Below are 144,179 nucleotides of genomic sequence, written 5' to 3'. Positions count from 1 at the left end.
AGGACCGAGGGAAAAATTCTGCCAATTCTTAATATTAGATTCTTAATATTCTTAATATTAGATTAGATATAGATTAATTCTAATATTAAGTTGTTCCTAAAAGCAATAGACAATATTTCATTAAAAAGACCTTGAGAAATGGTCAAAGCCTGTGGCCAGCTTGAGATTTTTGATTTTAGTGTAGATAGTAGTTGAAAAACACATTTTAGCTCTAATGCCTCGTTTATTTAGATTTTTTAAAACAGCAAAACCTTAAATGTGAAACTAAAAGAAAGAATCCAGGTGGAAGAATTTGAAGCCAGCTGTGGAAGTAATTCACTTCTGACCTCCCTTTGCTTTTAAAGTGTTTCACTAGAAACAAAACAAAACTAAGCAACACAGTTGGCTCATTATTAGGGCTCTGGAATTGCCTGACCCTGTCTTACATTCCTTGCCTTGGTTCTGACACCTGCAGTGCCACCTGCAGCTTGTCCCCTCAGAGTGGGCACAGCAGAGAAAGCCCAGGATCTTTGCTGTGCCCCGGTGGTGCTAGAGGCAGGGGACTGGAAGTGGCGTAGCTCACAGTAGCCCACACCTGACCTCAGACCCCAGATCTGGCCCCTTCCGTGTTCTCAGGCCCACCTGCAACTCTTCTTGACCCTCCTGGCCTCACCTCCCCGGCAATGGCCCCCTTCAGCCCCACAAGCAGGGGTAGTAGGTTCCCTTTTGGACATCAGCCCTTCTCTCCACCTCTACTTTTACCTCTGTGACAGGGTGTCCAGGGGAACAGTTGCTAAAGGCTTTGCCTGCTGGGAGTTACCTTGCCAGTGTGTGCCTGGTGCTGGTCACAGGTGTGGGCGAGTGCGCCAACGCTCTGAGCAGTTACATATAAGAGCTAAAAGTGCCTGGATGCCTGGGTGAATCAGTGGTTGATCGTCTGCCTTTGGCTAAGGACGATCCCGGGGTCCTAGCATCGAGTCCCGCATCAGGCTCCCCACAGCGAGCCTGCTTCTCCCTCTGTGTGTCTGTCATGAACAAATAAATAAAATCTTAAAAAAAAAAAAAAAAAGAGGCTAAAAGTGCCTGATGAGAGAGCAAGGAGGCCTCCCCCCTTCAAGGAAATCTAGTCTACCCACAATGGATTCCTCAGGAACAGAGAGAGTGGACAATGGGAGTGGATGCAAAGCAAAATAATAATCTTCCTTACAAAAATATCCAAGTGAGCTTCACAGCCACAGCTCATCTGCTTCATTTTCAGTACAATGCAATTTATTACTTCATTTGCTCACAACCTTACTAGAATATATCTATCAATGTGAGGCATAATTGTATGCATATGTAATACCTAAATGAAAGTAATTAATTGCGGACTCTGTGGTCCTCATGAGGAATCCATAGGCTTTTGTAGAGGATGTGGGGATTCTGGTGGCCAGAGCTGCTGAAAGAGTGGGGCTTTTTCCGGAACCCTGCTTCCTGGGGTATTCCAAGAAGCTCCACCTTATCGCCCTGCTATCTCACCAGTCAGGTGAATAAGTGCATCTATAAGTCCACTGAACCTCTTTCTAAAATATATATATATATATATGATTTGTATAAATACAAATGTATATAAATATATAAAAGTTAAAAATATATATCTAAAGCCTGTTTCTTTCATTTGATAATATAACTCCTTTTAGATGTCACTGGTTCTTTTTCTATAATGATAGCTTTAACTTTCCTAGCACCTTTGCCCCATCACTTAAGAGCTCTGTGACCATATTGGATTCCTAGGGGCGCTACAACAAACTAGAACAAATTGTGTGGCTTAAAACAAGAGAATGTATCCCTCAGTTGTGGAGAGCAGAAGTCCAAATTCAAGGTGTGGGCACAGCCAAATTCCCTCTGAGGCCTAGGGGGAGGACCCTGCTTTGCCTCTTCCAGTGTCTGGTGATGCCAGGCATTCCATGGCCTTGGGCTATATTACTCTACTCTCTGACTCCATCCTAGCCTTCTGTTTTGTCTGTGTCTTCTATTATAAGATACTTGTCATTGAATTTGGGGCCTACCTTGATAATCCAGGATGATCTCATCTCAGAATCCTGAATTATGTCTGCAAAAATTCTTTTCTTTTTTTTTTTTAATAAAATCACATTCACAGGACCACGGATTCAGTCATATTGGGGGTCAGGGACCCCATTCAACCTGCTGCAATGACTTCGGTCAAATCTTTACCCTAAATCTCAGTTTCCTCATCTGTAAAATGGGAGCTCAGTAATCACCCTCTCAAAGAGCTGTGAAGACTGAATGGGATGCTCCACATGAAGTGCCTGGCTCATGCCTCATATACACTAAGCATTCAGTGATGCTTAACTATATTTGTAATTCTTCTTCACAAATAGTTTTTATTCCTCATGGCAGTGCTGTGAGTAGAAAGAGGTCAAGATCTTGAGAAAAAAAAAAAACCCCACTGGTATCAGTCATCACTAGGGACCCACAGGCAGAATCTGGCCTCAGCTTGGGTCCCCAAATGTCCACACCTGCCTAAACACCAAGAAAAAGTCATTGTGTTAAAGATTTCTAAAAGTCATTTCATCCCATCCTATAAACCTAGCCTGGGAGAGAGAGGGTAGGCTGGGGGTGGGCTGCAGAGCAGGTGGGGGAACCAGGCTTTTCTCTAGCATGTTTATTTGTTCTACTCCATTTTTTGCAAACTTTTAAAAACCCACTCCAGGGAGCAATAGCTAGTGCATTGCACAGTTAATGAGTTTTGATCAGAGAAAATGTAGCCTCCAACTGAAAAGAAGCCAAACTTAGGAAATGAGTCTCAGAGAGAGAAAGCAGGGGCAAGAATGCCAGACCCTGCCAGAAAGGGAAAGCAGGAAGAAGAAACACAAGTCAAGAAGTGGTCCTGAGCCCAGTGCTCCATCTCCTTGGTCAAGGGATCTGCAAGGGTGAGTCCCTGTTCCATTCATTTTTTTATGAAAATGATTTTTCACACTGGCTCCTTTCAGAGGCCATTCCAACAGACTCTAGTTTTCTCTCACAAGAGACAAGAATTAATGAGCCTGCCCTAGGAGAGTTTGAGCCTCCGAGCCTTCCTGCCTGCTTCAACATCATTTCTGTGAGCATTTCTAGTTGGCAAAGCTCAGGCCGCCATTCACATTGGCCTGACTCTGAATTCCAACCCCACTCCCATCCCCATGTATATCTGAGAGGAAATATAATCCATGTGTCTGGGACAGATTTCCTCCTGACTCATCACAACGCGGTTTTGTCACGGTCGACTAAGTTGGCTTCTCTTCACATCCCCTCTGACTCGGGAAGTCCTGGGCCAGCCCCAGGGTTCAGAAGAATTGGGGGATCCTGTGGATTCTGACCTTGCAGAAGCCCCAGCTCTGGGTCCACCCTCTTCTTGGCTCTACTCTCTGGTTTTAACTTGTCTCCCTGCCACTTTGCCCTCAGCACTGCAGCACCTTCTCCGTATCATTCCCCTGCTTCAAAATCTTCAATGACTCCCTCATGGCCAGAGTTTCAAATTCTAAACACCCTTTGCATACTTGTCAAGGCTGCCTGTGTGTTGCAAACTGACCAGAAAATATTAGGAATGGCTTTTTGCCACTTTGAATGTTACAATGAGCATAACACTCAAATGAGACTGTTATCAGCAGGCATTAAAATAGTGCTTCCACCAGGTCCTGTCACCTTGGTGAGATACTGCTGTCAGTTTTGCCTCTAGTAAGCACCTTGCATGCAAGGTCCACTCGGGGGCTGATGTTGTAAGAGTTCTTCCACCCAGTCTTCTACTGGGCCAGATGAGACAGATCCCCCTGGGGAGGGTGAGGTAAGGCCATAGGACTCACCAGAGTTCCCTACAGAAATCTCTATAGGAGGGGAGGGAAATTGAGCACTCTGTGTCCTCATACCTCATCGTGCAGATCCTCATGCAACATTTCTAGCTAAGTGCATGTCCTGAGTGTTACTTATTTCACTAATGAAAAGTTATTTCTAATATCTGATATGCTAAATAATGGGCTCTCTGTGCAGATTTATACAATGACATTGAAGCACTTGCTAAAGCCCTTATCAAGTATAAGCTCTTGATTGCTTACTAACCACTACTCCTAAGGTGTGAAGTTAACTCCATGCATTCATAAACAGAGTACAGGGCTCACACTGAAGTATTCTGAAATATATAACAAACAATATTATAGAATGATCTGGCTCTAACCAACTTCTTCCAACTTCTCTCTGATTACTCCTCTACACAGACTTCCAAACTCAATTTTAACTGTCCATAGTATCCTTCAAAGAATCATGGCTACTGCAGAAGAGACATCATTAAAATAATACACACAAAAACTTTAGTAAAAATGCAATTACAAATACAAATAAATAATACAAGTAAAGACCAGACAACATGTCACTGCCTGCATACAGGCAACTTGAACATATAGCCCAACCCACATTTCCCATGGGACTGAGGGATGCTCAGCATCTTCCAGGATTTCCTGGTACTATCACTTGACCACCTTCCCACTCTCTCTCACTCCAAATTCCTGCTCTTACCTAACTCTCAGCCCCTCCCCCTTTCATCCCTGGACCTGCCCTTCTCTCTATATTCTTTTTTCCAGATGAGCACAGCCTCTTCCTCTCCTCTTCATTTTCCAAGCATAATAAGTTATTGATTCCATCAGTCTGTTATTTATGATTTGGGATTAGGAATATCTTTGACTGAATGTTGGATTCATCATCCCTCCAGTTCATTGGTTATCTTCTCTCCCAAGAAACCATGAACTCCTTTCCTTGGTGCCAGCCTACCACCATATTCCTGGACTCCTTATGCTCTGTAGGGAGCCCATTCCCTCTCTCAATTCATAGGACCCAGAACCAGACCCTCTGTCTTTCTAGCCACCACAAAGAAAACAACATAGACAAAGAAATATCTGCCTTAAACACCACTCCCCTTACTCAGACAAGACCCAAGTTAATTTTGTATAACCAACAAGTCATTAAGGTGTTTCACAGACCTAAGAGACATTTCTTCTTCTAAAGGAATTTTGTTATTGTCCTTGACCAGAATTTCTCCATTTCCCCATGTGTGTCTGAGGCTCTGTATGCATATTCTCACAGATTTGCTAGGTAAATATACTCCTAATTATTTTGTTTTCACTGCAATAATCTAGAAATTCAAAAATAACTGTATTCTGGATCATTTAGGTGATCTAGAAGACTTTAGTAGCTGTGTTCATGTTTTATTTTTATATTATATTTATATTTATTTATGATCAGGTTGGGACAAGTGATTGCCAAACTCTCTTAAATAATAATTCAGTGTTTCATATACTTGATCTGAAGACTCCTGAAGGTTGAGAGACTAGTCCCAGGATCTAAAAGAATTTGTCATCTTTAAAAAGACTGTACCTATTAATAACCAAATCCAATAATACATTTAAAAAAGCATGCACCATGATCAAGTGGGATTTATTCCAGGGCTGCAAGGATGGTTCAATATTTGCAAATCAGTGTGATACATCACATCAATAAGAGAAAGAGTGAGAACCATATGATCATTTCAATAGATGCAGAAAAGCATTTGACAAAGTACATCAATTCATGATAAGAACTATTAACAAAAGAGGCTTAGAAGGAACATACCTCAATATAATAAAGGTCTTTTATGAAAAACCACAACTAACATCATCTTCATTGTGAAAAATCAAGAGCTTTTCCCAAGATCAGGAACAAGACAAGGATGTTCACTCTTACCATTTTGATTCAACACAGTACTGGAAGTCCTAGCCACAGTAATTAGACAACAAAAAGAAATAAAAAGCATCCAAATTGGTTAGGAAGAAGTAAAGCTTTCACTATTTGCAGATGACATGATACTATATACAGAAAACTGTAAAGACTCCATCAAAAAACTATTAGAACTGATTAATGAATTCAGTAAATTCACAGGATACAAAACTAATATACAGAAATCTGTAGCATTTCTATATACTAATAATGAAACAACAGAAAGAGAAATTAAGAAAACAATCCCACTTACAATTGCACCCAAAATAATAAAATACCTAGGAATAAACTTCACCAAGAAGGTGAAAGAAATATACTCTGAAAACTATAAAACATTAATGAAAGAAATTAGGGATGATACAAATAAATGGAAATGTATCCCATGTTTATGGAGATATTGTTAAAGTGTCCATACTACCCAAAGCAATCATCGATTTAATGCAATTCTTATCAAAATACCAACAGTATTTTTCACAGACCTAGAACAAATAACACTAAGATTTGTACAGAACTACAAAAGACCCTGAATAGCCAAAGTAATCAGACTTGGGAAAGAAGAACAAAGCTAGGGGTATCACAATCCCAGATTTCAAAAAACACTACAAAGCTGTAATAATCAAAACAGTATGGTATTGGCACAAAAATAGACTCACAGATAAATGAAGCAGAATAGAGAGCCCCAGAAATAAACCCATGATTATATGGTCAATTAATCTAAGATAAAGAGGGATCCCTGGGTGGCACAGCAGTTTGGCGCCTGCCTTTGGCCCGGGGCACGATCCTGGAGACCTGGGATCGAATCCCACGTCGGGCTCCCGGTGCATGGAGCCTGCTTCTCCCTCTGCCTGTGTCTCTGCCTCTCTCTCTCTCTCTCTCTGTGACTATCATAAATAAATAAAAAAAATTTAAAAAAATTAAAAAAAAATCTAAGATAAAGAAAGCAAGAATATACAATGGGGAAAAGGCAATTTCTTCAACAAATGCTACTAGAAAAACTGGACAGCTACAAGCAAAAGAATGAAACTGAACCACTTTCTTACACCATACACAAAAATAAACTCAAAATAGATTAAAGGCCTAAATGTGAGACCTGAAACTATGAAACTACTAGAAGAAAACATAGGTAGTAATTTCTTGACATCAGATTGGCCATAGCAACAGTTTTCTAGATATGTATCTAGAGGCAAGGGAAACAAAAGCAAAAATAAACTATTGGGACTACACCAAAATAAAAGGCTTTTGCACAGCAAAGGAAACCATCAACAAAACCACAAGGTAACCTACTAAATGGGAGAAGATATTTGCAAATGATATATCTGATAAGAAGTTAATATCCAAAATATATAAAGAACTTAAACAAATCAACACCAAAAAAACAAATAATCCAATTAAAAATGAACAGTGGACCTGAATAAACATTTTTCCAAAGAAGACATACATATTTCCAACAGACACTTGAAAAGATGCTGAATATCACTAATCATCAAGAAAAATGCAAATCAAAACCACGAGACATCATGCCACATCTGTCAGAATGGCTAAAATTAAAAAGACAAGAAATAACAAGTGTTGTGAAGATGTAGAGAGAAGAGAATCCTTGAGCACTGTTGATAGGTTGCAAATTGGCACAGTCACTATGGAAAACACTATGGAGCTCCTTTTAAAAAGTTAAAAGTAGAATTACCATATAATCCAGTAATTCTGCTACTGAGTATTTACCTAAAGAAAATGAAAACATTTTTCATTTCATTCAATTCAAAAAGATACATGCACTCTTAGGTTTATTGCAACATTATTTACAACAGCCACGATATGGAAACAACCCAAGTGTCCATCCATGGATGAATAGATGAAAAAAATGGTATATATCTATATAAGGGACATCACTCAGCCATAAAAAATAATGAGATCTTGCCATTTGCAACAACATGAATGGACCTAGAGGATATGATGCTAAGTGAAATAAGTCAAAGGAATAAAATACCATATGATTTCACTCATATGTGGAATTTAAGAAACAAAACAAAAAGACAAAAAAAAAAAAGAGAGAGAGAGAGAGACAAAGGCCCCCTTAAAACCCCAGATTCTTAACACAGAGAACAGACTTGTGATTGACAGAGGGGAGGTACGTGTGGGAATGGGTGAAATAGATAAAGGGAATTAAGAATACACTCAATGTGATGAGTCCTGAGTAATATACTGAATTGTTGAATCACTATATTGTACACCTGAAACTAATATAACATTGAATGTTAATTATACCTCAATAAAAATAATAAAAAAATAAAAAGATTGTACTTAATTGTAGAGTATATATACTATAGTAAATATATATAGTGATTACATATGTTTTATATACTATATTTAGTGACTAAATATATATATGTATACATATATAAATATATATATATATATGTATGCTGTATAAACTACATGTATATACCATAGTGATTATATTCCCAGATCCTAAAGTTGGTCACTATGGTGCAAATGTGTGTGTGTAACATATATTTATTATGATTTTATACACATAATATATTCTATTTGGCATATATATGGATGTAGGAATACTCCTTCTGCTAGACTCCTTTTCCCCCTCTATACCATTGTTCATGCCTTTCCGCCCAGTCAACCCACTCACTTCCCATTCATCTGCTTATCTATAACTGGACTCATCTTCCATAAGCAGGCTCAGTGACCACTTCCAGTGTGAAATCGGCCCCCTTCACTCAGGCTGAAGTAGTCTCTCCTTCCTGTACTTACAAGTTGCTCTTACTCCTTGTGGCAGAGACAGGTAGATACAGTTCATGGGGACATACCTGGCAAGGAGGGAGAAAACTGAGATTATCTGGATGCCTTCAGTAGCCCTCAAATATTTGGGCCTTCTTTTCTCCAGAACTTATTTTTCTCTATTATTCATTTGTCATTTGATCTGTGTATTCATTATAGAAACCTCCTATTCCCCAAAGCTTATAATGAAAGTCTGCAAAGGGTATGTATTTGACTATTTCTGGGCAGATAAAAACATCTTCCATTTTCCACTTACACTTTGGTCCGTCTCCACCACATGCTGAGCCTCATCAGCTTCTTGACAGCCAAACAAGTCAGGTTGGAGGTTGTCATCTATCATGCAGGAATGTATGTCTATATGTGTCAGGAAGGTCCTTCTCCCACCTGGCCCCCCATTCTCCAACACTGGTCTCTTTTGCACTGCCCACCTGGGCTCAGTGGGCCTCCCAATGCTTTCCACATGATGTCAGCTCTTGTAGGTTGACTGGAGTGAGTTCTGCAAGGATAAGGCTGCTGCCCATCAGAGCTCCCAACTGCATGAAAATCAATGAGTTCACTGTGGGAACAGCCAGGGGGCTGACCCAGAACCCTAAATAACCCCCAGGTCGGGTGCTGAAGAAGAGAGCAGAGTCTGCGCTGACTAGCTGGGTTTCCACATGGACCCAGGATTCCCTCCTGATGCCATTGGCTTTGTGATAAGGGAGAGGAGCATGCTGTATACTCCTACCAATCCCTCCCCTGCAACCTGCTAGGCACCCCTACCACCTAGCACCCACAGGCTGCTCAATAAATATTTCTGAAACAAGTGATTGCTGACCTATTGGCAGGTTTTTTTTCCTCCCTCTTTAATGATCAGTATTGTGATCACCCACTAAGTTTGGCTTTGAGAGAGATTAGCAATTAATAACAAACATACTCCATGTAAATGAAAGTAGTAAACATTAATTCTCCATTGAAAGAGCTGGCTTTCTATAACCATATTTGTGTTTTATTACCAATGAAGTGTTTCCCTCAGATAGGACTGGAGTAACATTGAAATCACTACTGTCCCAGGATTTCTCCACTTCTGTTGCCAGGCCCTCACTGTTAACCCCTGAGCTGCTGCCTAAACCTATAGAACTTTGTGTTCCTATGTTCCTAAGCAAAAAGTTCTTTCAACCAATAAACTAGTGTTTGGGAAACTACCTAAGCTGATTGGGGAGTTAACCTTTTTTTGCCTCCGTTTGATCAACAGAACTATGAATTTGCTATTACTTAGAATAATAATGCATACATATTTTAGTAATCTTGGCTGGTTACACATCCCATAAAATTTATAGTAAGGCATGGAATTATGATCTAAAAAAGGGACAGAGAAATAAAAATGTTCTTTTCAATAGCTAATAATCTAAAAAGAGTTAATTTTGGAAATCAGTCAATAAGTATCTATTTAGCATTTGCACAGAATACAAAAGAAGGACAAGACAAAGTCCCTGTCCTCATATCTCCTGGCCTACAGATGACTCAGAATAATGATGCTCTGAGGCACTGGCATTATTTCAAGACTTAAAACCCAATCTTATGATTCTTAGGCTCCAAACACCATCTGCGTTTGGTTGACGCGGGTGGATTCCTTAAGAGATCTAGTCAAGTAGATGGATGGGTGATTGCCAAGAATGATCAATGGTACAGTAGTCGGTGTCCACATTCCCTAGTTCATGATCAACACAGAGATGTTCTGTATTGAACTCTTGGGGAGAATAGTAGGTTATAAACTGGTTCATTATGAATAAGCAGCTGGTGGTAAGCACATGTATGTATATTCCATGTTGCGCTAGCTTCTTTGTGTCTATCACGGCTCAAAATGGCTGTTCAATGTGATGGCTTTAGTTGGGGCTGCTGATAGAGCCGGGATGTGTCCCGTGTTTAATGATGTTTCATCCTCTATTGACTTTCTCAGGATTTCCTAAATGTCCTGAATTCAGCTTGTTTCAATAAACTACAAAAGGTTGGCAGGTAGAGCCATTTTCCAAATATACCTGGGCATCCTGTACTATTAATCGCTTAATCTGGCAACCTTGCCTTTAGTCTCCATGAATATCACCATGAAAAAAAAGGAGAGAAATAAAATGTCTTTGACTCCACGGTGCATAAATAAAGGCAATGGACAAACCAGACGCTGAACAGATCTCCTGCCCCTCAGTCCTGGTTCTGTGATGGCCCCCCACTTTGGCAGGATACAGAGACAAGGGAATGAAGCTTCCTATCACCTAACAGTCTTTCCTCATGCCCTCATCTAAGGCACTTTTGCCAGGGGAGCTGGGAAGAATGTTCATTTATCCAGGCAGAGCATGAAGGAAGAAGTGGACATTTTGACTACTGCCCCAGATTTAACACTGCCCCATTGATAAACAACCCCCCTTCTTTCCTCTCCACCCCCTTCCCCATTGCCCACCTTGGAGCTATTTTGCTGCCAACGACGCCTTTGCTGAGAACTCAAATTCATCCACCTGACTGGTGTTTCTGTCCCAGTTCTTTCCTCTCTTCTCCCCACATTAGCATCTCATCGGCTTGGGAATGGATCTCAGGGTCCTTTCCCAGATGGCTGCGTTTACCTAAGTTTATTCACACAAGTGGAAATGTGGATGTTGATGCTCAGCCCAAACCCACAGAAACAGAAATGTACAGCCAAATTGAGAGAATCCCAACCAATTAGTGATTAAGGAAATCAAGGCTGGCAGCTTCACAGGACAGAAAACATTAAAGGGCCTCACCTGCAAAGCCTGAGGCTGGCTGGGTGGCCAAGTTAAACAGAGCCTCTCCCTCTGCACTGATACAGCAAGGACCCTGGCCAAGGGGGTACAGGGGTTAGTGAACATTGAGCCCTGCTTAGTGCTGCTTTTTGAATGGGCAGTACCCTAGTATCCCCCTCCTTGGCCGGGTTTACTTCAAAACAAATCAGCTTCCATTCCTCCCTCCTCTCTGTGTATGTCTGCTTTCTGAATGTGTGAATTGATTGATGATTGACAATGACCAAAAGGCAACACTTACAGACTTTAGTGTATACCGGGCACTGTGACAGTCCCTACACCTAGATGATCTTGTTTGATTCTCGAAAGAACTCTAACAAGAAGGAACTATTATTGTCCTCATTTTTTGAACCATAAAACTGAGGCCCAGAAAGTCTAGAACACACTCAAGCCAGCAAATGGCAGATCAAGGAATTGCAACCAGATGGTCTATTTAGAAATCTGTAGCTCACCCTCTGCATTTCCTAACACAGTTACCTGATTTGTGGGCTCTGCTGAACTTAGTAACCACCACATAGGGGATGGAGAGCCCCAGAAGAGTTTGTTTGTGTGTCTTATTCACTTTGGTACTTTTGGATTTTACCTGAAGGAGAAGTAGGAATGGTTCATGCCAATGGAAAGGGAGGGGAGTGTGTGTCCATCTCCCAAATTGAGTCTATTGAGATAAAAGGCCAACCAAGGAGAGTGAGGCCTTGGGTCCAGCCCATGAGGTTCCAAGGAGGGATTCTGTGAGGCTGGGGGCTCAAACAGTGCTGTTTCTGAGTCCACAGGACCATGTGGTTGGTGGAGGATCTGTACTGCCATCTTCTGCCTGAGTCCTGGGCATGTGGATGTCCAGAAGCCCCTTATGGGAAAACAATAGTTCAGCAGGGGAGAGGGCAAGATGAACAACTTACAGATGAGCACAACTGAGGCACCAACATTCTACATCAGTCTAGTACTGTGCAAGTGATTTTCTAGGCCTTCCAGCTAGTCACAGCTAGTAACACCTGGGAATTTAGGTTATGATCAGAAAATGGGTAACTATAGTTGACGACACTGTCTAATTGAAATTTGCTAAGAGAGTAGAATTTAAGTGCTCTCTCTCTCTCTTACTCACACACAGAAGATAAATGAGAGAAAAAGTGGTTAAGTCACTGGATTAACTACCAACCTGAGAGGTTATAGAAGAAAAACTGGTCTTTCAATCAATTTTGAAAGCAGTTTGTGCTCCACCCCCATCCAACTCCTCTCCCATGGACACAAGCATCTCTCTGCAGCCAGCACCCTTGCATGTGTGGTTTCCTTTCACCAAATATTCTGAAGCCATCTTAGCTTAAAAACAGGATATAGTTCCATGCTGCCCCACATTCTCTGTGTTGTAAGATGCTTTTGCTGTGTCTGCATTTCAGACTCCATTGTCAGAGCCCTCCAGCCAAGGGCCAGGAGGTCCCTGGGGCTGAACCAGTTGAATTGATAACTGTTTTCTGTGAGGGGGTAATGTATCAGAGACCCTTGGGCATTTGAGCCCCGTCAGAAAGGACATGAATGACTCGGGCCTTGGTGGGCAGTGAAGGGATAGGCTTCAGGCAAGGAGCTTGAATTGGAAGCTGCCACAAGAGCAGAGGTAATTTTATGATGGGGTATCTTAGTAAATCTCACTGAGAATGCAGGATGGTGAGGCCCAGACCCAAGCCCAGAACTGGGGAATGAGCAGCGGCAGCTGAGTGTTCTGGAGATGGAAGGGGGGCATGTTTGGTCTTTTGTGGCTGGACAGTATGTATGCTGAATTCAGATGGATCCCGAGGGATCTGGTGTTAGTCTGGCTCCATCACAACTGATCTTGGTTTGAAGTTGGTGTTCTACAGAAATGTTTCTGTTCAACAGAAGGACACCACTGGTCAGGTGTGAGTGTTCAGCCAAGAGGACCAGGCCAGCCCCTGGTACATAGCTGCTCTTCTCTTTCTCAGTGTGAAATAAAATCCATTCTGCTTTGAATGTAATTTCTGCAGCTTTTTTTTTTTTTTTTTTTTTTTTTTTTGTACCACCTGGTCTACCATCTAAGACACAGCTGTGAATTTATTGTTGTTTGGTATTTTTTTAAGAAAATCTTTTCTTTTGAGGTGCAGCCCCGGTGGCCCAGCGGTTTAGCGCTGCCTTGGCCCAGGGTTTGATCCTGGAGACCTGGGATCAAGTCCCATGTCGGGCTCCCTGCATGGAGCGTGCTTCTCCCTCTGCCTGTGTCTCTGCCTCTCTCTCTCTCTCTGTGTCTGTCGTGAGTAAATAAATAAAATCTTAAAAAAAAAAAAAAGAAAGAAAATCTTTTCTTTTGAAACTCTTCTCTGTGGTCTTCCACAGTCAGTGGGTCTCTCCAGACAGGCAGAGATCATGACATTGCAGTATTTGACCACTCTCATTGGCCATTGCCCTGAGCTTTCCATGAGACTTCGGGTTATTTGTTGTCAGACACAACTCTCTTTTCCTTTGCTGACACTCTAATGTCAAACGACAGCTCCAAATGCTAAACAAAACAGGGTTGCAGAAACTTATCTTTTTAATACATGGAGAATTTGCAAGGGATTGGCTTAGAGGAGAGGGCCTGGGTAGGATGATCACACACGTTTAGAAAAGGACCTCAGCCATGCTTGGTACTGAGCCTTTTGCACTGAAGTGGCCTGGGCAGTGAGCTGATGCCTGGTCCTTTTGCAGACTGCTGTGGGCTCCCTTATTCTCCACCCTGCGACAGAGGGCATGTTGATTTTACATCATATTTGTACAGGCACAGTGAATTAGGTTATCTTGCCTCCCCTCCCCTGCTACGTGACCAAGCACAGTTTTGTCTGTTTCCTATCAGATGGAGCACCCTTTGCTTTGTGCTGCAGGAATTGACTGGTAAGCAGCCTTCCCAGGCTAGGGGGGACGTAGGATGTCCCTGTGAAATTCTGAAGGGCTGATCTAAAGAGGGGTCCAAGCATCCCCCAAACCTAAAGCATCTTGCTCCCTGGACCTCAACATGGAGCTGGAGACTACCCAGTGAACCCCTGCCTAGTGGTCTCCCCAAGGTGCTGAGTCTAAAGATACCCCAGGAGATTTATTAAATTACAGATTCCTAGGTCCTCCTCCAGGGGTTCCAAATGAGTGGATTTGAGGAGGGGTCCAAGAATCTGAATTCTTAACTAATCTAGCCTGAGGAATTCTTAGAAATAGCTAGGAGCTTAGGAATTACTAATCTGGTCCAGTGTTTCTCAGCTAAGAGAGATGATAATTAAACTAGGGATCTTTTTCTTTCTAAAAAAGAAAAAATACACACGTGTGTGTGTGCACGCACACACACATGTGCATGTGAGCTCTTTGTGCCCTCTTTCTTCTTCCACTATATGTTGAAATGCCCACTAGAAAGAAGGTCAACATGAGAACTTTTTAAAACCCCACAGTGATTTTGATACCTTCCTTCACCCCCTCCCTGCTAAGAAAACCAGGGAAAGGGAGAATATGACACCCCAAAATATGCCTCTTTGGCATAAGGATTATCTTGAGCTGATTATTTTTAAGAAATAGCAGACACAGGAGAAGCTCTGAAAACCTAGAAGTTATTCTCTCTTTTTTTTTTTTTTTTGATGTTTTATTTATTTATTCATGAGAAACACACACAGAGAGAAGCAGAGAGACATAGGCAGAGGGAGAAGCAGGCTCTGCAGGGAGCCTGATGCAAGACTCATCCTAGGAACCAGGGATCAAGACCTGAGCTGAAGGCAGACACTCAACCACTGAGCCACCCAGGCATCCCAGAAGTTATTCTTTTGTAAGGGATATTCACATTTAAAAGGAAATCTCCATTTGTAAGGGTGTCTCCCACTCTGTACCAGGAAGAGGGGAGTGACCCAATCTCTAGAAACTCTTACCAATGCAGAAGGCAAGGATTTAAATCTGCATTACAGTCTTGCCCTATTTATTGTGCTTTCCTGGTGACCTCTCAATAATGGGCCTTGACACCTGTCTCCCCAATGTCTTTTTTTGGAGGGGGAAGGGTCTTGAGCTGAAGATGGTATTTAAGGCAATGACTTCAGCCATTTCTGGGAGTTATTCAGTTTTCCACGTATCTCACATGTATACAGGAGATATACGTGTTATTGAACTTCTGTTGCTTTGTTCCAGTTAATCTGCCTTTTTATTACAGGGACTAAGCCAAGAACCTAGAAGAGTAGAGGAAAATTATTTTTCTTCCCCTACACCACAAATCAAGAGCAAGTTTGTAGAGGCAGCCCTTGAGCCTAAGGAAGGAGGTTGCTGGCTCACAGTCTCAGCTAAATGAGAAAGCCAGGTTGGCCAGCCCCCCAACCTGGTCCAATATGCTCTATACCCCACACAGGCCCAGGGCCCTCACTCAGTGTTTCAACACTGAAGTTGGGACTGAGTTTCTGGGGTCTTCACAGCCCAGCAGCCTGCAGTGCAGCCTGTGAGCTGGGGAGAGACAGGGCCTGGTGCCAGGGGAGGCAGAGGAGCACAGACCTACAGGGAGGCAGCACCATGGTCATCCTGTCATGGGCAGCAGTGGGGAACAGTGATGTGCATTCCAGGCCCAGCTGGTCTAGGAAGCTGGGATTTCCCAGAGCAATGACCAGAGACATGGAATAGTTCTGGAAGAGGACAGAGGAGCTCATCCTTCACAGGAGCATCTGAGGTGCCTGATAGGGTTAAAAGCCAGCTGGGCTCCGCAGGAGCCAATCCTCAGAGGGAGTGGGAATTCAAAGTGCTGCAAAGCTGCCTAGAAGACAGAGCCCTGGAAGGCTCACTGAGCTCATTAACTTTTAAAGCAGTTTCTACCCCCCCTTATCTCTCTCCAGCACCTTTCTCAGGGCAGCCTAGCGAGCAGGGCTCTGCTCCAGAAGCTGCTGCTACTGTTTCAGTGACTGAGGCACCCAGAGAAGTGCCTTCCCCCTACAGCCCAGTAATAATGGGGCCATTCCTGTCAGAGCTTCCCAGCAGTTAGTGGTCCCCCAATGCCTGCAAAAGAAAATGCACTTCCCAAAGGTGCCAGGCCCACCTGGCACCAGACATTCTATTGCTTTGCCATTTTTGTGAGATTCAAGTAAAAGATTTGTATTTGCCACAGTCGTTAGCTGCAGGCTGGAGAAATGCTTAAGATGTTGAAATCTGAAGTTAAACTCATGTAAAAGAGAAAACTCCAGGGATCTAATTAAACCTTCCAGGTAAAATGCTATAATGGCTAATGTTAGAAAATCAGAGGGCTATGGAGTGTGGTCCTCTGTTAGGCTTGACACCCAGACTCTGGACAGCAAGGCTCTGACCCCATGACTGTCCACTGGGAGGTCAGGCTCTGCACATGCCCAGCTGGCTGTGCTGAGTGCAAAGGAAATTTGGTCTAGGCCCTCTTGGGATATAAACCATTTACAAGCAGGCAATTTGACAGTTATACAGATTTGTTGTTAAGCTGGTAGACAAGGTTTAAGTCAAGTTATCAGGCTCTGGCGTTCTACTTTGTTTCTCTGCTCAGCTGGCCTTTGGCAGCATGGATCAGCAGCAACAACTCTGCTCTCCAGGGGCTGAGTCCAGCTTAGCCTATAAGGCATGTGGTTTGGGCATCTTGGTCTCTCTTCATCAAATGAGGGCATTTCTACTATGAAACTTGTTATCCTTTCTAATTCTAACATTCAGTAACTGAGAATGGAAAAAACAGATTTGAGAGTACGTGTGGGTTTTAAGCAGGGACCAGTTCTCCCCCTGGGAATCAGCTTCTAGTGTCTCAACTATTTCCAGAGCTGCCTTTTAAACGTCTCCCAGTTACTACTACAAAACCAGACATTCTATTGCTTTGACATTTTTGGGAGATTTAAGTAAAAGATTTGTATTTGCCACAGTTGTTAGCTGCAGGCAACTAGAATCTATACCAGCTAGTTAAGACAGAAAGAGATCTAGATAGTTCACAGAATTATCAGGAGGGCTAAAAACAAAACAGGATGTGGGCAAAGCTTCCAGAAGATGGCTCCTCTCCCAGCATCACCAGGAGGCCACCACTTCTGCAGTTCATGCAGTGGGTGGGACTTTCACAAGAAGAGACACATTTCTCTCACAAACCATCATTACTTGAGGCTTTATGTCATTGCAGCTGAAAGCATTCCTAACTAATTAGTAGCATATTTGACCTCATCAAATATCTCAAACCCAAGTAACTTTTTCTTCTAATTTTCCCTGGGAATTCAGATTCATCATTCATTTAACACATATTGACCGAATGCCTTCTATGAGCTTTGCTCTGTGCAATTTGATCGATAAGACTCTCACGCAGCAGTTAGTCTAAGGAAAGACCCAGTGAAGAATCAAGATACTTTGAGATGAGTACCCTCATGGGGTTATCCTAATACACTGTGGAAGTACAGCAGGTGAAGCACCTTGCCCAGCTGGACAAGGGATGAGAGGCCTTCCCAGAGAAGTCTTCAACCTGAGTGCTAAAGGAAAAGAGGAATTTAACTAATTAGGGACACACAATATAAGCCATGGAGCAGTATGTGCAAAAGCCAGGGACACAAACGAGCTGGCATGTCTGAGGATTAAGAGCAAGTCTCTGGATTTAGGGCAAAGACTATCAGGGGAAGAAAGAATTGAGAGTTAAACAGAGTCTTGATCACAGGAGGCTCTAGAAGCCACGTGAAGAAATTCTGATTTTATCTTGGGGAAAATGAAGAATCATGGTAGAGTTTGGAAAAATTGATCAGATTTTCAGCTTAGAAAGCCTGGTCAGGCTGCTAAGGGGTGGATGGTGAATTTGCAAGGGGAAGGGAGTTCAGCTGAAGACCACTACAGGAATTTAGGGGAGAGAGGAGGGAACAGTAAGGAATGGAGACAGAAGCTGTTTCCAGGTGAAGGCTGTAGAGTAAATAAGCACCTGGAGGTGGGCAGCAGGCAGGGGGGAGGCTGGGGCATCCCTGAGACAGGACAGGCCTGAAGGAATATGCTACATTGGTCAGTGGGGAGTTTGTGAGAAGAGCAAACATGTGTACGAGTGAGGGCTTGAGGGTCCTTCTGGTATATTCACTTCACTGTCCAGAGATGAGAACAGTCATTGGGCCTCCCAGGGCCTTTGTCTTACTGACTGGGTCTTGGTTTGTTACAAGATCAGTGCCCTCTGGATAAGAGATGTGCTGCTGCATTATGTTTCCATGGTTTGAAAAACATTTGACACCTCATTTAAACAGTGATTACCACTGAAGACGGCGTGAGATTAAAATCCTGGCCAACTGAGTCTAGAAGGCACAGCCCTATTGCTCACCCCTCTGACCTCAGATGGGGGCAGGGCAGGCCACACAGACACAACCACAGCAGATAGGAGCAAGGGCCTGGTCCCACTTGGCCTCCCTCCAGCCACATCCCCGGGGATAGGCATTCTCTTTCAGGAAGAGTAACTTCACTTACAATAACGCCATGCCAACCGAAGAACGAGGATCCAGTGGTGGAGTTTGAAAGGACGATGGCTCTATCTAAGGTCTGTCAAGACTGGGCCAGGAGAACATAGCAAATGTTGGTTACTACTCTCTCTGCAAAGCTTTCCTGGCCTAGTCCTCCTCTTTCTCTCTGCTACTCCCACCAAGTCTGGGTTAAGGGCTTTTTCCCTACCTTCCCATAGCACCTTTGCTGAGCCTTCTGTCAAAACATTTCCCACACTGCCCTACATGAAGGCCCTATCTGTCTGTCTTTTCCTGAGGACAAGACTCATTGTAGTTCACTTCTTATCCTCATCACCTAGCATGTACCTAATACAAAAAGGTTATTAAATAAATGTAGAATAAATTAATTGTAGAATAGCCTGGTCACCATGTATGCTTGCACAGGTTGTGCACTGGGAGACCTGCACAATCATGCCCAACAGAATAGTGTTTACTGGAGACCAACAGCTTTCTTTCGGGTAACTGGTTTCCCACCATTACTGGGCTCATGAAAGAATTATAGAATAACAGATCTGGACACCAGCTTACAGGCCATCTAGAATCTCCCCTGATGAGGATTCAGAAGCTCAGGGACAGAGCCAAAGCTCAGTCATCCACATGATGATGGAGGCAGGGAGGCAAAGATAATAACTTATGAACTTTTGCCACCAAACCCACTAAGAGGATCCTAATTTAGATGTTAAACTCTTCTCTTAGAGAACCGCTCCTACTTATCCACCACTCCCCACAGGCCCTACACAGTAGGCAGGCAGGCTGTTTGCTGTTAGAATATGATGTTCTAACTCAGATCTCCCTGTCTTTGCATCTGCAGTTCCTCCCACTAGCAACGGCCTTTCCTTCTTCCCTGGCCACATGCTCTGGGTCCTTCCAGACCCACCTCCAATACCACCTCTGACAGGGACCTCCCTACCCAGCCCTTCCTCCCCTGTGGACAGAGTGAAAGTATCCCTCTTTCATTCCCCTCCAGGCTAGACTTCCTTGAGAGAACTACCTAGCCATTTTCTGCCTGCAACAGCCTCATGGCCACCCCTTCTGATTTCAACCCCAGCTCCTCCTTGGCCTGCTGGTACTAGCTCCAGTGGCTCCTTCTAGCACCTCCCTATCTCCCACCACATTCTCCCTCCCAGAGAGCCTTTACTCCTCTCCAGCTATAATTGTATATTTGGTTTTTTCCTTATTTAATTTATTGAAAAATATCTATTGCTCTCCTGCTATATGCCAGGCACTTTGGATGCAGTGATAGCAAGAAGGATGAGATGTACACTGTCACAGTGTCACATCCTGGCACCATGAGGGCAAGACACAGGAAACAGCCACACACCCAAGGCACAGCTTGGACCATTCTGATGATGACAGATGGCAGGTGACAGATAAAGCAGTATCCAAGTGAGGCATTGAGAGTGGCTTGCCTGACATCTGTCTCCACACCCAGTCTCTGCAAGGTATGCTCCGTAGCGATGGGGATTGCATACCTGGGCTGCTATATCCCGGAGAGGCCAGAGGCAGACAATACATGTTTGCTGCTTGAGTCAATGAGAATGGCTTTCTGAACCACCCACCACCAGCCCCTGAGCATTTGAGGACAGAGTCTACTTATTACTCATCTCTGTATCTCCAGCAGAATGGGGACAGAATGGGGGTCTCCCTCCAAGGCACCTTACCCATCCCATCTTCAGTGAGCTTGAGAGGATAAACTGCCTTCCTCCCCTCATCTAAGGCAAGACATGTTTCCTTTTTGCTGGGTCTGTGGAACTCGAGTAAATGATCTCATTTTTTTCTTCGCTTGGCTAACCTCATAGTGCTTTATAAACCGTGAAGTGTGGTTCATTTGTTCATCTAACACAGTTTTATCGGGTATGTACAGATGTCTATAATACTCATGATCACTCTTACTTCTCAGATGATAGCCTATCCCAGCCTCCCTCCAAAACCGTTCTTCATCCCAAACATCTGACCCTGAAACATACATCTCCCTCCATGCCAGTGTGTGACTTCAGGATGACAGGGACCTTGACTATCTGGGACACCACTACATCTCCAGCTCATAGCATGGTGCCCAGCTTAAGGCAGGAGTCTAGTCAATGTTTCCCAACAAATGTGGCTTGCTCAGAGACACAGAGGCAGATTCATGGAAAAGGTGGTGACTTCTGAGTCTATCCAGACCTGAGCTCTAACCTTCACACTTTGGCAGTCACTTTGAAGCCCTCTCTGCCCTGGCCTATAAAACAGAACTGTAACAGGGTACTGCTTCCCACATGGGTCCCTGCCCAAGGGATGAATCCCCATATGAGAAAGTTCAGAAAAATCCTATAAGCTCTAAGGTGGAACAAATAGCGATAGAATCCCAATGACCGACAATCGGACTAGAAGACACTATCAGGGTTCCCAGGCTTCCCAGGGAAAGGCTCTCACTGATAGCTTGAGTCTCAGAATCAATGTCATCTCCCTGAGAAGTCCCTGCCTCCTGTCTCCCCAATCCCTGCCATTACCCACTGGCTTGTTGACTCCCCCACAGTCCTGGGGCCTTCAGGGCCAGGACTTTGCCTTGTTTATTTTGAATCAAGAGGACCCTGGCTCACAGACAATGTTGTGCAAACTTGCTGAATTGAATTCTTACCCAACTTTCCCTCACATTTATTAAAGACAACAAAGGCACAACTGCAGACTGGGGACATTTTTGGCTCCTTAACCACCTCTTGGTCAACCTCAGTGTGTGTGGGCAGACCAGCGATGGTGTCGCATGTGCAGTTTCTGGACTCTGGGCAGCTCGTGCCCACAGCTTGCACAGATCCCTCATAGATGCCTTATTGTATATTGCCGAAGCACACAGACTCCAGAGCCAGACACCAGACCAAAGCCTGGCACCTTGAGTGTTCACAGCAGGGCTTGATACTAGAATTCTCTGCACCTTGGTTTCTCTTCTGTGAAATGGAATGGTAATGATGCCTGGCTTTCAGGGTTGTTTGGAGAATTAAATAAGCTATTTTATGCAAATCATTGGCACAAGAAACAGGCCGTATAAATGTCCACCCTGTTCTTACAGAGACAGAATAAGCATTGGCCTGAGGGTGATTTCAGAGGTGTGATGGGAAACTTCTCCCTGCCCTGCCCAGATGTGCTGGGACAGCCACCTTGGAGATTTAAATGGAGTGACTACTCACATCTTTGAGGTGAAAATAAGAGAGGGCGGTAGATGTGATGCCTCCCTTTCCTGTTTCATTGTTACCATTGTCGGGTCCCTTGTGGGCAGAGCACTTGTCACAGGTGAGCAGTACCCATCTCTCCAGCTAGGCTGCCACCCCTGGGCGACCGGCCCAGAGCCTCACACCTGGCAAATACTTAGAATACACTAGCGGGGTGAGTAGCTTCTCTGTCACTAGGTCCCAAGTTCTGTATAAAAGGGACAATAAAATGTGTGGTGGTGGCAGGCAGGGCCAGGGGCCTCCATGCTGGCCCTTCTACTTTCCTGCTTGTGTCTCATGCCCATCTCCTTCTGCTGGGTGGATCTGGGTTAATCCAAGTGACCAATGTGTGTCAATGGCTGGTTTAGGAGTAGACACATGGCCCAGATCCACTCAGTGTGAAGCAAGAGGTGGAGGTCTCTTGAGAGGTGTCTGGGGGAGTGCTCTTTGCTCTAAAATTTTAAAAATCCACAGAAGGAAAAATCATTGCCTTCTTTCACCTGACATTTCTGTAAAATTGATGACTCTGAGGCTGTGGCATCCACCCTGCAAGGATGGAGCAGGATACAGACTCGACCATACCAATCAGCCCACTCCTGGTCACGTATTAGTGGCAATACTAAGCTCCTGGGGGTTGCCTTTTCTCTTACAAGATCAGGTAAGATGCATTTGGCTGAAAGGAATCAAAACCCCAACTAGCCAATGATTTATTTTTATTTTTTTAAGATTTTATTTATTTATTCATGAGAGACACACACACAGAGAGGCAGAGACATAGGTAGAGGAAGAAGCAGGCTCCATGCAGGGAGCCCAACGTGGGACTCCATCCCAGGTCCCCAGGATGACACCCTGGGCTGAAGACGGCGCTAAACCGCTGAGCCACCTGGGCTGCCCTAGCCAATGATTTAAATCAGGCATCAGCAAGTTTTTCTTTGAACGGTCAGAAAATAAGTGTTTGAGGCTTTGTCACAAGGCCCATGCTTGCCATTGTAGCTCCAAAGCACCACCAACAATGAGTACACAGATGAGCCTGGCTGTGTGCCAGTAAAATTCGATTTACAAAATCAGGCAGCAGGCTGGCAGTGGCCATATGGTTTAAACCAGAAACGCATTCACCGTTTACTGAATAACAGAACAGGAGGAAGGTTCTGGCTGGTTCAGTAGCTGTGACATGGCATCTCTGCATTCTCTTGTCTTCCCTCCCAAGACTCCAAGTAGACTGTCCCAGACCCAAGAGTCACCACTGCACGTGGCACCACCCAAGGCAGACCAGGCAGGACTGTGAGAGGGACCCCAACATCTCCTGCACCACCCACACACTTGCCTTATGTTCTACGTGCCATGCTCAGCTGCAAGGCAAGTGAGAAATGAGTGAGTGAGGGAGGGAATGAATGGTTGGTGATGGCTTTGGGGAGCCCACTGAGAACATCAGCCCCAATGAACTGTCAATAAGAGGAAGGATACAGTGACTCAGGACAGGTGAGCTTTGGGAAGGACAGGAGCAAGGCAGCCCAGCTTCCCTGGGCTCAGATAGCAGCTCCAGGGCACACAAGAAAAGCCTAAAACTTCTTTCTAAATATCAAATACTACTATTAACATTGAATTAAAATTAATATTAATATTGAAAGCTTAAAAAAGTAATTGCAGAGATAAGAGAACACTGAGGAAGTTACTGGAAGACAGTGTCAGAAAAGGGATCTCTAATCTAATTTGACAATACTTTGCAAAGTACAGTCACGTGCATTTTAATCTCATCGTCTTCACAATCTTTTGAAGAGATCTTGATCCCAGTTTACAGGTCAACGTGGCAGAGTTGGGCTTCACACTCGGGTCTTCTGAGAGTTGGGCTTCATAGACTCGGGTCTATGACCAGAAAGGCTTCCCTCTACAGCCCCTGCTGGATGGTGCACATGCTCACAGGAGACTGGCTCAAATGACCAAGCGCTGAGGAACCAAGCTGTTTGGTCTGGAAAAGCAGGTGTACAAGGAACTGAAGAGAGCCAAAGACTGTGTCTGGGAAGATGCTGCACTTGTTCCCTTTGGCTCTGTGAGGACCCAGAGCTCAGCTCAAGGGAGCGGTCAAAACCTCTCCAGGCCAGGCCATGCTGGCATGATGAGCTCTCATCCTCAGGTGTGCTCAAAGCACAGGGGAAGAGCCACTGCAAGGAAGAGCCCTTGGAAGGAGCTTGTGGCCCAGAGTCCCCACTGCCCTTTTCACACCAAGATTTGAGGAGTTTGGGCAAAGGAGCATCAGGGAGGATGACAGAGCCAAGGAGTTGCCAAGGTGTGCCAGCAGCACCCACGGGTCACAACTTTACCAGGGCTTGGAGGAAAGGCATGGGGGGTAGGGAATGGAAGCCAGTGCAGTCAGGGAAGCCGTGGGGGCTGCTCCATCACTTCTGAGAGACCTAGGGCATCCTGGCCGGAAGGAGATGCCACCTGTCACTCCACTGTGTCACTCCCTGGTTTTAATGGCACCAAAGACTGGCTTACACTCCGCCCTGCAGAAGTCAGAACTGGAGAAACCTTAGAAATGACTCTCACCACCCTCCCCCCCACCCCCTACACACTCACCTCACACTCACATACAACTACACACATGCCACACATTTATACACTATAACACATACGCACAACCACACACACAACTACACATGTACCACATACTTACACACAATAACACATACTCAGCATACTCACATACAACTATACACACATCACACATCACCCACACAACCACACACACACACAACACACACACAGCAACACATACTTAGCATACACACAACCATATACATTCATCACACACATATACAACAACACAAATACTACTACCCTTGCTCACACACACAACCACACACAGTAACACACTCATGACACACACATATACAACCACAGTGTCTCACACACGAACATGGTATATATGCCATCAGTTTTGGATATTTCACACATGAGAAAACTAAGGCAGAGTGAGATGAGGAGTTGTGCTCATGTCCACATGGAGCACACATCAGTCAGGGACCTGGATCTGACACTTGACACCCCACTTCTCCCTTCTCCCTGTCACTGGTGGTTCTCCTAGGCCCTCCCCAGCTAGCAAGCAGTATTGGGGGGAAGGGCCAGGATGACCACCATGGCCTGGGGACCCCACTACCAACAACCAGCTGGCTCAGGACAGGCTGGGTGCATGCTTTTCTTTGCTCTCACCCAACACTCAGCCCTGCACAATGGGACCTTTCTGAGACAGAGAAGGATGGGGACAGGGACTTGGAGCCATAGAACAAACAGCCTGCACTGTCTCCAGGGCAGCAGCAGCGAGCTGGCCCATCTCCTGTCAAGTGTCCTCCAGGGAGAATTAACGAGGGGTGTTAAAAATGAAACCCAGGCGGAGAGAACACATCCGCCAGTGGTGTGGGTAGAGACTCCACCTGAGGCTGTATGCAAATGGCAGGCTGCCTCTCAGTCAGGTGTCCGTGCTGCCTGGCACCTCCTGGCCAGAGAAAGACAGCGTGTGAAATGTTGGGGTCTTCAGGCACCTCCAGACAATGTATCTGGACCTAAAGATTGTCCTGTCAGCTACAATATGTGTTCTACTTCTTTCAGTGGTCACCTCAGGTCCCCTGGCTTTGTTTTCAGGTGGGGAGGCCTTCCTGGGGACCAGGCAAGTCCCAGCCTGTCCTTGGGCCACAGGCTGCACTTCTGCAAGAGAAACTGAGGCCTCTGAGCCTACCACAGCTGAGAGGGAAAGGGGATACCAGGCAAGTCTCCTATTAGATTCAGAGGAGAAAAGTGAAATCTTTTTGAAGGGAGGGTGTAGAACCTGAGGACTCCTCAACAGAAATAATAAATATGTTTTTCTGGATCTGGAAAGAGACTGCCTCTCTGCCTGGGGCAGGCTTTCTTCTTCTTCTTTTTTTAATTCTTTTTTTTTTTTTAAAGATTTATTTATTTATTTATTTATTTGTTCATGAGACACAGAGAGAGGCAGAGACACAGGCAGAGGGAGAAGCAGGCTCCATGCAGGGAACCTGATGGACTTGATCCCGGGACTCCAGGATCACACCCTGAGCTGAAGGCAGACACGCTTAACCGCTGAGCCATCCAGGAGTCCCTGGGGCAGGTTTTCCATTCAGGAGATCCATGTTGTCTGGCGTGTGCTGGCCAAGTCAGCCATATGGACATAGGAGGTCTAGGAACAGCTCAGATGTGTCGAGTGAGCCGATTAAGTCCTTACAAACTTACTCCCTTTCCCTCTGGAACTTAGGAGGGCAGCCAAGGAAAGTGGGATTGATTTTTCAAGAGGTGGAGAAATGGATTGTTTTTAGTTCCTACAGACTGTAAACCCAGCTAAACTTTGCAGATGTATCCAGAGAAAGGATTGGTAAAGTTAAACCAAACCGGTAACAGGGCCTCCCGAGCATCCTGAGATGCTGTTTAATAGAAATCACATGCAAATTCTTTCCCTCTGATGGTGCCGACAACAGACTCTACCTCAAAGCAGCAGGGTCCTGTTGTGCATTTTTTTCATCAGTGTGGAAAATCATTCTTGCTCTCCTATGTGTGTGTTTTTATAAATTCTCTCAAGTTTCCAAGGCTTTATTCTAAGGGATGATGCCTCAGTTGAAGTGACCATTAACTTAACCTCCTGGGTCTGGCACCTCCGATGCTGGAGGCCATCCTTGGCACCCAAGGCAACACTCCAGGTGAGCCAGCAGCTTGTGTTCTCAGGAGACCCCAGGCTGACGTCACTGGAGATCCTGCCACAACAGAGCCAGCCCCAGGCAAAGGCCTCCAGGTGCTCAAACCCCAAGGTGGAGCCCCTCATTCTAGACCTTCCCAGTAAGATATTATGCTTTTGTCAGCTCACTCAGATAACTCTTTGGATGGAAACTTTCCCAATTTCTGACTGATTGCCACACACCTGAATCATGGCCTGCTCTGTGCCAAGCACTGGCCCAGTCATCATGATGGATGAGGCAGTTTCTCTTCTAGAAGAATGGACTGCGAACTCTGCCCGAGTCACATTAAGGAAGGTCTGGGGACAGAGGGAGAACTGTCAGCTACTGAGCATCAACCCGGCACTAGGCTTTGGGGAAGCCAGGACATCGCAAGGAGAGAATGGAGCAAATATGTCAATAATGCAGGGCTTGACACTGGAGGAGAGCAAGGGGCGGCCCTGGGAGGGAAGCTGGCCCCCAGACGCCACAGGAGGAGCCTGACTAATGCTCCTTCCTCTGCTCCCTGTGAGGCACAGCCCTCCCCGCTCAGTGGTCTGTGGGCTCCTTGACGTTCACCTTCCCTGCCAGGGCACCTACCATAATCCCTGGGCCTAAACAAATGCCTGATGGATAAATTAGTGGATGTCTTCTGTCCTACAAAGCCAATTGAAAGGATCTGAGCAGGGGAGTGACCTGGCGGGATGGGAGTTTGAGGGAAGCAGCACGTGAGAGAGAGGCTAGAGAGGGAGACCTGGAAGGCCAGAGATGGGGCAGGAGTCTAGTGTGATTTCCACCCTGGGCCTGGCCCCCTTCTTGCCACCTCCAGCATGGGAATCCTACCCACCCCGCATCCCCCAAAGCCTGGACACCTGAGCCCACACCCAGTCTCGCTGGCCCAGATGGAGCACCAGAGCTGAGCTCAGCCAGTGCCTCGGGGCTGGTGCCCAGGCCTGGCGTCACTTGGCTCATTCAGCCCATTTGTATTACTGAGCGCTGCTGGGTGCCAGGCAGCCCGCCATCCGCCAAGCCCCAAAGGGGCATTCCCTTTGTGCTTTTGTTGTCACTCCTGGTGACAAGAAATGGTTGGTCACTTATCAACTGTGCTCTGGGAGTGTCACAGGCTCCTTCACTCCCAGCACGGTGGGCTTTACACCAGTCTGGAAGCAAACCTGTGCAGGGCGGGGACCTGGGAACTTTGAGCCAAACTTTAAGCTGGTAGGGAAGGGGGCTGTCTTTCTATCTCAGTAACTCATGGCTGCAGTAATGTGAAGGAAAGGGTTTTGGAAGAACCTATTTTTAGCTGACCTAAGAAGTGTCCCTGGTCCTTATCAGGCCCGTGCCTGGTGGGGTGGAGAGGTCCCAGTCACTCCTGCTATCAGGAAGGGTCAATAAACCAGAACCTCCGCCTCCTCAGACTCTGGTCTCATTCCCAACTTCCCCTTCCTGTGCTCAAGAGGGTAAACACTCGGTTCCATGAAAGCAGCTGGGAGTAAGGCCAAACTTCTCATGCATATTACCTCCCCCTCCTCCCCCCTAGGGCGGTGTCCTGGTTTATAAGGACACAGGTGGACAGGGCAGCCAGACTGGGCTCCTGTCCCCTTCAGTGAAGCCCTTCCCCTCTCCCTGGCATCCTCTGTGCTGCCTGACTCAGCTTCCAGTCCACACCAGAGGCAGCCTCCACAGGCAGTGGGAAGCCCTGGAGACTTGGAGCAGCTGTAGTTGGCCCCCCTCGCTCCCCTAAATGTTCACCTTCCCACTCCTCAGCCTCTCTGTTGCTCCTGCTTCTGTTATTGCATTTCCTCCTTCTCAGATGTGCCCCCTCTGTCCTGCTTCTCCTTTCACTGCCCCATTGCTTATGCCCCAGGTACCTGACAGCCCTGCTTTGACCTCCTGGTAGTCTTGACCCCAAAAGGCTCATCCACGCTCTACAAAGGCAAGCTCCTCTATGCTCATCCAAACCCGTGGATAAGCAAAAAGCCACAGGTCAACCAGCGATATAGTTTACAAACTACAAGAAAAAAGGAGGAGAGTAAACCCCTGTATTTAAAACTCTAGCCTTCAAAAGAACATTCCAATTTAGAAGCAAAAAGGAACCATTAAAGGATTCTCACTGCTCCCTGACAAATATTGTCATTCCCTCATCATTGCTTGGAAAGAGCCACCACATCAGTAGAGGAGTTCCAAACAAATGTCATTCTGGGGCCTTAACAAGCACCTGTCAGGAGGCCTAGACTTGCCCTGTGAGAGCGCCGCAGCACTGGCCAGGGTGGAGCAGGAGAGCGAGACAGGCAATGACAACCTTTGAGGGTCAATGAACACTTGCTTCTATAAGAAAATACCACAGAGTGGGTGTCTTAACCAGAAATTATTTCTCACAGTTCTAAGGCTGGAAGGCCAAGACCAAGGTGCCGGCTGGCTCAGTTCTTGGTGAGGGCCCACTTCCTGGCTCACTGTGTCCTCACAGGACAAAGAGAGGGAGACAGAGAGCTCCAGCATCTTAGGAAGACACTAATTCCACCCTGGGGCCCACCCTCCTGACCTGATCTAAACCCAGTTATCTCTCAAAGGCTCTACCTCCAGATACCATCACATTGGGGGTTAGGGCTTCAACATGTAAATCTGGGAGGATGTAATTCAGTCCATAGCCCCTTCCTCACCTGGAGAGAGCAGAGGGAGAGGCCTGCAGTCTGCATTCCTAAGTATAATCCTCATGTGACAGAGCCGAATGTTTGGAATTCAGAATCCTGCCGCTCTGCTACTTAGAAAGGCCAGGGCAGACCAGAGAGAAACCCCAGAGACATTTGATGTCTCTAGAAGGAAACTGTTCTTCTGCACATGGTCCCAGGGAAACCAGGGGCCCCAAGGCTCTGCACAGCTCTCTGAGTAGGAATGACCAATGACCATTCTTCAGGAAGAAATAATGGCAAAGCAGTTGTTTCCTTGGGGCAACAGGCTCCATACGACACAAGAGCAGGAGGTAAGAGCTGAAGACTGGCCCCACTGAAGCATCTTCACTTGAGCAGTGTTGGAAGGGTAGTTTGATAAAATCTGGGTGATGCTAAATCACTTTCAGGATTTGGTTCATTAATAATCAACTGCAGTCCTATTTGCCATTGTGGTGCCCAGGATAACATTTTGGAAGTCAGCTTCCTTTCCATCTCCATTAAGAAATTATTAAGACTTGTGATTTAGTGAACTATCATTAATAAACTCTTAATGAAAGTAGAGAAAGCTGACTGAAAATCTTGCTGTCTTCAGAAACAGAATTATGAATAGAACTATAATTATTGTTACAGCCAGTTATAGAGATAGCATGCTCATTTTTTCATTTTTAAGTAAAATACATACCATTATAGAATAGACATATGATAATAATATGATTTTGAATCATACAGATAAGCTTTTAAATTCTTCATTATTGCCTCCCATAAATTCCTCAACTCCCCAAATTAATCCTTCCTCCCTTGCTTTCTTGGGCTCTAATGCAGATTTTGCTTCTTTTGTGCCCTCAGAAGGATATGACCTCGTCCCTCATGGAATCTCTGTCTTGGCAGTTATATTCTTTTTGGATTATAATTGTGTATGAGCTTGCTTCAGCCGCTCACCAAATCATTCCTCCCTCATGTTAAATGTTACGGTTTATCCACAACTCACACTTTATAAATGTGTGAAATGACTAATCAAGACTTAAATCAAAACATAATGGAAAACTGGCCCACAAAGAAGCCATATAGAACATCTGAGACCTGTGCAGTGCATGAGACTTTAATGTTTTATCCAAGCTATAAATAAAGCTAGGAAGATTTAGCTCCTTCACTATAGAAGTGAAGTTTTCATTCACTGCTGTAGGCCCCAATTTGTGAGAACCCACATTCTTTCTGTGGGAATAAGGGAAGACTCATGTTTTATTTGCTGAACCTATAGTCACAGCCTGAAAGTGGGGCTCCCTGTACTCCATACATTGTTTATCCTTTAAGCCAGCTTGTCTCCCCAAATGGATGGACACCTTGAGAGCCCAAGTTTTCATGTTCCTGGGGATTATTTTCATGATAAACAGAACTAGGAGATTTGGGAGATGAAGAACAGACACTGGCTAGATGGAGAATCAGTGTGACTATAAAAAATCAAATAAGGAAAAAAGCATTTGGTGTTTTTAAAGATGAAGAAATGTATTCCATCTGCTATTTGGCTCCATGTGTTGCAACTAGAGACGAAAGAATTTTTGAAGGAGCCTGAAAAGCTATTTTCAATTTTTTTTCAGATACATTACTTCACTAGATGGTATTTCAAGCAAGCATGGAAAGGTCTGAGAATGCCAGTTTTCTTTGTAAATCAGATGTAAAATGAGAAGACCAGCAAAATAATGGGAGCATAAGGATCCTTTGACTAAAAGAGGTCCAGGAGAAAGAAGGAAGTGGGGTTACACCTAAAGAAAGTTAGCAGCAGAGTGGGAAATGGGAGGGAAAAAATTTAACTGAAGAGCATATGGAGGAAAAGGAATCTAAAGATAGGCTATATTTTTACTAAACAGGTTAGACACATGGCAAAGAGAAAAGCTAATTCCAATAAATGTAATTCCTAATGGCACATACTAGAGCTTAGGAGTTTTCAAAATGGGGGCAAGGGATAGAACAAGTTATGATCAGACATTTGCCTTTTTAACATGGGGATTGACCATCCCAAGGAACAGATGTGACCAGCACTAGCCTTCTGAGGGACAGCGTGTTGGAAGCCACAAAGGGATCCCTGGGGGAAAGGAGGAGGAGTGGGGTACCCCCACGGTGGCCTGGAGCCAGCCCTCCAACCCAAGTCCAGAGCCAAACACACCATGGAAGCTGACTGTCGCTGGAGTCTTCAAAGTCATGTGGGAGAGATCTGATTCTCACTCCTACACCCATCCAAAAATGTTGATCTTCTCAATGAATTTCAAAGCAAACTTTTGACGATGAAGAAAGATTGAAGTTAAACTTTGAAAAAAGACTTCTTGAACTTCCATTCTGTACATACTTCATGCTGAGTTGAAGATTGTTGACAGAAGAGATTAATTACATTTATTAAGATGAATTCCAAAATATCTCATCCTAGAGACCAAATTTGAAGTGAGTGTAGATCTAGAAAAAGTTGAGAAAACATTTGTAGAAGAGACTTAGAGGGACCAACATGTATTTTTCCCCCTTTCATACCACTCCATAGTTTTGCTCTTGGAGGCCTGGTGTACAAAACTGAGAAGGATCCCCTCAAGCTTTAGTATTTTAGGGGCTCCGTCATCATCAAGCAAAGCAGATTCTCCTTTCTTCTGATGCACCAAGGACAACTTTTTATACCTAAACTGGGCCTCACAAGATTGCTTCTAGCCTGATGATTAGCCCCTCTTGCTGACTCAGAATTCCTTTATCCCAAGGAAGATGCCATATGTAAATGTGCAACAGAAAGAAAACCTACCTTAAGTGAGAATCCTGGACCTACTTGCTGCTGGCCCATTTGTTGAAGTCTGTGCATGGAGTGCATGGAGAATCACTAGACGCATGGAGAGAGGGTATCAGCGCTGCGTAAGCCAGAGAGCCTGGCTCCTACCTTTCTCAGCTGCCCCCACTCAGATCTCCTCTTACCCTCTGTCAGGCCAATAAGCCAAAGGGCCAGAAAATTGGGTTTGCCTTATAGAAATTCCTTGCTCTGGAGCCAGTTCTATATTAGTTTATGCCATTGTACTATTTGTCCCTTTTACAGATGAAAACACTGAGGCGAACTACAATGAGAGCTTTTATTTTTTTTAAGATTTTATTTATGGGGATCCCTGGGTGGCGCAGCGGTTTAGCGCCTGCCTTTGGCCCAGGGCGTGATCCTGGAGACCCGGGATCGAATCCCACGTCAGGCTCCCGGTGCATGGAGCCTGCTTCTCCCTCTGCCTGTGTCTCTGCCTGTGTCTCTGCCTCTCTCTCTCTCTGTGTGACTATCATAAATAAATAAAAATTAAAAAAAAAAAAGATTTTATTTATGTATTAATGAGAGACAGAGAGAGAGAGAGAGAGGCAGAGACACAGGCAGAGGGAGAAGCAGGCTCCATGCAGGGAGTCCCATGTGGGACTCGATCCTGGGTCTCCAGGATCGCGGCCTGAACTGAAGGCAGACGCTTTAACCACTGAGCCACCCCGGTGTCCCAAGAGCTTTTATTTTTTAAAAATAGCTCTTAATAAACACATGAACTATTCAAATATTTACAGATTCATTATCTTACTTCAACTTCTAATGAGCTGGTGACTGTTGCTATTACCAATCTCTAGACGAGAAGATTGAGGCTCAGAGAAATTTAGTTACTTCTCCAAAGTCACACAGTTAGTGAGTGGTAGAGCCCAGATTCAAAGCTGCTGGGTCTGACTCTAAAGCCTCCTCCCTCTTTCTCACCCCCTATGCCCTCCACCTTAATCACTAGGAGATTAATCCAAAGGTACAGTCTTTTTTAACATTCATGTTTGTTCTCATAACAGACAAAGCACAGAAAATTCGAGACATAAAAGCATTAACCCACCCTTGGGTTATTCTGGAAAATCCATGTCAGAGAAAACATAAAGGCTTTCGAGGAGCAATATAGCTAAAAATACAACACCAGAGAGAGTGAAGCTGCCCTGGCCCTGGGCAGGAGACGGATGAGGGCAGCAGAAGCAGAGGAAGGCCAAGGCTGAAGAAACTCCTCACATATACACGCAGAGCCCAGAGGCACAGTGTCACAGGTCTCCGGCTCTCAGGTTTTTCTGCCCCTCCATCTTAGCCACTATCCCTGCCTGGTTGCATCTTAGCAACCAAGTTCTAGTGGTGGGGAAAAGAGGCAAACGGTAATAGGTCAAGGAGCCAGAGAGCCGAATCAGTCCCTGTGGCATGGTGGCCAGGACCACACTCGAGATGGCCACCCTTCGAACCAGGGTTTTCTTAGATGCCAGGCAGGGCTCAGCTACAGAGAACCTAGTCTATCTGAAAGCAGAAAAGGCCAACCTGTGAGTGACCAAAAGGCCACAGAATCTCTGGGATGGCTAATGCAGGCCAGGCCAGGCCTCAGGTTCATCTCCCAAAGCCACACTACAGGACCAGGTACCAAATGACCCACCTTCCTTCTGTGATCGGGGGGCTTCCCAGCCCCCAAACCAGAAAGCCAGGGCTGCAAGGGCAGTGCTTGCCCTAGAGGCACTCCTGCTCTGCCTCTGTCTCCCCACTTCACTCCATTTCTTTCTTTCTTTCTTTCTTTCTTTCTTTCTTTCTTTCTTTCTTTCTTTCTTTCTTTCTTTTTCTTTCTTTCTTTCTTTCTTCTTTCTTCTTTCTTCTTTTTTTGCTTAACTCCATTTCAAATTTCTCCCATCATGTGCCTCTGGGTGGCAGAAACTATCTCCCATCCAGAACCCTAGTGCAGAGCACCTGGGAAGAGCAGGTGTAGCGCCCCAGCGTTTGCAGACCCGGAGTAAACAGGAGGAGGAAGCTGCAGCAGATGCTGAGGAGGCCGCCTGACCAGCCTCGTGGTAGCCAGTGAAGCTACAAAGCTTGGGTGTGGGGAGAGCAGGCGGGGGTAAAACACCACTTCCTGTTTTCCAATGGAAAGGATTCAGGATGCAGAGAGCTCATCATCTGGTGAGAAGCGTCAAACGGGAAAAGTGAAGCAAAGCTTTAAAAGAAACATGGCCAAGGGCTCCTGTGCAGAAGAAGGGCCACACCAGCCGTGCACACTTTCTTCCTTGCTCCACAGACCTGGAATGAGTGCCCACTGTTGCACACATGGGTGGACGGGGCCTGGCCCTGAGGAGCTTTCAGTCTAGCTAGAAAGCTAGAGTCAAGGAGGCAGCAGGCAGGGCCATTCTAGTTGTGCAGTTGAGAGAGCCAAGGCCCCAGAAGGCAGCCAGCCCTGCCCAGCATCGTCTGCTGTAAAGCTGGGACCACCAGGCACAGACCCTGCCCTCCCACCAGCCGTGAGCACCCACACGGACTCAAGCCACAGGGTAGCTCAAGTTCTAGGGAGCCCCCAAATCCCACATGTGGATTCAAAAAAAAACCATTTCATGGGAATTTTTAATTAAAAATCAATTAATACTTAGAATTTCAAGAGGACATCATAGTATGGACTTTCATGCACTTTTCTTAAAATCTCTTTCTCCTTCTCTACCACTGACCCCCAATAACTTTCTCTGACTCTCTGCTCCCCTCCAGCCCGTCTCCTCACAACCCAGGGTACACAGCTGCCTCTCCTACACTCAATTCCCTTCTGTATGCAAATTTCTGATTCTTCTGCCCCATATTCCAGACACTCCTCACCACTTGTGTCCTTGACTCTCCAATTCTTTCTCTCCCCCTCCACCTTGCCCAGATTCCAGAGCAGAAAAGCCAGGAACGCAGCTGGCAAAGAGACAATCTACTTTGGTTGGGGAAGGGCCAGGAGAAGGGGGTGGAGGCTTCTTTGCAAACAGCACGGTCCCTGTTCACTGCCACGGTAGAGAAGGAAAGGGAATCTCTTTTTCCTGGAAGGTGGCTTGCCATTTAGAATTCCTCTAAGGAGCTGTCTACAAACTTCCATTACCCATTAGCTAGGACACCCACCCTCACCCCATCACCGTCCTTGAACAGTCGGTAAATCTTTAGAACATGTCATGACTTGCCCAGGTTCACAGCAAAAGCAGAAATACGTTATAGACACCTGGCTCCTGGCCTGGCTTCCCCACCTCCACCCTGGCTTCTCCACTGTCAAACTCCTTTGAGTTGTTAAAGTAAAAATGCGGCAATTTCTGGTGCTGACCAGGCTGGAAAGCAACAGGTGTCCACATCATAGGTCACCACTGCCTATAATGATGGCTCAAATACTTTTAAGTTAATTAAATCTATTTACCACTTACCCTGTGCCTTAGCACAGGCATGAATTCATGCCCCATATGGAGATCAAACCCAGGAAACATTTAAATATGATCTCCTGCCCAGCAGGGCACGCGAATCATTTCCATCATGGAAAAAACCAGGCAGGAAAACAATAGTGCATTGAAACCAGTTATGCAACCGAGCCTGCATGGTCAAAGTCTTCCTGGCTTTCGATTAACACAGGGAGTTCAGGTTAAGAGGGCCGCCTGCTTATTGATGGGTTGATTGTTTATGAGATGAAGAAACCTCATCTTTTCCCTATATTCCCTCTGCTGGCTGGAAGCCCAGGTGCTGCCTCCCACACCATCCTGCAAAGGCAGACAAACATTCTACTGGCTCCTCCTGACCTGACCTTCTGGGTGCCAACGCCCCCATGTCACACAAGCTGGACCCCTCAGGAACCCCTGGGTTCCTCCTTGCCCTTGCCTCCTCATGTGACTGCTCCCCATGGCCTCTGGCACCCCTCCCCTCCTTTAGTCCTGTCTCTGCCTTGGCGCACTATCACCGGATGGTGATTTGTCTTTCTAAATCTCAGATTGGGTCACAGTTATCCCTTCACAAAAGCCCTTCTTCGGCCAATGAAAAGGGGATGGAAGTGATGTGTCACTTATGGCAGAAGCCATAAGGGCCTATGTCTGCTGGGAGATGCCCTTCTTTTCCTCTGCCCCAGGGGCTGGCTACGTTCTGAGGAGGCTGCTCCATGAGCCTGGGGCTTGGTATGAAGCCCCTGAGGAACAGAGTGGCACCAACCTGCGAGGTCCACTCAGGGCAAGTGGACAGCAGTGCTTTGTTCTAGTGATCTTGAAGCTCCCTGTTATCATAATCTTATTGGAGTTGAGTGATGGGGAGGTGGGGAGCAGCTCCCATTGTTTCTATTAGAGAATGTCATAACTTCCCCAAGCTCACAGCCAATAGAGGAGTTAGAATCTGGAAAATAAAACAAGAAGGCCAAAAGCTAGTATCATATAATAAAGAATTTGATTGGCCTCTGTCTCTGGTTCCTGGGAGGGAGAGTCTAAGTCCTTGGGATTTCCCAAGTAATAGAAGTGTCTTCAGTGTTCATGAGCCCCTGGTTTCTATCTGAGTTTATGCTAATGAGCTGGCTCACATGGGCCCCTAGATAGTTTCAGGATGCACTGATGATGCTGGAAAGACCAACCATGTGATTGATTAGAACATTAGGGCTTTGAGCCACTGACATCAGCCTGACCTCCCAACCTCCAGGGAAGGGTGGGGGGCTGATTATTAAGTTCAGTCACATGGCCAATGGTTCAATCAATCATGCCTTTGTAATGAAACCTCAACACAAACTGTGGACACTGAGACTTGGTGGAGCCTCTTGGTTGGTGAACACATCAATGTGCTGGAAAGGTGATGTGCCTTCGTTCCCTGGGAACAGAACACAGAAGCTCTGTGTTCATTTGCGACCCTTCAGAACTCACCCTTTGTACCTCTTAACTTGGCTGTTTGTATCCTTTATAATAAAACCATAATCATAAGCATAGCACTTTTCTGAGTTCTGTGAATCATTCTAGTGAATTATCAAACCTGAGGGGGATCATGGGAACCTCCCAGACCTGTAGCTAGTCAGTCAGAAGAAATGAGAGCAATCTTATTATGGACCACACCCTTTAATTTATGGGGTCTGCTTTAACTCCAGGTGGTTAGTGCCAGAATTGAATTGCTATACATAGGTTGGTATCAGAATCACTAGACAAACAGGTCAAACAGTGGATCAAGCTGGGAGATCTAGGCAGGAGATCCGGAAGCCTTAGCATGATAGGGTAGAGATAGAAGGCTGTGCATAGGCAGAGGCATCTCTCAAGTCAGATTCTTCAACCTCTCACATTCCCATCTCCTTGCAGATGAAACTATCTCTTGCTGAGACCCTGGATTCAGGCTGGCATCAACTGCCTTAACAGGGAAAGCTACCAAATGTGTGGTGCCTCTGTGGGTATGATGAGAGCACACCTTTCCTTCATTCCAGGGTCTGCTCTGTTTTGCCCACATTCTTATTCTGTGCACACATTCCTCAGAAGTTAGGCCACAATTCACAGTTCCCAGGGACAGCTGGTCCCTTGAGTCTGCCCCTAATTTGCCTTCAAGGAATTTCTAAAAGCTCATTTGAACATCAGGATGTGAGGGGAAATTACACATGCCCTTAAGATAGTCCAGTTCTCTTATATAAGCTTCAAAACTGTCTACCTAAAAGGTGGCTCAAACTGAAAATAAACCACTTCAAAAAAAAAAAAAAAAAACCTTAGATGAAATAACAGATGACATTCATCATTCCAGTCCAGTGTGTAGTGAGCATTTAAACTGAGTCTGGCAAAGCTCTAGGGAAGGGGTGGAAGGGTAGAGGGGGGTGATAAAAAGAAGTGTGACACAGTCCTTGGCCTTGAGGTCTTGACCGTCTATTTGCAGACGCAAAGTTTATAAATGGAAAAAATACTGCAAGGCAGGCCAAGATTAAATTTCCAAGTGAGTTGGATAGATCAAGAGTCAGTCTGGGGAAGAATTTAAAGAAAGAGTTGAGCCTTAGGGAAGTGTCACAAATGATGTGGGTCTCCAATGGGCTTTTACCAAAGAAAAAGATTTATTTTTTTAAATTAGATATTTTCATCATATATTCTTAACCTACTGAAATTGCATCAAAACCCACATCTATACATTGTTATAAAGCATCTGAACACCATGGGTCAGGGGGCAGGGCCACCACACTCACCCAGCAGATAGGTTCAGTCTTAAGGATGACTTTTGAAAGAGAAAGGGGGCCAGCCACCCCCTTTGCCATCCAGCTCCTTTCTTCTTTGCTCTTTGAGAATCTGGTTTTGCCTCAAGTGTGGCACTTTGAAGGGTACCTAAGGTGCCCAAAAACCAGCCCACAGGAAGTCAAGAGGAAAACAGATGCAGAATTCTTTGAGTGTACTGAGAATGGAAGTCAGTGTACCAACTGCAAAAGATCCTGCCTTCATTCAGATGTCTGAGTCAGAAGAACAGATAGCAAGGCTGTCAGCCAGGTTACTAGAGAAGGACCCTCCCCCCCAAAAAACATAGAGCCCAAAGCACCCTCTGAGACCAGACCCCAAAGAAATGACTGAGTCTGGGGAAACCACACATGGCCCAAATGGTGGCTGGGGCTGGGGTTGTGGTATAGTGGGTAGGCAAGCACCAGGAGTCCTCAGGCAGTGCAATACCGAAGCGCAGCAATAGCATGTCTTAAGACCAGGTGGGCTGTGACCTAGAGCAGAGGCCAGACATTTGCTGCAAACAGGCAACAGGATACAGTTCCCAGGTGAGATTTAAATCAGGGCTTTAGTCCCAGGTGTGGGGTGGGAGTGTTCTATTTCCTTTGGGAGATCTTCCCTAGATTAGTCTCCCTTACCCAATCTGGGTTGGGGGTCCCTGTTGAGGCCTCCTGTGATGTTCTGTTCTCACCTCTTCTTTTACTACCTTGCATTAGAATCCTCTATTTCCCATCTATCTCCCCAACTAGAATGGCCACACCTTGGGGACAGCCTCCATGTCTGACTCATCTTTGTAACCATCAATGTCCTACATACAACAAATGCTCAGAAAATATTTGTCGCCGCTGTTGTATGTAGATTGCAAATCAGGGAATTGAGACAGAAGCCCTGGTAAGGAACATGTAGCTTCATTTAGAGGAGCCCATGGTCCTGACAGCATGTGTGAGAGCAGAGTCTCCACAAGCAGATGAGACCTCAGATTGCTATGGAGACTTAGCACAGAGTCCACTGCTGATCAGAATGGCTCAAAAACCCAGGGGCTGAGCCTATGTTGCTGGATAGTCAGTGGAGTCCCAGAGTCTGTGCTTGGCTGGGGCTGGGGAATGTTACAAGAGGTGTCCGTGAGAACATTCACTGTTAGTCTTTCACTGACACTTAGTATGAAGACCTACTCGGTGTAGCAAAGTTTACATTGATCATGCTCCAGTAATAAAATATAAATTTTAAGACTGCCAACCCAACAATGGCTCTGTCTTTCCCCACCCTTGGAGGGAAGAAAAGGAGCCGGTCTCAAAATGTAGCCCCAGTTTTCTGTCTTGACTTAGAGATGGTGATTTTGAGCACACACACTTCTAAGTTGTCCAAATATCCATCCAGCCCTCCTCCCAATCACCCAGAGCAACTGACTGGTACACTGCGATTGACAGCTCCAATAACATGTTTACTATGCAGATGTGTGCCAGCAAGGAAAGAAATCCTTATCATAAATCACTACACCTTGCCAGAATCAAAATAAAATTAAAAATAGAACTGAAATGAGATGGGAAGGGAACTTGCCTCCAAATTGGGTCAGAGAAGTAGTGGGGAGGGAAAGGGTCTAAGGATATCTTTGTAGCTCAGAATGAGGCTCTTCCTGTCAGCCCCTGGTTCTAATAAATAGCCCCAGATTGATAGAGGCCAACAAGGGCCTTTCCTTGCAGCATTCCAGGCACTGAGCAGGGAGCCAGCCAATCAGCCCAGGGCCAGGCTTCCATGGTGAGAGCCAGCACTTGCATAGCAAGGTCTTGGCCACCACCATCAACCTCCAGAGAAACTTGATCCGTGGTAGCATACTACTCACATTCTAAAGACATTTCTGCCAGTCAGTGCCTGTTAACTAAAGCATGCCCTGCCACTGGGGACAGAGTTTGGTTACACAAAAGGCCGCCATCCCCTTTCAACTCCTCTAGGGACATAGTCATTTCATTTCCCTTCCTGTTGCAGAAAGTCAGTGGCAACTATGTCCTCCCCCACTTTAGGACTGGAGAAGAACAGGTCACATGTTTTTCTTTGAAGAGTTCTTGTTTTGGGTGCCATTTTCAAAGTGACTCACCCACCTCATGTCAGTGCACAGAATGATGCTGTGAGGTAGACTGTTGCTCCCATTTCACAGGTGAGAAAGCCAACCGTTAGAATCAGCTTTACACCCAGTAGTGTTAGAATCAGGCTTAAACCCAACGGGTGGACTTCAGGGTCCATGTCTACTGCCCTCCCTGGGAATCTGGACATAAGGGGTCAGGAGCAGACAGGGTCACAGAAGGTTCTTGGTGTCCTGCCTCACTGTCCCTGCTTCAGTGGGAGGGCTGACAGCTGACAGAGGGCTGACAGGCAGGGCTGACAGAGGGCACAGTGGGGTGCTCAGTGCCTTACTGCATCATGAGTGGGTTCAAAATATCTTCCAATAACCAGTAAATCAGAAGGGCTGATTTTACTCAGGTTTGGTGTTGCTTTATCCAAACCTCAGACCTGTCCCACCCCAGCAGCAGCATTGGCATCTGCCTTTGTTGCATTTCTTTAAAGTAATGTATTAACTGAGATGAAGAATTCAGGGATGGAACCAAACACTTTCTAATACTTCATTTGTCCCTAAGAGGACATATCCCCTAGGTCCTATATCCACTGAAGCAGACAATTTCAAATGAAACCAAGAGTGAGAGACTTTGCAGTGCAGGGGGCAGGGAGTGCAGAGAGACCACAAGCAACAAAGAAAGAGGGGAAATGAAAACAAAAGGGAAGAGAGAAAATAGAATAAGAAACTAAGGGATCCCTGGGTGGTGCAGCGGTTTAGCGCCTGTCTTTGGCCCAGGGCGGGATCCTGGAGACCCGGGATCAGGTCCCACATCGGGCTCCCGGTGCATGGAGCCTGCTTCTCCCTCTGCCTGTGTCTCTGCCTCTCTCTCTCTGTGTCTCATGAATAAATAAATAAAATCTTAAAAAAAAAAAAAGCAAAAATCAATGAAATAAAAACTAGTTCTTTGAGAGAACAATAAAACTGACAAAACTCTACTTCAACTGATTAAGCCAATGTAAAAGTATACACCATTTCCTAATAACAAGAACAAGAAACATAGTATCACTCAAATTCTACAGATATTAAAATGAGGACATTTTATTAACAACTTTATGCCAACAAATTTGAAAACTAACATGAAATGGATAAATTCTTTGAAATACACAAACTACCAAATCTCACTCAATAAGAACTAAATAACCTGGATAGTCCTATTACTATCAAAGAAACCGCATTTATAGTTAAAAGCCTTCTCACAAAGAAAACTACAGGCTCAGGTAACTCCAGTAGTAAATTCTATCAACTATTTAATAAAGAAATAATGCCAAATCTTACACAAATTCTTCCAGAAAATTGAGGATACTACTTCCCAATGCATTCTATAAGACAGGTATTACCCTGAAAATAAAACCAGACACAGGCATTACAAGAAAGAAATCTACTGATCATTGTCCTTAAAAACATAGATTTAAAAATTAAAAACAAAATTTTAATGGACAAAATCCAACAATACATAAAATGACTAATAGAAAACCCTATATGACCTCAGTTAACATTGGAAAAAGCATTTAACAAAAATCCAACATCCATTCTTGATAACAACTCATAGCAAATCATGAGTTGGTAAATCCTGTCTCTGAAAAAATACTATAACTAATATCACACTTAATCGTGAAATACTGAATGCTTTTATCTATGGGTAACTGAAATGAGGTACAAGTAGAAGACACACTATTGTGTTAAAAATCTTTTTAAAAAAAGAAAATAAACTCAGGACAGTCCTCTCCCAACTCATATCTGGTAAATGTCAGAAAGCTTCAATGCTGGCTTTACTGAGGGTGTAGCCTCTTGCAGGCACAGGGCAGGGTAGGCTGAAAATCAGGCCCAGGATCAAACTATAACCATAGCAGAGCCATACTGGCTACAGAAGAGACTGAATTCAGAGTTTTGATAGGTGTCCTCAGTCAAAGTCAAGGCCCTGATGAGGAAAAAAATAAAAGTGGGACCCTGAGACCTGTACCAAGATTATTTGAATGGATGAGACTTAGAATTTTGAGTCTCTAGACTATCCTAAATCTAGTGGACCATCAGAAGCAGCCCAATCCTACATTATGTAATGAGCACTGGGTGTTAAATACAACTGACACAATCCATGAACTCTATCTCTGAAACTAATACACTATATGTTGATTAATTGAATTTAAATTAAAAAATAATAATAATAAAAGACCAAAAGAAGAAGAAGCCCAATCCTCCTTCCTAGAAGAGTATCCCTTTGCCTGGAAATTGAGTAGCAAAAGACCTTCCTGAAGCACATGACGTGCTTGATGATACTTGTTCTCTTCTGGATTTGCTCCTGGCTACCCTGATTGATTTCAGGACAAAAGTCACCTAAATGGGAAAATAGAGTCCCTGCTCTACAATAAAGTTTACATACCAAAGGAATTGCCATCCTGGATAATTAGTGCTGTCAAAAACTGGAAAAACAAGTGGGAATAATGTTGAGGATATTGGCATTGGAAGCAAGAGACATAGGCTGATAAGGGAGAATTTACTTGACATGGAACTTGGGGTTCAAAGTTATGACAGGGATACCTGGAGCCAGCCCCAAGACTCTACTGAGATGCCCCCTTGATGATAAGATATAAAGAGAACCCACATATAATGGGGCAATGGTTCCAACTTCCCTTTCATTGTATCAAAGGAAAGGATCAATCAGCACAGGGAGGTTAAGGAAATTAGGGTGGTTTTCCAAATAAGACCTGAGAAGTCACCCTGTCTACATTACCCAAGAAAGCCTAGAGGATACACCCTTCACTGAGATGATAACGAATGCACTGTTGTTGGCTATACTGACATCACTGAAAAGCCTGGAGATGACTGCATTCTTTAGGGCAGAGCTGACAGTGAAAGATGATGTCATAGAATTGGGCTCTCCAATATCAGTGAGGATAACAGACTCATGGAACTATAGATTCCAGGAGGCGCTCAAATTTCAAAAGAAAACTGCATACAATTTCCCCGGACCAGAATTGTAATCAAGGTGCTATGTGTGGTGACGGCTACTAGACCCTGGTGTTATCAGGCACAAGATAGATGGAGAGTCTATCTCCATCCTATATATAGGGTGCCACTCAACTTGTACTGAAAAAATTAAGCTCTGGTCCTTCATTCAATTCTCAGATATAAATCTTTCACAGATTTAGACCCTACTGACTAGACCCTACATCCCCTTGAAGAAAGACTTAGCAACATCATCACAAGTATATGGACTAAATTTCCCCCCAAACCTTTTTCAAAGTGGCCAGAGGCCATTTGCTGAAGTCACTAAACCCTGAGGAAAGGATTTAGACAGATATTTCCAAAACTATTAGATATGGGTCTGAGCTGAAGCAGACATGAGGAGATCTGAAAAGTCATCATGATCCTCCAGTTAGAGGGGCGAAATACGAAGACAGGTGACACAGAATTTTTTCCAAATTTATCTTTCCTGGAAATACTCTCCAAGGTAGAGGACAAGTTATTGCAAGTTGCACTTACAAGAGAAACACGGTGCCTGGTAGGGCTCTTCAGGCTTTAGAGGCAGCATACGTGGCACATGAGAATACACCAAACCATTTGTCAGGAGACACAGAAGGCTACCAAGTCTTGAGTGGGCCACTGAGCAAGAAGGAGCCCTGCAGCAGGTCAGGCTTCTTGGGCCATATAACAGCAGATCCCAGAAAATTCCATGGTGCTGGAGGTATCTTTCATGGATTAAAAGTGTGATATGGAGTCTCAGGAAATCCCCAATAAGGAAGTCACAGACTCCTAGGGCCCTGGGACAAGGCCTCTGCCTGCTTTTTGTTGAAAATGTGCTGGAACACCCACCTAGGAGGGTCTCTCTTCTTTCTTCATCTCCATCATTCTCATTCTTCAAGGGTCAGCCACCTCCATTCTTTTTTTTTTTTTTTTTTTTTTAAGATTTTATTTATTCATTAGAGAGAGAGAGAGAGAGAGAGGCAGAGACACAGGCAGAGGGAGAAGCAGGCTCCATGCAGGGAGCCTGACGTGGGACTCCGGGATCATGCCCTGAGCCCAAGACAGATGCTTAACTGCTGAGCCACCCAGGCATCCCTGCCACCTTCCATTCTTTATAAAGCTTCTTCTGATAGTTCCAATTCACTCCTAAGCATTCCTATCATATATACATCCAAAACTACCTAGTCTTGAAATTGCCAGTGGTTCTCCACGGGAATCACAATTGGTCTTATTTTAGCTTCTGTGGCAAAAGAGAGAGAAGCCTTCAGGCAGTGCTGCTCATAGCATTCCACTCTCCCCTTTTGGTGAAACCAACTGTATTAGTCTGCTGGGTCCACCAGCAAAGTATCACAGGGAACTAAGCCACACAAATTTATTTTCTTGCAGTTCTAGAGGCTGGAAGTCTGAGATCAAGGTGTTAGCATGGTTTGTTCCTTCTGAGGCCTCTCTCCTTGCCACACAGAAGATCATCTTCTCCCTGTGTCTTCACATGGTCTTCCCTCTATGTGTCTATTCCTAATCTCTTCTTTCTAGAAGGACCACAGTCACAGTGGATTACCACCCACCCTAATAACCTATTGCAACCTAGCCACCTGTATGAAGGACCCATCTCCAAATACAGTCACATTCTGAGGTACTGGAGATTAAGACTTCAACATAGGAATCTGGCCTTTTTGCTGAGTTGGCCTCAGCAAACTGCCCCTGGTGTGACTCAAAACACTCAGACCATCCAAAGTCAGTAACTGGAAGAGCCTTTTATGAGTGGAACTGCTGTGCTCCCCTCTGTCCTTCCTGCCCACTTTCCTACGTCAAGGGCTGTGACTTGAGGTAGACATGGATAGAATCCTGGCTCTGTCTTTTATTAGGCTGGACACTTACGAGGTCCTTCAATGTTCCTGGGCCTCAGCCGCTTCATCCACAGAGTGAAGATGAGATCGTCTACCTCACAGAACCCCAAAGATAACTAGCAAAGAACCCAGCACAGGGCAGTACATGCTAGTCCTCTGCTATTTCTTTGTCCCCATAGCTGACTCCCAAGCCTGCAAATGGCTGCTCATGACATTTGTGATGCTTACAAATATTTACATAGGATTTGGTTAACTTTCAAAATTTGACTTAAGCTTCATTAGGATTTTAAACTCCCAGGGGCAATGCTCCCATCTGTTTGATTGTCTTTGTATTCCACTGAGGACAAGAGAACGGGCAGATAGGCCTGGACTCACTTGTGAAGGGGCATGCAGAGGTCCCTGTACTTCTGTCCCCCTGTCACCCGGCATTATCTCAGCAGCCACAGACCTATCAGGGAAATCCGCCCTTCACCCCGTGCCAGGCGGTCCTGCCTCAGACTTTCAAATCAGGCCATTTACTAGCCTGGAAGCTCAATTGTTATTCATTGGGCTTCAGCTTCTCAGCCCTTATCTAATCAACACACAAACCCAGTTATTCAGCCAGTATTTACATAACCCCTTCCCTCCTCAGCCCTCCATCCTCCAGCTGCTCCCCTGGGCACAAAGCTCTGGTTTTACTTAATCAAGTGTCCCAGGTAACAATCCATCCACCCGTTTGTATTGGCAGTATTCAGAGGTGAGGGAAAGATAACGCTGAGCCGTCTCTGCTGGAGCTGGCGCTCCCAGAACGGTGTGTCCTGAGCCCGCTACAGAGTCTGTTATGCAAAGTCACTCCCTCTGTGTCCAGGACTCACATGATCGGATAGATTTCTTGCTGCAGCCCAGTCTCCCCTGAGGAAAGAATGCCTGACGGATGAGCAGGTCACCTTCCCCCACAAGAGATCTGCCACCTGCTCCCCATGGGGCCGCAGCAAATAACACCTGGGGCTAGCCGTAACTCGGTAACTGGGCCCAAACCCCACACTGAGTTCTTCACACACAGCAGCTTCCTTAACCCTCGACCTTGGCCCTGCGCTGCTATTCCTATTTTACAGACGTGGAAACGGAGGCTGAGTAACTTGTCCTGGGACAGACAGAGCTGGTAAACAGATAATCCACTCTGGCCACAAACATGTGCTAATGGCTTGGCTAGAGCAGCACTGCCCCAGCTCAGGGCCACGTAGCTAGGCCTCATCCCTGGACACCCTGCTTCACTGGGTACTTCACAGGTCTCAGAAGTCTGCCTTTTTAAAGCTCTACAAGTAATTCTGGCGCATTACTAAGTTTGAGAACCACTAGACTCCATGATCCCCAAGGTTGTCTTCCATCCATGGATGCTCTTTGGCTTTGAGAGATTTTAATAAGAAAGGACACACTAGAGGCCCCAACCTCCTGCCTCTTGGTGACCATTCCTATGGGCTCTCTCAGGAGGTCTCTCCATCAGGTCAGATGGGAAGACAACAGATGGGCCCTGGACTAGTGCCTAGCTTCCTTTGGAACCTATAAGCCTTCAGATGGCCTCAGGGCAAGGGACCTCAGCTGTCATCTCATTCTGCCCCCAGAAGATTGAGGACTCAGGCGACAAGGTGGATGAAGGCAGAATTGGGGCAGGAGTACTATCTCTCGAGCCCTGCCCAGGTTCATCTTACTACATGTATTTGGCACTTATCAACAGTATCCTCTAGGTCTAAAAGCAGGGAGGGCCTCTCTCCAATAGCCTGGCTGATCTCTGACACATATCTAAAGTGAAATCTGAAGAGGTAAACAGGAGCTTTGGGAGATGCCTTTAAAGGATGCCCCAACCTACAGTAGATCCCCATAAGGAGGTCTTCAGCATTTAACTCTGTCTGAAAGGGTGTATATAAGTTCCACAGGTGACAGGTATCCCTCTAGGGAGGGCTTGGGGGACCCTGGGCATTAGGAGCACTTGTGAGAGCAGCTAGTAGGTCCTTGGAGCTCTCTGTCCCACAGCCCTCTGTGGGCACGCAGCAGATACAACATACCCAAACAGCAATAGCCTCTGATCTGGGCCAGTCCACAAGGCCACGGTCAGCCAGACCACACCACTGAGAGGGAGACAAGGAATATGAGGGGAGTCTACCCAGGCCAAGTATTTCTCCTCCACAACACCATATTGACAAAAAATAAGCTCGGAGTGCCTCCAGGGCTGAAACCCACCTCCATGGAGGACCTGTTCTGCTGTGATATGATTAGTTTCAAAACCATTCCTAACACTGGAACACAGTGAACATGGAAGCTAGAGTTTGGTGCCCATAGAAGCGTGCTCTTTGGGGACATCATTTTCCCCATAAGGCATGAGAGGTAAGGATACTGAAAAGCAAGCCATTTCCAAACTTGCTCTCTCATGCTCACGCACACACAGACACACGCATGCACATGAACACACATGCGTATGCACATATACATACACACACACACCTCTCCCACCATCATTCACCCTCATTCTATCTCCCTCATGTGCTCACTCCCTCCCTGCTTGCTCCGTTCTGTCTCTTCTCCTTGTAAATTCAGGAACCCCAGCAGATCTGAGTCTTTCCTCTGGCTGCCCCATCCCCACTCCCAGAAAAAGCCCAGAAGAAATCTGAAAATGACACCAGGGAAAGGCTGCTTAGACTGCCAGAGTCTATGGAGCAGAACATTCCCCTGCTCCACAGGATGTAGCAAAGTTCCAGAGAATGGCAATGGAGGTCAGAGCCAAAGCCTCAACTTGCATCAAAGTGCTCTCTTGCCTGGAGCTGTTCTCTGGGCTCATCTCCCACAGGAAGCTCATGGAGTCTTAGACTTAGGACATAATTCTGGATCCCATGCTTCCAGACATCAGTTGCTCTAATTTCCCAATACACATGAAGCAATTTCTTTTAACTCATGAATTTGCAAAGTAACAACATAATAGAAGGTGAATAGAATTGAATTCACGCAATGGCATAAACATTGGTGGGTTATCAAACAGTTAATTAACCATAAATATAGAAAGCTATAAAAGTACATCAATTTCAAACCCTGCACACATATAACTACATTGTGAGCCTATTACTAATATCCATGCCCCTGGTCCTCAGCCAGTGGCCTGGCCCCAGTTTGTCTGAGTGCTTCAAGTTAGTCACCAAGCTCTGTTCTCTACCTATATGTCCTGAGCTAGTCCAAACTAGCCTGAGTCAGATGTGTCTCCGCCCTGTGTCAGCAGGGACAGGTGAGTTCTCCATTGTCCTTGCTCAAAGTTCAACCATAAAAGTACAGAACCTCCCTACAAGAGCCCATTGCATCCTCAAAGCCAGATTGCTCTCTGGCCTCTGGTGGTTCCCCAAGATTTTGCAAAGGATAAAGGGCCTGGACATTACATTTCTTTGTACTTCCTGAGTGCACATGTTCCATAAACCTTCCTGGCATGCCCACTGTTGGAGAAAAGCCTGTGACAGGATATGGTAGAAAGAGATTTCCAGACCTGTGGGCACTGAGAAGGGGAAGGTGCCTCTTCCCCACAATAGTTCCCTGGACAACCCCTTGTGCCTATGATAAGCCTTCCTCTTCATGATGATTTGCTATCTCTCCCTCAATATCAAATCTCTCCACCCACCAACCCCAGGGATAAAATCTAACTAAAATGCAACCACTGGGGTGAAATGCTGCCTCACCAAGGTGTGGGTTTACCATTTTCATGTTGAATGTGAAGTATCTGAGATACACAGATAAAATGGTTAGCCAGACTGCTTGAGGAATAGTCCTAGAAAACCGTAAATGCCTATTAACTGAGTTTTAACAAAAACCCCCCACCTTGTTTTTTATTTTAGCTTGTACTGTTTTCCTTTAATCTTGCTAAAATGTAAGCAAGCAAACGGTATACAAGAAAACAAATGGGGTTGTTGGAATGACACCAGGAGACCTGATTTCTTGTCCAGGTTCTACAATTATCTAACCATTTCACCCAGGACAACAGTGCTCTAGACCTGAGTTTTCTTGATTATGAAGACAGGAAGCTGAATTGGATGATTTTCAATACCTATCCTTTTTTTTTTTTTTTTTTTTTTTTTTTTTATTATGATAGTCACAGAGAGAGAGAGGCAGAGACACAGGCAGAGGGAGAAGCAGGCTCCATGCACTGGGAGCCCGACGTGGGATTCGATCCGGGGTCTCCAGGATCGCGCCCTGGGCCAAAGGCAGGCGCTAAACCGCTGCGCCACCCAGGGATCCCTCAATACCCATCCTACAGGTATAAGTCTATAGTTTACTTTCCTAGTAGATTAGGTCTAGAATAGAGGACCTTTGGGCATTGAGGCTGGTGCAGTGCCACATGGTCCAGGAGCCCTGGGTGGGTGGGTGGAGGGATGGCCAATGGGTTGTCTGCCACACTCAGAGGTAAGTTACCAGCTAGAGGGGGTTGGAGGTGGGGAAAGGGTGTCTAGTCCAAGGGGATGGAGTTCTAAATCCCACCCCCCTTCTTCAACCAGGGCAACCGCACTTACACTGTTTTATATATTAGAATAAAAGATTTGTTCTTGTTTAACCAAGAAGTTATACTACAAAAAAAAAAAAACAAAACCAAAAGACAAAAAACAAAAACAGTGCATAAAGGACACTGATGTTGGGGGTCTTATTGGATCAACTGAGAATCTGGAAATCACTCTTCTTTGTTTACTAAATGCCTAATATAACCTGGTTTTCTTATCAATTGCCCTTCTCAAAGAAAAAAAAAAAGTTTAGTGTAGAAAAGATTTCAACCAATTGGGAGAATCTGCTTAGTAGTGAGTCTACCATCTTTGTGAGTCTGTGCCAAGGTTAACAGCCCCGAACATATTAAGGAGAGGTTTGGCTGCTTTCCACAGGAGCCTCTGATTGACCCATGGAAAAATGACACCCCAATGCAAATAGATATTTCTTTCATCAGGGATTGCTCCTGCTCTTGTTTTTTCCAGCAAAAGTGGGATAGGCAGCTAGAAGGAAATGATCTGTGCTTCTGCGTGAAGCTCTGATATGTCTTCTACTCTACCCTCTATAATCATCCACTTCCTGAAGTGCGTATCATGTGTGACAATACCTAGTAAAATGAGAAACATTCACTGAACATCTGAACAAAGATTTCACTGAGGTACCAAAGACTTCCCTGTGTTATCCCTTTTCATTTCTCTCCACTTCCTCTGGCCTCCTGTCACCTCCACCCTGAGTCCTTGCCAGTGCTCTGGAAACTGCTGCAAGGACCTGGGTCTTTAAAAATTCAGTCTCAGCAGCGTTTCATGCAAAGGCTTCTGGTAGAATCTTTTCTCTCAAAGAACATTATAGTGATTTGATTTAAAACCTAGAAAAGATATCCCTTTCCTCTCCTCTCCAGTCCCTTCCAACTCTCTTGTACACCACAGCTGCTCTGAAACCTCCCGCTCTCTGAATGTCTCACCCCTCACCCTGTTACCTTGATTACACCCTGAAATCTTAAGCCCACCCAGCTTTTCCACATCTTGTCTCCGTTTCCTGAGAATCAACTCTTGATTATATACATAGACTTAACCTCTTTACCAGCTACCTTAAGCTGACTTACCCTTCCCTAGCAGACACCTCCAAAATTTTAGTGGCTTACAATATCCAAGATTTATTTCTCATTTATGTCACAGCCAAAAGGGTTGGCTTCAGCTTCAGCCTGCTCCAGGTTGTCAAGAATCAGGACTGAAAGTGAAGGAACATCCCTCCCTGGGACATGCTGGTCTTCCAGCAGAGAGAAAAGAGAGATGGGGTGGCCATGAATGGCTCTTAAGTCTTCTGCTCAGAAATGGCTCCATATTGACCATCCCACTCCAGGGCATTCCACAGCTAGGAGCCAGCAATGATCTCCAGATTCTCTCTATGATGCAGTGGAAGGCTAGGCCAGAGGATCTGGGGATAAATGACTGAAGACAGTCACCTGGCCCAAATGACTCAAGTCATGCAGGTAGTCACACTGCCCCAACTCCACCCCATTTGTCCATAAGCCCCGGAAGAGTTCCTTTGAAGCAGTTTATTTATGCTTTTTTTTGTCTCCATGCCACAATTTTGTCACCCTTTACTCAGGAAAAACATACTAAGTAGTTCCATGAGACAATGAAGGAAAAAATGATTGTGCAGCATTTTGGGAAAATGAATCAACAAGTGAAAATATCAGCAGATTTGCTGAAGAAGCGAGGGCAACCTTCCTCAGTTGGGAAGACAGATCTCTGACAAGAGTTTGAAACTCCCTGATAAGCATTTTGTTGAAGAGGTTAAGTCTTTATCCTCCCTGCCAAAATTAGAAACCACCCTTTTTCTCTTTGTAATAACAACTCTGGTGCTTAATCAGCAATTGTGTAGGAAAAAAGTACTTTAAGTCTGTTGGTCCACAATATAAAGGAGAGCCAAAAATTTCCAGAACTACCCTGTCTAGGAAACACTTTCCTCTTGCCTGTGACCAGATATCCTAAGTGGAACATCTGCTCTTCATAGAAGGAAGGAAATGATACAAGGGAAAAGATTCCCACAAATAAGTAACCTTTGCTCAGGAGGTCACTTCAAGTAAAGTGGATGGAAAAGTAAATCACTTGTGAGAGAGAGAAGAGAGACAGAGACAGACAGAGACACACACTCATGCAAACACACACACACAGACTTATTACTCCTCCCTGGCTCTGCTTCTCAGAGATGCTTTACGTGTCCACATAGATTGAACTTACACTCCTACTGCCTCATACCCCCAGGAATGGCCATATCTGATGTAGTTGAATTTCTTCTCCCTTTCCAGGATTGTGTAACTTAGGATATTGGGCAGTTACGGGCCTTCCCATATTCACCATGCAAGGCAACCTACAGATAAACAAGGAATAACACGCATGGTTTCCAGGCCTTCTGCCTGGCTTCCTGGGGATGCTAGTTATCACAGCCTCAGCTTCTAGCAACAGTATGTTTATCAGGATCACAGCCTTCAGATACTAATTCCATGACTTCACACTTTCTCTAGGTAAGAGACAGCAGGTGAAGGGATGAGCCCAGTTTGCAGCAGGAAAATGTGAAGCAATTTCAGTATATAGAAGGGTTTAGGGAAGTGGATGGGAGCATCATTGCAAAAGTAAAGCAGGAAAGACATCATCTCTTGAGTATTTCTTGAACTTCAATGAAGCCTTATTATTATGAAGGTTCCATTTATGCCCAAGTGTAGATGCAGGTGGAGCCAGACCTACAATAGAAGCAATGTTCCAATATGTTCCTTATATGAATACTCAATCTAATTTGTTATAAAATTTCAAGTTGTTTTTGTTTCTTTCCCCACCTTAGATGTGGTACATTCTAGGATGGGCAGGGAGAGAGAACAACATTTCCCAGAAAGTACACAGCAAGCACTTGTGTTTATAAGTAGAGTCTTCCTGAGAGCAAAGAAGAGAGAACTGATTTTTTCTGTTGCTAATGACTCATAATCTTGTTTTAAAGGCTCATTCTGATTTGGCCATCATGGCTTTTTGTAAAAGAAAATCCAGGAAGATGGGTTCAATGTGGAAGAGAATAAAGGATCCAGGCAGAAGGTGAGGAAGAGATTGAGAAGTAGAGACTCCAAGGGAGTCTGTGACCATGGGGAGAGAGTGGTCAGAGGAGGGCACTAACTCAGTATGTACAACAAGGGAAGGTCCACCTGGAGGAGTGCAGTTTAAATGCTCAGGAGCTCCTTCAACTCAGGGTTCTGCCTGAGGACACCCCAGCCTTTTCCTGGCCTGCACAGTGCATCCCATCTAGCCTCATATCAGGATCTTGGCTCTACATACCCCACACACAGTTTCATATGTACATACCCACACACATAATACAAAAGAGTCTTCTGGCATCATGCAGGGTGGTAGACAGTGGTTCACAACATGAACTAGAATAATAAGATGTCAACACATACCAGAAATAAGCATTCCCTAAAAAAAAACAAAGGGATTTTGTGATTATCTGTGGTAAAAGCAAATGTGGGGAAAACTCCATACCATAATCTCTACCTAAGATTGCATACTATGATGGCAGCCAGCCTCCAGGTGGTCCCCAAAGATCACCTTGTTTTCTGGGAGAAGGTGTCCAACATGCCATGAGGACACTCACTCAAGCAGCCCTCTGGGGAGACATACATAGAAAAGAACCGAGGGCTCTCACCAATAACCAGGACCAACTTGCCCATCAGGTGAGTACAGTAGCTTAGAGGTGGCTCCTCTAGCCTTAACCGAGCCTGCAGATGATGCAGCCCCAGCCAACATCTTAACTGCAATTTCAAGACAGACTCCAAGCCAGAACAACCCAGCCAAGCTGCCCACAAACTCCGATCTATAGAAATTTTGAGCATTATTCAACATTTGTTGTTTTTAGCCACTAAATTTTAAAGCAGTTTGTTATACCACAATATATAACTAATACAAATATATTAACATATTTTAATCTCAGAAGGCATTCTGAATGTTTTTAACTGCATTTTACTTTGTTTGACTCAATATTTTCTTAATGCTTTAGTTATAGAACAGGTTTTTTCAAAGAACACTTTGTTAACATCGCAGGATGCTAAAGTTCCACAGAGCACAGTTTGGGAAGATCCAGGCTAGCTGTGGTTGTACTTATTATTTTAAAAAATTTTTTTAAGATTTTATTTATTTATTCATCAGAGAGAGAGAGGCAGAGACACAGGCAGAGGGAGAAGCAGGCTCCATGCAGGGAGCCTGACGTGGGACTCGATCCCAGGTCTCCAGAATCATGCCCTGGGCTGAAGGCGGTGCTAAACTGCTGAGCCACCGGGGCCACCCCTAAAACATTAATTCATATACTTTATGCAATAGCTTGATGCCAGATAAATTATCTCTAATAAAACAGACTTGAATAAAAACTTAGCTCTAACTTTAGGAATATAATATGCATTTAGGTAGCTCACCATTTAAAGGAATGCTAAAGAAAAATTTTGTCCAGTTAGCATTTTGAAAATAGAAATACTCTTCCTACTCCATCAGTTCTCAATGTATTGGTGTTTATAAATTTGAACTTTATTTTTGTGACTCTATTCAAAGCATCTATAAAATGTGAGAAACCCCTAGCCATTAAAAATGTTAATCCCAGTTACTGGTCAAAATAGGACAATCAAGTTATTTGCTGCCCTAAATAATTTGGTCGTCTTAGAGGATTGCCTTCACCTTGGAGAAGAGAAGATAAAGAAAAAAGTGACTTGGCAGTGTCCAAGGTATTGGGGAGGATGAGGAGAGAAATGCTGAGCCACCATTTTTTTCTCCACTATTCTCCACTACCACAGTGGAGCCACGCAGGAAAACTGCATCCTGAGAATATCCATCTCCATTTTTCTAAGGATAAGGGGTCTTGACCCTGAGATTGACTTCAAAGAACTGCAAATGGGGGTGACTTGGAAACCCAAAGCTTACATGCTCTCCCACGCTGCTTCCCATTGAAAAGCCTGGGCATGAGGCAGAGGACTGTGAGGCTGGGACATCCTTCTGGGCCAGGTGGTGAGGTGGCCTTGGACTGGGTCCTAGCACTGCCCCTGCCTGTCATGCAACCTTGGTCATGGACCTCTTCTGAGCCCCCACTTTCTTCATCTGCTAAATGGTGATAATAATACCTACCTCACAGGGCTCTGAGTACATTACACAAGAGTGTATCAGGTGCTCCTCCACCACACTGCTCTACCCACATGTATACACTTCAAGAGCCATCTAGACATGGCTACTTCTAGTACATTAGAGATTACATACAGCAAGAGAAACCCTATTTATTAGATCAATTGGGGAAAATTTTTCTTCACCAAAATAGGATTTTATGCTTTACAAAAGATTCATTTAAAACAGCCTATTGCTTTAAATAGAGTCCCTCCTTCACATATTTACGATAATTAACTACTTATGAAACTAAAAAATGAAGCATTCAAGGTGTTTGATGATCAGCTCAAAATGAATAATACTATAATGTCAGCCAAAGGTAAAATATTTATAAAAAACAATTTACACACATTTTCTTAGGAATATTCTTTTTAAAAAAAAATATTTTATGTATTTATTTGAAAGAGAGTGAGAGAGACAATACAAGAGAGGGGAGGGTCTGAGGAAGAAGCAGACTCCCCACTGAGCAGGGAGCCAATGCAGGCTCAATCTTGGGACTCTGGGATGATGACCTGAGCCAAAGGCAGATGGCTTAACTGACTGAGCCACCCAAGCACCCTAGGAATATTCTTATTTTTAATTTAAATTCAATTAGCCAACATATAGTACATCATTAGTTTCAGATGTAGAGTTCAATAACTCATCAGTTGCATATAACACCCAGTGCTTATCACATCAGGTGCCCTCTTTAATGCCCATCACCCAATTGCCCCACCCACCCCCACCTGTTTTTAGGAATATTCTTAACACAAGCACCACTCCACTGCAGATGTACCTCCTTGGTACTCCAACATCAAAGACAGCCTCAGCCCATTGCTGAAAGGCAGAGGTAGGTCTCTGTTCCCTTATGCTAACCAAAATAGGGCCAGTGCCTTGTTAAGCTATCTCAATTTAGGGGTGAAAAATAGCCTGTAATAACATTGTCAAGAAGTTGGTTCACATAATCTCTGTAGCTCACTTCTCAAATTCCTCTCATTAAATAGAACTCATGCCTGTTTCATGTAAAAATCCTTCTACCTATTTCAATATGTTACCCATGAAGATTCCATGAGATGTGCAAAGCAGGATACTGACTGGCCCCTAAGGGCCATAACTATGAAGCCCTCTCTCACCTAGCAAGCTGATATACTGCTGGGCATCCAGCCCTAGTCCACCCCCTCCATTTGCCACAGACCAACTTTATTCAAACCCAGTTGGGGGTCTTCCCAGGTTACAGCAACCCTCTAGGGGGTGACCACAGCCTAAATCATATGGGGGTTGTGGGCTCATAGTATATTCAGAAGCTTAGATTCAGAAGACATGGACTTGCAATGGATGAAGAAACCACCCTATGTTTCCCTTAGCTCTGACCAGAAGATTTCACAAGTGGTGTGGACAGACAAAAGGCATATAAAGAAAAACCACAGTCTACATTCTCAGAAGTGTGTGGTCTAGTGTGGAGGATATGTCTAAAACATTCACCACATAGAGAAAAATTTAGCCAAATTTGGTGCCCTTGGTACACTAGGACTTGATTGCTATGTAGCTAAAGAAACCAAAGAAGCCTCATGAAGAAGGTAGATCTGGGATGGACTTTAAAGAATGGATGGTAACAATGACCATAACCACGTGTGAGTCCTTCCCATTTACCCTATGCTAAGTGCTTTGTATGTGACTCTCTACCATGTCATTTTTTTGGTCAACACTTGGAAATTGCTCCTACTATTTTCATTTTATATGCGGTAACTCTGACTTTAAATGTTAAACAAAGTCACACACAACAGCCAAGTGGTAATTACATAATTTTAACATAGATCTCTTTAACTTGAAGCCCAAAATTACAATTTTGCACATTAGGATGGACAGGAGGCAGGAGGAACTTGTTTTTCAAAAAGGCAAAAGGAGGGGCACCTGGGTGGATCAGTCGGTTGAGCATCTGCCTTCACCTCAGGTCATGACCCCAGGGTCCTAGGATTGAGCCTCACACTGGGGTCCCTGCTTAGCAGGGATTCTACTTCTCCCTTTTCTTCTCCCTTAGCCCCTCCCCCTGCTTTGTACTCACACTCTCTCTCTCTCCCAAATAAATAAAACATTAAAAAAAAAAGTAGGCAAAAGGACAGGTGGGGGCTTGATGAACCTAAGATCTGTGTGGAGGACACAGGGAGGGGAACTTGGTTAACCAGCAGGGGTCAACTTCCAGAGGATGGGAGATGAAGTCAAATATGTTGGGAAGGGCAAAATTATGGACCATCTTATCATCTTGAAGACCTACCAGGGAGCCTGGCCTTGGAAAATACAACAGTAGGGACTCACAATAAGTTTTGTAATAGAGGCCAGGCTAGGGCCAGTGAAAAGGTCATGGAAGAGATCCAGGAGATTCACTAAGTGTCTGGTGTCCAGTTGTGTTGAAAGAAAGAAAGATGAAAGAAAGAAAGAAAGAAAGAAAGAAAGAAAGAAAGAAAGAAAGAAAGAAAGAGAAAGAAAGAAAAGAAAGAAAGAAAGAAAGAAAGAAAGAAAGAAAGAAAGAAAGAAAAGAAAAGAAAAGAAAAGAAAAGAAAAGAAAAGAAAAGAAAAGAAAAGAAAAGAAAGAGAGAGAAAGAGAAAGAAGAGGAAGGGAGGGAGGAAGGGAAAGATGGATAAAGTGGAGAAGCATTCCACAGGAAAGAGCAAGAAGACATGGTGGAGGGAAAAGGCAAGAGTCAAGATAAAAGTTTCTATAGACCTACAGAACATCTAGGCCCAGGACAAGAGCCACTGAGCTGCCCATGCAGGGGTCAGATCTGCCATAGTGTGGCTGTCTCCCAAACTAGTGTGAAACTTCTATCAGGGCAGGACTTGTTTACTGATATATCCCCAAAAGGTGTTTCCCTCCCACTCTAATCCTTTCTCCCCTCCCAATGTTCACATGAACTCACACCCTTATTGCTCTTTCTTGTGTCTCTAGATTGCAGGAGAAGAAAAAGAGGGACAGAGAGAAGGAAGACTCTTTAGTTTCTCTGTCATATTGGTACATTTCATAATTTCTCTGGGCCTCAGTTTCCACATCAATAAAATTAAAATTATAACCTCCTGCAGTTGTTAAGAGGATTAGATAGCAAAGCGTGATCATCTATTAAGTGTAGATGTTAAATTATATAAGCAAATTATAATTTATATATAATTTTATATGTAAAATTAAAGGTAACAACTATCACACTACTGTGCCTTCTATCTGGAATATATTGTAAGTAGAATAATTGGGCAGATGATAGGAAAATCTTGAAAGCAGCAAGAGCAGATGACTCATCATATACAAAGCATCCCAGTAAGATTAACAGCTGACTTGTCATCAATAACTGTGGAGGCCAGGTGCAGTTGGATGCCATAGTTATCTATTTTTTTAATATTTTATTTAAATTCAATTTGCCAACATATAGTATAAAACCCAGGGATCCCTGGGTGGCGCAGCGGTTTGGCGCCTGCCTTTGGCCCAGGGCGCGATCCTGGAGACCCAGGGTCGAGTCCCACGTCAGGCTCCCGGTGCATGGAGCCTGCTTCTCCCTCTGCCTGTGTCTCTGCCTCTCTCTCTCTCTCTGTGTGACTATCATAAATAAATAAATAAATAATTAATTAAAAAAAAAAAAAAAAACCCAGTGCTCATTTCATCCAGTGCCCTCCTTAGTGCCCACCACCCAGCCACCCCATCCTCCTCCCCTCTGCAACCCTTTGTTTCCCAGAGTTAGGAGTCTCTCACGGTTTTTCTTCTTCTCTAATTTTCCCCACTCAGTTTCCCTCCTTTCCCTTATAGACTGTTTCACTATTTCTTATATTCCACATATGAGTGAAACCATATAATTATCTCTCTGACTGACTTATTTCACTCAGCATAATACCATCCAGTTCCAGCCATGTCAATGTAAATGGTAGGTATTCATCCTTTCTGATGGCTAATATTCCATTGTGTGTGTGTGTGTGTGTGTGTGTGTGTGTGTGTGTGTATCACATCTTCTTTATTCATTCATCTCTCCGTGGACATCTTGGTTCCCTCCACAGTTTGGCTATTGTGGACATTGCTGCTATGAACATTAGGGAGCAGGTGTCCCATCATTGCACTATATCTGTATCTTTGGGGTAATACATAGTAGTGCAATTGCTGGGTCATAGGGTAGCTCTATTTTTAACTCTTGAGAAACCTCCACACAGTTTTCCAGAGTGGCTGCACCAGCTTGCACTCCCACAAACAGTGCAAGAGGGTTCCCCTTTCTACACATCCTCACCAACATTTGTTATTTCCTGTCTTGTTGATTTTAGTCATTATCACCATTGTAAAGTGGTATCTCATTATGGTTTTGATTTGTATTTCCCTGATGGTAAGTGATGTAGAACATTTTTTCATGTGCCTGTTGGCCATGTGTATGTCTTCTTTAGGAAAATGTCTCTTCATGCCTTCTTCCCATTTCATGACTGGATTGTTTGTTTCTTGGGTGTTGAGTTTGGTAAGTTCTTTATAGATCTTGGATACTAGCCCTTTATCTGATATGTCATCTGCAAATATCTTCTCCCATTCTGTAGGTTGTCTTTTAGTTTTATTGACTGTTTCTTTTGCTGTGCAGAAGGTTTTTATCCTGATTAAGACCCAATAGTTCATTTTTGCTTTTGTTTCCCTTGTCTTCATAGATGTGTCTTGCAAGAAGCTGTAGTGGCCAAGTTCAAAAAGGGTGTTGCCTGTGTTCTCCTCTAGGATTTTGATGGATTCTTATCTCACATTTAGATCTTTCAACCATGTTGAGTTTATCTTTTGTATGGTGTAAGAGAATGGTCTAGTTTCATTCTTCTGCATGTGGCTGTCCAATTTTCCAAACACCATTTATTGAAAATACTGTTTTTTTTCCAGTGGATAGATATTCTTTGCTGCTTTGTTAAATGGATACCATATTTAAAGTTTTGAAAGAAAAAAACCATTGATCAGGAATTCTATATCAAGTAGAACTATTTTTCAAAAAACAAAGACAAAATAAAGACATTCCCAGTTAAACAAAAACAGATAATTCATTGATAGCAAACCCATCTTAATAGAAATACTAAAGGAAGTTCCTTAAGTTGAAAGCAAGGGAGGCCAGATGATAACTCAAATCCTCATGAAAAAAATTAAGTACCAATAAAGGTAATTATGTAATTATAAAATATATTTTAAATGTATATTATTTTCTTCTCTGAACTGATTTTATTTTTTATTTTTTTAAAGATTTTTAAAAATTTATTTATTCATGAGAGACAGAGGCAGAGACAAAGGCAGAGGGAGAAGCAGGCTCCAAGGAGGGAGCCTGACATGGGACTCGATCCCCGGTCTCCAGGATCACGCCCTGGGCTGAGGGCGGCGCTAAACCGCTAAGCCACCCGGGCTGCCCTGAACTGATTTTATAAACAATTGCATATATTTGTAATGTACTGTCAGACCTATAATATATGGAAATGTAATATATTTGAAAATAACGTCACAAAGGAGGTAGGTGGAGACGAACTGTATTGGAATAAGGAAATGTCACCACAGGGTAACACAAGTCCACAAGATCACATGAAATGAAAGAAATAAATATATACTGTGTACCTGCTCTTCTTTATTTTCCCAGTTTCTCTAAAAGGCATAGAGAATATAAAGTAATAATTATAACAATGTATTATTAGCTTTGTAACATACACTGATGTAATGTGTAATGAGTAGTAGTGTTCCAAGGGGGATGGGAGAGTAGATTTATACAGGAGTGTTTCTATATCTTACTGGAATTAAGTTAGTAAGCACACTTAGTTAATAAATCTGAAATACGTTCCGATAAGTAAAGATGCATATGCTAGGCCCTAGGACAACCACTAGAAAACAAAACAAAACAAAACAAACTCCAAGATAATCATTAACATATAACAATCATTAACAATGTTTCAATATTATCCTAAGAAAATTATCATAGGTATGCACATATATTAGTAAACAAAAAGTTAATTGCAGAATAAACTGTGAAAAAAATTGTAAATTTTTTAACAGAGAATTAGTCATATATTTTATGTTTATCCATATAGTGATTTAAGTTAATGATTACAGACATCTAAAATTATGTTGTAGAATCGCATTAATGGAAAGGAGAGATAATTATGATATTAATTTTAAGTGTTACAAAACAGTATGTGCAGCATGGTCCCACTTTGGGAATGATATATATGTTTTCGCAATTTAAAAATGTACTTTTATCACATTTTACTATTTCTGAAATGGATTCATGTTTCCACTAAAGTACTTCTTTTGTTTGTAAAATGCTATTAAGTGGTCAGGATGTATCTTAGAATTGATGGTATCTTGGAATCAAGAAAATACACACATACACACATACACACAAACACACACACACACACATACACACACACACACACACACTTGCCTGGGCTGGGACATGAGACTTGCCAAAGAAATCTGAATGTGCATGACTATGCCAAGTCCAGGCAAAGCTCTGAATGTTCCCAAGGGTTTGCTTGGTCCCTAGCAGGAGACCAGGCTTCTTCACCTAGGAGTCCCCAGACCTGACCCGACCTGGAGCAAAGCCAGGCAGCTGCCCTGCCAACCCGTTGAAGAGAAGAAAATCACTGAGAGACAGGGGTTGTTTTTTGTCTCAGCAAAAAACAGTAATATCGTCTCCTGAAAGTTGAATGTAGAAAGGAAAACATTCACCTCACAGGTCTAGTCAGTTAAGTTCTGGTTAGGAAAGGATCTACAATGAACTTCATTACTGTTAATATTTAAGTGGATTAGTAGCAAACTTCCTGAGACTATTCTAGTCTAATACATGAGTCCCTACTTACTCATAACTGCAAACAATGGACCATGTACACAGTGTTAATAACTCATGATAGTTCAATATTACCTCTGAGGTCTCTGCCCTTTGACATCAGGCAATTCTCTGTCACTGTGACCTCATGGGGTCAATGTTGACAGGAACTGTGTAGCCCATCAGGACAGCCTGAGGTCTGCCCATCCCCCGTTCATTCATTTGTTGCACAGCACACTCACTCTTATGTGTTAGGCACTGTGGTTGCCCCTGGAAACAGAAATGTGAGGATGACAATATGCAGCCCTAAAGGAGCTCATGGTCTAGTAAATCTATATATACACCATTCTGTTGGATTAAAAAGACAAAAACAACAACAACAACAACAACAAACAAACCGCTCACCATTATGTCTGAGTTTCTTGCCCAAAAGTAAAATGAATAGGAATAACAAATCCTGTATTCTGATCTGTGGTTTGATGCAAGGAACCTTAGCATTTCAAGGCCACTTTGGGGAGGGCTAAAAGCATCAGGGAAAACACAGAAAGAACCTCAGAGAACGCTGATTGTGTGTGTGGATGGATGGATGAGAGTGTGTGTGTGTGTGTGAGAGAGAGAGAGAGAGAGAGAGACCCACACAGAGAGAGAGACAGAGAGAGCAAGAGAGCACATACTCAGTCCTCTAATACCAACCATGAAACAAAGTAAAGACACTTCTCCTTGGCCACTCTGCCTAGCTCAGGCCCCTCACTCTGTGCAAATTGACCTGTATAAGTAGAAAGTTATGGGAGTCAAGACACCACCAAGCTATTACTCTTGGGAAAGCCTCAATTCTCTTAGATTCCTTGTCCAAAAAGTGAGAACTATAGAGAGTTTATGGGAATGCGTGGGAACATTTTTGATTCACATCATGAACGGGGAAGGGGCTCCTAGCCTTCACTACCCAGGGACCTAGGATGCTAAATGCTCTGCTATGCAGGTGTCAATTCCATGCACAAGCAATTGTCCAGATCAGCAGGGCCCCATGGTAAAACACTCAGTTAGATGGTGCCCTGTAGGGCATTTGATGATTCTAGGAACATTTCAAATGGAGCATCTTAATAAAATTAACAAAAAACACCACTGACGGCCCATCACATTTCTGTTGTCTATGACTCTGGACATACAGAGTAATATTTCCAGACTGTGTCAGCTTCATAAATTTATTAACTGCAATTCTTCCTCCTTCTTTGTCTTAAACTATATCCTTCAAGCTTCAGCGGTGCCCACTGGCTCCACCGCAGAGATTGCACCATCAGTGTACACTGGCTAGCACCAGCTTCATCCAGCATGTTGTGTTACAGGGTGCTGACACCCATATATCAGGAAAGAGCTTCTTGTCTACAGATGGTTGAAGCAGGCTTTAAATTGCAGGCTCAGGGCAGCCTGGGTGGCTGGGCGGTTTGGCGCAGCCTTCAGCCCAGGGCGTGATCCTGGAGACCCGGGATTGAGTCCTCGCATAGAGCTCCCAGCGTGGAGCCTGCTTCTCCCTCTGCCTGTGTCTCTGCCTCTCTCTGTGACTCTCATGAATAAATAATTAAATCTTAAAAAAAAAAAAAATATATATATATATATATATATATTGCAGGCTCAGCTTTTGACACACCCAGCCCGAGGAAAAACGGAAAACTTCAGGGCTACCTTCAACAAAGAGGGAAGGACATGCCCCATGGATGAAATGACAGCTCATTTACTAATTGAGGAAGAAGCATGCAAATCCAATCAGAAAGTAATTGGATTGAAAGCTTAAGACCTTATATTGGGTGTGGGTAGAGGAAATCCCTTAAACTTATATATCAAGATAAATATAGCCTGCAGCTGTGAGAGATAAACCTACCTTAAAGCAATGTGATGACAAACAAGAAGAAAAATCAAAGAAAATTTTACCTTTGCTTTGCGTTTTGAGGGATTCTTCTAAGTGCACTGTACCGAACTTGCTAGCTGGCTACTTTTAGCACTTAGGCAAAGTCCATGATCAAAACATCTGTTCACATGTGAATCCAGCTGATGTACAAGAAATGAGGGAAATCTACCAAGAATAGGAGTGAAAGGGGAAAGACAGAGGGAGAGAAAGGGGGAGGAGAGATGGGGATGGAGAAGACAGGAAGGGAAGTAAAAAGGGAGGAGAAGAGGAGAAACCATGAAGGGTAGGGAGTTAGGGGGAGTGGGAGCAAGACCAGAGTCCAGATCCATAGGTTCAGCTTTTCCCTATATTTTCATATATGATTAGGCTCCCACTTTTATGGAGAATTGGAAAGAGTATCAGACCCTACTGGGGATAAAGATAAATACGGAGAGAACCCTGGGTGGCGCAGCGGTTTGGCACCTGCCTTTGGCCCAGGGTGCGATCCTGGAGACCCGGGATCGAGTCCCACGTCGGGCTCCTGGTGCATGGAGCCTGCTTCTCCCTCTGCCTGTGTCTCTGCCTCTCTCTCTCTCTCTCTCTCTCTCTCTGTGTGTGTGTGTGTGTGTGACTATCATGAATAAAAAAAAAAAAAAGATAAATACGGAAAATCTTAGTGACTCCTTTGCATAAGAGTTATTCATAATAAATGCTTTCCAAGGAGAAAACAGAAAGACTGGGGGGTTGGCCTGCTTCCTCTTCCAGGCTGAGCAGATTCCTCCCTAGGCAGGGCTGTGGGTGGGGAGTGGTACACAGGTTGTTTTGTCTATCCAGCTCCCTCTGCTCACACCACACAGCCTTCTCACAGCACCTCTCTCTGTTGGAGAACTGCCTCTCTCCCTTCAAGTGCTTCCACCCATTGCAATATCCTACCCCAAAACTTGCCCTGGCCTGGCCCATCCTAATACTTAGGATGTAAGTATTCTTCTACTTAGACACCATGATTGGCCCAGGGATGGATGGGCATGTGACCAGTATTTTCAATGAGCACAATAAAAAGTCTTTATTTTGTTCTGGTGCTGTTAAACTGATGTGATCTGTGTGTCCCTCTTTGGCTACATAAGAAACAGGTCTGTCTTCATGAGGAGACCGAGTCTACCCACTGGCACCCCAGGGCTGATGGAGGACAAGAGGAAAAAGAGAGGCCTCAACCTCACTTTTTGAGTCCTAAGATCCAAACATGCCCAAAGCCACTACATTTGTGTTGTTTTGTTTTGTTTTTAAGATTTTATTTATTCGTTCATGAGAGACACAGAGAGAGAGAAAGAGAGGCAGAGACACAGGCAGAGGGAGAAGCAGGCTCCACACAGGGAGCCCGACCTGGGACTCGATCCTGGGTCCCCAGGATCACACCCTGGGCGGAAGGAGATGCCTAACCTCTGAGCTACCCGAGCTGCCCCCATTTCTGTTTTTTTTCTGATTGAGGCAAATAAGTCCCTTTTTCCTTAGCTGGTTAGAGAGAGTTAGGTTTTTCCTTACATCAGAAAGTCTCCTAATAGGTTATGGTGTGTCACAGCACCAGCCCTAGACCTGAGCCACTCCAGTCTCTGGGTCTCCCACTTGAGAGGGTCCTGCTCATGTTCTCATTTGTCCACTCTCTCCCTCTGGGGTGAGGAGTCTGGGGGTCAGGGGACCAGGTATACCTTCCCTTCCAGGCCAGTCTCCTGAAGCTCTTGCCCCTAAATGGGTCAGTTTCCAGGACCACACAGACCTCTTCCCTGGATCCATCTTCCAAAGGACAGAACACCCTGTAGGTGTGTAAACTCCTAGGCTTGAATGGCTGTCTTCAGGGACATGAAATTAAGGTCTCCACCACATGGACATAAGGCCATCGAGATGCAGTGCAGAGTCAAGGCTGGGCAGTGGGGAGGATTTTCATCTACACTCTTTCCTGGGTGCACAAATATGGATGGAGTGGGGGTACATTAGATGCATTTAAAGCTCTTAACAACCACTGAAGTCAGTACCACAACCCTATTAAATAGATCACCCAAAAGAGTCATCAAGAACATGAGAGAGAACATAGTGTGGCCAGAGTTAGGGCTTTCATGAATTGGTGACATTCTCTTATATTTCATGTCTAAATAACAAGGCAAATGCCCCAGGCCCACAGGGTTATCACAGCCACACTTGGCAGAAGTCATACACAATCCACAAGGACACTCACATGCAGGGATCCTCTCCCAGTCAACTCTCAGAGCCAGAGTGGGAAGTGGTCAGGGATGACACATGGAGCTCTGGGTTCTCCAATCACCTTCCAACTGTCTATTTTGACTCTCCCCACATTTTCTTTGCCTGCCTGTGGGCCAGGCCCTCAATACCTTCATACTTCCCTTTTCTCTTGCAAGAGAATGAAATGATCAATAAACCACTTCATATGCATGCTTTGTAACAAATTTCCCTTTGTATTAGATAGAGCTGGGCTATACTGAACAGCATCTACTCCAGTCAATTCACATAGGATAATAAATGTTTACAGCTGAAGAAACATATCCTAGGCTACCTTTCCAAAAATGGCAATGAGCTGTCCCTGCCACCCTCCCTAACCTATTGATCTCACAGAGAAGCCTCAGCTATGGTCACTATTACCAGACCAATAGGGCTCATGGCTGAGCTGCACTAGTAGATGGTGGCCCAAACTCTGCCTCTGTCCTCTCTGACGCGGCTCAAAAGGCAAGTCCTTCCTAAGTCACCAAAACGAAGCTCAGGAAAGTATAAAACTGTTCACTCTTCAGGGACAAAGAGTGAGCAAAAGAACACCAAGCTTTAATCAACTTGCTTCAAGGACTTAAATCTTGGGAGGCTAAGATATCTGCCATGCACAAGGCCTTAAACACCCCAGCAGCACAGAGCTTCTCACACCAACCTCCAAAGGTCAGCTGTCCCTATGTGCTCTCAAATCAAACCACAGGAACAAAGGAGTAATTAATCATCCTTTCCAGCTGTGTCCAATGAATCGTGACTGCCAGCACAATCTAAATGGGTACAGGTTACAAAGTACAAAGCAAAATTCAAGTAATGAACCAAATTCCAGGAACCTTCAAGAAACAACCTCTTCTCTAGATGATTAATATTCATAAAATACCTAGAACTCACATTGGATTTGCCTTCAGAATCTCAGAGTCTATTTCCCTGTTTTATACACATGCTCATGCATAGACACATGCTTTCACCTGTGCAAGGCCCACACTGTCAGCACCTGCAGCTCTCCAAGGCCTGGTCTCCTCGTCCCACCCATACAGAACCTTGAGAAGGGGTTGGGATAACCCCTGCCTTAGAAAATACATTCAGGAAGTGGTCGGATGAGTCTCAACTTTTATTTCAAGTCAAATTCATTAGTAATTCTCTGAAGGTAAATCATTGCAAGGAGAGGAAAGAGCAGAACACAAAACACATTGCTAATGACTGATAATTAAAACCTGAATCATTGGGCTGAGACAAAAGGATTTTTAATAAATCAGTTTAAACCAGAGCTGATAGGAATGGGTAAAGATCAAGGCTGATTTTCTACCTTTTAAATGTGGGTGGAAATCAAAGTTTCATAAAGGTGAACATTTATCCCAGGTCACCCCAGGATAGGTAAGAGCCAGGGTGAGTGAGTCCCAAGCTCTGTGTGCAGATGGTTCCAATCTAAGTCCCTGCCAGGTCGGGGCACGTGCAATGCCACTGTTCCCATAGTGACAGAATAGCAAACACAGGGCCACAATAGCATGGGTGTGCCTGCTGGCTTCTCAAGGTCATTCTCTGGCTGGGTCTTCAAGATTAAAATCCCTAGGATCTGAAGGCTCCTGGGTGGCTCAGTTGGTTGAGCATTGGACTCTTGATTTCAGTCAGGTCACAATCTCAGGTCATGGGATGGAGCCCTGTGTGGGCTCTGTGTTCAGTGGGGAGTCTGCTTGAGATTCTCTCTTTCCCTCTCCTCTGCCCCCACCTCCCAAGTAAATAAATAAATAAATAAATAAATAAATAAATAAATAAATAAATATTAAAAAAAAATCCTTGGCATCTGGAACTCGGCTCCAAATCTAATTATTAGTCAGAAAGGGAAATCAGGTTCTGCAGGTGGGTGAGAAGATGGGTTGAGGGTGAGAGATGATTTGTGAAGAGCAGAGCATGGAGGGATGGAGAGGACCAAGCAGGGGAACAGGACCAGTGAAGAAAAAGGCAATGCTCACAGGCCTAACCCACATGCAGGGGCAGATTCATTCTATGAAAGTTAGGAAAAAGAAGGAGGCCTGTATCAGAGCTTAGGGGGTGAAGCCTTCAGGCCAACTCTCAGTGCATAAAGTGGGAGAAGAGAGTAATGAGAATGGCACAAGATGGTACAAAATTCAAACCATTATAGTGTCTCTTCAATTGCATCATTTAGGCTTATCCTTCAGTGAAACTTCCTGCCTCCTCTCTTGGTTTCTTCATCTAGGATTGGGGTCGTACTTCAAATAAACATCAACTAGTGTCCATGAGAGAGTTAACGCTAACTCCTACTAAGCTCAGGCTTCTCAAGCTTGGGAGGCCAGTGACTGAGAAACTCGACCTTTACTTTTGTTTTTGGTGTGACTCAGGAAAGCCACACTACCAGACACACTCTGCAGTCAGGGAGCTATGAAGGCATTGGTAGAGAAAGAGAAACCAGGACTGGTCATCCATCAGAAAAAGCACCTGCTGCCCTGAGTAAATTCTGCTTCACAGGTACCATAGAACTCTCCACGTACGTAGAATGCAACACAAATACCCTCACCTTTAAAACATAGTCATTGGGAACTAAAAACAAAAATTTTTTAAAAAAATGGATGAAAATAAAAGGTGGGAAATATTACTAGGCAAATGTGAATCAAATCCAAAAACTAGGATAACAATATTTATCAAAATAGAATCCAAAGCATATGGTATCACAGATTACTAGTGAAAAGAATAATAGAACCAAAAGACATAGTCACTTAAATTCAAAACAGTATAACCTCAAAATATATGAGGCCACAACTAACAAACCTGTGGGGAGAAGTCAGTAAATCAATGGTTGTAGATGGAAATTCAACACACTTTCTCAAACCCTAATGGGCCAAGTAGACAAAAGTCATGAGCAAAGATGTAGCGTGTGCTTGAGCTATCGGCTGTAGGTAGGATTTAACACCACCTAGCAAGAAGATACACACTCTTTTAAAGAATGCATGAAATATCCATAAAAAGGCAACCATGTACCTTGACGGGTTGTAAGGAATATAAATATATATATGTATATATATTTAGTATGTAAATATATATTTTTAATATATCCATATATATTCTCTGACCACATAACAATAAAATTAGAAATCAATATCAAATTAAAAATAAAATTAAAGGAGAAATTATAAAATACTTAGCAGTGAACTAACAATGAAAACACTACATATCAAAACCTGAATCTTCACACTAAGACTGTTTTATAGGTAAATTCTACCAAATTTTCAAGGAATAGATATTTTTCATAATGTAACTGTTTCTCACAGTATATCAAGAAAAATTATAACTAATCAGGATTCATCTCCAGAAGCCAATAGTGGTTCAGCGTTAAAAAATAAAAAGATCTAGGGGCACCCAGGCAGCTCAGTTGGTTAAGTGTCCAACTCTTGATTTCGGATTAGGTCATGATCTTAGGTTTGTGGCACGGAGCCCCGTGACAGGCTCCACACTTAGCATGGAGTTGGCTTGAGATTTCTTTCCCTCTGCCCTGCCCCCAACCCCCCACTCCCCACAGTCATGTGCATGGGCGCGCGTGAGTGCTCTATCTCTCTCTCAAAATAAAAAAATAAAATCCTTTAAAAAAATAAAAATAAGAAGATATGTCAATGTAATTTTTAACATTACTAGAATAAATAACAATTCTATGATTATCTCAATTTTTGCAAAAAACACACTTGATAAAGTGTGCACTTGATAAAGTTCAGTATCTTAAAAGCTCTTAAGAAACTAAACAAATTACAAGTTGAAAGGAAATATCTTAACTCAGAAAAAGTTTTATACCAGAAAACTTACAAACGTGCAAATGTTATGCTTATGGGAGAAGCTTCAGCCTCACTCCCTTTAAGACTGAAAGTAAGACAGTGCTTTCCCATCACCAGCGTTTAACCCAGTCCTAGAGGTCTCAGCCAACAGGAAATTTATTTTTTTAAGATTTTATTTATTTATTTGACAGAGCGAGAGAGATCACAAGCAGAGGGAGCCGCAGGCAGAGGGAGAGGGAGAAGCAGGCTCAGGGAACCTGATGCAGGGCTTAATCCCAGGCCCCTGAGATCATGACCTGAGCCAAAGGCAGACATTTGACCAACTGAGCCACCCAGGTACCCCAAGAAATTTCTTTAAAAAGATGAATATCATAAAATTTGGAAGGAAAAAGAAAAATGTATCATTATTTGCAGAGAATGGAATCATCTATACTAAGGAACCAAATGGATTTCATAAAAATTCCCAGAGACAAGAAAAACTAACTAAATCACTATAGCATTTCTCTTTATCACCAAAAATCAACAAGAGAATATTAATAATAAATGATTAACAGTAGTAGCAAAAATTGTATCAAAGAATGAACTTAAAGAATATCTCAGACTTCTGTGAAAAACAAAACTCTTTTAAAGGACATTTTAACAGAGCTGAAAAAATAGGGTAATATTCCATGATCTCAGTTGGGTTAACATCATATTTTAAAGATACCTTTTTTCTCCCAAATAAATGTGTAAATTCAATGCTACACCAGTAAAAATGATAGCTGAACCTTATGAGGAATTTGATAAACACATTCTAAAATGTTTATGAAAGAATAATATCTATATATAGCTAAATCTATATTGAAAAAGAAGAGAAAAAAAACGTAACTAGATATTACTACCATCTCTAAAGCCCCACTAATATGTCCACATGACAACAGCTCAACAGCAGTAATGGTGATAAACATGACTGAGAACTCCACCAGCCCAAGTGTGTTTGAGGCTGTGATGAAGGTGAACTATAATCACTGAAGCCAGGACATCCCGGGATGGGCTTAGGAAACTGACTCCAAAAAATAAAGCTGGATGCTTTCCTAAAGCCATATGAAATGGTAGAAACCAGATGGTTCAACATCCCAATGTAGAAAGTAAGGCTGTAAGTTTTATAGAAGATAATGTAGAAAAAAAAACTTGTTCACTAGGAATGGAGAATAACTTAAACAGAATCCCAAAAAGCACAAAACATGAATTAAAATATTGACAAATATGATTGCATCAAATTTTAGGAGTTCTGTTCAACTAAGAACTCCAGAGCAGGGGCACCTGGGTGGCTCAGTGGTTGAGCATCTGCTTTTGGCTCAGATCATGATCCCAGAGTCCTAGGATCTCCCTGTAGGGAGCCTGCTTCTCCCTCTGCTTATGTCTCTGCCTCTCTCTCTGTGACTCTCATGAATAAATAAAATCTTAAAAAAAAAAAAAAAAAAACTCCAGAGCAAAGTTAATATTTTGTATTTATTTAACAAATACTCCTATACAACATACTATGTGCCAGCACTGATCTAGGTGCTTCAAAATACTGACTGATCTCATGTTCTTAGAAGCCCTATGATATGGGTACTATTTTTATCCCCATTCTACAGATAAGGTGCTGAGCTGCACAGAAGTTAACATACTCAGGATCACATAGTTAATAGTTAATGGCCCTAGCCAGAAAGCAAACCCAGATTGTCTAGATGCAAACATCTAGAGCCATGTTCTTGCTTTTTCTTCTTCATTTTTTTTATAGGTAAGCTCTATACCCAATGTGGGGCTTGAACTCACAACCCCAAGATCATTTTACCAACTGAGCCAGCCAGGCCGCTGGGAGCCACATTCTACTTTGCCACACAGCCACTCCACAGAGTGGTGCTACTTGTTAAAGTGTGTCTAAAATGTGTCTAAAAACAAAGGACTGATATTTAGAATATATAAGGAATTCCTACAAACCAGCAAGCATAGAACAAGGAAGCCAAACAGAAAAATAGCGTGTATGCCAAGTATAGAAATAGGCAATTCACAGAAAAGGACATCCAAAAGGACTGACAAGCACATGGGTGAGATATTCAAATTCATTATTATCAGAAAAATGAAAGTAAACAACAAAATATCACATAATACCTCTTAATTTGGCAACAACTGAAAGGCTGGGCAGTGTTAAGTGCCCTGCTGTAAACTGGTGCGGCCATGTGGCCAACAACCTGATGGTTGCTATTCCATGTAGGTATATGGACACTTAGGACCCACCATCCAGCTCCTGAGTAGTTCTGTCTTAGCTCATTTGCATTGCTAGAACAGAGTACCATAAACCAGGTGGCTTATAAACAACAAAAATTTATTTCTCACAATAAGGAGGCTGGGAAGTCCAAAATGAGGGCACGAGCAGGTTTAGTGGCTGGGGAGAGGCCACTTCTGGTTCATGGGTGGCTGTCCTCAAGTGGCACAAGGGTTCAGAGAACTCTGGAGAGTGTCTTTCCTAAGGGTACTTTCCCCATTCATACAGGTTCTGCCCTTGTGATCTAATCCCCTCCCAGAGGCCCTTCTCCCTAATCACATTGGGGTTAGGATCTGAACATGTGAATTTCAGAACACAAATATTCAGTCTATAGCAAGTACTCATAGATGTCCTAGAAGGGGATGAAGGCGATGAATACATGGATGTTTGTCTCCGTTTGTTGTGGTGTTGTGGAAGTAGGGTGATCTAAGCACCCATTTCCAGATGAAGCAACATACCCATGAGGTAGACAGGCACTGTGGAATCCTATGCAGCTGTGAGAAACACACACCAGATGTACACACAGCAGTACAGACAGATCTCAAAAACATAGTGTTGAGTGAAAAACGGAAACAGAATTAGATCTAGAGCACATTACCATTTATTTAAATTTTAAAAACACATGCATACAAAACTACACCACATTTTATAAATTACATTTATACATAGTTTATGCACGAACTGTATTTGGATAAACTGTATGTTTATAAACAAAAAAGCAGATATAGATACAGATCCAAAATGGGGAAGGGTTGCCTATGAAAGAAAGAAAATGGTAATGGGAAACGCCTATAAAAAGAAATGAATAATGAAAATTAGAAACCAGAGTAGGATCTTGTACAGACAATGAGGATAATGTGCCCTGAGCCAAGAAGTGTTATTAACTCAGCCCTCCATGTCTGGGGTTAAAAACAAAGTCCAAAATTATGAAATCCAGTTAGGGACTGATCATTTGTTTTACACAATGGATTCATCCATCATAGGATCACAAGTTTTCCTTATCTACTTAGATTAGTTTGTTTTAAAAATTAGGTTTCCAATAAAACTATTAAGTAATACATTTGTTAAATGGGCATGCCTCTAGGGAGGCTTGGGTTTTTTCTTTTTGAAAAACAATTATATATATCAGACTTGCTTGCTATCTTTGTCTTAAAAAGTTATTTTGGTCTAATGTTTAGAGTAGTTGGTTTCCAAAGTAGGGTGCATGTACCTTAAAACTAGTCACAACAATCTACTAGGGGATGGAAACAAATGTTAGAAATTTAATTTTTATCTTACAAAATGAGGAGATTGTTTTGTGCTATTTACTCCATGATTGAAGTTGCAACTTTTGCTTTTTCTACATATCAGACTGTCCCAGGTTGGAAGCAATGCACAGGTATCCTGAGGGACCCTGGAAGAGGTGGCATGGGGTTCTCATTCACTCATTTCTTCCTGCAGTGGCTGCTGCGTGGTGCAGTGACATGTGCCCCATTAGGTTGTCTAGTTTGAACTAGATTAACTCTTACAAAACGACCTTAAAAGATTCCTGCAAGAAAACGACAGAGTGAAGATAAAATTAATCATTTAAGCCTAGTGAACTACCAGAAAATGGCAGAGATGATCCTTTTCCCATCCCTGATACAAACTCTCTATCAGTCACATTCACAAGTAAAAACATGGACAATCTAATCAGACCTGATGGATAATCAGCCACAAATATTACAATAATCAAGAAGATGATTTGAAGAATGAATTTATGGCTACTCTTAATCTCCTCAAAGTGTATATTATGTCAAGATCCTGGCTAATGATAATGAAATCATTATTAGGAGTGAGACATTTAAAATCTAAACAAGAATATAGATGCGAGGACAGACCTGTATCCGTTCTTCAGTGATGTTTAAAAGTGAGGGAATAGGGATCCCTGGGTGGCGCAGTGGTTTAGCGCCTGCCTTTGGCCCGCCCGGGGCGCGATCCTGGAGACCTAGGATTGAATCCCATGTTGGGCTCCTGGTGCATGGAGCCTGCTTCTCCCTCTGCCTATGTCTCTGCCTCTCTCTCTCTCTCTCTGTGTGACTATCATAAATTAAAAAAAAAAAAAAAAGTGAGGAAATATTTCATCCACCACCTTTGAAAAGCTCACTAAATGATAAATTTTAAAATTCTTTTCAATTCTTCTAATTTCATAACAGTAGACTAACAAAATCATTGTTTTGGGAAACACATATTTTTTTTTTGTCCTGCTGGGGGAAGAATGACTGAAATAAAAGATATGAAAAACAATAGCAACAAACTAAAATGTAACCCTTTGTTAGCAGATACTACTGAAAGACACAAGTTCAAATCTTGTTGAGCATTTGAAGAAGTAAGCATCAAAGCAAATTAATTCATTGAGGAAGTTTATTATACAATTAGATGAAAAGACAGATGTCCCTAACATGGTTTGGCTGATAGTTAGTATTTATTAGAGTCTGAATCAATAATGCAATGTGTCTTAAAAAGGCTTTTTTTATGAGCTGCTAAAAGATGCCCTGGAGATGTACTCAGCATTAAATGATACTTCAATAAAAATAAAGTCTATGGGAAGACTAAAACTCTGCTATAACCAGGATTCTCATATATATGAGAATATATATATATATATATATATATATATATGAGAAATTCCAGAATTTCATAAAGCACCTCACTTGAACTTCATTTGCAGACAAGTTACTCTGGCATAACAGTGGATGTCACAATGCAACAATAAGTGCTGCTAGATGTCTCCAATGTGTTTAGTTTTATAAAAACAAAACCTTTAAACTTTTATTAAGAGTGATCATGAAACTCTGTACCATAATGGTTGCCTCATGGCAAGATACTTAAAAGACTTATCAATCCAATTGTTCTTCTTATACAAGGTACTCCAAGTTGGCTGACATTTTCTGTGATGACAAGAGGGACTCAGCAGTTTGTTTGCCAGCAGATTTTATTAAGATTATGTAAATAAATTTTTAAAACACACTTACTCTTCAAGATAAAAGAAAAGTTATAACCAAGAGTGGGAAAAGAACTCTTTTAGAAACAAAGTTGTGTGTTGGAGAAGGCATTTTTAAAACCAGTCACAAAATGTTTACATCATTATGTGACTTCCTTCCTAAAACCACCTAAGTGTGACACCTACAGAAACCCTGGTATCTATACATTTTTAAAACTTAGAAACATTAAAAAAATGAAAAGACAGCCCAAAGGATGGGAGAAAATATTTGTAAATCACATATATAATATCATATAACACACAACGAACACTTATAATGCAATAATAAAAAGACAAACAACCCAACTTAATAGGGTTTTCTCTAAAGAAGATACACAAATGCCCAATAAGTACCTGAAAAGATGTTCAACATCATTAGACATTAAGGAAACGCAAATCAAAACCACAATGAGATACCACTTCACATTCACTAGGTAGCTATAATAAAAAAGACAGATAATAACAATCATTACAAAAACAAACAAACAAAAGCAAAACCTATAGCAAAATTGGACTTCTCAAGTGTTACTGATAGGAAGATAAAATGGTGCAGCCACTTTGCAAAACAATCCACCAGTTTCTCAAAAGGTAAACACAGTTACCATATGACCCCACAGTTCCACTGCTAGGTATGAGAAATGAGAACATATGTCCACACAAAAGTTTGTACATGAATGTTCACAGTAGAATTATTCATAATAACCAGAAGTGAAAACAACCCAAATGTCCATTAGCTGATAATAGATTTTTAAAATGTGATACATGCATATAAAAGAATATTATTTGGCCATACAAAGGAATGAAGTACTGACACATGCCATGACATTGATGAACCTTGAAAATAATATGCTGAGTGAAAGAAACTAGTCACAAAAGACCACACACTGAATGATTCCATTTATATGGAATGTCCAGGGAAGGCAGTCCATAGGGATAGAAAGTAGGTTAGTGGTTGTCTAGAGCTAAAGGGAAGGGAAAAATGAGGGGGGACTGTAACGGGGTTAGCATTTCTTTTTATGGTGATGAAAATGTTCTAAAATCGACTGTGGTGATAGATGCACAACTCTGTGGATATACAAAAGCCATTAAATTGGGCACTTTACATGGGTAAATTATATGGTATGTGAATTATATCTCAATAAAGCTGATACCAAAAAATCCTTAAAAACAGACCTTTCCAAAATGTTTTTTAAATCTCCAAACAATGCATATATAAAGGCAATCCAATTCATTTTAAGAACTTCACTGATTAATGCAAGAAAGGTAGAAATGTAGTTACTAAGTTTTAATAAAGAACTTTGCATAATCAGTAGATACAACTGAAAAATGAGTAATGACACTCAGTGAAGGCCTAGAATGTGCCACCTCGTATGGGCAGCTTCCACTTGGACCCAGTGTATCTTCTTTAGCGGCAGCAGCCATTAATCCATGTATCTAAATAAACTGGGTTTATCACAGGCCTTAGAATCACTACATCACTCAGAGTTGAGCCAAGATGTTAAAAGAAAATAGAGAATATGTAAATATTTTTCCCCACTGAGAGAAAATGATTTTTGGACTCTTTAATAAGTAATAAACAAATGTTAACTCAAAATATTACTTGTATATCACTTTGATCTTTATTTTGTGTATATTTTTAATATACAAATTATATTAACACAGTTGTACAATAGATTAAATAAAATAAATAACTCACAATTGAGAGTGTAAGCCCAAAACCTTTCCACTGACATGATCAGAGAACATAAGGACCAAGGCTGGAGCGGGGAGTTGAAAGCTGGGAACATCCCATCTTTCCCCCACCCTGCTACATAATTTTGAGCAAGGGATGCAACTGTGGGTGGCCAAGCCACAGTCAGCCACCCCGAGAGGAAGGAGGTCCTTGCCTGCAAGGCTCCAAGGAGCCTGAACCTGGAACAGAGGACAAGGAAGTACAAGGTGGACACCCATTTGCCCTCATGGCCTCACAGCTTCTGCTGCTCTGTCCAGGTCTGCCTGTTTCCCACCAGCTGGCCAGTCCTACCGTCTCCCCAGCTTAGATGATTCGGGCCTAGACTGCTTGGTGTGGCCGCCTGCCCCTGCTCTTCTGGGCAGAACCTCAAAGCCAGCCTCTGGGTCAGGTAAACACACACACCAACCTAGCCTGGAACTGCTTCCTTCCCAAGCAGGGTTAGAGCAGGGAGGAGGGGTGACACTGCTTATAGCAGGCACCATGCCTGATAGGTCTCCTACAGTAGACAAAATAAGAAATGCTAGAATTGGCAGGGTCCCCTGAACAGGCCATCTTCTCCATCCTGCTTTCTGCAGCCAGAGATATCAACTCTGCCCATTTAGGGGCCTCAAGGTCCCACTAGGTGGGAGTCAGAGGCCTAGATTTTCATCCAGCTCTGCACAAGGAGCCTGGCCTCTGCAGTTCTGTGCATACAGCACATAGGCACTTTGCAGGTCCTTGCAGGGATGAAGAGAGAGTATCATGAGGTAAATATGAATATTCCAGAAAGAAGGATGACAATACATGTGAGTACATCAGATGACGAGCCCAACAACCAAGTTGAGACTTCTTAGTGACCTTTCTGAGAAGTTCCTTCTGTTTGGGCTGCAATGGAAAAGCATCCAGGAGCACCTCTTCCTTCCTGAGCAGAGGGGTCCTTGAATGTTGTCTCCGATATTACAGGATAGGTATTCCTGACACCCTGGGAACACACACAACATAGACTCACTGATTACTTGGAGCTGGAAGGAAACCCAGCTACTACTAGCCAGTCCTAACTCCCATTTTACATGCAAGCGCAGAGGCACCCAAGAGTGGGGAGTGACATGTCTAAGCTCATACAGATACATAGGCACAAATGCATTTCTCATGATACAAGCCAGTGTTCCTGAGGTGGCCTGCAATTAAGAATTATGGAAAAATAATAATAGCTCCCCCAAAAGCTTTCCACATATTATCTAGAGCAGTATTTTCAAACTGTAAGTCATGACTTGATTTTCCTGGAAAATCACTTTAGTAAATTGAAACCATGATAAAGTACAGACTAGGATAGGATCTATCAAATTATATCACTTAAGAATGAGGGTGAGTATTGTTGTCTGAAACGGTTTCATTTTTATAGGCAGACACATACACGTCTATCAGCACTGAGTATTTACCTACTGGTTTACTATAAAATGAATTTCTTACTGAGATCATCTTCAAAGAAGCATAAAAGTGGGGCAGCCCAGGTGGCTCAGCAGTTTAGCACCACCTTCAGCCCAGGGCGTGATCCTGGAGACCTGGGATCGAGTCCCACGTCAGGCTCCCTGCATGGAGCCTATTTCTCCCCTCTGCCTGTGTCTCTGCCTTTCTCTCTCTCTCTCTCTCTCTCTCTGTGTGTGTGTTTCTCATGAATAAATAAATAAAATCTTTAAAAAAAAAAAAAAAAGCAGGGGATCCCTGGGTGGCTCAGCGGTTTAGTCCCTGCCTTTGGCCCAGGGCGTGATCCTGGAGTCCTGGGATCGAGTCCCACATCGGGCTCCCAGCATGGAGCCTGCTTCTCCCTCTGCCTGTGTCTCTGCCTCTCTCTCTCTCTCTCTCTCTCATGAATAAATAAATAAAATCTTAAAAAAAAAAATAGCACAAAAGCCAGTGATCTGAGGATAAACTATTCAAAAAAGCAACATGATGGAAAGACAACTTCCTTATGCACACACAAAGGGGATAGTACTTAGGAATAGCCCAGCAGGGGTCACTGGAATTACCTGAGCAGTTGATCAGGTCAGTTGATCATAAACTATCTGGTAGGCTATAGGCAGCTACAAAACCAGATGGCCCACTTTTTCACATCCCAGGCCACATCTTGCTGTCTCAAGTGAGATCATGACAGCAGTGCCCCTCAGGATGGGCCAGGCCAGCTCCACCCAGCTCACATTCTTCTGCCCAGCGTGCTCCAACTGTTGCTCAACCTCACCAGAACCATAAGGATGTGAGAGGCCATGGTCCCCTGTGCCTCTTAACAGTAGGGAATGTACTACCTGGATATTTGCAAGGTCTGCTACTTTTCCAGAGGTCACCCTTTTTACACATGATAAAAGGGTCAGTATCCAGTATCCTCCTGTCTGGATGCAATGGGCTGTGGGCAACAAGGGTGTTGAGCAATGTTATGGGTCACACCCCATCACACAAACTGCAAGAGATCTTCTGTAAAGGGAATTGGTACAAATATTTCTTGAAGTAAATGATCCATTGGCAAGGGTTTGACAGTTAGTTGAGGAATTTAAGAACTGACCTTACAATTCAGAGTACAAACCTAGGAGAGCCCTTCTAGATCATCTAGTCCAAAAGTCACAAATGTTGTCTGTAAAGGGCCAGAGAGTCAATGTGTCCACTTTGTAGACCATACAGTCCCTGTCACAACTCAGCTCCACTGTGGTACAGCAAGAGCCTCAAAGACAGGAGGTAGTGAGAGGGTGTGGCTGTGCCCATAAAGCCATATCCACAGGGACAGGCAAGGGCCACGTGACACTAGCCACAGTTGGCTGACCCTGTTCTAGTCCAATCCCCTCTTTTTATGGAATTAGAAACTGCAACCTGGAGGAGGGAGTCAGTCCTGGCCAGATAAGGACTTGCTACCTGGAGACAGCCTACACAGTTTTTTTTTTACCAAGTAAAGTCATGCTCTTGAGACATGGAATGCCTGGCTCTTTCTTGCCCAAGAGGAAATCTTGGATTAGATTTAAGATTAAAGCACTGGGACCAAAAGTCAGGCAGACTTAAGTTCAAATTCAGGCATTGCCCTAAAATTACCTAAGTTTTCTAAACATTAATCTTTCTCATTAGAAAGTAAACAATAAAACTGCATTCAGCTAGGATTGTCCTGAACTATGTAAAGATAATGATGAACAAGGTGAATATATAGGGGTAGATGTGAGCATGTTGAGGTGAAGGTGAACAGGATGAACTACTTAGGCAAAGGTAACAAGGAGAGGTATGTAAAAAGCCTAGATGTAATGACTGTTCAGTAAATGCCAGCTGTCATCTCCCATCCCTCATCTGAATTCTCACACCTCTTGTCAAGCTCCCTGATAATCCACCCCCTACCTTACTTAAAAGGACCAAAGATAATATAGGTGAACTTTGAAAACTATAAGATGAGTGAGATGGCATGATACCCTTCTAGATCTAATCCACTCCTTTTTCCCATTCAGATGTCTCTTTCCATGAATATAGTACACTCATCTCCACCTACATTCATCTGTCACCTATTTATGGAGTACATTTAGGACCAAAACTACTAAGCAAGTTGTCATACATATGTTCTCATCATATGATTCCAGTCACTTTCAAAGGCATCATCTAGTCTCTTTACATACTCAAATCCTATGTCTGCTTCCTGAATCAAGTATTATTTTCTCCAGGATGGTGCCCTTGTCCTACTGTCTCCTGATCCTCAGCACCATTCTCACCTCTGATCATTCCTATATCACAGGGACTGAAATCCTGGAAATTACATCTTATTCTCTCAACCAGGGAAGCTTCTGGTCTAGCTTATGCCATTATGCCACTGGAAGATGAAATCTGGAAGATGGAAGAGAAAGGATGAAGTATTGTTCTTCTCTAATAGCAGTGAATAGGTGTATGACCAGACAGCAGACACAGGTTTCATGGTATTTAGGCAAGCTCCCAGAAATCACCTGCTTTAATTCAGCAGGTAGTGGATTTCCCAGTGGTGACCTCCTACAATTCCAGCACTTTCTAATTTTTCTCAAATCCAGGAGTGTTTCTCCTTTGTACCCTCAACCCTGCCAACAATTTTATGAGCATATAATTCCTCATATTATATCTTTTTCTATTAAAATATAGAGTAGTTTTAGAGATTTTATTTATTTATTCATGAGAGACACAGAGAAAGAGAAAGAGAAAGAGAAAGAGAAAGAGAAAGAGAAAGAGAAAGAGAAAGAGAAAGAGACACAGGCAGAGGGAGAAGCAAGCTCCAAGCAGGGAGCCTGATGTGGGACTCGATCCCAGGTCTTCAGGATCAGGGGCCCCGTTGAGCCACCGGGGCTGCCCCAGAATAGTTTTAGACCAAACTTTGACTGGTACAGTCATTGGAGCCTTGAAATGAGTCTTCACCATGAAAATTAAATATGGAATTAGCTTGCTTAACAGCTGTGTGGCAGGCATGCAGAAACCAGGATCAGAGTCTAGAAAAATGGCACCCCATATTCTGTGGTGGTAAAGCACTTGGTAAAACTGCCACCTGCAATAACTTGGAAACCACCTGCCTACCAACCAGAGGGCTTCAGGGTAACTAATTGGAAAGAACCAGTGTGGTTGTGCTCGCTTCAGCAGCACATGTACTAAAAATTGGAAAGAACCAGTAAGGTAGAGTGCATCGGCCACTACTGGCTTTTTCTGGGCGAGATATATAAGATAAGAGACCAAGAGAGACCTGACCAATGAGTAAGCAGAATGAAAGGAAATATAGTCTGGAAATTTGGGTGTTGAAAGGTTGGAAAACCCAACTATTTCTAACGTCAGAAGTCCAGTAAACTTCTCAGCTGAATAATTCAGTCTTTCACCAATGATCACATTAAGGGTATTGTTTCCCTAATAATTTTCTTGAATAATAACAAAATGGCCACCATTAAGTTGATAAGAAAGAGGAATGATTATTGTGAAAAATAATTAGTAAAAATAATAATGGAGGAAAAAAGAAAAATAATAGTAGTAATAATGTCTAGGAAATATGCTCTGGATGTGTTACTAACACAGAACTAATATGGAAACAATGGACTTGGGTATTCTTCCAGAAGGCAGAATCATGGTTGTGATGGTTTTAAATGTCTAAACTTGCTTCTAACAAATAGAATAAGGTGATGGAATAATGTATGACTTTTGAAATAAAGCATTTTAAAAAGGCATTGTGGCTTCCTTCTTTCTCTCTTAGATAGCTCGCTCTAGGAAGCTAGCTGCCATGTAGCAGTTCGTAGTCCTACGAACTGTATCATGAGCAACTGAGACTGCTCATCAACAGCCAGAGAGGAACTGAGGCCTCAAACCTACGGTTGTGTGGGTTAGCAACTCCTCCAGCCTTAGTCAAGCCTTCAGATGACAACAGCCCCAGTCAACATACTAACTGAAACCTTAGGGGAGACCCTGAGCCAGAACTACTCATGAAAGCTACTTCTAGATTCCTGACCCTCAGAAACTACAATATAAGTAAGCATTTATTGCTTTCAGTTGTAAATGTTAAGATATTTTGCTATGCAGCAATAGATAACTAATACAATGATCAAATCAAAAGGGGGGAGGGGCTCTTCACAATCTGTCCACTAAGAGTTTAAAACTACTGTAAGCCTACTGCTTTTCAATTTGTGTCCAGTTCTAGACAAACTTGGCAAATATGAACTTCTACTGTGATTATCCTGTTTTTGTTCTACCCTTCATGTTCAGTTTATGAGGATGTGGAAAGACATGTATTTTAGTCTTTAGGGCATTAGACCATAAGCAGCTACATGCAGACTGGTGGGGAGGACTGCACATCATTTGTGTGTGATCATTAAACTGGATGCAGAGACTGGATGGGATTATGGGATGTGCTTCTTTTAGGGAGAAATAAATGTGGGAGAAAGATAAAACAGGTATTTAATGACCAGAAGGATAGACTATGGCAAACACATTAATACTATGTATTTCCCAAATCCCATTTTTCTTCTCATCTCAGACACATAGCTGAGTTCTATTTCCTAGTCTCTCTGTAGTTAGTAGGGCTAAACAGTTCTGACTAAGGGAACATGGGTAGAAATGTCCATAGCACTTCCAGGTCTGGCCCCTAAAAAGTCTTCTGAGCCATTATTCTTGCTTCATTTCCTCACTAGCTGTCCATATGCAGTGCATCCAGTGGAGGACTCAAAGGCCCAGGTTATTGCAAATCTTCTACAGGGAAGCAACCTGGGTCCCTGCACGTATCATGTACATGCATGTACACGTACTCACACACACATTCACATACACACTTGACCACCAAGTAAGATAGAAATAATTTTTTTTCTTTTTTAAGTTTTATTTAAAATCAATTATTAACATATAGTGGTGTATTATTAGTTTCAGAGGTAGAGTTCAGTGATTCATCAGTTGCATATAATATCCAGTATTCATTACATCAAGTGCCTTCCTTTATGCCCATCACCCAATTACTCCATCCTCCCACCCACCTCCCCTCCAGCAACCCTCAGTTTGTTTCCTATAGTTAAGAGTCTCTTATGGTTTTTATCCCTCTCTGATTTCATCTTATTTTGCTTTTCCCTCCTTTCTCCTATGTTTCATAAATTTGCATGTCATCCTTGCACAGAGACCATGCTAATCTTCTCTGTATCATTCCAATTTTAGTATATGTGCTGCCAAAGTGAGCACTAGAAATAAGTTTTTATTTGAGTATTTGTTATAGCAGTTACCTGCCATTACTAAAACAATTTAACTCCTCTGTTCTGAACTGCAATTTTACCAAGAGCTGGTGCCAAACTATTTCACAATTATATACGCAGGCAACCCTTGAGTTACAGCAATCCATATTTACAATTCTCTGACAACCACCCTATGATATTAGCTATGGTATGGTAAAACCAGAAGAATATAAAACCAGATATCCCAGGAGGGCTTTTGTCATGGCCTGACACTGCCCTCTCCTTTAGTGGTTAAGAGCATAGACTCAAATTACTTAATTTAGTTCTCATATCATCCATGTAAGAAATGAGTTATTATCAACAGTTTGCTACATCTGAGAAAGTCAAGACACTAGGAGGCCTGGAGACTTGCCCAAAGTCATACAGTATTTCTATCCAGCTCTTCTGACTTCAAATCCGGTGGTCTCTCCCACATATCATAATGCAAGGGAAAAAGAAAGCCCATCTGTGGCCTTGGGGTTCTCTATCTCTCTCTGCAAGTTTTATTGCCATATGACTTCAAACATGTAAAAATAACAGACAAGATAAGCACACATCACTCTTCTTCCCAGTTCTAACAAGACCCTTCCCAGACACAGATGATTCCATTCCCAGCTGGAAATGCTTTCCTGGAGCAGGAATTTGAATTTCCCGTGGGAACAGATACTCCTACCCCATCCTTCTATGTGTAGAATCTACAGGGCTCTTCCCATCCCTGTTAGGCCAAGGAGAGGTACCACTACAACATTCCTCTGGGGAGAAGAACCTTCAAACTGCAGTAATCTGGACTTTATCTGCTTTGAGAGGTTAATACAGACCTAAACCTCCAGTCACTAAGCAAATGAGCCAACTGTTAAAATTGTCTTTCCCAGTTCCTGATCCAATAGAACATATCTGTCCTGCAGTGACACTAGAATTACCACAAAGTTGGAACAGGATTCGCAGGGAAACTCAATTACAGATTGCAGAAGCTGTAGTATTCATTAACAGGTCTTGTCAGTGGCCCTAATAGTGCAAATACATGCACCCCTCATCTGGGTACAAGGGACACCAAACATGTGCCTTCTGAAACAGAAGGATGCTAGAAGCTGGATAAAGCATCATTCCAACAAAAAGCAGTTTTTACACCTGCCAGCAGCCAGAGATTGGATCTCGGAGGCCAGACAACCAATGAGCTTTTGCCTCCATGATGTAATGCTTCCAACGTGGAATCTTACTGGGTGAAGGACTTGTCACTCACTCATCAAAGTTTACAGGGATGAAATCTGTGGAATCCAGGGTTTTCTCTCATAGTGAGAGGCTCAGTGAAGCTCTGGTTGAACTCTTGCTGTTTTTCTCTCCTACAATTCACTTCTGAAATTGTAGATTTCTTGGGCTTCTGTGCATTTTAGGTTGTTTAGCATAAAAAGCCCTTTGGTTAATAGACTTTCCAAAGCCATAAATATTTTCTGGACATTGATGCTCCATACTTTTCAGAATGCTGCTATTATTTTTATCACTTCCACTTTATCCTTGGAAACAGTTGGGAGTAGAAAAATATCCCAATTGCAGTGATTCTAGAGGTGAGAACTGTTGAACCCAGGATACAGATTTTATTTTTTTTTTTTTTTTTTTTTTTAAGGTATTTATTTATTTATTTATGATAGTCACAGAGAGAGAGAGAAAGGCAGAGACACAGGCAGAGGGAGAAGCAGGCTCCATGCACCGGGAGCCCGATGTGGGATTCAATCCCGGGTCTCCAGGATCACACCCTGGGCCAAAGGCAGGCGCCAAACCGCTGCGCCACCCAGGGATCCCCAGGATACAGATTTTTAAACCAGAAAGGAAAGAAAGGAGTCATAAGTCTGAGTGTGGCTCTGGAAATATTTTCTGGGCTGTCAATCAAACCACTCCCACCTACACATGTCCCATTTCTCATTGTGCATTAACTCAGCAGCTTGCTGCCACACCCAGGCCTGTGCTGGTCAAGGGCCTGTGTGCAGTACAGTGTGGTAGGAGATTGAGCCCGCTGGGCTGGTCTCCAATCCCAGAGGCCACATGACCTTGAGTAAGTCCGTATGTCAGTGTGAGCTTCAGCTTCTACACTGTAAAGTGAGCCTACCAATGTCTCTCTGGCAGAGGGGTTGTCAGGATTAGAGGAGGGCATGCACATGAGTCCCTGGCACAAAGCTTGTGTTCAGAAAATAGTAGAATAGCGGCTTCAAAAGGTGTCTGTCCCAGCAATGGGCTTCAGGAGGGCTGGGAGTTCTAGTCAGTGATAAGGCATCAGGGAGCATCCACAGAAGGCGGGGACAAGGCAACTTCCTGGTGCTGACCAGGTAGCCTCATGCAGATTGAAGACCATTTTTCCAAGAACACAGGCTCAGCATTGCCCATGTGAAGTTCCACAGTGTCCCCAAAGCAGAGGAGCCCCACCAGCATGGCAGTCACACTTTCCACGAAGGTCGTATGTGGAACCAACTACTTTCCAACCAGGAATATGTCCACAGGAACTTCACTGAACCAGATTGCCTTGTACTTGAGACATCTCCAGGCACATGTAGGGGATGCCTATGCATTGAGAAAAGTGGGAAAGGAGTAAAAGGAGAAAATATGCCTGATCTTCTATGACCAAAAACTATACTTCTTCAGTTTAGCATGGTTTTATTTTTTTTTATTTTTATTTTTTTAAAGGTTTTATTTATCCACTCATGAGAGAGACACAGAGGGAGAGAGAGGCAGAGACACAGGCAGAGGGAGAAGCAGGCTCCATGCAGGGAGCCCGATGTGGGACTCGATCCAGGGTCTCCAGGATCATGCCCCGGGCTGCAGGCGGCGCTAAACCGCTGCGCCACCGGGGCTGCCCTAGCATGGTTTTAGATCTCAATATTCAAAAGCACCAGGCAGATGAGGCCCGGAAGTATACATTCCTTACAATCTGAGGACAAATGGAGATAACAGTCTCAAGAGAAGTGGTGTGTAAGCCAGAAAGGTCCAGTCAAGGCCTCTGGGGAGAGAGAATGAGGCCAGTGGCAGGAGGGTACAAGTCCAGAGGGTGGGGAAGGAGACCTGAGATCAAAGACTGGCCCTAACCCTCCCCCATCCCTATCCCTCTGGCCTCCCTCCACACCCTCTACCCAGCCACTAAGACAGCTGCCCTGCCAGTCCTGTACCAGCTCATGCAAGGAAACAAAAAAAATGCCATGATCACAGAATCGCCTCAGAAACCGAAAACCCTGCCAGTTTTTTGCCCAGGGAAAAGTAGGGATTAGGTAGAGGGTTCAGCCCTGGCCTCTCCCCAGGCTACCATCAGTGAGCTTGTAAATACGACCAAACCCCACCTTGGGAGATACAAAGCATTAAGGGTGAAACCATGGCATGTCACGCTTAGGATCAGAAGCTCATCTGAAATTTTCAAGATGTTCTCCTTAATACAGTCATCTGGATGATATGGAGGAGCTTCGATAACTTCTCTGAGCGATAAAATTAGTCATGCTACACTGCAAGGCTGTTTCCAATTTACGCTGCTTACATTCAAGCTTTCCCAACATTTGGCACATGCATATTTTAGTGCCTTCTGCCTTTAACAATGTGTCTCTCATAGGCTTACTACTTGGGAGGCTCAGAAGAGACACAAAGACACAGGATCAGGAGCTCTCCTCCATCATAAAAGCCATAGCTGACTCCCTGCCATTCTGAGCATGCAAATTCTGCAATGGCCACCACCTTGAGCAATGGAACGGTTTTTTCTTTCACAAATGGGGACTCTGATATTTGGAGAGGACTTTCTCAAAGCTGCAAAAATACTAAGTGATGAAACCTAGATTTCAGTCTAGCCTGTCTGGCTCCAAAGCCAAGTGTTTTTCTCCTATGTAGTCACAAATTCAGAGGCACATCTATCATTTGCTACTTGACATTGTGTCAATCAGCCTCCATGCAGAGCTAGTGTCCCATTCCCAAGTCAGGTCAGACTGAGGACACTAAGCCACTCAGTCCCTCTTGCTTTGCAATGATAATGGGCAAATCACAAATTGCAAATTGGCTCCTCCTCCATGCTTCAGCACTGTTTTTGGGTAGGTCGTGGCCAGGCACCAAAAGGAAAAACAGCTAGGTGAGTCAACTGGCCGTTGAGGTGTCCTCTCCCCTCTGCTCCAGCAATAGGCGAGGAGCCCTTTAGATGGTCTGAAATGCCTGTCCTCTTCCTTTTCCTTCCAAACTTCTCTCTTGCCATTTTTTGGCTGAACCCCCTTGAGGTCTTCAAATTCATCTACCATAAGCCTCTCCTGGCTGTCTCTTGCAGTATTCAATGTGGCCAGACTCCTAAGTCTTATCCTATTTCTGAATTCCATAACTCAAAGATATGTGGATTACCTGAGAAAAGCCTTCCTCAGCACTTTATGGCAGAAGTAAGTGCCCACCATCTTCTCCTCCACTTTGATGAAATAAAGAGGATCAGAAAGTCAGGTCAGCATACTTAGAGACAGGACATAAGGATTCCCACAGGCCAGACCCCAGCAGCAGGGCAGATTTCCTCTGGGGACATCTGCCCCCAAACTCTCTGGACCCCGAGCAGCTCTCACCTGAACAATTTCTAGGAATGATCCTTGTGGATTCTGGTGAGAGGTCATAGACTCTCAAACAATAAAACTTCATCCCTCTGCTAAATATCATTCATGTGCTAAATGCTATACAGAACATACACTGACCTTCAGCTGTCCCAATATCTGAATTTCAAATGTCATCCACTGAGAACATGCAGATTGCTAAGCATCCACGGTAGGGCACTCTGTAGGCCCTTAACAGGTGAGCTCCCAAGTGGGCTAGCCCTATACTCACTGCAGGTCTTACCATGCAGCATGTCTCCCCTGACAATTGGCTGCAATCCTACTTCTCTTTCCAGGCCAGGGTGGAGAGTACTCTTGAAATGGACATTAGTCTCTGCTACAGAGAGAAACAGTATGATATCACTTCATGTTATGGTTTTTCCCAGGGTAGAGGGTTGTGCACTATGTACCATAAAAGAACTATTTTTCCCTTCCCATCTATTATAGGATTATTATAGAACCCTGCTCTTGGGATGCCTGAGTGGGTCAGTGTTTGAGCATCGGCCTTTGGCTCAGGGAGTGATCCCGGGGTCCTGGGATCAAGTCCCACATCAAGCTCCCTGCAGGGAGCCTGCTTCTCCCTCTGCCTATGTCTCTGCCTTTCTCTATGATGAATAAATAAAATCTTAAAAAAAAAAAAAAAAAAAAAGAACCCTGCTTCTGCCTTGTTAATTAGGCTCTATTTTTAAAGGATCTTTACTGCTGATGACAACTCAGACCAGCAGGTACTTGTAGTGTCAAAGGGTCTAGGGCAGGATTTTTTTTTTCCCTACAGAGAGGCTGCAACAATTTATTCCTACTAAATCACAGAAAATCATTGTTGCCTTCAAGGTATTGGATTGTAAATTTCACTTTTGTAAAGATATTTTTGTTACGTCTCATACAATTTTACACACAAGAACCCTAATTTATTAGCTCTCTCAACTCCCCAGCAACAAAGGTGACACATACCTGTCTTATGACTGCCTAGTGACAGTACAAATTAAGGGCAGAACCCAAAGAATATCTAAAGATCCCACCTCTTCATGAGTGAGTCCTTTCTAAAGACTTCTTCTTAAGTATGTAAGATTTTTCTATCACTTTCCAAATCTCTTGACTGTGTCCCAAAGATGAATTCAGCCCCTTCTTATTAAGAGAGGAAGGAAGAGAGGGAGGGAGACTAAGTGATATTTTCTTTCTCAGCAGCATGAGTATGAGCCACTCCTGAACATCATCAATTCCTCACTGTGGCTTAGGGACTTAGTGGCTTCTTGAATGGCAATTTTAGAGCTAGGTAAGAAAAAAGCAGGAAGGGGGTTGAATGACTACTGCAAGATCAGAAAGAAAAACAGTGGGTGAATCCAGAAATAAGTCCAGGAGTCCTACTTCAGGCCAAGTCATCTCTCCTTCCATCCAAGATAGATTTACCTAAAAGAGCTGACTTTGCCAAACATACCCAGAAATAGGCAGAGACTGCAGGCTGAGACTCATCACAAGGGATCTCTGAAGAGGACCTCTGGTCCTCTGATGTCATAGAGAACAACAAGCTCTTCATAGCTGAGCCATCACTCTGCATGACATCGCCACTTTGTAAGAATTTAAGAGCAGTTTATAGGGCTCTCCATTCCAAGACTCAGCTCTTGTTCCCTCAATGCCTCTTCCTTGTGGCTCCAAAGCTCCTACTGGGGCAAAATTAGTACAGACATTGCCTTCCCAGCAGCTTTGGGGTTATGTTTGCCAAGGAAGGGGTGGTATAAGTGTGCTTGGAGTCTGACCTTATGGCTTGAAGGTAAAACAGAGCATGCTGGTATAACCACAATAAATGAAGTGAAGAAAGGAGACTTGGCTTCCATTCTCAGCTGTAATTACACTGGAAACAATAGAGAGTTTTTATTATGATCCTGTGTCATTTCTTGGCCCTGTGATATATAGGTCTGGCAAGAAACCTGTTGGTCAGGAAAAGCAACTATGCTACTTAGAGTTTATTGGATCTAGCTCCCTTGTCCCCAGATCCTAGCTCTTTCACCTGAACTGAGCACCCTGCTTGAAATGTTTTATGGCAAATCCATTTAACAAGTCTAAGGGTCATCTAGGCAGAGAGGGCCCTAAGTAATTCATTTCTCTAACAAACATTTACTTAGGACTTGCTAAGTTCCATATCTCATCTAAGCACTTACATGCACTAGTTACTTAAGTCCCAAAACAGAACAATTGGGGGAGGATGCTGGAAAGATAGTGGAGTAGGAGAATCCAAGCTTGCCTCATCACACAGGTACAACTAGCTAACGCTCACATCAGCATAAATAATCCAAAAAATGACCTGAAGACTGGCAGGACAAACTCCACGTTAAAGGTAGAGAAGAGGCCACATCAAAGAAGGTAGGAAGGGCAAAGATGCAGTTTGGGAGTGAAAAGAACCATGACCATCTGCGCAGGAGGGAGCTGGGGTTGCAGAGAAAGGCAAGAAACAGAAAATCACACTGGGGAGCCCATTCAGGTTAGACAAATCCCCATAACATTCAGCTTTGAAAGCAGGAGGGACTGAATTTTGTGAGTTCTTATGACCAGCTGGACTTGGAGCCTGGAATTTTAAAAATCAGCATGCTTGGCTCTGGGAGAGCACAGAGGGTGTTAGGAAGCTGAGTCCCTGCCCTTAAAGAGAGAGCAGACAGCCAGTGGAGATACAGCCTGGAAGCAGCATTTTGAAAAATGCTAGAGACAGATGGTAAGGAGCATTATTTACTCATCTCAGAGCATAACCCAGAGAGGCAGAGATCATGGGGAGACCCTTTCAGGAACAAAGGAGCTGGCATGCACCATATTCCTCCCCAACCCTTCAAACATAAACATATAGCCATCTGCAGGAACCATTACCATGCCAACACTCACTAAATAACCTGCTTACACCAAGCCCTGCTCCCCATGCTTCCACGGATCCACCCTTTCCAGTCCTGCTTACCTCAGTCCCTGTGCTGCAGTACCCCGCTCCCAGAAGACCAGCCTTGTGTCTCCTGACCTATGCCTTTTATGGAGCCTCAGTTTTGGCAGCAGTGACAGCAGGTCTCATTTCACAAGTAGACCAGCACATATCTTCTTAAAAAGTGCCCCACCCAGCCGGGGACCAAACACTGCCTATAACAGGCAAAAAGAGCCTTGGCAGACAACTGGACTATAAGAAAGGCCAGGTCTCAGCAGGAAGGCACATGAAAAACACATAGGAGACACTCCCTGAATTGCCAAGTCCTAGGGAACAGGAGACACCACACTACAGGACCTCTTCTTCATAAGGCTATTACCTTTAAGACCAAGAGACATAACTGACTTTCCTAACACAGAAACAGATGCAAAGAGACAAAATGAGGAGACAAAGGAATGTGTCCCAAATGAAAGAATGGAACCAAATTGTAGCAAGAGACCTAAGTGAAATGGATATAGGTAATATGTCTGACAGAATTTAAAGGAATGATTATCAAGATACTTACTGGACTTGAGAAAACAGTGGAGGACATCAGTGAAACCCTTAGCAAAGAGATAAAAAAAGAGGCAAGCAGAGATGAAAAACACAATAAATGAACTTGATGGAACAAATAATAGGCTAGAAAAACAAGAGGCATGAATTAATTCCTGAAAGACACACTAATGAAAAGTAATCAAGCTGAGCAAATGAGAGGGGGAAAAGTATGCATATTGAGGACAGTCTAAGGGACTTCCACTAAAGTTATACTCCATCAAGTGTAGTAACATTTGCATTATAGGAATCCCAGAAGACACACCAAAAGGGGGCAGAAAATACTTGAATAAATAATAGCTGAAAACTTCCCTAAATGGAGAAGGAAACATATCCAGATCCAGGAGGCACAGAAATTTCCCAATAAAATCAACCCAAGAAAGTACACACCAAGACACATAGTAATTAAGATGGCAAAAAGTAGTAATAAAGAAGAAAAATTTTAAGCAGCAAAAGAAAAGAAGACAGTTACATAGAAGGGAAACCCCATAAGGCCATCAGCAGATATTCAGTAGAAACTTTGCTGGCCAGAAGAGAGTAGCACAATATATTCAAAGTGCTAAAAGGAAACAATCTGCAGCTAAAAATATTCTATCCAGCAAGGCTGTCATTCAGAATATAAGAAGAAATAAAGAGTTGTCAGATAAACAAAAACTAAAGGAGTTCATGACCACTAAACCAGCCCTACAAGAAATATTAAAATGGGGACTCTTTGGAAATGAAAGACCATAAGGGAGAGTATAAAAAGCAAAACACACAAAAGCAATAAAGATAAATATTTCTGAAAAATCAGTCAAGGGATTCATAAAATAAAAGGATACAAAATATGACACCATATATGTCAAACATGGGGGGAGAGAAGTAAAGAATGGGCTCAACCTTAAGCCACCATCAACTTAATGTAAACTACTCTATGCAGAAGATGTTCTATGCAAACCTAATGGTAACCACAAATCAAAAACCAGTAGTAGATATGCAAAGAATAAAGAGAAAGGAATCGGGATGCCTAGGTGGCTTTGTGGTTGAGTATCTGCCTTCAGCTCAGGTCGTGATCCTGGGGTCCTGGGATTGAGTGCCACATCGGGCTCCCCACAGGGAGCCTGCTTCTCCCTCTGCCTGTGTCTCTGCCTCTCTGTGTCTCTCATGAATAAATAAAATCTTTTAAAAGGAGAGAAAGAGAAAGGAATCTAAGTATATCACTAAAGAAAGCTAATAAAAAAAAATTAAAGAAAGCTAATAAACCATGAAAGAAGGCAAGAGAACAAAGGATCAGAAAAAAAAAAAAAACTACAAAACGACCATATAACAAGTTTAAAAAATGGCAAAAATTACATATTTTTTAAATTACATATTTACCAATAATTACTTTGAATGTAAATGAACTGAAAACACCAATCAAAAGACATACGGTGACAGAATGGGTAAAAAAAAAAAAATAAAACCCATCTATATGCTGCCTACAAGAGACTCATTTCAAACACCTGCAGATTGAAAGTGAAAGGATGGAGAAACACCTATCATGCAAATGGGTGTCAAAAGAAAGCCAGGGTAACAATGCTTGTATCATACCAAATAGACTTTAAAACAAAGACTGTTAGAAGAGACAAAGAAGGGTACTATATAATAATAAAGGGGACAATTCAACAAGAAGATATAACAATTGTAAATGTTTCTGAACCCAACGTGGGAGCACCCAAATACATAAAACAGTTAATAGCAAACATAAAGAAGCTAATCAATAGTAATACAATAATAGTAGGGGACATTAACACCCCACTTACATCCATGGACAGGACTAAACAGAAAAATCATCAAAGGACATGGCTTTGAATGACACACCGGACCAGATGGATTTAACAGATATATTCAGAACAGTCCTTCCTACAATAGCAGAATATGTATTCTTTTCAAGCGCACATGGAACATTCTGCAGAATAGGGCACAAAATAAGTCTCAAAAAATTCAAAATGACCAAAGTCATATCAAGCATCTTTTCTGACCACAATGCTATGAAAGTAGAAATTAACTACAAGAAAAAAACTGGAAGGACCACAAATATGTGAAGGTTAAATAATATACCACTAAATAATGAATGGGTCAGCCTCTTGGTTGGTTCAAGGAAGAGATCAGAAATTACATGTAGACAAATGAAAATACAACGGTCCAAAATCTTTGGGACACAGCAAAAGCAGTTCTAAGAGGAAGTTTATAGCATTTCAGGCCTACCTCAAGAAGACAACAAAACAAAACAAAACAAAAACCTCAAATAAACAACCTAATCTTACACACAAAGGAGCTAGAAAAAAAGAAAAAGAAAAAAGAAAAACAAAACCAGCAGAAGGAAGGCAATAATAAAGAGAAGAGCAGAAATAAGTGATATAGAAACTAAGACAAAACAATAGAATAAGTCAATGAAACCAGGAGCTAGTTCTCTGAAAAGATCAACAAAACTGATATACCTTTAGCCAGCCTCATCAAAAAAGAGAGAGGGAGAGGACCCCCAAAAAATGAAATCACACATGAAAGAGGATAAATAACAATCAACACCACAGGGATACAAAATTGTAAGAGCATATTATGAAAAAGTATATGCCAACAAATTAGACAATCTAGACGAAATGGATAAATTTCTAGAAACATATAAGCTACCAAAATCAAAGTACAAAGAAATAGAAATTTGAACAGACTGATTGCCAGCAAATATGTTGAATGAGTAATCAAAGAACTCCCAACAAAAAAAGTCCAGGACCAGATGGTTACCTATATATACTCTGTATATATTATCTTAAACCTTCACAGCACCGCTGCAGGGGAGCACTGTTGTCACCACTGAAAGAGATTGTGTGAATTGCACCAGATTCACTGTTAGTGGCTGGCAGGATCAAGATGAAAACTGAAGTCTTTATGATTCCCAAACTCTCTGATTTCTGTCCGACACCAAACTGATGCTACAAGATTTTCTTGAGTACCATCTCTGTGCTCTTTCACTTCTCCATATGCTGCCATTGAGAGCACAGATAGGTAGAAAGATATCTTCTTTCCATCTTTGTAGCCAAAGATGTAGCTCTTCTCTCAAATGCTGTAGGTGGAAGTATAAATCAACACGACCTTTTTGGAGCGCAACTTGATAACATCCACCCAAATTATAAATATGTATATTTTTGACCCAGCAATTATATTGGAATTCCAGGCATTTCTCCACCAGATAAAGTTTCAAAAATATACAATGGTATCATTGCATAAAAATATTGATTTCAGTATTGTCTTTAGTAACAAAAGAACTGGGAAAAAACAGAAGGCTAAAAGGAAGAGGCTGCTAAAATAAATACTGGAACATCCATATAGCAAAATACCCTGTATCCGTTGAAAACAACACGAGTTATCTCTATATGCCAAGGAAGAATGTCTGGCTTATATGGATAAGTGGAAACAAAACAATAATATGTACAAATTATTTCTCATTTGTGAAAGAAAAGCATACATATGTATATCATATATGTATATAATATATATTATGTGTAAATTATTGGAAAGGATTCCCAGCAAAGTGTTGTTAAGTGGGCAATTTCAGAAGAACCTTTTATTTAATAACTTTTGATTATTAATTTGTACAATAAGTACAAATTATTTATATAAATAAAAGTTAATTTTTGAAAATATGCTGCTACAGCTCTGTACTTGAATGCAATGTTCTGATTAAACCTGACCTCTGATAATATCTTATAATTCCACTGTGAAAAATATATTATATTTAAATTCACTCTGTGGATTGCTAACTGTAACAGCATGTCTCTTGGTCAGCCTGGAATTGCTGCAAAGGGCAGGCTTTGATGGATTAACACAGCCTCAGATCAGCCATGTAAGAGCTCACCTTACTGTCCTACAGATTAGCTATGCCTCGTTCACATTTGCTCTTGGGCATTTTGAGGACAGCTCCAGGGATGCCAAAAGCACTTGGAACTTGATATTAAAAGGAACCCTAGGGACACCTGGGTGGCTCAGCAGTTAAGTGACTGCCTTCGGCTCAGGTCGTGATCCTGGAGACCTAGGATTGAGTTCCGCATTGGTCCCCTGCATGGAGCCTGCTTCTCCCTCTGCCCTATGTCTCTGACTCTCTCTCTCTCTCCGTGTCTCTCATGAATAAAAATAAATAAAATCTTTTTTAAAAAAGGAACCCCAAAACCCATGTCAGTTCCAGAATAGCCAACTATGCCAGGCTTTCTGGAGTAATTATTACATGAAAGAAGAACTGGTGGCTTAGGGAGGCAACAACAAGATGAGCAGAAACTATGTCGCGGGAAGCCTGAGTGGCTCAATCGGTTGATTGTCTACCTTCAGCTCAGTGTCTCATGCATCCCAGGATCCTGGGATCGAGTCCGGCATCAGCCTCCTTGCTCAGCAGGGAGCCTGTGTCTCCCTCTGCCTACCACTCCCCCTGCTTGTGCTCTCTCTTTCTCTTTCTGAAAAACAAATAAAATAAAATCCTTAATAAAAAAAAGAAAGAAAGAAACTACGTCTATTGGAGGCAATGAGAAAACTGGCATGGGGGTGGTGTACATATGCTATGTGTATGGCCCCACATTAGGATGTTTAAATATAGTATGAAGAATTATAGACAGGTTAGTGGGGCCCAATTTTGGAGGGATTTGAAAACAAGCCAGGCAAGTAGAGGCCACTCCTGATATTGAACAGAGTGATATGATAAAAGTGGCTTATTCTGGGTGTAGTGTGCAGAGTGGAATGGGGGTGGGGAGAAAAGCCTGAAAGAATCTATTGGTTTTGAAAATGAAACACTGATCCCATAGTTGAAAAGATTTTGACTCTGATCTCATTATTATCAACTGTGTCCTCTTCACCAAGGTCCCTGTTAGCCTTAACTCTTGTTGGGATCTCATTACTTCATGAGATGGCTATACCACTTTGGCAGTGTTCACTCTTGATATCAAAACGTCAAGAGGGTTAACTCCCTTGTGTGAAATGCTGCCAACCAGGGAAGCTCATTAGACACTCATTGCTCAGGGATTTTATCGGGGGCTGATCATGTAAGCAGCCTCTAGCTGGCAAGGACCCAAATTCCAGATACCTAGAAGGAAGTAGGTGTTTAGCAAAGACCATGCTGTTTGTACAAACAGCTTAGGTACAGTGAGCCACTCGTCACCTGTGGGAATGGTGGGATGCTCCTGAAATCAAAGTTCCAGATAGCCAAGTGCCAATTTTGCAAGCAGACCTTCCCAAGGAAAGCAGTTCAGGCCTGCCATGTTAACTCTTGTGCACACTAGCCAAAACAATTAGGCAAAAGGAAGAAACTAAAGCTAAAAAAAAAAATCAACATAGAATTACAAAATTCCAATCATTTTCAAACAATAGAATTGTTTACATGGAAAAGAATAAGAAAATCAACAAAAATACTGTCAAAAATAAAATCTGTACTAGGAACAAGAAAGTTTGTAACCCATCCCAGTTCCAAAGTGCAGAAGGCCCACCAGGGGAAGTAGAAATTAGTATAACTTTGAATCAAGTTAGAAGATTTCATTATTACACAGGCCTGCACATTCTAATTGCCTAGCTGAAATGGAGTTTGGCAATCAAAAGTCACCAAAGGACCTTTGATTCTCTAAGAAAAACTAGAGAAGCCATGGAGCCTGTGCAGGTGCATCATCAGAGGTGATTGCAAAGGACTGAAGAGGCCAAGCCTTAGCCTATCACCTGCACCATCATCTCAACACCTGTAAAGAGCTCTAGCCTTAATGTGGTTGTGTGTTCCTGAATATTTGCAAAGATGAAATATCTTAACTGAGCTCCATTAGGACCACCATCTCTTTCCTCTCTGTTTTGGAGTAGGTGGCTACAGAACTGGCTCCTACATCCTCATGGTCAGTCATAGGATTGGCAATAAGATATTCCTGGGAGCTAGCCCACACCAGGACATTAACAGCAACTGATGATACACAGAGGTGACTGAAGGCCACTAAACCTAAGGGAATGAGTCCCCAACTCTCACCAGGTTCCCCAAAATCCACTATTCAAGCTCCACAACATGAGTAAACATTGTTTTACGGAGTCTAAAATGTATTTCCAAATACAAGGAAGAGAACCCAGAATACAAACAAAATGCAGAATGTTTTGTGGTGTTTTTTTTTTAATTTATTTATTTATGAGAGACACAGAGAGAGAGGTAGAGACATAGGCAGAGGGAGAAGTAGGCTCCACGCAGGGAGCCTGACGTGGGACTTGATGCTGGGACTCCAGGATCACACCCTGAGCTGAAGGCAGATGCTTAACCGCTGAGCCACCCAGGTGTCCCATAAAATGTTTTTTAAAAGTTTATTAAAGCTTAAATACACCCTTATAACTGCCACTGAAAGATGTTTTGAAACATAAGTACAAATTTCTTTTTTTGTGTATATATGAAAGGGACTTTCTTTTCTCACCTTTAAATTTATCTATTTAAAAACCTGAGAGAAAAAAAAAATAAAAAAAATTAAAAAAACCTGAGAGAAAATTCATATATAAATTCCATTAGAATATGAAACAAAAGTGACAAATAGAAGCACAGAAACCAATAGAAATTGTTCTGATATCAAGAAGCAAATTGTAACCAAAAGAAATTTCGGACCATACCAAAAGCAATAATACATTAATTAGCAGAAAAAAAGATTTCTAGTCTACATAATCAATTATGATGAATAAGTTCTTGTATTGTTTGACAATTCAATCAGTGAAGAGAAGTGAATCACAAAATTCTTTGAGCAAACTATTTTTTTTTTTTTTTGCTGACTTGACCCCAAAAATGGCATCAACATAAATAACATAAAATTTCTGAGAAACCAGTCCCACTGAAAGGAGACCCATGACAAATTAGATAATAAGTTCTGTCAAAGTAAACGGTACTCAACATCAGTCACTTGCACAAGAAAACTTGAGCTGACCAGTGTTAGAGAAAGAATTTATCCCATGAATAAATATTAAAGGGAAGAGGGAGAAAGCTAATTTTTAATGATTAAAACTGCCACTCAGTGTTTCTTTCAAACTATAAGAAAATTCAGTGATAATATAAAATGATTAACTCAATATCCTTCAACATACACTAACTACAACCAATTAGAATATGTATTAAAGAAAAGAGTAATTTACAATAGAAAAGGATAAACTGCTTAGGGATAAAGTCAAAAAGAACTAAGTAAAAATCTATATAAAAAATTAAAATGTTACTGTAGGACACATTAAAAATATCCTGAGCAAATACAAAGGCTCATCATACTCTTGGATTGGGAAATAACACAATGTCACTTCTCTCTAACTTACTATATAAATAAATAGCCTATAAAGAAACAATCCAAATAAAACACCAACAAGATTATTTAAGTAAATAACCTGATCCTAAAGATTATGCATAGAAACAAGCTAACAAAGCAGTCACATTTTTAAAAAAGAAAAGTAATAACGGACAACCCAGACAAATACTGACATATTATGATTAGTAATTGCAATAGTGTGGTAATGATAAAAAGTAGAGAGGCAGATAAATGAAATAGAACTAAAAGTCTATAAATAAACCTAAGCACAAATGAAAATTTAGTGTATGGAAAGGACAGCACATCAAATCAGTACAGAAAATACGATGTTGGAACAATTAGATAAACACCTGTGGGGACAATGAAGTTGAATTCATACTTCACATCTTACACCAGAGTAAATGTAGTCTGGATTTAAATTTTTAATATAAAAATTAAGTCATGGAAGAGTTAGAAGTCTTCATGGAATAATTGTTTAAGTCATCTTGGCATAAAGAATATCTCCTTAACTACAAAACAAAATAGAATCCATTAAAGAAAAGACTGATCCGTTGAACTACATACAAATGTTTCAGAGTCTGCATGGCATTACATTTTGCACCTCACGTCACTAACAAGTTGCTAATCTGGAAACAGCTCCTTGTCAATAAAAACATAACCCAAGAGAAAAGAGTGAGAGATATGGGCAGGGGTGGGGAGGTGCAGGGGAATGCCTTCAAAATAAAATGAAAATGGATTTTAAACATGAAATGATGTTCAAATCCACTTATTATAAGAAGAATCCAAATTAAAATTTCAATGGAGCACCATTTTTTTCATTTATAAAATTGCAAATGTCAAAAAAAAATTATAATCTATTATGGCAGCAAGAGTGTGGTAAGATAGGTTCTTACAGATGATTGGTAGCCATGTCATTTGGTACCTCAGTGGAAGGAAATCTGGCAGCATGTATCAAACCTACCAAAGCTTATATCCTTTGACTCAGCAATTCTGATTCTACCTTTAGGAATTTAACATGCAATATGCTCATATATGTATTATAATGGGAAGTTTGAAAACAACCTAAATGGCCATCAAAAGGGAATCAATTAACCAAATCATGGGTCATATACACAATGGAATACTATGCAGTCACAGAAAGAATGAGGATCCCTCTTATAGACTGCTGGGGCATGATCTCCTAGATATATTTTTAAATAGGCAAAAGAAGCAAAGTACAAAATAAAATCTAAAATGTACTAGAATTTGTTCTTTAAAAATGAAGAAAAGCCTATTCCTTAATACAGAGAGACTCTCTCTGGAATGATAAACAAGAAATTGTGTGCCCCTGGGAGAGCTGGTGAGGCAGGAATCACAGAGATGTTATTCATGTCTTCTTCATACCTCTTATTTTTCAACTCTGTGAGTATATGAGCTACTCAATAAATAAAGGTTAAATAAAAGTTAAGTAAATAAGAAATAAATAAGCATAACTGCTGGAGAGAAAAGAGAGATAGTTGGGCCCTTACCTACAAGGAACAGCAAGGGGCACCTTGGAGGTGATGGCACGAGGGAACTCGTGGCACCAGTATCACTCATGTAGCCAAAGAGAGGAACTACCAGAGAATGAAAGAGGGGAAGAGTCCACCTGTTCTGGAACCCCTGATGATTCCAAAAGCCATTGATTAAGAGTTTGAGACAAAAGCTTTCAGTATTTTTATAATTATTATTATTATTATTATTGGGACATAACTAATATTTATCTGTCAGACCTAATGGAACCTACAGAAAATGCCCCCTCCCCATACTTAAGTGGTGTTTAAGCTACAGAGTCAGGGTTCTACCCACAGACCTCTGCTCCAGCAGATTTGGGGTGAGCCTGAGAGTAGACATTTCCCACAAGCACCCCCAGATGATTCTGATTCAGGCAGCCAGCAGCTGCTACTTTAAGAAACACTTCCTCCAGGAAGATGAGCTTATAACCTAATAGGTGGAAGGACAGGTGTGTTTCCTTGTCAGAGCCTCTCCCAGGCTAGCCGTCCCTCCAACGTGCAGACAAAATTCTGATCTAATGCCGTAGAAGCAGGAGCTGGAGCTGATTTAGCGTTAAACGCCCCGGGACTCATGGGTGGCTCAGCGGTTCAGCCCCCGCCTTCGGCCCAGGGCGTGATGCTGGAGACCGGGATCGAGACCCACATCGGGCTCCCTGCATGGAGCCTGCTTCTCCCTCTCCCTGTGTCTGTCTGTCTGTCTCTCTCTCTCTCTGTCTCTCATGAATAAATAAAATCTTAAAAAAAAAAAAAGGATTAAACGCCCCAAGGAATTCTAACATAGACAGGTGGAAAACACCCCAAAATACATGGCTCTAGGAACTCCATACCCTCCACTTTTTTATTTTGTGACTTTCTGATGTGAAATAATTTCAAACTTTAGAGAATTTGGGAATGGTACAAAGAACTCCCTTATGCCCTTTATTTAGCAATTACTCACATTTTGCTACATTTGTACACTCTCTATATATGTATGTATACATATATGTATACATAATTACTATCTTCTGAACAATTTGAATGTAAGTTTCAGAGACAATATTCCCTTTTATGCCTACATATTTCAGCATTTTCATCCGAAGAACAAAGATCCTATTTTACGTAACAACAGTATAATTTTCGAATGCAGGAAATTTAATACCATGATCTATTCTATAATTCATGTATCAACTTCTTTGCCCCCATGACGTCCCTTATGGCCTCTCTCCCTGACCCAGGATCCAGTCTGGGTACACGGGGCGCGGAGACACCGGGCCCCTGGTCCGTGTACCCGGGAGCATCTCCCCGGTCTCTCTCCGCTCTCCTCACGGGCACCCTCGCCTTGGGGTGCGTCTGCTGTCCTTCCTCTCCCGAGCACCCACCCTGCGCCTCTGCGGACAGAAGGACGCACAGACGGGACGGCTGGACGCTGAGCATCCGGCCGCGTGGCGGTCAGCGCGGCTCCAGGCGGCCGAGCTCGGCCGGGCGGGCTCCCGGGACCCCGGGGAGGTGACCACGCACCTGCTGGAGGGGGGCTCCAGGGGCGCCGGCCGATTCGCGTCTCGTGAATAATCCAGCCTCCCGGCCTCCGGCCTCCGGGCCTCCCGGCCTCCGGCCTCCACGTGGAGAGGCCATTGCCAGCGCAGCTTGAAACAGCTGGCGCTGCTCGTGCCGCGGCGGCGGGGAGAGCCCTGTGCACCCCCAGCCGGCGCTGCGCCCCCTCTTCTCTCTGCCTCCCCTCCCCTCCCCTCCCCCCGCCGCAGGTTTTCTCATCTTCTCATCAAGACCAAAGCGTTTGGATTCGCTCCGGAGAAGCGCCGTTCCTGGACGCGAGTCGGCCCGTGCGGGTAGGGAGGGGCCGCGGCCTCGGAGCCGGGAGGGAGCTGCAGCGGGGCTCCCGGGGTGCGGCACCGCCGGCGGAGCCCCGGACAAGGGAGCACCCTCCGGGGAGCCTCTGCAGGGGCACACCTCACAGAGGGTCATGTATGCCCGCGGGCAGATTTCCAGGAAGCCGGCGAAACTCAGGCTTCCGCCAGAACCTGGGAGGGGTTAACACACTTGTGTTTCTGGAAAATTCTGCACAGTAAGAACATATGTCTTTTTTTTCTTTAAAAAGGCCACTGAGGGATCCCTGGGTGGCGCAGCGGTTTGGCGCCTGCCTTTGGCCTAGGGCGCGATCCTGGAGACCCAGGATCAAATCCCACGTCAGGCTCCCGGTGCATGGAGCCTGCTTCTCCCTCTGCCTGTGTCTCTGCCTCTCTCTCTCGCACTGTGTGCCTATCATAAATAAATAAAAAAAAATAAAAAAAAAAAAAGCCACTGAAATTTTATGAGCTACCACACTATGGAACTGGTATCCATTCCTGTATCTACAGATAATATATGTGTGTGTGTGTGTGTGTGCGCGCGCAATAAATGTAGATACATAGATATATGTAACAAGTATACTCCAATGAGTTATTTTAAGGTTGGATCAAAATGTAAAACTATTTACATTTAGGTTTGTTTTTAAACTGAGGGGTAAGGACTATGGAGCTGATGGAAACATGACTATTAAAAACTTGCCTGGGATCCCTGGGTGGTGCAGTGGTTTAGCGCCTGCCTTTGGCCCAGGGCGCGATCCTGGAGACCCAGGATCGAATCCCACGTCGGGCTCCCGGTGCATGGAGCCTGCTTCTCCCTCTGCCTGTGTCTCTGCCTCTCTCTCTCACTGTGTGCCTATCATAAAAAAAAAAAAAAAAAAAAAAAAAAAACTTGCCTTGGGGGGGGGAACTTGCCTTGGAAAAGAAAACAAAACAAAAACACCTTCCCCTGAATTTTTTTTTTTTGAGCAAAATTCCAGACCACAAAGAAGTTTCTATCCTTTTCCTTTTATTTTTTTTTGGGGGGGGGGGGGAATTACTGAATTCTTCCTTTGTTTTTTGTTTTTTGTTTTTTAAGATTTATTTATTTAGGAGAAAGAGCAAGTGTGAGAGAGAACCAGCAGGGGGGAGGAGCAAAGGGAGAGAGAAAGATAAGCAGACTCTGCTGAGCAGGAAGCCAGATGCTAGGCTACATCCCAGGACCCTGGGATCATAACCTGAGCTGAAGACAGGCACTTAACAGACTGAGCCACCCAGGCACCCCCTTTCTGGTTTTTTAGTCCAAAAATCACTTCTCAGGCCTTACCAGAGAGTATAAACCCCTACATGTGGTACATAAATCTGCAGTCATTTGCTGAAGGTGGAGAGGACAGAGCCCAATGTCTGGCTGAGAAATAGTGTATACGCAGAGCATGTCTCTTAGCCTCTTTTGGAATATTCCAATTATGAAATAAATGCTATTGATGTTAACTGTCTTCCTACCTGATATCATGTTCATTTTGTCCTTTTTTCAAATATGCAGCCTCAATCTAGAAAATAAAGGCCATTTCTCATCTTGCTAGTTATTCAAGAGAATATTTCAAATACCCTCTTACTAAATGATCAAGTGTTAAAAAGGTTGTTTCCCAACATTTCCATAAGAATTCAAAAAAAAAACTTTGTGTTAATCACCATGTCTTTCTTTGTAAGAGTCCATGGGACACAGCAAAATATTCTCATTGCTCATCTATCTATACAGAGCTTGTGTCTACCAAGCCAGGTAGTGAAACCTGGTAAGGTGGTGGGAACTCAGACAAGAAAAGACTAAGAGGTTACATAGAAAGGACTCCCCATCCTGGGGTACCCTTAAAGCCACACTGTTCTCAAGAATCTCCAAGCTTGACATGACCCCAAGCCATATAGGGCCTTTCCAGACTACAGCTGAATCTATTACTCTTGTCCAAATGCACAGCCCTGGTATTCCTGGGCCAGTGATCTGCAAGGTGACAAGCAGGCATTGAAGTGGCTTCTGAGAAAGTTATCACTTATTCTACTAGTAAAGAGAGTGGGACATCCGGGTGGCTCAGGGGTTAAGTGTCTGCCTTCAACCCAGGGCATGATCCTGGAGTCCCAGGATCAAGTCCTACATCAGGCTCAAGTCCTACATCAGGCTCCCTGCATGGAGCCTGCTTCTCCCTCTGCCTGTGTCTCTGCCTCTCTCTGTGTGTTTCTCATGAATAAATAAATACAATCTTTAAAAAAAAGGAAAGAAAGAGCTAAAACCTGAGGTACCAAAGGCAGCTATCATCTGCTGAGCCAAGCACTATGCTAAGCGCTTGTCATACATTCTGTCATGTAACCCTCAAAAATAAAATCCGGGTGGGGGGGCTATTATTTAAAAGGTGTTTTTAACAGAAAATAACAAGTGTTGGTGAGGATGTGGAGAAACTGTAACACTTGTACACTACTGGTAGGAATGTAAAATGGTGCAGTTGCTGTGGAAACAGTATATGGACTTCTCAAAAAAATGAAAAATAGAAGTACCATAGGACCTAGGAATTCCACTCCTGGGTATACACCCAAAGGAAATGAAAGCAGGGACTTAAATGGATATTTCTACCTTCATGTTCACAGCAGCATTATTCACTATTACCAAATGGTGGAAGCAACTCAAGTATCCATTGATGGATTAGTGGACAGGCAAAACATGTACATACATGGAATATTATTCAGCCTTGAAGTAAATTCTGACACATGATACAAATATGGATGAACCTTGAGGACACTATACTAAGTGAAATAAGTCAGTCACAAAAAACAAAATATTGTATGGATTCCATTCATATGAGGTACCCAGAACAGTCAAATCCATAGAGAAAGAAAATAGAACAGTGGTTTCCATGATCTGGGATGGGAGGAGGAATGGGGAGTTGTTGTTTAATGGGGACAGGGTTTCAGTTTTGCAAGATGAAGAGTTCTGGAAATGGATGGTGGTGATGGTAACACAATATGAATATATTTAACAGTACCCTTGACAACAATTGAGATGGTAAATTTTACATATTATTTTACCACAATAGAAATGAAATCCCACAAGTAAAGTGCTATTATTTTGCTGATACAGCAACTGAAGCACAAAGACCAGGCTGCAAATAAGAGACAAAACCAAGATTCCCAGTGGGTAGATTGAGTCCAAGGTCTGGGACCTAACCACTACCATCCACTACTGGCCATCGACTACCGAGCCTCTACCACCCACCATCTACTATTTATCATCTACCATAGATCATCTTATTGGTGGGGGGGGGCAGAAAATCAGAAGTAAAAATAATAAAAACATCCACCCTTGCTCTGGGCATTCAGGGATACCAAGTGACTAAAGGAGTTGACATGGCCTTCTCATCATCATAGCTAATCACAATCAGAGGCTAACCCTCTATCCCAAACCACTTGCCCAGTGGCCCCAAACTAGTCATCTTGCTCTAAAACACAAAATGGAATTTGAACCCAGAACTTACAAAACCAGATTAAATTCTAATAATTCCCCAATTTCCCAGACTTCAGTGCCATCCCTGTGCCAATAGACAGCTGCCATCCCTGTCACTCCCAACTTGGTCTCTCCATCCAGTATATCTGTGCCAGCCCCCTCGATAGTCATGAAAGGTGTCACATGAGCAAACACCCAAAGGAAAAAACATTGTCCAAAAGCAACAGAAACACAATCTTTTCATCCCTGGTCAAACAGAGTCAACCCCAGGCTATCTGCAACTTGGTCATTTTCATAAGGTCACCAAGTGCTTGATGACTTAATCTATTTACCTGGATTGAGTCACAGTCCACACATGTCTTGAGGGTGTCAGTGGCTGAGATCCCCGTGCTACACGCACCCACACAACAGCTGTGCTTCTGTATCTCCAGGTTCTGGATACAAGCTCTACCACTCTCACTTCTGAAGGAGGGAGGGGCTGGGGAGCCACATGTCTGTCAAAACAACCCCTTACCCAGGGTCAGGGCACAAGGATAGCTAATTCAAACCATGGTATTTAAAATCAAATGAAAGAGGGAAGCAGTCAAGTAGAGAACGCTGAAAAGTAAACATTACAAAACCTTCAAAACCAGAAGCCCAGAGGCACGTTTTCTTTGGGGATAGTCCCGCTATTTGTTCTTCCTTTCAAGGGTGTGATGTTTATTTAACTGGAAAAAACAGCTTGACTTAATTGAGTGTGTGTCTGTATGTGTGTGTGTGTGTGTGTGTGCGCGCGCGTGCGTGTGTGCACATGAAGGGAGGAAGGAAGGGGGGGGCTTCTATAGCTAGTCAGAATTTCTCTTCTCTGTGGCAAAAACAGCCATACTGGAAGGTCAATGACTGAACATGGGCACGCTCTGGGTTTCTAGAAAAGAAAAGAAGGGAGGGTATAAATAACCATTGTTAAATGCCTATTCTGACTGGGCAGATCTAGGCTAAACATTTAGGCTTTAAACATTTTATGCAACAACCCACAGTAAGAAGCACATTTTATCGTAGCCCAGTGCATGCACACATGCACAAACGCACACATATTTACACATATGTCTCACAAAAATACTGTTTGGCCTCACTACATGGGAGAGATTCTTATATTCTCTATTCCATTTTTTATATTTAATTTTTAACCGAGGCCTACCTACATACCATAATAAAGTATACAAATCTCAAACACACAGCTTGATGGATTTTTTTAGGGCTCCTAATCTCTTAGAGATTATATATAGAGATATATAGAGATATATATATAAATAGCTTCATTGAGATACAATTTACATACCACAAAATTCACCCATTTCAAGTGTATGCCTTGATACCTCTTAGCATATTTCCAGAGTAGTGCAACATTCGCCATCATCTATTCTGAGAACTTTTAGCATTTTCATCACCCCAAAGAAAAATCAATATCCATTCTATTTTGTTTATTTATTTCTTTAACACTGGTCACAGCCCATCAAATTTATTTCACCAGTGGGCCACAAAACATGTGTCAGAGGTTTTACTAAAATCTCTCACTTACTTGTCACAAGAGTCCTGAAACAGAGGCACTACTATGGCCAAGTAGCTGGAGGAGCGAACAGCAGAGTATCACAGTAATTCCAAGCTTACAGCACTCAGAAGTGATCAAGGCTGGTCAGGAAAGCAGTCAGCCCCACACAGAACCCCCCATTGTGGGGAGATGCTGAGCTTGGTGACTCATTGCACAAAACACACTATAATCAGAACTGTTGCCAGACAAACTGAATTCATATCTCAAGGCAGAACTCAGCACTGACATTCATAACCTGGGTGGAGCTGGGGCGATATGTACCACAGCAGGATTGAGCAGATGTGTTTCAGAAGCAAACTAATAACATAAAAAAACCTTGAAGGATATTGCTGCCTCAAACTCTTTAAATGTGGACAAATGACCATGTTCCAGAGGCTGCAAACCATAAAAACCGTATCTATTTGTATCGTGTTAAACTATTGTTATCAGTAAAACTTAGAACAATTTCAGTGAGACATTGAAAAATCCTACAGAATAATTATTCTACAGAATGCTGTGATTAAAAGCAGATAAAAGTTTCCTTATCTTCTCTTCTGGCCCAATTCCTCAACCAGTGGGAGGAGGTTGAGGGAGAGGGGAGTATGTACATGTTTGTAGTGTTTGTGTGTAGAAGTGTGTATGCACATTTGTGTATTTGTGAATATGTGTGTGTGCTTGTGTGTGTGTGAATACGCGTGTGTTGGGGGGAAAGGGAGGGCTCAATTCTCACCTCCACCCTACATGATCTAGAGGCTGTAGATGTGAAGCAACAGGCAGACATTCCAGCCCAATGTGCTAAGAATGATGTGGCTACAGATGCCACATACTTGCCCAGTGGCTGCAGTAGGGACTCAGTCAAACACTGGAGGGAACGAAGGTACTGGCAAGCTTTCCACTGTACACATGAGTGCAATTGAATAAGCATATCATATTCATCTACCATCTGGTTTGATGGGTAGTAAAAGAGTAAACACTTTGCCTTCTGCTCAGGTCATGATCCCAGAATCCTGGGATTGAGCCCATGTACTTAGGGCTCCCTCCTCAGCAGGGAGTCTGCATCCCCCTTTACCATCTTCCTCCCCTTCCTCCCACTTATGTGTGCATGCATGCTCTCTCAAATAAATAAAATCTTTTAAAAAAAGAAAGAAACTCTTGTTGAATGGATGAATAAATTCTGCTTAGGGAACAGGAAACTGGGATCTCAAAAGGGAGCCGTTTAGTCACATGTATCTAGAAAGAGGATGGGGCTAGATTGGAAGGTGAAATTTTTATATATCCCCCCCACAATGAGATTCACTCTTTTACTGCCCATCAAACTAGCTGGTAGATGAATATGGGATGCTTATTCAATTGCATTAATGTGTACAGTGGAAAGCTTGTCAGCACCTTCTCCATTCCCTGAATCCTACTTTTGCCCCTCAGCCCTTGGTCCCAATCCCTCAAGAATCCAATCACCTCAGGAAGGCTCGGTTTATCAGAGTTCCAGAACCTGGGACCTCTGGGTTTTCCTTCTCAGAAATGTTTGAACATTTCTAGAGCACATTGTAAGCACCACCAATTGGGATAGAAAGCACAGACCTATTTCATTTTCCCCTAGAAACTCTGGGGGTCTGAAGTTCAGGATAGTATCTAAGATGTTATGCATCACCAATTTGGGAGCATCTGGGTGGCTTAGTGGTTGAGCATCTGCTTTCAGCTCAGGTTGTGATCCTGGGATACTGGGATCAGGTGCCACATCGGGCTCCCCACAGGGAGCCTGCTTCTCCCTCTGCCTGTCTCTGCCTCTCTGTGTCTCCCATGAATAAATAAATAAAGTATTTTTTTAAAAAGTCACCAATTTGGATACTGGGAAAGAACCAAGTTCAGTCAATACCAAAAAGCTATGCCTAAGAGCCTGCAAAGCCTACCCCCAACCTGAACACATCTGCACCTTGGGCTCAAGTAAGCTCACCTGAGTTCCACCTCCACGTGGAACACAGGGTCCCCAGAGAAAGAGCAGAAACATGATGGGAGCAAAGCCATGGAGACAGTATGTGACCAGAGCAGGGCTGACTGACTCACCAGCTTTGAGTCTGGCTTTATCACACACTTGCTTTAGGATGGGCTTGACATCTGTTTCATGACCTGCTCTGTGGCCATGAGAGCTCCTGCTGCAAAATGCAGGGCAGGGTTAAAGAGCACAGCCTGATCCCATAAAACAGAACAGAGCTAGCCTTGGAAGGTTTGAGCCTCCCCTCCCGTGCAGCACGGGATACTGACACTGACAAGCAGTACAGGGCAGGGGCGGGGGCACCCAGAGTCCTCGGTCCCCTCAGATCCAGGTGCCTGCACTGCCAGATCTCCCCAGGATATGGGTTCCTTTGAACTTTTCAAAGGTATGGAAGAAAGCCTGGCTTTTTATGACTTCTGCCGCAGGCAGAGGAAATGGCTGTGTGCAGAGACGGAGGCCAATTAGAAGCAAAGGTCTGCAGTTGCTCTCTAGCAGGGCTTGCTGCAGCATGCCTCAGGGGCCCCCGGGCCCGGTGGCCAAGGCTCCAGTGACCTGGTCCTGAGGGCTGTGAGGCACAGAGCCAGGAGGCCATTCCAAGGTGTGGTCCTCGGGAATAAGTCCACCTTTGACCCCTGTCACTGCTGAATTCTGGAAGAGACTGGCTTGGCCTGGATGCCCCATTCATTAGGTGTTGTGAGAGATGCCTGAGGAAGGCCAACATCAATTCCGGTGGTGGGAGGAAATGGCAGTTATTTTTTCCTGTCTTCCCTGGTGCCCCCTAGGGCCACGGAGCTCTCCTCCAGAGATGTCCTGCCTCAGAGTAGTGTTTCATGTGCTACATCCCACAAAGTGGCCAACCCCAGCTGTGACTAAGGAGTTTGCCAGGACGCAGGACTTTCAGGGCTAAAACAAATTGCTCATTCTACCCACAGGGCTTTTATCCCTCCATAAGAGACCCAGAGTTTCAGATGGAAACAAAGGAAATCTGTCCCCGAGGACCGAGAGCAATGAGAGCAGCCCTCTAGTTGCAGAAGACACCCAGCCTCATTTGAGATTCAGGGGACAGGACACATGGAGACTTCCACATGTGCCCCAAACCAAACCAAATCACCTGTGTCAACCCAGACCTGAAGGTTTCCCCAAGCCAAGCTGAGCCCGGACCCTTAGAAGCCTGATCTCCTCCGCCAGGCGCGGTTCCCCTCTTCCCAACGTCAAGATGCCCAGGCCGGGCCCCGCCGGTCCGCTGGTCCTGGGAGGAGCCGAGCGGGCGCAGAGCTCGGGGACAGCCGCGTAGCTCCCCCTGCTGGCCGCTCCGCGAGCACGCGCTGCCCGTGGGATGGCAACGGGGGCGCCGGCGCCGCAAGGCCGCGCACAAAGGAGGCGGACGCGGCAGCCATGCTGGGCCCGGGAGCCGCGGCTTCCCGCGGTCGCTCCTAAGAGGCCAGCGAGCCGTCGCCCCAGAGAGCTGTCGGCAGGTGGCTTGCGGTCACACGGCCGGAATTCGAAACGCACGACCTGAGAGCCGGCGCTTGTCCAGAAGTAACCACGGTAATAAAAGCCGTCGGTAGACCGGCCGCGGATGAGAACGCCCTGAGCTCCCTGCGCCTGGCACCCTGCCGGCAGCTTCGCGGTCACGACCTCATTTGATCTTAACAGCGACCCTGAGAGAATAGTATTTTTATTCATTAACTTGTTGACTAATTTCTATTGATTTGTTGATTTGTAGTAAATGTATTTATCAGAGGTGGAAAATGGGGCACAGAGATGTAAAGTCATTTGAAAAGGTCACACGGCCAGAGAGCAGCAGAGCCGGGGTAGCTACATGGAGCAAAAGGCTGGTGGGAGGCAGGTCGCTCTGCCCTCCCTATGTGTGCAATAATAGTATTTCCAGGTACTTGATCTACCGCTCCCTGTCCTTATATCCCTGATGACCAAACAACAAAGCATTTGTGTGTCCGAAAGTTAAGGTGGTCCATGTCTGGCCACACACACTTTCGTTCCAGAAGGAGACACCCTGCCCTGGCACCTTGAAAATATTCCTTCACCCCCTGAGCTGAGCAGCCTGCAGAGACAACAGGGGTGAGGTCAGGAATCCTAGGCTCAGCCAACTGCCATACAGTAAGTCACCTCTCAAGGTTTGTAAAAGGAGTTTGGCATTCCAGGGAAGAGAAGAAAGCAAACTGTCCAAATGCAGAGAGATATCTGAATCTTATTCCTCAGTTCTTAAGAGATGCTTACAGGTCATTTTTCCCATTCTGTTTTCTACTATGAGATGACAAGATGACGTTGGGCCTACGTGCTTAACAGGAGAGGTAAGTGAGTTGGGGAGGTGGGGGGAAGTTGACTACAGCTGACCTCCGTGTGACTCTTGGTTCTTCCGTAAAATATAAAGCCTCCTGCAGCACAGAACCAAAGAGACCAAAGAGCAATAATGCGGCACCTGGTGTCAATGGCTGGGTGCTCTTGCTTTCCAGAGGGGCGCTATAGACACTCTGAACCCCAGATCTCCACCCTAGCTAGAGGGAGGAGTTGATGGGTTGGTGTGGAGGTAGAGGATGGCTGCAGGGAATGAGTTCAGACCTTAGAACTGAAAATAAACATCCTAAGGATCTTGGCAGGGTTTTAGCTCTTCCATCTGCCTCTAGATGAGGAACTTACAGCTGACCTTCTGACAGTGTCCCCCAGTATTGTGCAAGGACAGAGCTAAGCTTTTGGCAGCACGCTGGAGCACAGATGTGCCAGGGACGTTCTGTTAACAAAGCACAAAGGGTAGAAGGAAGGAACAAACCATTCTTGTTCAGAGAGAGCTCTATTGTGTTTCTCCAACAGGACAGAAAGACACCCTCATCACCCCCACTGTCAGAGGCAAATCCCGCCCAAGACCTGAATCTGAGTCCCACCACTGGAGCAAGGAGCCTGTGGTTTCACCATCAGGGAGCAGCGAAAACCCAGGTGCTCAGGTCTCGGAGCTAGGGAGAGGGGAGGCCAATAGCCCACCCACTCAAGAATCACTTCTTTCCACTTGTCTGAGCAGAGTTGGGAAGGAGGGCCTCCGGAAACCAGCTGGAAGGGAGTTGGCTGGGGCTCCACTGTCACTGATTTATGAAGGCCTTTCAGGGCCAGAATGACACCATCCACCCTCAACCTACCTCCTGCTAATTTATATTCTCAGAGCTTTAAATCATGGTGACAGCCCTGCAGGCACTTTGACCAGTCAAGGGCTTCCGGGGCCTCACAGGCTGGCACGCTGTTCTCCTGGGCCCTGCACTTGACACCCCAACCTGCTCCAAACCACACTCCCAGTTCCTGCTCCCCTCTGGCTGTCTGCTCAATCAGATAATCAGCAGAGCAGTGACTTTCTTTTCACTGACTGAGAAGCTCCTTCAACTGAAAAAAAAAAAAACTACCAAAGTTAGAAATAAATGTATTGACATTATGACTCACCCTTACCTTATTATTGCTAAGCTTCAAAGCAAACACCTGCTACCATCAACAAAATAAATGCTAAATTACTAAAATACCTAAGTTCTTTTTCTAAACAAATTTTACCACACCACTTAACTCTTGCTAGGCTAGAGGAGTTTTGGAATTGCCCAAGGCATCTGAGCACCCATTATTTCCACCTCACTTTTAAATGCTAGACCAAACCTTTGAAGTCCACTGCTTCTTGAAAAAAAAATAATAATAATAATAAAATAAAAACCACAGCACACTAGAAAGCCTTATTATTATTTTTTTTTTTTGCCTTATTATTTTTGAGGGTACCACAGTAGCTTGCTCTACCATATGGTAGCTATAGTCAAACGCACAAAAACAAAGTAGGTAGAAGTCTGAGGTAGGCAGGAAATGAAAACCAGGCTAGCCAGAAATTGGAGAAAGACTTTAGGAAGCAATATGACAAGGAAAAGAGCAAGTTGCAGATGATTTTGTCTCTGAGATCAGAGCTGCATTCCACTGCTAAACTTAAGGTGAGCCATTCATTCAGTAGTCAGATAGCCAGTAAGCATTTATTATGCTCCCACTACATGCTTGTCATTATGTTGGAATTAGAAGTCATTTCTGAGTTTATCCAGGCTCTTCTAGAGAAAGAAATCCACCCTTATAAATCTAAATCATCCAGATTGCCTATGTGGCCTTTCCGGCCCTGCTTCTTATGACAGAGAGATTCTGTTTCTGGCACATGGAGGCCAGGGATACACTGTCATCTGTTGATTCACCTCAAGGGCAAAACTCAGGATCCTGTGATCTTGGCTCGGACGCCCTCCTACTTGCTTTATGTACAGTGAGTTTTCACATCACTGTTCTCCCCAAAACTACAAACAGGAAGTGAGGGTTGTGATTTACTTCAAAGGGTGCGGGGGTGTGGGGGGGCTTAGATTGCCTGAAGGTGAAGGTGTAAAACAGGCTGCGTGAATAACACTATTATAAATAGTGTGGTACGTGATTGCCCCCAGTGGAGTTTGACTTTGAGTTTTGTTCTAATATGATTGAAACAGTAGTAGGGGGAGGGCACGTGGTAAAAAGGGGGTCTGATTAGGGCTATCTGAATATATATTCTAGCTGGGGTAAAACACACCTGAAATCATTGACAATTCCAAAATTCTAACAATTCTATGAACTAGTTCTAGTGGAATTAGGAAGAGACGCCTCAGACCGAGAATAATTAAATGACCAACTTTAGGTGACATGGGGACTTCACACAAAGCAGAGGTCAGAGTGAGCAGGAGCAAACTTGGCCTTCTCACTGTAGGACTGGGTCAACTTTGGAGAGCAAAAGCAAAAGGAGGTCACCATAGTCAATAGGCTCTACGAGCAAAGACAAGAAGGAACAGAACTAACAGGTTTCTGACAAGTGTGTCTAACACAGTAGAAAAGGAAAGTTCACTTAAGGGAGAGATGGCAGATGAGGTAGGATAAAGTTAACAATAATATAGGGGTCGGGGTACCTGGGTGGTTCAGTCAGTTAAGCATCTGCCTTCTGCTTGGGTCATGATCCCAGGGTCCTGGGATCAAGCCCTGCATCCAGCTCTCAGGTCAGCAGGAAGCCTGCTTCTTCTCCCTCTCCCTCTGCCTGCTGCTACCCCTGTTTCTGTTCTCTCTTCCTGTCAAATAAATAAAATCTTTAAAAAAATTTTTTTAATAATAATATATGGGTCATTAAAGATTTGTGAGGGGAAATCAAGACATTGGACTATTTTACAAAGATTAATCTGACACCAAAATATAGAATGGATAGGAGCACAGAAAGAAGAAAGGCAGAGAAAGGTTCTAGGAAAGCCCTAATGTCACCCAGACCCAAAGCCCTGAGCAACTGGAGACAGAAAGGAGTGTATAATACAAGAGACACTCGACATCAGAAGAGACAAGATTCACTGTCTGGGTGGTTATAGAAGATAGAAGAGGACACAATGTGGAGATTTTGAGCCTCCGTATTTCCAACTAACATGCTAGGATTTTCCATCAAAGCTCCCCTAGCTGCCACTATTGTTGGCATCCAAATTCTGCCTTCCAATCAGAGCCTGATCTTACAAGTGGACTGAGCTCTGAGGCAGAGCTTGGTGGTAACTGGGCCTCTCTGGTGGCTGTTTTCATTGGGATAAATTTCAAGTATTCTAACAGAGAACTAAAATAATTAGGACTTAAAGTAGACATTGATTTCTCTCTCCTGTAATAGTTTGCACATGTGAGAACCTAAGGCTTATATGGCAGCCTCATGGGTCTAAGACAAGGTTCTTCCTTTCCAGCTGCTCTGTCATCCTTATAGTTGTCCTTGTTGGTGTTCTCCCAGCTGGCTCACTCCACTTCCTCCATGGTCTATGCAGCAGGATGGAGGAAGGGGTAGAAGGAAATCAGTCTTTCCCTTTAAGGATATGACATAGAAGTTACACAGCCCTTTGGTCAGAACTTAATATGTTCATACCCAGGGGCAAAGAAATCTAAATCTAAAATCTAAAAGAAATGGAGTCTTGATCCTGGACAACTCAAGTGAAAATCCTATTACTGTGAAAGAAGAGATTAATAGATATTGGGAATTCGTCTGCTGTTTACTGTTATGGAACCACTTTACCTAAAGCAATAAATCACACCTTTTTTGAGCAGTGTAGAAAGAATGGCCCAAGAAAATCATGGTACCATTAACAGAAACAAGAGGAACAGGAGAAAAACCAGCAAGGGAAGTAACATGATTAATTCATTTTGGAAAGTTTAATGAACACCCCAAGAAGCATTGGCTTGGGGCCACTGACAACCTGGCACTGTAGCTCAGGGGAGAAGAGGAGTTGGAAACCCAGGTGACAATCACAATGGTAGAGATCAGGAATGCTTTCCAAAGAGACTGAGAGGGCGTGCCTTATTCAGGACTATTCAATGGGCTTCAGTCACAGTACAGGATGTTCCTAGACAGCCTCCAAAAAGAAACTAAATCCTACTCTCTCACTCTCCCCTGGAATTCCTTGTTCCAAATGGCATTGTGCTTAACCTTGGGAAGAAAAAGTGTCCCTTTTCTCTATTGAGTCTGTATTTGAACCCTTGACGGACAATGACTTCTCCTTACTAAGCAAGCCAGCCCCTTCTTGATGCCAGCTTTTCTTAGCCTGTGTGTGCACACTGGTGAGAGGGAGGGAGCAAAGACAACAAGGAAAGTGTTGAGAATTTCCAAGGCACCAAGCACAAGCTACCTTTTTTCTGGTAGTCATTAGCATTTTTGAGCATCCTGAATTTTTCATCCTCTATTATTTAGCCATCCATTTTCAAAGTGTTTGCATTAATAAGTAGGATCAGGAGTCTAGTGGACTGGGTGCCAGCATCTTCATCTGGTGGCAGAGATGGATCTCTGGTCAGTGAGCATGAAGTTGGCTCCAGAATATAAAGTGGGTCCCCTCTTCCAAGCTACTTGGCAAAGTTCTAACTAAACTGGGGAGCCAGCAGTCCAACCATCTAGAAGACGGATATAAATGTCAAGTGCTGAAGTAATATGCACAAAATGTAGCGAGAGAGAGAGAGAGAGAGAGAGAGAGAGAGAGAGAGATAGTATTCCAACTGACAAATCTGTGGAAGTCTCTCAAAATCACAAATGCAAGATCATTTTGTCTGATGACATTCTGAGCATCAAAAGATCAAGTTTTATATTGATTCATATTATATTTGTGTCCTGGAGCAAGATCAGGAATGTCATAAAGGGTGTTTAGATTCATATGGGGTGCAGGGCAAACCAAAAGTAAAATGAAGTCAAGGCAGTGCTTAATGGTTTAGGTTTTTTTCCAACTGGTTAGGTATAGTTAGCAGATAAGCAAGGCAGTGCCCATTTTTAATAGCTTTGTGAACTAATGAGGCAAGAATACTAAAGAGGCACCTGATGTCTTTGCCTCCAACACAGAAGGAAACTAATATTTACTGAGTATGTATTACATGTTAGACACTTTACATATGGTATCTCATTTATCATTCCAACAATCCTAAGATGTAGATTTTTTTATTCCTACTCCACAGGTGGGGAACCCAAAGCTCTCAGAGATTTGCCCAAGGTCACACAGCTAATAAGTTGTACGGGCAGGATATGAGCCTAAGTCAATCTTTATTTATAGATAGTACAAAAGGAGCAAATTAATCATAAAGTAATAAATATACCTAGAATTTTATTAGAAAGTGTTAAATAAAATCTTGAAGTGTTTCTACAAAATATGGTGTCTAGATTAGAGAAATTAAAAGATCTATGTTAAAACTAAAATGAATGAAAATCGACAAAGTAAAAATACAAATTATATGTGGTATCACGTTAGTTTATTAAAAGAAATATGGGGGCACCTGGGTGGCTCAGCTGGTTAAGCTTCTGCCTTTGGCTCTGGTCATGATCTCAGGGTCCTACCTAGAACCAAGCCCTGCCATCAGGATATATGCTCAGCAGGGAGTCTGCTTATCCCACTCCCTCTGTGCTCTCTCCCCACCTTAAATAAATAAATAAAATCTTAAAAAAAAATATTAAGCCTTCCAGAATAACTTAAAATTAGAAGTCTAAAAATATCAAAAGTCAGTAAAAATTTAAAGCACCTGGAACTCTCATCTTCTGCCTGGTTGAAGTGTAAATTGGGGATTTTTTTGAAAGCTGGTTAACATTATTTACTACTAAATACTAGCTAAACATACTATTACTATTACTAGCTAAGCATACACCTACACTGGGACCCACAGTTCCACTCCTAAATAAATACCCAAGTCAAAACAGGTGTATGTACCCTCCAAATACCTAAGCATTTCTAGCAAGTTTATTTACTGTAGCCAACAACTAGAAACAACCCAAATGTCCAGTCATAACAGATGCATTGTTTCCTGGCTTTAAGGCCTTCCATGGATCCCTGTTGTCTTACTGATCCAATTTCGTTCTCTGTTCCTATTACTGTAAAAGCTCACAGTTCCAAATAGACGAAACTTCACTACACTGGGCCCCGTGTGGGTATGATAGGAAACCATGTGAATATGTTGGTAATTCTGACTGTGAGGGCAGCATGGGTCAGAGTATGAGAGAATGAAGACAAGACTTGGGAGGTAGAGACAGAATTAATTACCCTGGAAAGGTTTGTGTGTGTTTACATTTCAAAGGGTAATAAAACCTGAATCCATTCACTTCTGTTCCATAGGGCCCTAACAATCCAGAGACACCAATGTTGTGATTTAAAGAAAAAAGCAGTCAATTCACAAAAGGGCTCATAAGCATGTAAAAATGTAGAAGCTCACCAATACTCTAAAAAGAAAGAAAAGAAAGAAAGAAAGAAAGAAAGAAAGAAAGAAAGAAAGAAAGAAAGAAAGAAAATTGTGACCAAACCTATTATTATGTTTTATCAATTTAGCAAAGAGTTTTTAAATTTTTTACTATCAAGTATTAGAAAGGTGGAGGTAAGTTTTCTTACAAACTGGGGACAGAAGTTACTTTGACAGTAAGTTATTAAAGGTCTTAACTCAACACACCTTTTGACCTCTTTCAGAATTATCCAAAGGAAAAAATAGTGGATCTTTGTGATGATCACAACTCCAAGGGCTTCATCACGGATGATTTTTTGATAGAAAAGTCTAGTAGTCCAACAGTAGAAGGTTGGTTAAATACATTATGGTGTATATCCACCCATTTTGAAATGCAGTAGAAAAATATTTAATGATACAAAAAGTGTTCACAATGTATTATTAAATGAAGAATAAGCTACAAATATTATGCAGAATATAAGAATATATGTGTATATACACATTTATAGAAAAACACTAGAAGTCGGTATACCAAATCGATGACAAATGAGCCTTTACATTTCCTTCCTTCTGCTTATCTACATGTTCTAAGTTTTCTAAAATGAATTCTCATTACTGATGGATTAAGACAAACAATAAACATTATTATAATATTTAGTAATATAAAGGAGTCAACTGGAAGTAGATGCAGCCTGTGGTTCCCACGCAGAAACACTGTACACCTGTAACTGCCCCTACCCACTGCCCTGGGGCCCAGAGTCAGCTCTTCCTCCTCCTGCCCCCTGGGTTTCTCAGGCCTTGAAACCCACAGTGAGTGAGTGTCTGCAAGGGTGGATGGGGCAGGAAGGGAGGGAGCTTCTGATACTCCTGAGGACGGGGGGATATGATCCCACCAATATCTGCTGGTCCCCCAACGCTCTCTATACACACTGGTCAGGTTTTGCAGTATTAATAGGTCAGTTCACAAGGGTTTAAATAAGTAAGCTGGTGTCCACCTTACCACAATACATGACATTGTTTCCATGAGAGTATATTCCAGGTTCCAAACAACTAACTTATTAACAATTCTTGGTACCTAACATACACATAAATTGAGAACTATGATTCCTCCAGGAAGAGCTGCTCTCAAAGGTCCTGTTGCCAATGGCCACCTCTTGCATGGCCCTCAGCAGGGTCCTGTGATAGAAACCCAGAGCCTAGAAAGAAGATCCATAACTGCATTACAACAGAATCAATGAGTGCTCACTGACCTTTCAGCCCTCTGAGACTAGTAGACATAAGGGCTCATTTACTCTGTGCTAATCATCACCTCACCAGAGATACTTAATGCAACGATGAAACCACATGACCCCATTGGGGCTGTTGTCTCAGGAGGCTTTGTGCATTGACTGGCAAAGCCATCCTGAAGTCAGCACCCATAACTAGGAGCAGAAGAAGCCTAGTTTGAGCTAAACCATGCTATAGGTTTCCAATCATTCTTGCAGAGTTGCAATATTTACCTTCAATTATTTGATATCTGAAACCACCCTTCTACCTCCTTTGAGTGGCTCTTGCAAGACCACTCATCCATATAAAAACAAAGAAATTTTTATTTTTTTCTCCAAAGGAGGTAAATACGGAAATGAGGTGGATAGCAGTGTGAAAGTGAAAAAATAGGTGAAAAGAGATCTGTGCAGTGGAGTTCTCTGCCCACCACAAGTATTTGGCATGGCCTGGTAAACCAATCACTTAAATTTTCTCAGTGACTGTCAGTCACTGAGACCAGTATTGCCTGGTCAATACTTAAGATCTTAATTTCCTTAAATGTCTGATAATGAATAAACCTATACTGACCTATCATCATTCTAAGAAAACTCCTTTTCTCAAAAGACAGAAGGGAGTTATTATTTAGCCCCTGAAGATGGAATCCCTGAGGCCTCCTTTAAATGTTAACATGTCTCCTACATCTGGTTTAGAATGGCTTATTAATCCCTGAGGCCTCCTTTAAATGTTAACATGTCTCCTACATCTGGTTTAGAATAGCTTATTAAGATGAGATCCCAGGTTAAATCCCTCAAATAGTCCTCTAGAGTAGAAGGCCAGCAAACTATGACTCAAGGATCTTTTTATAAATAAAATTTTATTGAAATACAAACACCTTCACTATCATCTATGGCTGCTTTTGTGCTACAAAGACAGAATTGAGTAGTTGCAACAGAGTCCATATGGCCTGCAAAGTCTAAAATAGTTACTATCTAGCCCTTTACAGAAAAAATTTACCCACCCCTGGTCTAGACAATGCAGAGATACTGGAGCCCATCCTATTGCCCAGACATGGCTCCCATTAGATACCCCAACATCCACATCACAAAAGCAGTCCACTGCTTTTTGGAGAGAGGTACAGAAGGATTGAGGGATAGAGAGTTTTGGGAAGAAACAAGTGAGAGAGAGGTAAAGACAATTTAAGACCTTCAGAAAAAGAGAAAGCATCTGAAAAAAATATATAAATTCATAAGAATATACCATTAAAGTTGCAAAATTATGATCCCAGCATGAAAGTTTTAGCTATTGCCTAAGTTGGAGTACATCTGTTACAGCCAGCAGGCATAATAAAAATTATAATAGGAATTATAAACCACCTTGGATTTCTAGAATGTCTTTCTTTTAGCAAGTTCAAAGCACTCCCTTTTCATCTTTCATTTGCCTTCATAACATTTATGAGAATTGTTGTTAGACTCACTTAACAGATGAGAAAATAGATTAAGCTGTCACAACACTGGATTGGAGGTCTCTTAACTTCAGATGACCATGTAACTTTTTGTGAGTGAATGGGGATGCAACTAATAGTTACACTCAGACAATAGGTGTGAACCAGAACTGTCCTGGGCACACATTAATTCTCACTTTAAAAACTGTATTCCAGAGAGAAAACTTTAGTTTATATGATTTTTAGCAAGTCCAATACCACCAAACTTATTTCTTGGGACTTTGGAATGTAGAAGACAGAGAAAAGAAACCTCACAAGCCTAGAATCCTAGGAAGTAGCTTAGCTGCCCAGTTCCAAGCCTAGGACCACAAAGTGATTCACCCATCAACCTATCATTTGGACTTCCAAAGCAGGAAGAGTTCTGAAGAGGGTAAGAAGTAGAGGTAGGGAAGCAACACCTGTGGTCAAAGGCACTCTGAAACCCACAGGCAATCTTGACCTCCAGAGGGGCACAGGCCCAAAGCTGAAAGCTTATATTATTAGATATATGGGTAGAGTGGTGGCAACTGATTCTTCAAACCCTTCTTGTCTGTTGACTAAAGAGAGGAAAGAGAAAGATGCAGGGAGGGGCAGGTGTTACCAATCTTTGTTGGCTATTCATCTGTGTCCCTTTGTGTCACATAGTAGTCATCCCATACTGTTTGATGAGGGAATGATTGGTTGAAGGAATTTTTCTGAAACAGAGTCACTAGATTCAGTATTAGAACAACTTTTCAATATCATAGACTAAGGCTTTAGAGAGCCTTATTATTATTTTCTTTGTGTTATTTTCCTCCATTTTAGTACAGACACCTCTCCCAAGTCCTGTAAAATTTAGATACTAGTAGTATGTATATAGATATATTATAGATTTGATGTGATGATTAAAAGAGTTAATAGCACTTAGAATAATACCTGCCCCTTAGTAAAAACTATATGTGGAAATGATGATCGTGGTAGTAATGAAGGTAATGGTAGAGGTAAAAATAGAGGTGGAGGTGGTAGAAATGGAGGTGGTGGTGGTGGAGATGGTCATGATGTGTAGGGGTGAAGGATAAAGAGGTGGTGATAGAGATGGTAGAGGTGATGATGGTAGTAGTGGTAATGATGGTAAAATCCAAGTACCATAGAAAAATTTCAAACAGTCTAACATATATGCAATTGGAATCCCAGAAGAAGTAAAAAGAGAATGGAGCAGAAGAAATATCTGAAGACATAATGTCCAAGAATTTTTACAGATCCAAGAAGTTGAGAGAACCCCATGCAGGACCAATGCAAAGGAAAACACCTGCCACATCATAGTCACATTACTGAAAACTCAAAGAGAGAAATCATGAATACAGACGGGGAAAAAATGACTTATATAAGGTAAAAAATAATAATTATAGCTGATTTCTTGACTAAAACCATAGAAGCCAGAAGACAAAGTAGACATATCTTTATAGCAATGAAAGAAAAAAAAACCTGTCAATTTAGAATTCTATGCCAAGCAAAAATGTCTTTCAAAAATAAAGGCAAAACAAAGACTTTTCAGACAAAAGCTAAGATGATGTACTGCAGGCATATCTGCTCTTCAAGAAATGTTAAAATTATTCAGGCAGAAGGAAAATAATGTCAAATGGAATTTGCAATCTCAAAAAGGTAGGGGAGAGAAGAGTGACAGACATGGTAACATGGGTCAAAATTAAAAACATCTTGTTTTTTGGGGCACCTGGGTGGCTCAGCCAGTTGAGTGGTTGACTCTTGCTTTTGGCTCAAGTCATCATCTTCAGGTCCTGGGATCAAATCCTGTGTTGGGATCTTTATTCGGTGGGGAGTCTGCTTGAGGATTCTCTCTCCCTCTCCTTCTGCCCCTCCCCACCACTCATGCACTCTCTCTCTCTCAAACAAATAAGTTTTTTAAAAAACATCTTGTTTTGTAATATATAATTTATTATTCAAAGCAGAGTTCACAAATCCTGCCTGCTGCCTGTTTTTGTAAATACAGCTTATTGAAACACAGTCATGTTCATTATTTACTATTTGTGTTGTTATTGTGCTACAATGGCTGGGTTAAGTAATTGCAATAGAGACTGTATGGCCCTCAAAATCTAAAATATTTGCTATTTGGAACTTTACACAAAAAGTTTGCCAACCTCTGATCTAAAGCTAAAAAACTCCAAGATATTACAAAGTTTATAACATATGTAGGCATTAAATGTATGACAACAATAAGACAAAGGATGGGAGGCAGAAATGAAAGTATACTGTTGTATGGTTCTCACATCATATGTACTATACTGTGATAAGTTAAAGAGGTATATTTCATACCTTTGAATAATCACTAAAGAATAATAATAAAACAGGGGCACCTGGATGGCACAGTCAGTTAAACGTTTGACTCTTGGTTTCAGCTCAGGTCATGACCTCAGGGTTGTAAGATCCAGTCCCGTGTCAAGCTCCACACTCAGCACAGAGTCTGTTTGAGATCCTCTCTCCTCACTGCCCCTCCCACTCATGTTCTCTCTCTCTCTCTCTCTAAAATAAATAAATAAGTCTTTTAAAATAATAACAATAATATTAAAACAAAGAGATATACTAACAAACCAAGAGCAGAGATAAAGAGACCTGTAAGATGTACTGAATTAATCCAAAAGAAGGCAAAAAAAAGGAAAGGAAAGGAAAGGAAAAAAGAAATAAAGAATGGATAGAACAAATAGGTAAAAAATTCAAGACAGTAGATTGAACCCAACTGCATCAAGAATTATGTTAAAGTAGTAGTCTAAACACTCCAATTAAAAGGCAAAGATTGTCAGGCAGATTTTTTTAACAGAGCAAGTCTCAATCTATACTGTCTACAAAAAAAAAGAAAAAACACTTTAAATATAAAGGCATAAATAAGTTAAATATAAAAATAAAAGCCTGGGGCACCTGGGTGGCTTGGTGGTTGAGGGTCTGCCTCTGGCTAAGGTCATGATCCTAGGATCCTGGGATCGAGTTCCACATCAGGCTCTCCTCAGGGAGCCTGCTTATCTCTCTGCCTATGTATCTGCCTCTCTCTGTGTCTCTCATGAATAAATAAATAAAATCTTTTTTTAAAATGTTAGATTTCAGGATGGAAGTCTCAACTGCTAGTGCTGCTTGATTCAAATAGGGCTCCATAGCAGTAGAAAGGCAAGCACGTTTTATTTTCTAGGTCAGAAGTCAATCACAGTGTCTTTTTGGAGACAGAGATCCTTCCAAGGACTTAGTGAAGAAAATTCACAGAAAGACCCAGCATCCAGCCTGCTCGTTACCTCTCTTCCCACCACAGCACCCCAAAGCACACATAGCCCCACCCATTCATCTCCTGCATCTGAGATACTCTCCCCAGCCCTGCTCAGGTCTACACACCTATTGTTGTATATTTCAGTTCAAGGTGCTACTAAGGAGGAAAGATGAAGCTGCACCTGAACAGCAACAACAGTACTGGCTACCCCAGCACAGTAAACCAAGGCTGTTCCTTCTGCTTGTCAGTCCCAGATGGAGCATCAAGACATAGCAAATGAATCCTGAGCAGCCTTTCAACACGACCCCTTTGGTTCCCACTCTCTCTTAATGGATCTGACCTCCCTGGGTCCAAGTACTGGCTCCATCACCCTGTTTCCTTCACTCCCTTCCTCCAGCTTCTTCCCAGTTTCTTCTCCCAGATTCACTCTCCCTCCCCTTCACTTGGACCTTGGCTTCCTAGCACCACATGTGATAACTGTGCATGTGATAACTGTTCTCGTGACTAAGGTTGTGGCATCTCTAGTTTTGGTGGTTGGTAATTCCCCACCAGGGAGCCACATGCCCCCAGGGAAGAAGGGCCACCGAGGTTCCAGAGAAAATCTCAAGATCTCCTGAGAGCTCAGGAGGTGAGTAGACTGGAATGGAAGGTAGACTTACCTGAACTCATCACCTATGCCAGGACCTTCCACATCCATGTCTGGTTTGAGACCGGTTAGCATTGTTATAAAGTTTACGTACCTCAAACAACAACCTCACTATGTTTTGTATAACAACAGAAGAGGAGAACGTTTATTGTTGTTCCGATAGAAGGATTTTTCTTTATTTCTTAGTAGTGACAGCCACTGAGGGACACAGAGAGGGAATTTCTGGTACATCAGTTACTTCCCCAAAATCTTCAGCATTCTAGGGACACTCACCCCACTCATTCACAACCAGATATTATTATCCGTAAGCCCTGGAAGTAACTGTCTGCAATAGACCTGCAGGGACTTCTTCTATTATCTCCTATGCTACCACAGAGCTTCCAAAAGACAAGCTCTGTTCAAACAACTGTGTCACCTTTACAAATAGTACAGTCTACATCCCTCTGCCCTTGTTCTTCAAGCTTCTTCAAGCTTCGAAAATGGCATTAGGACCAGCTTCTATAGCCAGTGCGTTTAGGTAATCAAAATGATTTGTTAAGCCCAATTGATTCCTGACATTTTAGATTTTATAAGGGAAGGCAACAGATAATTGTGCTAGGGTGGTTCAGGATAAAAGACAAACTCCTAAGTAAATCAGTGAGACCATAGGGCTCCCTAACCCCTATTTGTGAAGTAGGCAGAAACCAAGCCCCAGGATTTTACGATAACACTGTCCTCCTGTCCAAGCCATGGGTCTTCTTTCCAAGCAAGAGACTTCTCCACAGTGAAAATCCTGCCTGATGAGCCACTCAGGCATGTCAAGAAGCAAGACCCAGGAAATGGGAACAGAAACTAAAGGCTTTTCTACACTAAAGAGCATTGTTAAAGTTTTAGTATATCATTCCAAAACCAGAAAAAATGTAGTGATTATTAACATGGTAATGCTGGTGGGGGTTCAGAGCAGATGGCCAAGAAGGAATTCTTGAGAAGTCTTTGGTGCAAAAATGTGGTTTTGTGAAAGCACAGGGACAGGACCCACCCCAGGGCAGAATCATGGGTGCCCCAGGATTGTGAGGAGCAACTGACTATATACTAATGAAGGTGGGAAAGATAAAGACAAGGGAGGTTTCCAGAAGGACTTTTGTATACTGAAGAAGAATCACGGGATCCCAGTGGCCTTGCTATTGCCAAGCTAAGGTTGTTTTTCCCTCTAACAAAGCATTAACAGTGAGACAGTCATGAGTTTCCTGGGGGAATGTTATCCTCTGCCCACTTCAAGTATTTGTCAATGGGCTACAGGTTATAAGGAAATTTAATTTTATCTACATTTCCTTCTACCTTTGTTTCCCACATAAATAATCAGTTCTGTGCCTAGCATTACTGGGTACTTGAGCTGCCAAGAAAGCGCCTGGAGCTTCTGCCCTTAAGGAACTGGCTGTCTGCTCGATGATAAACAATATAGCACTACAAAAGCCTACAGGAGCACTCAGAAGGGTGATTGCAACCCCCTGCTTTGTAGAACAGATGACTTTGAAGGATGAGTAGGAGTTTGCCAGGAATCAAATAGGGGAACAAAACCAGGCAGAGGTAAATAAGTGTAGCACGTTTAGGGGATTTGGGAGTGGAGTGACCAGAATATAATGTAATATAATAAGGTTGGAAAGGAAAGGACCAGGTTATGAAAGCTTCTATGTGCCATACTCAGAAGCTATGGTTTACCCTTTTCCGACCATCTGGCATTTAGTCTGATCATAAAGCAAAGATCTTAAATAGAGCCTTGGTTCTAAACTTCATCAGATCTCTTAAGGATGAAAAGTGGCTTGCTAGTTTCTTTTTTCTTTTTTTTAACCTTCAGTGAATACTTTAACCACCATAATTTCTTGTTCTCTCTCACCCGGACATGAGTTGCCTAACAATGGAATAATTCAGCTCTTTATTTCTCAATATTGCCCTTTTGAAGGTTTTTTTGGTTTTTTAAAAATCTGAATACTTTTGGCTATTGTTATTCAGGGAAAGCCTGAGGGCACTCCAAGCTCTGCAGAGAGGTCAGCTTCCTGAGGACAAAAGAGGCTTGTTAGATCTAATCATGGGCTCCCCCTCTGTGAGCAATGGGAGCAAGAGAAAAATTCGAGAGTCAGAAACTGAGCTGAATTCTACCTTCACGGGAGTGAGCTCTTCCCCGTGGTATCCACAATCTCCCACAATGCTGAGTATATAACCACTCAATAAATAATGTAATGCTTAATAATCTCCCTCTCCCTCTCCCTGTTTATTCTAGATGGCTTTAAATACCAGCAATATCCTAAAGCCTTCAGATTGTATTTCCCTGACTCTGAGCTCTCTGGACTCATACATCTACCTGCCCACTCAACATCCCCACTCACATTTTACAAACCTTGACTCTTCTGGTGGCAGATTGTATTTTCTGAAGATGAGAATCACAGTACCTTCCATCCCATCTTCTGCAATGTGATGCTGACACTTCCCACCAAGCCTATATCCCCTCTCCTTGAAACCGGACTGATCTTTGTGACTCGCTCATAGAGAACAGTAGAAATGAGGTGGTGAGACTTCCTATGCTAGGGCATAAAATTGTCATGCACTTCCACCTTGTTTTTGGAAGGCTCACTCTTGGAGCCCGGCCACCATGCTGTGAGAGAGCCACCAGCCACATGGAGAGGTGAGGTGTGCTGGCCAACAGTCCCAGCAGAGGACCCAGCCAACAGGCAGCATCAACTGCTTCATGGGATTGATGAAATCTGAAATAGTTCCAGCCAGCATCTGGGTGCTCCAACTAATACCACCTGCACCCACTAAGTCCCTACTGAGCTTTGTCCATATGGCAGATTTGTGAGAATTAACGATGGTTGATGTTTCAAGTCCCAAGTTTGGGATGGTTTGTTACTAGGCAATAGATAGTTAGAAACACCCCCAAACCTACTCCTGCCATCATCCCTCTCTTAGATAGTAGAACCACTATCGACCCCATTGCTCAGGCCAAAAACCCAGATTCATTTCTCTCACATCCTACATCTCATTTATCAGTAAACCCAGATGACTTTGCTTTCAAAATATATCCAGAACCCATTCACTTCCCATTGCTTCACTGTTCTCCCATCTAAGCCTCCATCATCTCCCACGGCTATTCTAACACTCTCTAAATAGCCCCCCTGTGGTCCCTCTAAGGCCTAGTCTCCAACAGCCTTTAACAGTCTCAGAGAGTCTCTTCTGACTAATTCACTCAGAATAAGAGCCAATCTCTTCTCAGCGGTCTATAAGACCCCATATGCTGCCCTCACCCTTTGCTGACTCATTAATGCATGGTCCCCCAGCCCCTCCAGCTGTGTCCCCAAATGCCCAGCACAGTTTCATCTTAGGTCTTTGCCCTTACTTATGGTCAGGTTTAATCTGATTGGTAGTGAAATGAAATAGAGAGGCCAGGCAAAAGTTGGTCAAAACAGGTTTTTAATGGACGCACTCTGGGCAAGGTTCCGCAGCCCCGCAAGGGAGTGAAGCCTGGTAAGTCTCAGGCCGGGGAAGTCGCGCCCAGGGGACAACAGCGGGCTTTTTTTTTTTTTAAGGGGGAGGGGTAAGGGGTTGTGCGTCTATACGGAGCGATAGGTATTAGGGCATGTTACTGGTGGAATCGGTACGGGGCGGTAACTGCTTCTGCTCTTACATGGGGTCTGGGTGAGGCGCGGTTCAGGCTTCCCGCATAGGCCCTGTCTCCCCCTGATGACGGTCCTTGGGCGGTGGGCTGCTGGCGGGGAGGTCCCGAGGCGGGGTAACAAGATGGAGGGTCTGCCGCCATTTTGTTGGTTCCTCCGGATCCCCCTTGATCCCGCCGGCCCAACACCTAGGGTTGCTCCTTCTCTCCCCCTTCAGATTTCTACTCAAATGTCTCCTTATCAAAGAAACCCATTGTCGGGCTACAAAAAAAATGGCACTTCCCCTGCCCCACCCCTCCCCAGCACACTAGACCACCACCTGTTCTTCCATGTATATATCACTCCTGACATATTACATATTTATTTGTTCATGCTCTGTCTCCTCCCACAAGCAAGTCTGCTTCGTGAGGACAAGAACTTTGCTTTGTTCATTGCTGCATTCCCAGGAACTACAACAGAACTGGAACCTGGATGAATCAATGAATGAAGAAATCGAATGAATGAATGATTTTGAAACCAGCACCAAAGGAAACTGTCAACACAGAGGCAATGAAGCAGAAGAGCCCCGCCTTTGTTTCAGCTAACTTGTTTCCCTTAGATTTTTTTAAATAGATAATACAACACAATTTAACTTCCTTAAAAGAAAATCCACCAACAAGCTAACAACAACGCAAATATGAAGGGATCTTCCTTACTGCTGGACACACTCAATATTGAGTAAAATATTCAGAAAATACCCTACATCTTCCACCTCTAGGCTTCCTGACATTCTTTAAAGATGTTAGATCTAAACAATAAGCAACCAAGTTAACTATTTCACTGAACTGAACTTTTATAAATATAGACTTCATAAAAGTTGCCTTCATATTAAAGTCACCTGGTCTTTCTGCTGCTCTAGAAACCACTTCCTTTGTTATGCGCAGACTATGTGTGATTTTTTTTTTTTTTTAAGATTTATTTACTTATTTTAGAGAGAGGAGAGAAAGAGAGCAAGGAGTAGGGGTAGAGGGAAAAGGGCAGAGGGAGAAGCAGACTCCCCACTTAAGAAGCCCAACTCCAGGGGATCCCTGGGTGGCGCAGCGGTTTGGCGCCTGCCTTTGGCCCAGGGCGCGATCCTGGAGACCCGGGATCGAATCCCACGTCGGGCTCCCGGTGCATGGAGCCTGCTTCTCTCTCTGCCTCTCTCTCTCTCTCTCTCTGTGTGTGTGTGACTATCATAAATAAATTTAAAAATTAAAAAAAAAAAAAAAAGAAGCCCAACTCCGGGTTCATTCCCAGGACCCTGAGATCATGACCGAAGGCAGACACTTAACCGACTGAGCCACGCAGGCACCCAACTATATGTGATTTTATCTGTGTTAAGAAAGAAAAGTGAGGGATCCCTGGGTGGCGCAGCGGTTTGGCGCCTGCCTTTGGCCCAGGGCGCGATCCTGGAGACCCGGGATCGAATCCCACATCGGGCTCCCTGCATGGAGCCTGCTTCTCCCTCTGCCTATGTCTCTGCCTCTCTCTCTCTCTCTCTGTGTGACTATCATAAATAAATAAAAATTAAAAAAAAAAAAGAAAGAAAAGTGAGAAAAAAAAGTAAGAAAGAAAAGTGATAACTTGCAATGAGAGCTTATCTTATTGCAGGTCATTATTATTTTGACAACTAGAAGACTTTTTAAATCACATGAGCAAATCATACACCTTATACAAAAATTAGAAAACATAAAAAAGGAAAGAAAAATAATTCAAAATCCTACAACCCGAAGATCACAATTATTGATATACCTTTTTGATATACCTTTTACCATATACATACTTATACACATATACATATATTTATACTTTTCTTATTAAAATGGAACCATGTCAAACTGCTTGAAGTCTGATTGACATATGCTTTTTTTCCTTAACATGCATGATTCCACAGACAATAGAGCCTTCACAAGTTCTCAAAGGAGGCTCTCACTTTTCCTGTACCAAATGTAGTATATTTCGGGAAAATGCCCCAAGACATGGACTCACACCTGGATCCTGGTCCCCAGTCAGCAGAGCATTACATGATAGGACGTCTGGATGAGACACTGTAATTGTTTGGAACCTCAGATACCCTTTTTGTTCAGAGGGATTACATGGCTTCAACAGGCAGGCACAAATTACTGCTCTGGCCTCTCCCTTTGGGCGCTGAATTGTCAAGAAAGGAGTGATAGAATACTTCCAGGTGTGACATCTCCTGGCCACCCCCAGCTTACTAGAGACAGTCTAAAAACTGCTGAAACCTCAGGAACTGTTGAGGTTCCTGCCACATGGATTCAAAAGCTGGGTGATTTACATGCTAGTTAGGTGTTCTTGCAGAAAATGCCATTCATGTACTCATTCATTCATTCTCTCACTCAGCAAATATACCTCAGCCATCCTGTGCCAAGTGCTGAGGAGAACAAGGTTAGAGAGATGCCTGATGCCTACCTTCTAGGAACTCAGTCTTATGGTAGCAGATAGGCAAATAAATTAGAAATTACAACACAGCCCGGTGATGGTTGTAGAATATGTGATAAGTCACTAGAAAGTCAATGGTGGGAGTCATTCTGGGGAGTCCACAGAAAGCTTCATGAAAGAAGTGATACTCCAAGTCTTGAAGAAAGAACAGGATACCAGAACACAATGATGAGGGATGAAGGTTGGAGAAGAGAGACAGTGAGAGAAGAGGAAAGAACTTTGAAGAAGAGAAAACCACACATGCAGAAACCCACAGCGTTCTGGAAATTATCAGTTGTTCTGAAGCACCAAAGGAAGGAGTGTATAGTGTGTCCAGCAGCAGATGGGACACACAGTGAGGCAGTGAGCCTGACAGAGGGATGCCACCTTTAGAGTTAGCAAAACTCAGTGGGGACTTGGACCCACTACATCTCATCTTTGAGATGTTCCTTATCTCCAAAACACCAAGAATAAAACTCACTCCTTATAGGGTTCTTCTAAGGATTAGAAAGAATATAGGGAACCCTGGGTGGCCCAGCGGTTTAGCACCTGCCTTTGGCCCAGGGCGCGATCCTGGAGACCCAGGATCGAGTCCCACATCGGGCTCCCGGTGCATGGAGCCTGCTTCTCCCTCTGCCTAAGTCTCTGCCTCTCTCTCTCTCTCTCTCTCTGTGTGACTATCATAAATAAATAAAAATTAAAAAAAAAAAAGAATATGAAAGTACTTGCCACACAGAAGACACTCAATATGGTAATATTGTTGTAAAAGTAAACTGGGGTCAGATTTTGACATGCTAATGAGTTTCTTTATCCTGAAGGGATTAGGGGTCTTGGAAAGATTTTAAACAGGGAGTTATACAGTTAGATTTGTGTTTGACATCAGATCCCTGGGTGGCGTAGCAGTTTAGCGCCTGCCTTTGGCCAAGGGCGCGATCCTGGAGACCCAGGATCAAATCCCACGTTGGGCTCCTGGTGCATGGAGCCTGCTTCTCCCTCTGCCTATGTCTCTGCCTCTCTCTCTGTGTGTGTGACTATCATAAATAAATTAAAAAAAAAAAAAAAAAAAGATTTGTGTTTGACAGAGATCTATGGACAAATGACACTTGACCTTAGAATCTCTTGAAATTCTATCTGGGATAGTCTGTATAGTTGTATATATGTGTTTTACTTGAGGGAGGGTCCCTAATCCTCTTTAGTGTTTTAGGTTTTGTGGCCTCAGAACCACTGCCAAGGGAAGAACATAGTGAGATAAGCAGGCAGGGAAGGTGAGAGGAATGAGGAGATGGCACATCATGAAAATACTCAAGGTGACCCATGGAGGGGACCACGTGGTAAGTAAAGACTAAGGCCTCCTGCCAATAGCTGTGTGAGTGCACCATCTTGGAAGTGGGTCCCCCAGCCCCAGCCAACTTCTTTACCGCATCCTTATAAGAAACCCCAAACCAGAAGCACCAAGTTAAATTGCTTCAAATTCTTGGCCCACAGAAATTATGTAAAATAAGAAGTGTTCATTGTTTTAAGACAGTAAGTTTTGGGGTAATTTGTTACATAACAATGATTTATTGATCCTCCAATGCACTCCAACTCCATTCCTGGGCATCACTGCCTTTGGCTTATTTGAGAATCAAGCTTTCACGATATTCTCCTTTATGATATTTCCACACATGGACCCAGGCAAACTAACTTCAGGACCCGCTCTTAGCCACCACACTATAACACTGCCTTACTACATAATAATATAACATTTGCACAGTGCTCTACAATTAACAAAATGTGCTTACATACATGATCACACTTCATCCTCACAGGAACCTCAGGGTAGAGGAACTCTTACGTTTGCATGTTTCCATTATGTACTTAATAAACCTGAGGCTCAATGACACTGCAGTGACTTGTCCAAGGCTATACAACCTTTAAGTGGTAGCTAGTACCTGGACTCAGAATCACAGACTCTTTCCGCATTCATTCGCTGAGGCTATTATAACAAAGTAGCACAACCTGAATGCTTTCCAACAGTAGACACTTATGCTCTCACAGCCCTATAGGTGTCCAAAAACAAAGTGTCCACACAACTGGTTCCTTCTGGGGGGCTCTGAGAGAGAATCTCAGTCTCATGCCCCATTCAAGCTTCTGCTGAGGCTGGCAATCTTGCACTTTCCTGGGCTTATAGCTGCATCACTTCAATGTCTGCCTCTGTCCCCACATGGCCTTCTCTCCCCCCATGTGCCTCTCCTCTTCTTACAGGGGCACCAGTCATATTGAATGAAGAGCCCACTCTACTGGCCTGATCTTTACTTATTCCTTAATTATATCTGCAAAGACTCTATTTTCAAATAAAGTCATATTCACAGGTACCACCATATCTTTGGGGGGGAGGGGAAGGGACACATATCAGCCCACACCACTCTCATAAGTTACATTCTTGTGTAGTAGACAATCCACAGAGAACCATCGACTGGGCCTAAACTATCCGTTCTTGGGATTGTCGTCACAGCCTGCCTTGCTTTGCTAGAGCCCGGCATCCTGGTGAGTACATCAAAGTACACACAAGGGGGCACCACTTGACCAGGAAAGTGACAAAAATACCCGTGGTCCTGTTAAATTCCTTACTGAATTTGTTTCTTCACTTTATTTCTTAAATTAAGATCTTCAAATTTGATAGCCCAGACAGATTCAAGGATTTCCTGATTTTTCCAACGATGATTTCTAAGTAGCTTTAAACCTCATTGTTCCTATTGGTGAGCCATAGAGTCTGAGCTGCGATGGTAGATTCTTGAGGAAGAGAGAAGTAGCTCCTCACAGTCCTTAGCACAGGGCACCCTCTGGGGATTCCAAAAGAGCTCAATTAGAGGGGCCAGGATCTCCCACTGGACCCAAGATTCAAGTGAAATCATGCATCAATAAATAAGTTGAAGGGTATGATGGCCATGAGCTGGATCAACTTCTTTCTCTCTGAGGTAATTTTCAACTCTAGGCAAAGCTGCCCAGGAAGAGCCTGCATTAGGCTGCCACTTCCTTGTTGGCCCCATCTCTCCACCCCTTCTTCCATTCAGACACATGGTCTAACAAGCTTGCTCCAAAAACCCGTTGCACATTGGTTCCCAAAGAGCCCCTCAAGTTCCAAGACTACTTCTCCCACAAACAAAATTTCCATTCACTTAAGCTCAATAGTAAGGAAAGCCTCCGCTTTCCTCAAATGCAATGTGAAAATGTTTAAGCTGAGTGAAAAAGGAAGCCAGGAGGAAAATCCATAGAAAGAGTCTCAGTAAAAACAATCCCTGAACCCTACCCCAAGTGACTCACCTGTTCCTTGGTATTCTGGCACTTAGCCTTCACACAGCCTTAATGTGGACTCAGCTGAAATGGTTTAAATGCTCCAGATGGTCTCTATGGTCATCTTTACTGCTCACAGGTGGTACCAGCATTCACCATTCAGTCATTCAATTAATTCCACAAACATTTTGAGGTATCTGAAATGTGCCTGGCTCTAGGGCAGGTGCTAGTGTCTGAAAAAGACTGAGAACAATGAAGGTCAAGTCTCTGCCCTTAGCGTTTACATTCTAGTGTCAGAGGCAAATTGCTCAGTGAATACAAAACTATTATTGCTAAATTATGGCAATAGGCAGAGGAAGAGAAAGAAACCAAACAGATTGTGCTTTAATAAGGAAATCAACCATCTCAAGAAGATTGAGGGAAAGTCCTTGAGCCAAGATCTTCCTTAAGAAAGGTAAGAAAAGGCAAGAGAGATGGTGAGATCCAGGGAAGGGGAGGGCACATTGCAAAGCCCCCCTACCCCACCAGCTTTTGAAGGCAGCTCTTGCTGAATGTTGGCTGCTTCCCTGATATAGAAAGCTCTGGCTGACTGGAGGAATGACGGATGACCCCTGAACAGGAAGGACTGATTCAGATATATAGCTTAAAATTTAGCCCATCGTGTATCTCTAACCCATTCATATTTCTTTCTTTCTCTTTCTTTCTTTCTTTCTTTCTTTATTTATGATAGTCACAGAGAGAGAGAGAGAGAGAGAGGCAGAGACACAGGCAGACTCCATGCACCGGGAGCCTGATGTGGGATTCGATCCCGGGTCTCCAGGATCGCGCCCTGGGCCAAAGGCAGGCGCCAAACCGCTGCGCCACCCAGGGATCCCCATTCATATTTCTAAGTGGATTAGGTGTCAGAGAAGGATCTCTGAGCATATGTCTTCACTACTCAGACGTAAAGATCCTGCCACTCACCACGTTTAATATTCAACTCATGTTCTGCGTCTCTCCATTGCATTTTCCACAAGCAGCTGGAGCCAGGATCCTTCAGCAATACAGCCCTTTCCAGCCCACATCAGGACTTCTTCCAATGTGAGGACCTGCTGCATTAGAAACACTCACGGTGCTTGTTAAACAAGATGGATTCCTGGGCTCTGGTCCAGACTCATTCATCAGACCCTCCAGAGATGAGATCTAGAAATCTGTGTTTCTCACAGGTCCCCAGGTGTTCACATATGCTCTACAGTTTAAGACTCTGCGGGAGTCATCTGAAACTAATGATATACTATATGTTGGCTAATTGGATTAAAAAAAAACCTGCAGGAGTCTGCATTTCATTTCTGAGAAGACATCAGGGTCTATACCAATGTGAGGCATAATTGCTGTACTGCATTTATGATTTTTGTGGGACATTTGGATGATGAAAAGTGTTAAGGGTTGAATTGTGTTTCCCTCTCAAAATTCATACATTGAAGTCCTAAACCCCAAGGACCTCAGAAAATTACCTCATTTGGAAACACGGTAGTTGCAGGTGTAATTAATTAAGAAGTCATTGGGCTGGGCCTTAACCAATATTACTGGTGTCCTTCTAAAACGGGGAAATTTGAACACAGGCTCACACACAGGGAGCATGCCATCTGGAGATGAAAGCAGATGAGGGGATCCCTGGGTGGCGCAGCGGTTTGGCGCCTGCCTTTGGCCCAGGGCGCGATCCTGGAGACCCGGGATCGAGTCCCACGTCGGGCTCCCGGTGCATGGAGCCTGCTTCTCCCTCTGCCTGTGTCTCTGCCTGTGTCTCTGCCTCTCTCTCTCTCTCTCTCTCTCTCTCTCTGTAACTATCATAAATAAATAAAAATTTAAAAAAAAAAAAAAAAAAAAGAAAGCAGATGAAAGCAGGTCAGGGTGATGCTTGTTGGAAGGCCAGAGATGGCCAGCAAAGCAGCAAACCAGCTTCTAGTAGAAGCTAGGAGGGAGGCCCGGAACAGATGCTCCTTCGCAGCCCAAGGAAAGGAACCAAACCCTGCCTTCACCTCCACACTGGACTTCTAGCCTGCAGGACTGGGAGGCCACACATTCCTGTTGTTTGAGCCATGCAGTCCATGGTATTTGTTACAGTAGCCCTAGCAAATGAATAAAGGTAGCAAGGTACAAACACTACACAGTGTTTTACTACATGCCTACTGGCCAAGTCTATACCACTTTATGGGAAGGAAGGGAAGTTCCTTCGGACTTAAAAGTCTCACCACTGTAAAGTCATATGGAGCACCCATAAACCCAAGAAGTGTCTCTTCTGAGGTCTCATTAGTCTTCCATTAAGAAGCACATTCCACCCAACTGATTGATGGAAATGGTAATATTGACTATGGAATTGTAGTATTTTTTTAAAGGTGAGTCACTTTTCAAAGACATTTCTTTTTTTAATATTTTCTTTATTTATTCATGAGCGACACAGGCAGAGAGAGAAGCAGGCTCCACATGGGGAGCCCGACGTGGGACTCGATCCTGAGTCTCCAGGATCACACCCTCGGCTGCAGGCGGCGCTAAACCGCTGTGCCACCGGGGCTGCCCTGGAATTGTAGTATTGACTACTGTTTGGGCCCAGAAAAAGAGCTGGTGGCTAACACAAACATGAGAGATTAAAATAGGGAGAAGGGAAGGCTGACAGATGTCTGTAGATGGAGGAAAGGGTGGCTGTTCTTTGTAGTGGGAAAATTCCCAGCCAACCTCATAGGACATGCTATATTTTCTCATGTGACACCAGTAATCCTCCATAAAGGTTCTTAAAAGTCAGCCCAGAGTGGGGCACCTGGTGGGGGGGAGCTCAGTTGGCTAAGCCTCTGACTCTTGGTTCTGACTCAGGTCACGATCTCAGGATCCTGGAGTCGGGGGTGTTTCAGGTTCCACAGTTAGTGGGGAATCTTCTTGAGGATTCCCTGTCTCTCTCTACTCCTCCCTCTGCTCATGCTTTCTCTCTCTTTAAAAAATAAACAAATCTTTAAAAAAAAACAAAAAGTCAGTCCAGAGGGCATTTCAAAAGGGTATAAAAGAAGTTTGGGGGTAATCTACAGGTTCTATAACATGATTGTGTTGTAGTTTGTTGCTCAACTGTAAAATTTGTCAAAAATTAGTATGAAATTACACACTTTAAAATGGTTGAATTTGGGATCCCTGGGTGGCGCAGCGGTTTGGCGCCTGCCTTTGGCCCAGGGCGCGGTCCTGGAGACCTGGGATCGAATCCCACGTCGGGCTCCCGGTGCATGGAGCCTGCTTCTCCCTCTGCCTGTGTCTCTGTCTCTCTCTCTCTCTCACTGTGTGCCTATCATAAATAAATAAAAGTTTTAAAAAAAAATTAAAAAAAAATTAAAAAAAAAAATAAAATGGTTGAATTTTATATATAAACTATACCTCAATAAAACTGATTTAAAAAATCATCCCCTAACAGAAAATTCCAGCTAAATATATTTGGTGATAGGAGGAAAATCCAAAAACAAAGACCAAAAAAATTCATTTTGCAATCTTCTTAACCAGAAACCAGACTGAAAATAGGCCATTTGATTTAAAACACTACTTACTTTTACCAGAAAGTGGAAAGAGAACACATGTATTCGAGTATTTTCAGTCAGATAGTTAATCTGATTTCTGAAACATGATTAAAAGAGGAACCAGAAAATCCTTGCTACTGAAGGCAGAACAAAAATTAAAAGGACTCATGAAAAAAAATCCCTGAGTATAAATGTTGTTAAATGGAGAAATAATGCAGAGAAGCATTCCCATTAGAAGGAATAAGATTTGCTGGTAACTTTCAAATTAAAGAATGAAGATGAAGAATTATCACATCACTGAACTAAGAAATGTGTCTACAACTCTAGCCTCAGAGTGCATACTGTTCCGTGGGACATTCGTAGCATATTCTTGAATAAACAGAAGACTGTCTTTAGAAATAGATTGAAAGACTTAAGTTTAGTATTAGTGAATTGGATGTTACCTTCAGGGTTATGTTCAGCTTAGAGCTAGTAGCTTGAGCTTCAGCTTAATTTACAAAGGTGCTCAGGGAAGTTTTGCTCCTGGAAACATCTTCCCACTCCCATTTCCATACTTAGCATCATAGAACAGTACAGACCCCTGGTTTGGAGCCATCCTCACCTGTAAAAGGAGGGTGAGGAAAGCCACTTGTCAGTGAGAGTCAAGGGAACTTACATATAGCACCCATAACAGGGCATGGCCCCCAGGGCACTTTGTCCTTATGTTCCCTTACATTGAACAGTCTGATGCCTTATGAAGTCACACTTGTTTTGTAAGTTTTCATACTGCATATTTTTCCTGTTACACATTATAGATGAAAAGGAGAAGGGCCTAGTTTAGTGTGGTTTTAGAGAAAAATCCCAATGTTGATACACAGTAGCCCTGAGAACTGGGGCAAAATATGTAATACACCTGGACCTTTGTTTCCTCATCTATAAAATGGGATAATACCTACCTCATGGGTCTGTGGTAAGGACTAGGTTTTACAATATTACATGTAAAGCACTTAGCACTATACCTAGTATCTATTAAGTACTCAATAAATCACACTAATATTAGATGATACTTTCAAATGGTTTTATTACAGCCTTTCCACAATTACATGGTGGAATTTAAAAGATCAACTTAAATTTCCCATAAATCAACAAGTTTAAAATTAAGTTGATTACACTAAATTAAATCCGTATTAAATAGAGAGCTGCTGAGTTTTATTTCATTCATCTGGTCATTCAACAACTATTTAATTATTGAGGGTTTGGTATGCCAAATACTATGTTAGGAATGAGGATAGAGCAGAGACATAAGACAGATACAATCCCTCTCTTATAAACCTTACCATCTTGCGGGGGGGCGGTGGATACTATGGTAATAAATGATATGTGTGTTAGGTGGTGGTAAATGCTATAAGGGGGCACCCAAAGTAGAGAGTGTATGAAATGCTGGGTGGGGGTAATCACTATTTTATATCTGAAAGGAAGGCCTCACTGATGAAATGCCATATAAGCAGAAAGCACAAAGGCTATGAGGGCACAAGTCATATAGACATCTGAGACAAGAGCATTCCAGGCTGAGGAAAGAGCACATGCAAAGGCCCTGAGGCTGAAATCTTCTTGATATGTTCAAAACACAAGAAGGCCTATGTTGTCAGAGCCAAGAGAATAAGGGGGAAGGTGGAAGGAGAGAAGTCAGAGGGGAGTCAGACCATAGACTATCCAGGGTAAGTAAATGAGATGAAGGGTTTTGAGCAGAGCAGCATGATGGAACTTATATTCCTCTCCCCTCCTCTCTCCACCCACCTACTTGCCCCCAGTACTGGCTGCTCTAAAGGGGTATTGTTCTTTTAAGGTTTGTTTTTGTTTACTTACATTTAATAGGATCACTGGCAGCTGTGTTGAGAATAGACTACCAGGAGACAAGGACAGGAGCAGGAAGGCCAATTAGGATCTTCATGCAGAGAGAAGTGAGGCAGGCTTGGACCAAAAGGGAATAGCACAGGGATGAAGTAGCTGTGTTCTGGATGTTTAAAGGCAGAGAACTTGCTGATGGACCAAATGTAGGCATGAGTGGCAGTGAGGAGTCAAGGAGGACTCCAAGATTTTGTCTGCACAAACTGCCACTCACTGAGATAGGAAAGATTGCAGACGACACAGGTTCAGTTGAGGAATTTGGATGTTTGCTTTTTATTCTTAGTATTAAGAAGCCTAACAGGTGTTCAAATGAAGATATGAAATAAACAACTGTATGCAGAAGACTAGGCAAGAGAGAGCTTTAGGAAGCATTAGCTTTAGATGGTATTTAAAGCCTCACAACTGGATGAGATCCACTAAGGAGTAACTGAATGTGGACAAGAGATCCACAGACTGAGCTCTGGGGTTGCTGACAGGAGGAGGAGGTAGCACTCCCTGAGCTGGAGAGACCAAGGAACAGAGCAGGGAGGCAGGGAGGCTGAGAGGTAGCTAGAGTCCTCAGGACCCAAAAGGAGAGATGGATGCTGTGCACAGAGAGAGTGGCCAGAGATTCACAAAGGGTTCCCTTCAAGCCCTCACCTGCTGGTCAGTGTAGGAGCGTGTGGAAAGTACCCAGGGCTTGGTAAAGAATCCCCTCTAATTTTTACATCAGTCCTCAGCACACACACAAGGTCCAGAAGAATCCCTAATCCTTATATATTATATATACACTTAAACAAAGTCAACTTCTCAATGTCTGGCATCAAAAATTACCTTGCATTGTAAAATAGGAAAATATCACTCACAACAAGGAGAAAAGCCAATCAATGGAAATGGTCTCAGAAATTCCTCAGATGACAAAATTAGTAAAAAATGAAAAAAAAAAAAAGAAAATGACATTAAAATCATTATTACAACATATTCTATATGTTCAAGAAGCTAAGGGAGAGAATGAAAATAGTTCTGAATGTGATATACATATATACAAATTGAACTTCTAGATAGGAAGTTGCAATGTCTGAAAGGGAAAATATAATGGATAGGATTAACAGATTAAATATTTTAGAAATGATTAGTCAATTTAAGGACATGGCAATAGGGATGCCTGGGTGGCTGTGGTTGAGTGTCTGCCTTTGGCTCAGGTTGTGATCCCGGAGTCCTGAGATCCAGTCCTACATTGGGCTCCCCTAAGGGAGTCTGCTTCTCCCTCTGCCTATGTCTCTGCCTCTCTTTCTGTGTCTCTCATGAATAAATAAAAATTTTTAAAAAATAAAAAATAAAGACATAGCAATAGAAATTATCTAAAATGACACACAGGAAGAAAAAAAATATTGAACAGAGCATCAGTTAGCTATGGGGTAAATTCAAGTTGCCTGATACATGTGTGATGGAATCACCAGAGGAGAAGAGGGGGAGGGGCAGAAAATATATTTGAAGAAATAGTGGCTGAAAAAAAATCTGATGAAAACTAAATTCACAGGCCAAGGGAGTTTAATGGATAAATAAATAAATAAATAAAATCTTAAAAAAAAAAAGGCAGAGACTAGAAAAACAAAATCCACTGTGTACAAAGGAATATATATATATGTTATATATATGTACAGGGGAATATTATTCATCTTTGAAAAGGAAGGCTATCCTGACACATGCTACAACATGGATGAACCCTAAGGACATAATGCTAAGGGAAATAAGCCAGTCACTAAAGAACAGATACTGTATGATTCCATTCATATTGAGGTACCCAGAGTATCGAAATCATAGGGAGAGCAAATAGGGTGGTGGTTGCAGGACCTGGGAGAAGGGGGAACAAAGATTTGGTATTTAAGGGAGACAGTTTCATTTTTGCAAGATGAAAAGAGTTCTGGAGGTGCATGGTTGCACAACAATGTGAGTGTGCTTGATGCCACTGAACTGCACACGTGAAGATGGTTGAGATGGTAAATTTCATGTTATGCATATTTTACCACAATTTTTAAAAAGAGAATTGGCTGCTTAAAGCAAAAATAACCGCATAGTATGTGAGGTATACAACGAATGTAGAAGTAGGACTTCCACAGCATGGTTAATGGGGAGGATGGAGGTAAATGTGTTGTGAGGTTCTTATACTTTACACAAAGGCACAGCACATGTAGGTGCACCATGTGACAAGTTAAAAACCTATACCATAAATGCTAAAACAACCACAAAAATAACCTTACAAGAAGGTATTCCTAATCGGCAACAGAGAAGATAAAAACAGAATCGATAGAAAATGTCTCTGTCCACTGAAAAGGCCAAAAGTAGTGACATCCCAGTAGCAGCAAGCACAGGTATACATCTACAGCATAAATTAACATGTGAATACTTGAGATATGTGCAACTATGGCAATTACACTTCAATGAAGCTGTTTAAAATCAAAGCAGAATGAGCTGCCTGGGCAGGTACAAAGCTCTGTAGTAGTCACCACATCTTTCCAAATATATCCTCTCCTCTTTTCCTTCTGGGACATAACAAGATTGCACTCTGTTCTCTTTGAAAACGGGTCTGGGCACATCAGTTGCTTTGGCCTGTAAAATATAGATGGAAGTGATTCTACTCACTCCTGATGGGATCATCATGAGCTAATGCACAATTAGCGCTGGTTCCTTTTCCTGTCCAAGTGACGGTGGGAGTGCGTGTGCCTAGGAGACTTGGGTCAACCTGGGTGCTGAGTGCTCACAATGGAGCCAGCATGAGTGGGGCAGGTGGGTCTGAGTGAGAGATGAACTTCACTGTGTTAGTTACAGGCATGTTGGGAGATCTTTTTCACTGCAGATAACTTAGCCCATCCTGACTAAACGTTCCCTAGCAGACGTGTCCGATTACAGAGGTGTAGTTTTGGATGGCCTTAGAAGGCAGACTGGTCCACTGGCCTCTGAGGTCTCTTCCAACCTGAAGAGTTGTGTGTCACAGGTATTTAACAAGGTCACCTTTTCAAGCCTCTACCTACCTGGGTAGAACTTGGCTCCTTCTCAAAGTAACACCTAGATATTTCTGAGTCCTCAAGGACTCAGACACAAATTGGCTTAGGTTCTTCAACTCTAGCCACCAAGTAAAGTCACCATGCCTCACAGACTGTTGTGCTCTCTACCAAGTTTAGCTCTGCCAAGGATGCCATGTCTTTTCATTCCCAGTGCCACTGCTTTCTCTTTCTAGGCCTTTTTAGAACTCCCTTCCAAGGGACTGGATCACCTTTCTGGGTCCAACCCTATGCATAGGCGTCTGAAAGGCTCTTCAGTCATTGTCATATGCCCACTGTCTCTACAGAGAGACCACTGTCCCAACCCATGTGGTCCTCTCTACCAGTCCTGGGGAACAGAAATTGTTGTGAGGCTGGCAGCCCCCTGAAGTTCCTAATCAGTCATTAAATGTGAAGCACTGCCAGGGAGGAGAGAGAGTACCAGCTACTTGCAGGACCCACTGTCCTGAGGAAGAGTGGATAGGAAGAGTAGATCTATTTTGGAAGAAAGCTTTCTCCCTTCATTTCCTGTAGACAAATCTTCAATGTGCTTAGGCTTTTGGAAATCTACTTTTACTCTATCACAAACCTCCTCTAAAAAGAAAGGAGAAAATAACTGGAGAAAACACTAATTTTGCAGTAAGCTTTCTTTTCACACAATCAACAGCACCTCAGAATGAAAGTGGTCTCTGAGGGTTTTTAGAAGAAATTTATTTTCTCTCAAAGATGCAAAGTTACTAGGATGCGAAGGACCTTTCACATTATTATTCAAAAAACAGTTCCTTCAAATCTCAGCTTGAGTATTTCCTTTTCAGTTGGCGATATCTGGCTTTTATTTGCAAATGAAATGACTTCTTTGGGTAATTTTTCCAAAACAAATAGTTTTCCTCAAAGGTCTAAGTCTCTTCATGGTCCACAGAATAGAAAACTGTTCTCAACTTTGAAATAGCAGCTTAATTTTTATTTCTATCACTCTGTCCAGATTTCAGAGATCTTGAGGTCCGGTTTCAGTCAATAACCCAAGCAATCACTGTAATCCAGTGATTCCTTTCTTACCCACAGAAGGTTCTGGCAGGAAGAAAACTTAGATCTAAAGAATGGCATCCCTGTCTTTCTTCTGAAATAGCTTCCATCAGGTTAGCCTGCTATACTCAGTAGGGTAAATCAAAACTAACAGGCAGAAAACCAAATAAGACAGCAACAAAGTATCTCAGCCATTGAACAAGAAATATATACAAAATAATTCTAGGAAATTATCATTTTCACAATATTTCAGCATGGGACCTTCTCTGTGATTTAGAAGCCAGGATGTGTTTATTTGCTATTAGGATCAGAAAGAAGAACAAAATGTAGAGCCAAATGGCCATTGGGGAAGAGGGGAAAGGCCTCAGTGAAATCTGATGCCAATTTATATGGAGGATGGAGCCAAATGGACTTGAAAAAAAAATGTATTTACTAGCATTTCCCATAGTCCAAGTTACTTAGGAGCTTAGCCAAGGCATATTTTTAGTATTCTACTATATCTTTTGAATGAAGTTGGGTCTTATGATGTGGCCCTGATCATGCTTAGATAGAGCAAACTCCCAAGCAAAATTCTCTTCGTAATATATGTTTATCTCTGCATGTCCAGCAGAAGGGGATTCTGAATTCAGTTTTGCCCCTTAAATCAAAACTCCTAACGTTAGTTGAGAACCAAGAGATGCTTCGTGCCCCCAAGCCAGACTCCCCTACAGTGGGAGGCAGAGGGGCCACCCTAGGGTGTTCCACAAGCGCTCCTTAAGCTGCGGACGGTTTTCCGCAGACACCAGCCTAGCCCTACAGGAGAGGCCCGGGAGGTGCGGGCGAAAGCTCAGTTTCCACCGCAGGCAAGCCAGGCTCCTGGCCCACAGGGCTGGTCTCTAGCAGGACAGCTGGGGCTACAGCCTCCGGGTCATACATT

General features: G+C 43.1%; 3 long non-coding RNA genes and 1 other non-coding gene across 7 annotated transcripts; 2 read left to right on the top strand and 2 right to left on the bottom strand.

The window, feature by feature from the left end:
* Nucleotides 1–72,477: 72,477 nt before the first annotated feature.
* On the bottom strand, nt 72,478–108,137 carry LOC144312190 (uncharacterized). The gene is made up of 3 exons (XR_013377631.1): nt 107,074–108,137; nt 105,848–106,419; nt 72,478–77,586 (listed from the first exon to the last, which is right to left on the bottom strand). It is a non-coding gene; the product is annotated as an uncharacterized LOC144312190 (long non-coding RNA).
* On the bottom strand, nt 83,179–83,285 carry LOC144313147 (U6 spliceosomal RNA). The gene has a single exon (XR_013378873.1). It is a non-coding gene; the product is annotated as a U6 spliceosomal RNA (small nuclear RNA).
* A 2,287-nt stretch (nt 108,138–110,424) lies between the features above and the next one.
* On the top strand, nt 110,425–112,745 carry LOC144312189 (uncharacterized). 4 transcript variants are annotated; one of them, XR_013377628.1, is made up of 5 exons: nt 110,425–110,620; nt 110,799–110,963; nt 111,076–111,190; nt 111,345–111,384; nt 111,902–112,745. It is a non-coding gene; the product is annotated as an uncharacterized LOC144312189 (long non-coding RNA). The 4 variants fall into 4 exon arrangements; XR_013377630.1 differs by having other exon boundaries at nt 110,425–110,963; nt 111,079–111,190; XR_013377627.1 differs by having other exon boundaries at nt 110,427–110,963; nt 111,902–112,743.
* An 8,072-nt stretch (nt 112,746–120,817) lies between these two features.
* Nucleotides 120,818–129,060, top strand: LOC144311786 (uncharacterized). The gene is made up of 4 exons (XR_013377310.1): nt 120,818–120,921; nt 121,704–121,898; nt 126,681–127,921; nt 128,463–129,060. It is a non-coding gene; the product is annotated as an uncharacterized LOC144311786 (long non-coding RNA).
* The last annotated feature ends 15,119 nt before the right edge of the window (nt 129,061–144,179 follow it).

This window comes from Canis aureus, chromosome 4 (genome assembly GCF_053574225.1).
Source record: "Canis aureus isolate CA01 chromosome 4, VMU_Caureus_v.1.0, whole genome shotgun sequence".
Classification (NCBI taxonomy): domain Eukaryota; kingdom Metazoa; phylum Chordata; class Mammalia; order Carnivora; family Canidae; genus Canis; species Canis aureus.
This window is presented reverse-complemented; position numbering and strand designations above follow the sequence as displayed.